This window comes from Nyctereutes procyonoides, unplaced genomic scaffold, assembly GCF_905146905.1.
Source record: "Nyctereutes procyonoides isolate TBG_1078 unplaced genomic scaffold, NYPRO_anot_genome, whole genome shotgun sequence".
In the NCBI taxonomy this organism is placed as follows: domain Eukaryota; kingdom Metazoa; phylum Chordata; class Mammalia; order Carnivora; family Canidae; genus Nyctereutes; species Nyctereutes procyonoides.
The window spans coordinates 30,829,037-30,962,193 of record NW_026575044.1 but is presented as its reverse complement, the minus strand read 5'-3'; the positions used below and the strand labels follow the sequence as shown (position 1 = coordinate 30,962,193).

The following is a 133,157-nucleotide window of genomic DNA, read 5'->3' as shown; positions in this document are numbered from 1 at the left end:
AGAATAGTGAATTTTAAATCACTTGTAATGTTTGCTCTGGTACAGATGGGGAATGAGGCTATTGATAAGGAGATCAGCCAGCCAGGAAGCTGTTCCAATGAACCAAGGCAGTGAGGGAATGATTTGAGTTTCATCAACTCATCATAATCTTTGGGATATTGGACCGATTAACTGCCCATGTCACAAAATGATATTATAATTGTGTATTTCATGTGACACCTGAGTGGCCCAGTCGGTCAATTACCCATCTCTTGATTTTGGCTCAGGTCATGATCTTAAGGTCTTGGGATTGAGCCCCTCATCAGGCTCCATGCTCAGTGGAGAGTCTGCTAAAGATCTCTCTCTCTCCCTCTCCCTCTATCCTTCCCCCTACTTCTCTCTTCCTAAAATAAATAAATCTTTAAAAAAAATTGTGGGGAACTGTGGGTGACTCAGTCAGTTAAGCAACTGCCTTCAGCTTCAGGTCATGATCCCAGGGTCCACATCGGGCTCCCTGCTCATCAGAGAGTCTGCTTCTCCCTCTCCCTCTGCCTCTCCCCTGACTGGTGCTTGCTTTCTCTCCCTCTCTCGCTCTCACTCACTCACTTTCTAAGAAATGAATAAAATCTTTAAAAGAAAAAAATGTGTATTTTACATCATCAATAAATGGTGGCAACCAGTTATACCAGCCATGTCCCAAAGATGGCACTGTAACCTAAAGCCACCAAGCCCAGTAAATGCCCTTGAAATAGTAGTACTCTCCCTGAAGGACTATCTGCTAAAGGAGCAGAATATGGATGCTAAGACCCAATCTTTCACCTCAAGAATAATATGCTTTCTACATTTATAAAGGTGAGGAACGAAAAATTTTGAAACAAGTCAGTGTTAAGATTTTAAGGGTTTTTGCTTTTTATTTTTGCTATTCATGCAGCTTGCATTATTTCTCTAGTGTAAAACTGGTGTGTAGTTACTGTGAAAATATAGAAAGGTAATGGGAATCATATACCATTACCCAGAAACAACTACTGTTAACACCATGATAATTTTCCTTTCAATTAACGCTTTCCCAGTTACCCTTTAGCTGACTAGATTACCGCCCAAGAAACCCAGGTTCATGACTGTTAAACATTGTTTCTACATCCTTTTCTAACACGCTTATTTGTTGCATATCACTTTAAACTTGAGATTATTATGTATAAAGGTTTGTGCCTATCTTTTATATTTAAAGTTTATTTATTTTTAAAGAGAGGGAGGGACAAGGGGAGAGGAAGAGCCTTTTTTTAAAAAAAGATTTTATGTATCTATTTGAGATAGATAGCACATGGAGAGAAGGGCAGAAGGAGAGAATCTCAAGCAAACTCCCCACTGAGTGCAGAGCCTAATGCAGGGCTTGATCTCACAATCCTAACATCATGACCTGAGCTGAAACCGTCAGGTGCTCAACCCACTGCAACACTCAGGTGCCCCTATTTGAAATTCTTTATAAAAGTATTTTAAGGGATATTCATGCCATGAATGAACACTGAGGTTTCCTTCATTCTTTTTATATTATAAATAATGATGTGGGACTTTACATGCACTTTACATTATTTCCATTGAAATTGAAATTTCTGGGCCAAAACTATGCATGTATTTAAGAATTTGTATATTACATACAACACATTATTAACAAGATAGCCCTAGATATTCCTGAAAACACCCTATACCCCAAAGTGCAATAACCAAAGCAGTAGTGTATATTTTTTTACTTCTAGGGTTCCAGTTTCCCTTCCAGTACTCTGATGGAGACCATGTGCCTAATAGATTTATCATAGAGTTATGAAGCTTATATTTTCATCTGTAAGGATGCCAGCATTATACAGAAATATTTGGATAGATATCCCCTGTTCTCAAGGCTTAAATTATCCTAGGTGAGGGGCACCTGGGTGGCTCAATCGGTTAAGCATCCGTCTCTTGATTTCAGCTCAGCTCTTGATCTCAGTGTCATGAGTTCACGCCCTGTGTTGGGCTCCACACTGGGCACGGAGCCTACTTAAAAAACATTAGCCTGAAAAAAAATTATCTCAGGGCAGCCCAGGTGGCTCAGTGGTTGAGCACCGCCTTCAGTCCAGGATGTGGTCCTGGGAACTCAGGATCGAATCCCACGTCAGGCTTCCTGCATGGAACGGAGCCTGCTTCTCTCTCTGCCTGTGCCTGTGCCTCTCTCTGTGTGTCTCATGAATAACTAAATAAAATCTTTAAAAAAGTTATCCCAAGTTATTTTTGGTGGTCCTAAAACCTACTCTTTTATCTCAAGTGAAGACAATATATCTATGTGTTCAGCCCTGATCGATGTATAGTATGATCCTAGAACCAAAGTTATGGGCTATAATTTTTTCTAAAAAGAACCCAATATTGTCTAACAATTTGAACCCTAAAAAAATCTCTTCCCCAAAAAAGTATGAGAAAACCTAAACCACAATGCCACACTGGCTGGCATCTCCCAAGTATAGCGTATAGGCTGGTTGCTAGAACTAAGTTCACCATCCACCAAGAAAGATCTTTAAATTTAAATACAGGCTTTAGAGGAAAAAAATTACACCCAGTAAAGATAGAACATGATCTGACATGATGATTGTAGATCCCATCCTGAAATGACACTTACTACTTATATTTGTTCTTAATTTCAAAAAAATGAGATTTTCTTACACTGTCCAGAATATATTTAACTATGACTAATCTTCCACAATGTGTGGATTTCAAGTACTAACCTGTTCCTCATGTTTTTCATTTCCACAATTTCAAATCAATGTTTCTCATCTGCCTTCCTTAACTTAGGGAATTTACATGCTCTGTTTCACCTGCACTGAGATATTGGCAGGAGAGAAGTGACTATGACAAACGATGTTTAAAAACTACCATAAATGTTTTGTTTTACCCTTGAACAGCGAGAATGGAAGACATGGACACCTGATGGAACATCTGGCTTATACAGTAACCACTTTCATAACAATTACAAGCAAATTTCCCCCAAAACAAATATCACAAGCAAATAAGATGCATTAGCTCTTGCTGATGGGTATCATCTATTCAATAGCACCATACTCTTCACAGTGTGGCTAGAGCCTAGAGCTTCCACCAGCTACCAAAATTGAGTAGTACTTTAGGACTGTATCACACAGCAAGCGCTATAAAAAGTCAAAGGGAGCCTTAACACTTTGTCACCCACCCCAATTTCATAAAATATGTCAGTGAAAAATAATTGATTACCTAAAGAAATGAAAAGGAAAATCCATTACCGTATTCTGGTAACTGACTAAGTATTTAGTGCCTTCCTCTCTCAATCTTCAGATTTTCTGATGAGAGACCCTGGGTAGCCTTCCTTTCTACTGGGAGGAAGCAAGCAGGAGACTCTGAAAGAGGGAGCAGTTCTTTATTGGAACAGGAGGGAACAGGGGCACCTCCCCTCCTGTAATTCAAGCCTGTCCCAGTTTTTCAACAAGCCAACTGTGCCTTTCTGCCCTACACCACGGGCTGACTCAGAAAGGAAAACCCAGCAGGTCAAGAAGGCTGCACACTCCTCTTGGATTCCTCTCTTGTCTAGAGAGCAAAAGAAAGGGAGGGGAGAAAAGACTACAGAAAATCCCACTGGTTTAGGATTACAGTTTCTGTGGAATCAAAGAGGGTGTCTTTTCTCTGAAATAAGGGTGTGTTCAGTTCATTGCATGTTTTGGCAGAGTACTTGTTACGTGCCCTCAGCTAAGACAGAACAGCATGTAGCTCAACAGGAAAAAGGCTGAGAAGTGAAATCTGAAGTTGGAACCACTAAGCTCCATGACATTCAGACTGATTAGCAGTGAATACATAAAAGAGAAAACATCCATCACTTTGTCAACTGGAAAATCTGGCCAAAATAAAAAGATGCTTTATAATGGGTTTTGAAATTTGGAGCAGTTGGTGATTCTTAGGGTTGAGTGCATAATTAATAGCATCATACTTCCTGGATTTCCAGGACAGGTTCACAATGATCACCATCTCTTTCAGTCTTAACTTTAAATCATCTATCTGTTATCCATTACATACTCATTCTTGTTAGACAAGTTGAGTTTTAGAAAATACAGTCACCACTGTAAGCATTCATTTAATATTTGTCAATTTCACATGATGAGTTAGTCATGTAAAATCCTTCACAGCATGAATTGAATTAGTCACTTTCTTTCTATGCAAATGGGCACACCTTGATTCAAGATTCTATCACTATCTTATTCATTTTTGTGTCTCTAGGCCCAAACTGTGTCTGATACATAGTAGACATTAAATGTCAGTGGAATAAGTACTTGTTGATTGAACTACCCATCTTTGATCAATTCTTAATATTGTTTTAAAAATTACCTCTTCTACTAGCTATAGCTGTAGATAATGGGAGAATCTATCTTTCTAAAAGAGAAATCATTAAGAGTTATCAAAAACTTACCAGGAGGGAAAAACAATTAGATACTCATCTTCTGTCTCTCAAGGCTTGCAGCTCTACATAACTGGACTGAGAATTGTATTCATATTTGGGATCAATACATGAGTCTTGCATGAGTCACTTACATCTGTTCACCTTACTTTGTTTATTTGTAAAACTAGAGAATTGGATTATACCAGTGTTTTTCACACTGTGAGTCATACTCCTTAATAATGGGTCTTTAAGTCAATTTAGTATACCTATCTAGATGAACATTTTTAATGGAATTAAATAGAAATTAAATTAAATAAATTAAATGGAATTCCATTTTAATGGAATTAAATTAAATAATGGAATTAATAGAACATTTTAATGGAATTAAATAAATAAATTAATTTAATTTAATTAAATAAATTAAATAATTTAAATTAATAAAATTAAATAAATAGAACATTTTTAATGGAATTAAATAATTTAAATTAAATTAAATAAAAGAAAAGGAAATAGAGGAGTACATCACACTCAGCAAGAGTATGTTTGTGTACATGTGCATTGGTTGGTGATATAAACTGTATTTTTGACTATGGTTAAAAGAAGTTTGAAAACCACTAAGATCATCTTAAGCTTCCTCAGGTTCTCAAATGTCTGAATTTTTTTAGTAAGTCAGAAGAGAAGTAAGCAGGGTTTTAGTGCTAGAAATGGGGAAGCTAGAACAACAGACAATGGGCACTGCGTCTTGAAGCACAGAAAAAGCAGTGGAGGTAAGAGTATCAGAGTGTGCTTAACATTATTCAGATCACATGAAAATAAGCACTTAGTGATCCTCACCTATCATAGACCAATTGTAATTGTTCATAAAGAAAGGTAGTTCATGTACATAGAGAAAGCCAGTGGACTGTAGGTGCATCAGATATTAATTTAAATTGAACCTAATAAACCCATTTTTGACCCATCTTTGCTTTGATCTTCAACTTTTAGAGTATGAAATCGATGGCATATTGTAGATGCTGAGAAATGTGCCCATGATTTCTCCATGGCAATTTGTCATCCTAACCTGGACAGAGGATGGGATTCTCACCTATGCTTTATCACTGATGAGCCATGCAATGGTAGGCAAGTCCTTTACCCATCTGGACTTCCCAGTTACCACCTTCCAAATAGAAGTTTCTGGAACAACATATGTCCTTGAGTATCGAATTATATGAACTGCTCCTGCTTAACAAAGTGATCCCTATTAGACATTAAATCTTTCCTAAAATACGAGTGACCTGAGGATTCCAGGCATTTTGTTCAAAAAGAAACCAGTTTTGGAGGAACCTCTGTGAGTAAAACTCCAGGTATGTAATCCTCAGGATGTTTTATGGTCAAGTGACAAAGTAAAGGATAAAGCCCTTAGAGAACAGTGAACTACTGTTCCCTGAGCAATAAGTCTTCCTAAAGAACCTCCAGGATTTCTTGAGATTTTGTTTCCCTCTCCCCATGTTGTCCTTCTTTATGGGCAGGGGGTTCCTGGGGGCTAGGCTCAGTGCATTCACTGCTCTCACCCTCACCAGACATACATGCTCCAGCAGAATGGGTTTTAATTAAATTTAAATGAACAGTGAGCAGTTTTATTAGTTGGATCTTTTTGTTTAGTTGGATTTTCCTTTAAGAGTAAAAAAACAATGGGGGGATTTATGTTTTCCAGTGGAAAGAAAAACAAAATAAAATTTTATCTGATAAACAGACTAATACAAATTTCAGATCTATACTCTATCCAGAGGTCATGAGGAAGAGGGAAAAGAAAAAAGGAGAAAACAATAGAAAGAAAAGAAAGAATGGATGGGAGGGGGGCCTGAAGAAGCAAGAAGGAGAAGGATGAGAGGGAAGGAGAGGAACAGGAATGGAGAGAGTGGGTTGCACCCATAGAGACAGGCTGGAGGAGGGCCATAGCAGAAAAGGAGTTCAGAGCCTGTACTGGACTCACTAGTCCTAAAATTCCTGCTGCACTCTGGAACCAGCCACACCTGCCCAACCCAATCTCTGACCTCACCAGGAAGACGGCATAAGGCAGAGCAGAGACAGTTCTTGTTCTAGGATAGACAGTCATTTCCTGGTTTGGACCTGGGTGAACGAACTAGTTGCCTATTCTGATTCTTATTCCTAATTTGTATTCCATTCCCGTTGTTGTTGTTGTCCTCATGCTAATCCTAAATGCCAAACTCAACTTTTATCAGACTGCTTCTCCCTCATACCTAACTTGGATTTTTGACAGCTAACATAACAAGAACTTTTCCAGACACTTAAGCTTGCCTGCAACCTACAGCCTGGTCTGGAAACTCTGAACCAAATCCTGGATTCCCCCCAGGACTCTCTGATCCATTCTTTCAATGTAACAGAGGCATGATTTCCAATCCACATTTTGCTGACTTCAATCCACTAATTTCATTTTATTTCAACAAATATGTGTTGAGTATCTGACGTGAACAAAGAGGAATAAGACACAGTTCCACCCTTGGGGACATTACAGAATAGTAAGAGGGATCAACTCTTGAAGCAAATACTTCAGTATAATCTTTCAGAAAGCTCAACCCAAGATGCTATGTACAGGCACGCAGACACTGAGCCCCACCTAGTCTGGGAGATCAGAGATGGTACTTGAAGTACATAGAATGGATTCTGGACAAAAATGTTTGACTTGAATCTGACAAACCTTTAAATACAGAATACAAGGGATTAGAAATACAAGGATAGGGGACAAGTTTAACACAAGACCAATCCAAAAGTGGGATGTTTTATAAAATAACTGGCTCAGGCTCTTCAACAAGTGAGTGTCATTTTGAAAAGGAGCAGGGGCTGTGGGAGCAAAATAAATTTAAGGTGGAGGTACAGTCCTGAGTTAGATCCTAATTTGGAAATCTCACCTGTAAAAGCCATTTTTTGGATCACCTGAGGAAATTTGAATGTGGATTGAATAATAGAAGAGATAAATGTTTACTTTCATGGACAAGGAGAGAACACATAGGAGAAAAGTAAGTGACAAGAGAGCACATACAGCAGAATCTCCATTTAGCTAAAACAAAAAATCACATATATCTAAATAGAAAAATGAGTTGAAGGGACACATGGGTGGCTCAGCGGTTGAGTGTCTGCCTTGGGCCCAGGGTGTGATCCTAGAGTCCCAGGATCGGGCTCCCTGAATGGAGCCTATTTCTCTCTCTGCCTATGCCTCTGCCTCTCTCTCTGTCTCTCATGAATAAATAAATAAAATCTTTTAAAAAATGAGTTGAAGAATTTCAAGCAGGAAAAGAAAATTATATTTACCTTCTAGGTACTTATATGTTATGCTAGGAATTTTCTTTACATCATGTATTTAATTCTCCCAAATACCCTGCAAAGAAAATGATATAAGCCTCATTTTCCAGAGACATGTATTTGAAAGGTGTTAATGGAATTAATCTCTGGGTGGTTGAAATTTGATGGCTTTATTTTCCTTTTGCTTGCTTGTATTCTCTAACTTTCTACAATATATGTTTACTACTCATGTAATAATCAAAACCTAGGGTGTTTTTTCCTTAATTAAGAAGAAAATGAAGACAAAATAGGCAAGTACAGTATTTTTCAATTTTTGCAAAGCCATATCTTCTATGTCCCTCTTTTTAGAGTCACTGGGGTTGAGTGAAGAGCATAAACTTTGAGTCACACAGATCTGGTTCAAATCCCACCTATAGCACTTACCAGTATGATGATCTTGAAAAAAACTACTGAACCTTGGTTGTCTCATCTGTAAAATGGGGTTAATAACATCTTCCTTACAGAGTGTTTGGGGAAAAATAAATAATTAAATAAATGATGTAAAGAAAAGACTTTGTGCCACAATTAAGTACATAGGGAGTACTCAATAAATATCAGTTCGCTGCTGCCTGAAATGAAAGTGTGTTCAAGAGTTCAATGAGCTTGGCGCTCCGGCTTCCTTAAGGAAGCTCTGTGCCATTCATTCACCTACCAGGTCCTCTGTTCTACATCTTGCTCCAAACTATTATTTGGCTTTCCAGCTCAGTCTGGAACCCAACTAAAAACCACAGTCCAATTCTCTTTATCTCTAACTCCCCGTCCAATCATTCATCCATTCACTTATTTACTCAACAAGTGGCTGTTGGGAGCCAAATGGTACACCAGATGAGAAATGGCCCCTGCTCTCTCAAAGCTTGTGGTCTAGATCTTATGAAGCAGGTGAGTTATGTGTTGTTTCCTGCATTGCTTGTATTAATTCAGGACTGCCTTGATTTATAATGGAGTCACTAACCTGAAGTAACTGCCTAGGGGCCCCACCATCTGCCCTCATGAACCACTGGATGGAGATGCTACCTCACAGCTGACTAGACTCTCCAAGAGAGTCCCCTTGGACTTGATGATGAGGGCAACTCATCCCACTCTCACATGCTGAAGTCATCTACCTACTACAGGCAAGGCCCTCCCACCAGGACAGCAGGGATCACTTTTTTAAATCTTTCATGCTTCTAGAAATTGCCAATAAATCCAAGTGTACCTAGTAACATCACTTTTTGATTAATCCTCATTGCCAGAACAGCAATTGTCTGCCTCTATCTTCAGCATTAAGAATGTTATATATAAAATAGTAAAATATTCTCTTCGGGATTTTCATTTCAAATTGTTATGAAAAATAATGTTTTTCCTGATTTTTTCCTCTTAATTCAGTGTACATTTTTTACCAGTCATACCAGAAAATAATGCATACAATTGATCACTATGTCAACACCTTCAGCAGCATGTATACAACTGATCCATGTGTTTTCAGATCACATTATTCTCATTTAGAGCAAAACACATGACTCAAGGGAATTCGATACCTCAGTATTTTATGCTTATTTTGTTACTAGACAAAGCCCTAAAATAATAATTTTACATAACTCCTCATGTTTCTGGCCAGGTTTATCTTTTTCTAAATGTTTTAAACATAGAATTGTAAAATCTCTATTTTCTTAATAGCTAAGGCTTTGAAAGGAAAAATATTAAACATATAATTAAAATATTTTTAACTTGTAAGTTATATATATGTTTAATTTGACATAAATTAACAAATGTGCTATCAGGATACATTTTCAGTGCAATTAATTGGTTTTTACATTTCCTCCTCAGCTTAATTACACCTCCTACTCCTACCCCTCCTACTCCTGAACACATAGTAATAGTATTCTGTTGCCTGAAAACCGATTCTAACAGTGTAGCATTGTCCTTCAGGCTTTTCTCTATGTTCAAGCATTCATTTACAGTAATACATATATACATACACATCCACACAGACACACACACATACGTGAATGTTATACATACTATTCTATATCTTTCTCTTTTACTCAATAGTACCTCATACAAATATCTCTAAGTCAATTGGTATATCTTTAATTAATTATTTTTATCATCTGCAGAATATTCTACTTTCTGTACTTTATCTATTCCTAGATCAGTACCTTATATTGTCACTTCCTCATATCCGAAATAATTGAGAAATAAGGCATAGGAGAAATAAATAAATATCAGTTTTACTATTTGTGACAAAATGTATGTGGATGATGTGGTTGAGATGGGCAGTCATGATGAGCATCCTAAGATTCATTCCAGAATTAAACTTATTCACTCAGTCACAAACAACTCCCCTCCACCAGGACCAAAGGATGGAGCCTGCTCCTGTGAGCTTACAGCTAGAAGAAATGGAAAATGTGTCTTGTCAGCAGGCTGGCTCCAAAAGAGAAAAATCCTGCCTGGAAAGTTAGTGGTAGGAGGGAGCAGTACGCTGAACCCACTGTCTATAATTCCTTTTCCCAAGTTCATTAATCAGACCGTTTGTCCTCCATCCACAAAAAGGAGCACAGAAGAGATAGGGAATAAAGTCAGGTTTCCTGTAGCTGAATCTCCCTCACATAAAAACATGAATCCAGAAGCAACAGCTGTAGCTGAGTTCCTCTTATAATAAAAGCAGCATTAGAGTGATTTTTGATATCTAGTAAGACAAGAAAGACCCTACAATATCCTTCTTAATCATTCTTTTATTGGCTGTTGAGGGCATATTTTCTTCCATATATAGACTTTAATATTTTTTGTAACCTCCTCTGTTTCTATCCCTTGCAGAAACCAAGGGTCAAGTTTGAGAACTACATTCAGATTTTTTTCTTCGAGAAAGCTACATTTTATACTAGTAAGTCTTTTCATCCAGGAACATAATAATATCTTTTTATTTTCTTAGATGTTATTTTATGTCCTTCATTAATATTCTGTGCATGCTTAAGAAAGTTATTTCCACATATTTTGGAGTTTTTAACTGAGACTGAATGGATTCTTATCTCATTTCACTTTGTAGATCCTTATCATTAAAGTATAGTTACTGATTTATTCTAAAAAAATCCACCTTAAAGTTTCTCAAAAAAAAAAAAAAAAAGAAAGAAAGAAAGTACCATGTGAAAATGTGTGGTAATAAATTTGAAAACGCTGGATGATATAATTTCCTCTCAAAACGTAAATTAATAAAACATACCTCCCCCAAAATGGAAAACCTCAACAGACCAACTCAATATTGAGGAGCTTTAGTAGAATAAAATGTGGAGTAACTGAAGACAAATTTCATAAATTCAAATAATTTCCTTCAAGTGTAGACTAAACAACACAACTTATTAGAAATTGCACCACTTCAAAGTCTAAAGGAATAAAAAAGGTGTTTCAAGAATCTGTCAATCCTGCCTTCACATGGAGAATTGGAGATTAACGTTAAATCACCATGTTGCACAAGTTAATCGGCATGCACAAATATCCATAAAATTGGCCTTGTGTTTCACACGTCAAAAATGAAGCCCAAAGTGACTCATGAATGTGCTGTGCTAACAAGGAGAATAGCTTCTCTGCCTTTAATCTCTCTTTAGGTGTAGCCTTCTAGAAATAAGCCAAATATGTTGTGGCTGTGCCAGCAATGGATCAAAGAACATAAATTCACACTGCAAAGATTGTGCCTTGAGAAACACTCAGTCTAAATGAACCCTAGGAATATTCAGAAGTTTCACTAAAGGAAAGTAAATTGAAATGATGTTCAAAAAAGTTAATGAGATATACAATTTTAAAAAAATAGAAAAAAATTCTATAGGCTAAACGTTTTCCTGTAAGGCATGTATTTATGACCAATTCAGGTAGGTAATGGATTCTGATCCTCTTCTTAATGTCAGTGAATAGAATAATGGTGTTTATCCAAAGGAAGGCCAATTAGACATGCCCAAAACTGAAGGAAAAACACGTTCATGTGTTTGAACTGAAAGTTCAGTGCTTCCCTAAGTACTATGTGAATACAAATCTGATCCACATGATATGAAAGCTACTCTGCCCCAGAAAAGTGGCAGCAAGAAAATAAATTTGAAATTTCTATTCTCTTTAATTAATCTTTTCAGAGGTTTTGTGGCCCCTCATCAGCACACAAATTATAAAATGCACAATGAGTTGTACAAGTTTTAAGGCTTACCAAACTTACTTGGAACTTATTAATCATAAAAGGATAGATACATGATGCCTCACTAGGGTAAAACACGTGAGCCTGATAGAGAAATGCACAGCCCCTGAAGAGTAAAGAACGACACTGCTTATTTTTAGAAGCATCCCCCTTCCTTACCATAGGACAGCTAGCAATCTTCCCTGAAATCCTTGGAGATTATTTTTTTTAAGTATCCCTGGTGTTTTTAGATTCCATCTTTCTGCAGATTGGTGTCTTTGGCATGACTGGGAGCATAGATGCAGTGTATCAGTTTCCACTGGCAGTCACACCCTGTGTGTGGCATGTGGTTTAAGAAGCTGGTGGATCATTCCACATACTTCTTCCCATGGGTGGAGTAGTGGGTTGAAATTTAAATTAAAACAATCACAATTTTTTTTTTCCTCCTTAGGCATTACCAACAATATCGGTACAATTTGATTACTAGAAAAACAGAACATATAGCTCCCATTAAACCTAAAAATACTTGAGGACATATGTGAAATGTACTACATATCATCAAAATGAAGATTAAAATGTATAAATAAAGGGATCATAACAATAGCAACAGAATATAGGAAATTACTATTTGTGTATTTGTTTTCTCATATTTTTTCTATCCTATCATTATATCACCTGAAACGGTGAAAAGGCCAGGATGATGTTAGATCCAGGAAGGATGCTAGGTCCTTAGGATCTAATCAAAATCCAGAACTTACTTAGGTCTAGGTCCAATACATTAGATTGCTATGCTCAAAATCTTAACTTTAATTTATTATAATCTAATAAAGTATTAACATCTAAACAAACAATATTTAAATCTCTTAACAGAGCTAAATTTTTTTTCCCCCACAGGAGTACTATTTTCTCATAAAAGAACCAGAAAGGAATTACCTGTGACAAACTTTATGCCTGGCAGGGAGGAAAAACTGGCATTTTCTTACACTATACCTGGGAGTGCAAATTGGTACAACCTTTTGGATGACCATCTATTAAGAATTGAAACTTTCTGTGTCCTTTGATCTAGCAGATACACTTGCACAAAATTTTTAAAGATATGTTCATTTGTTCACCCTGCAAAGTCCTGGGAATATGCTATTAAATGAAACAGACATGATTGGTCCCTGATAGAGCTCATAGTCAAGTGGTGGAGAAAGACAATATAAGCAATTTGACTAAGAAAAAGCAGTTTACACATGGTACTAAGCCTGACCCTGATGACTGATATAAAGATAATGACAAAAAGAGTGTCCAAGTGTAGGGAGTAGGAAGTAAAGACCTCTCTGAGAAGGTCATATTAGCTACTACCTGATGAGTGAGAAGAAGCTAGTCAGGAGAGAAAGAAACTAAGTAACGGCCTAAGGCAGGAAAAGAGCTGAGGGTTTTTGGAGAACAAAAGAAGACACATGTGAGGGGATGAAGTGTGGGATGTGGTTGGAAAGGAAGTCAGAGTCCATGGGGCAGCTCCTTGTAGGCCTTGCCAGGCAGTGTTGCTTCTGTTCCAAGTACGCTGGAAGTCATGATCCTTTTACAAGTAGCAGTCAGGGAGCAGAGAGAGGGGTGGAGTGGGCGAGAGAAAAGATAGGAACAAGAGCTTGTCATCCTCCCACTGCCTGGGCTACATGAGAGATGTTAAGAATCTGGCTAGTGCAGAAGCCCATAGAAGATGGGAACTATATGGATTCTGAATACATTTTGCAAAGAGATCCCACCTATACAATTTGATCTCCAGTAAACCACAGAACCAAATAAAAGCTATTCCTAAGGAAACTCTTTGAGTGAGCATGACGCGCATTTTAAATATTCCTCCTTCATGCTAATTACCTGACAAAAATACTCTCACAAATAAGCAATTGATTAATCAGATTAAATCAAAGCAAAAAGATGTTGACCCTGGTCCATACCTTATGTAAAAATTTTTTAGATATGGAGTCACCCATAATTATCCTTCTGAAGTTTGGGCTACAGTCAATATATCATAAAAATTATACAAATCTTTTTAAAGAAGTAATTCCAGAAATCACAGAAACACGGTGAACCATGTTATACACCATCTAACAAAAAATTAGATTAACAGCTCTATTTTCACTAATGATTAAAGTGTAGACTATTTTCTGCTGATGCAGTTATTGTATTCTCTGACATTTCTGCATGCCTTCAGGTATGATTGTAATGGAAGACATCTGATTTCTATCACCTTCAAAGACCAAGGACGACGGATCACAACTTTTGCAGGCCTCTTCAAGATGTATGTATAATTCTGTTAACATATGATTCATGAAATTAATACCTTAATTCATTATTTTGTGGATATTCAAGAACAATTAAATATCAGAAACTAGTAACATCTGGCATATAAAATATATAACATACATGTTTCCAGACAAAAAAAAACAAAAACTGGTGAAGACTTGCCAGTGAAGGCAAAGTCTCATTAATAGTCTCTACTTTGTGAATAATAGAACTAGTATAGAATAACAAGTGTTAGAAACATCATGGACACTTCAGAACTACTGCCCACTTGAATAAATATTCATCCTTATTACTTCACTCCTTATGCCATGGTTCAATTTTTAGCAAATTGATGAATAGTTTCTTTAGCTTTTCAAACCTATGATGTGTCCTACTGTCCAACTGTTATATAGTCAATATTGTGCATCAGTTGAACCACAATATACACGTGCAATGAAGCTCCCTTCTAAAGATTATAATTATTATTGTTATGATCCTCATTTTTATTTCAGCCTCTTGAGTCAGAGCCAGTTTCAAGTTGGGCTTAGGTTTCCAAAGCCATTATTCAGAGAGTAATAACCTAAGTATTCAATAGAAACCACTGGAAAATGCTCCCTTCTTTCCTTATCACTAACAAATGAAAAGGCAAGTGAAAACATTGCTTAGTCCAAAGATGTTATGCAAATGCACTCCTCAGCTGAAGCAACCTCCACTACCTACCTTCCTGTCACCATGCAAATCAGGCCGCAACCTTACTGAGGTCCCAAATCCTTCAAATAAGAGGAAGTGTTGGCTTAAAGCACTGTCAATAGCACATAGAAGATCAGAGAGCACTGCCTGCCTGTAGAATGCACAATGGGATTTGTAATGGATTTCTACAATCCTCCTTGAGGGACACGTAGATGGAGCCAGGCTGCAGTAGGCCAAGTCTGGTGTGTTATTTTCCTACATGGATGCCCACAGCTTTTATATACCACTTGGTTAAGAATCTGTAACTAGTATTTTTAAATACAAAAATAAAATACTTCTCTACCTATATTCAGGTAAGGAAAGTGTGGAATGATAATTTACATATTTAAGCCCTAAAGTTGTCAAGGAACTGGAATTTTAGAAAAGGTAAATGAGAACAAGTAAGCCATATCTAGAATTTAGATTCAGTGCAACCTGCAGATATGCCTAGAAATATCATAATTCACTGCTATCATCTCTTTTGTCTTTAGTACAGACTTTGAAGAATTACAAGATATTAAATCATGGGACAGGAAAGAATTGAAAGTTAACTATATTTTTCTCTTCTTTCCTGCCCCAAAGCTTAGAATGTTATTAAAAAAGGCTCTGCTCAACTATACCACAAAGGCAGTCATTCTTAATATATAAACAAATGGCCATGTCTATGTCCCAATGAAACTTTATTTACAAAAGTTTTATTACAAAAACAACATTTTTCTGGATATGGATGGTGATGATGATTGCACAGCAATGTGAGTATACTTAATGCCACTCAGCTTTACACTTAAAAATTTTTAAATAATAAATTTTGTTATGCGTATTTTGCCACAATTTTTTTTAAAAACCCATAAGATGTTGTCCACAAGGTGCTTTTTTTCCTAACGTTTTTTAAAGATTTTGTTTCTTTATTCATGAGAGACACAGAGAGAGAGAGGCAGAGACATAGGCGGAGGGAGAAGTAGGTTCCCTGTGGGGAGCCCAATGCGCGACTCAATTCCAGGACCCTGGGATCACAACCTGAGCCAAAGGCAGATGCTCAACCACTGTGCCACCCAGGTGCCCCTTCCCTAACTTTTATTTATTTTTTTAAAAAATATTTTTATTTATTTATTTATTCAGAGAGAAAGAGAGAGAGGCAGAGACACAGGCAGAGGGAAAATCAGGCTCCATGCAGGGAGCCCGACCTGGGACTCGATCCGGAGTCTCCAGGATCACAGCCCCGGCTGCAGGCGGCGCCAAACCGGTGGGCCACCAGGGCTGCCCCCTTCCCTAACTTTTAGACAAAGAAAATCCTTTTTGCCTAAGATACTCTGATGAAATGGTTTTCCTGAAACTAAAAAGCTTCTACAATCTGGTGCATAGATATTTACAAAGATAAAATTGTTTTACTGAAACTTTCTTTAAACGTTTTGAAATGTTTAAAATGTTTTTAACTCGAATGTTAAAAGCAAACTAAAATGGTTTAGTAGATTTTTTCCCCTATCCCCTAACTTGGGTGGTGTGCACATATTTAGAAGTGCATAAATACACAGCAGCAAGAAAGTTGACTACTCCAGAGGAAATGTTTTGAGTAATTAAAAGTGCACAAAGTTTATCTTCTTCACTAGACAACCTACCTTTTCAAAAACTTATAAATGAAAAGGAATACAAGAGGAACGATGTCATCTGATTATTATCAGGGATGTGGTCTTGCAATGCATTATTTATATATTTCAAATATCCAAGGCACCCTATAACTGTTTACGTTAATTTTATTCCTAATTATTTTCAATTATTTCTAATTATTTTTTTATTGTATTTCAATTATTTTTAACTGTATTCTTAACTATTCTTAATAGTTGCGTATCTTGATGGTTTTCTTCTTTAGATGTGTATTACTTTCAATAAAATATATTATTACTTAAAACCAACATTTCACTTAGTTCAATCTACCCACATATATGCAGGCTAAAAATAAATGCTTTTCTAGAAGTTAGTTTTCAGGGGATTTTTGTGTTTCATTTTGCTTTTCAGTTTTAATTGCAACTCTGAAGAAAAGCCAACTGGATTCTTTTTCAGTGTGGTCAGGACTGGCTTTTGCACTTCCATAGCATGATTAATTTATTATTCATCTGGGACCTTCCTATTAAACTTTGTCTTCAGCCTGTGAACTTTTCTTTCAGCCTCCAACAAAGGATTTCATTGCTTTTGGAATTGAGGTGTGTCTAAGTTTTTACCTGGGAGCAAAAGTGATGCAAGCGTTTCTGGTGAGACCAATCCTTGGTTTAGGGTGGGGAGGAGTCGCATAACAGACCATCTATAGACTCCAAGAGGCAGAGTCGCTAGCAAAGGGCTTTTCTTAGACATATGCAGACAGTTGGAAGGATCCAAGCAGCAGCTTCCTTGGATTCGTCCAGCAGGGAAATCAGAGAAAATGACTTGGCTCCTGTTCAGAACATCAGGGGCTCTGGCCATTTTAATGGTAAGTCCAAATTTTTTTTTTCAAATCATCACAACTTTCTCTGTTTCCTTCCTTGTTTGATCATACTATATTTGATTGCTGAATCCGTATTATATATTCTAAAAGGACTGCAGTGGAAATAAATATTAGAATAAAATCACAAAGATTATCAACCTCCTCCTTTTGCTGGTTTTTTAATGTTGTACTTTACACAGAAAAATAAACCAGAGAGAAGTAGAATTTGAAAGTCAGTATTTAGCATTTCTTTAGTTAATGAACTAAATAATCATGGTCTTAGATCTATTTTCCACAAGGCCTTCACTTTCTTCAACATAATGCTTTTATTCATCTTTCCAAAACACGAACTAAAACACATGAAAGAGAACAAGGTCTATTTTCCAAGGTTACATATCTCTTAAGCATGTGGCTAAGAAGTGTACATGCCTGGTCTTGATACCTGACATGTTTTTAAAATAGACCGTTGAATTAAAATCAAAGCAATGTTTGACTGTAGGGAAGTTGACAGGATTATTAGGAAAAATTTGGTCAGCCATTACGTTAAAAAACATCCCAACTTTGGGGGAAAAAAGACATACAACATTTTAGAGGCCATTTTATTTTCAGGAGAATAACACTTCTGTTCATTGAGGGGCACCTGCGTGGTTCAGTGGGTTAAGCGTCTGCCTTCAGCTCAGGTCATGATCCCAGAGTCCTGGGATCAAGTCCCACATCTGACTCCCTGCTCAGCGGAGAGCCTGCTTTATCCTTTCCCCCTGCCTGCCACTATCCCTACTTGTGTTCTCTCTCTCTCTCTCTCACAAATAAATAAATAAATAAATAAATAAATAAATAAATAAATAAATAAAATCTTTTTTAAAAAGGAGAAAAATTTACATACTGTTATCTAAAAGAGAAGTGAAATCTGAGGAGCTGACTGGTTTGTTCCTTAACTATGTTGTTTCATGAAGAAAAAAAAAAGCCACAACTTAATCAGTTACATTAGGATATAAAATAGTGACATATACCATAAGTGAATTTTTTTAAAATCCTAATTCCCACTTCATAATAAACTGAGTTGACCTAGGCACCAGTTTCCCTCATCTCCTCATCTAAAAAGTTGAAATGATAATTGGACTTCAAGAAGCTGCAGGGAAATAGATCTTCAGAGAGAACTTTCTAAAAATTAAAGGTGTCTAAAATTAGAATAGGCTGCCTCATGAGCCAGAGTTTCCCAGGTTGCCCTCTCAGGACAACATTTAAGCAGAAAATTGTTATCTTCCCTTCTGTTAGAGTCTATTTTCATCATAACAATGTAACTAATTGTTTTGGTTGTCTAATGACTTTATTTGAGCTAAAAACATTCCAAAGAGAAATGAGACAGTTGTATGACATTCCCACCTTTCCAGATGGTAATTTCTAGACTAAACCTCAGAGAACCTAATAATCCACATATCCAAACCAATGACCAACTTGGAAAGCTATGGCAAGGGTGGAGGGGGTATCAGAAGGTGTCATAAGAACACAGAATAGGGGATCCCTGGGTGGCACAGCGGTTTGGCGCCTGCCTTTGGCCCAGGGCGCGATCCTGGAGACCCGAGATCGAGTCTCACGTCAGGCTCCCGGTGCATGGAGCCTGCTTCTCCCTCTGTCTGTGTCTCTGCCTCTCTCTCTCTCTCTCTGTGTGTGTGACTATCATAAATAAATAAATAAAAATTTAAAAAAAAAGAACACAGAATTAGACCACCACAAGCTTAGGGGAGCTCTTTTCTCTGCTTCGACACATCATTCTCAAGAACCTCTCTGGTTCTAGAGTGACCATTACATCATTATACTAAGGGCTGTTTCATCCATCTTCATATCCCTAATGCTTCCTATGATCTCTCTCTTACAGTGGACACACAATTGTTTAAAAAATAGATAGATGAAGCCTCTCTATTCTATAACCTCCCATAGTGTCTCTATAATGCTACTCATGAAGGAAAGTATGAAAAGGAAGACATTTTCCTCCCCTTAGAAAAATTTTACACACACACAAGCTATTTAAACAACAATATAACTTCATACATAATTAATTAAACTGAATGGTCTAGACCCGTTCTGTCCAGTATGGCAGCCACAGGCCACATGTGGCTAATAGCCACTTAAAATGTGGTTGGTCTGAGATGAAATGTGTTGTTAAGTGTAAAATATACATCATATTTTGAAGACTTTATGAAAAAAAGAATGTAAAATGTCAGTGTAGTTATGTTGACTACAATGTAGTTATGTTGACTACAAAATGATAGTATTTTGAATATATTGGATAAAAGATATGTTGTTAAAATTAATTTCACCTCTTTAAGCTTTTTAAATAGATGAATACTAGAACATTTAAAATTACATATTTGGCTCACATTTATAGTTCTTATTGTTATTTCTATTGGACAGTGCTTGTCTATCATTAATGCTGTTCGTATAATGTAGTATCAGTTAAGAGTGAGGTTGACAAACAAGGCTCCATGGACTAGGTGAGATTTTTAGCTGTTTTTTGATTAGCATGAATGGGCCAAAGGGGAATATCCTCAGTTGTCAGACCAGCATGAGCAAACGAAAGCACAATTACAGCATTTGCCTAGGGGCAACGGACATACTGGTTTGGCTAGAATGACAGTTTGCATTGGACATGAGTTGGAAAGGTAGATGACAGATTGAAAAGTACATTCTGTGAAGGCTAATGAAGTTCCTTTAGAAGTGGGGACTCACCCCAAGTTTTGAAATAGTGTAGTAAGGGGAAAAAAATCAATGTTTTTAAAAGCACTGTGGAGTGGGAATGTACATCTTTTGTTGTCAAAGGGTGAGGTTTGAAAGTTGGAAGACATATTTAGAGGTGCTGAATTGGAATTCCATCATCCTATGACCATAGAAGGGTTGCCTAGAGAAGCTAGTTATGACAGCAAAGTCACAGGCTTCAATCTATGCCTGTATAACTGACTCCAGGCCTTATTTTCTTAACTATCAAATGACAATAACCACAGCCTTCTGCCACAGTAAGAATAAAGAAGCAACAGGTGTGTTGAGACGCCTGGGTGGCTCAGTTGGTTAAGCCAACTTGAGCTGACTCTTGGTTTCAGCTCAGGTACCTGAAATCAAGCCTTACACTGGGATCTCCACTCAGTGAGGAGTCTGCTTCTCTCCTTCTCCCTCTCCTCCTGCTTACATTCTCTTTCTCTCTCTCTCTCTCTCTCTCTCTCAAATAAAGAAATAAATACATCTTTTTTTTAAAAAAAAAAAAGCAACGTGCAAACAAGTGCTCTGGAAAATATAAAGTGTTTTCTAAGACTCCTATCATTTGAAGTATTTACATTAGTAATACAGGTTATTCTTGGTAACTTCTTAAAATTCTACCTTACTATTTTAAGTAACCACCACCACCAGTTTCAATAAGTCAAGAGAGGATCTATATTTTTTCTTGAGTGAAAGAGCATATCAAACTATATCTTATATTTGCATAATAGTGGGTGTGAGAAAATAACACTTTCAAACTTCGAGCATTACTCAAAATTTCAACTGTTTAGTCCAATTACTTGAAAGATGAAGGCATGGGGAACACCTACATATAGTAAAAAAAAAAAAATGTAATAGTGACCAGTGTCCTGTGCATATTTGATCCATTTCACACATTAAAAAATAAACATTTGGGGGAAAAAATTGTGATTGAAAAATACTTATCAGGGCATCTGGGCAGAGTTTGTCTCCAGCTCAGGTCATGATCCCAAGGTCTTAGGATCGAGACTCATGTGGTGCTCCCTGCTCAGTAGGGGGCCTGCTTCTCCCTCTCCCCCTGTTCTGTTCCTTCTGCTTGTGTCTCTCTCTCTTAAATAAATAAAATCTTAAAAAAGGAAAAATATTTATCTTCAGAGATTTAACCTTTTAAAAATGTCTATCCTCAAAGGAGATCATTGTTCAATGTTTTACAGTCCACAAAATCCGCAAGTTTGTCATATAACACTTCTATTAGCATATGGACAATGAGCTATTTCATTTCATGTTACTATATTATGCAAAAGTTTACTTACTACAAAACTAATAGTGATACTTGAAATCCAAAGATTTTTAAAGCACAAAGTTTTAAAGAAATTAGTAGTGTTGGTTTAGTGCTGGGGAAAAAAAGAGTAGTTTAAATATCAAATTCTGTGTTAGAATGTTTTCTAAACATAGTAGAACTATTTCCAACCACTTTCTTCTATAGAACATACAAAAAAGAAAATTTCTGATAAAGAATTGTAAGTAAATGGTCCAATTTTTTTTAACTGAAGTGTAATTGATGTATGATATCCTATTAATTTCAGGTGTACCTCATAGTGATTTGATATTTTTATGCATTACAAAATTATCCTCATGATGAGTCCAATACCATACAGTATCAATATCATTGACTATATTCCTTATGCTGTACATTCCTTATGCTGTACATTACATTCCCATAACTTACTAATTTTATAACCGGAAGCCTATACCTCTAAATATCCTTTGCCTATATTACCTGTTCCCTAATCCCTCCTCTCTCTGGTAACCAAAAGGTTATTTTCTGTATCTATAAGTCTCTGTCTGTTTTATTTTGTCTGTTTATTTGTTTTGCTTTTTAGATTCCATATATAAGTAAATCACATGGTATTTGTTTTTCTCGGTTTGACTTATTTCACTTAGCATAATACCTTCTAGGTCCATCTATGTTGTCACAAATAGCAAGATTTCATTCCTTTTTATGGCTGAGTAATATTTCATTGCATGAGCATGCATGTATGTGTATGTAATGTATATGTAATATATATGTATATATTACGCCTTCTATATCTATTCATCTATTGATGGACACTTAGGTTGATTCTATATCTTGGCTATTGCAAATAATGCTGCAGTGAATATAGGGGTACATTTATCTCTTTGAATTGATGTTTTCATTTTCCTAGATAAATACACAGAAATGGAATTGCTGAATTATATAGTACTTCTATTTTTATTTTTTTGAGAAACATCTATACTGTTTTCCATAGTGACCATATCAATTTATATTCCTGCCAAACTGGGGGTTTCCTTTTCCCCACATCCTTGCCAACTCGTGTCATTTTTTATCTTTTTAGTTATAGCCAATATGATATGTGTGAGGTGTGAGATGATATCGCCTGCATTTCCCTGATGATTAGTGATACTGAACATCTTTTCATGCCTGTTGGCTATCTGGATGTCTTCTCTGGAAATGCCTATTTAAATCTTCACCTGTTTTTTAATTGGGGTTTTGTTTATACAAAGTTGTGTAAGTTCTTTATAATGTATTGGGTATTAATCCCTTATCAGACAGATGACTTGCAAATGTCTTCCTCCATTCAATAGGCTGACTTTTTATTTCATTGGTGGTTTCCTTCACTGTGCAAAAGCTTTTTAGTTTGATGTAGTCCCATCTGTTTATTTTAGTTTTTGTTCCCTTGGCCTAAGGAGACTGCTCCAAAAAAATATTGCTGAGATAAATGTCAAGAGCTCACTGCCTATGTTTTCTTCTGGGAGTTTTGCGTTTTCAGTTCTCACATTCAAGTCTTTAATCCATTCGAATTTATTTTTGCATATGGTGTAAGTTGGTGTTCCAGTTTCATTATTTTTCATGTAGCTGTCCAATTTTTCCCATACCATTTGTGAAAGAGACTGTCTTTCTTGCCTCCTTCATTATGGATTCATTGACCATATATGTGTGGGTTTGTTTCTGGGCTCTATTCGATTGATCTATGTGTCTATTTTTATGCCAGTACTATACTGTTTACTATAGTTTGGTAGTACAGTTTGAAGTTAGGGAATGTGATACCTCCAGGTTTGTTCTTTTTCAAGATTGCTTTGGCTATTTGGGGTCTTGTGAGGTTTCACAAAAAATTTCAAGAGTCTTTGTTCTAGTTCTGTGAAAAATGTAAATGGCCCAAATCATTAATAGAAGGAAAATCTTTGCGGTATCTTTCCTTCTCTTGATTGATGAAACAATTCAGTTTCCAGGGCTAATAAATATGTGAAAATAAACGTGCTCCTGAATTTCTCCAAATGTTAAGATTCTAAATTCAGAATAAACTTGACAAGCAATTCTGGCCAGTCTTGCCTGATTGAGCAAATGTCAGGAAAGATATAATTACATCTTCCAATTACCACTCCCAATTGCTTAATACCTGAAACCAGTTTTCATTTGGAGCCAGAACATTTAGTGTCCCATGTGGTTTCTCATAAACCTCCTAGCCTTTGGCTCTTCATTTCCAGTTAAGAGTCAGGCTGATAGCCTAAGGTAAGGACTTGTTTTGGGAAGTTCATCACAAGAAAATTATATGGATAACTGGTTACTGTCCATAATTATACTATGAATAATTGAATCCACCTAATATGCACATTTTTCTTATACGGCCACTGCACAGCTGATGAGGCTGTTAAATACTGCAAAACTCCAGAAGATACATTCACATAAACTACAATGTCAACAGTACCCCCCTAAATTTGTGCACGGAGGAACCCACACAACTGTACAGTAGAATGCTGGTTCTTGACTCTTTCTGATGTGCCTTGATGTGAATAATAATAATAAAAGGCCACTTCATATTAAAGTGACTCTCATATCTTTTTTTAAAGTTTGGTGACAGGGCTCACTTTGGAAGCACATACATGAAAGTTTCGTGACAGAAGTGATTAACACTTATTAAGCACTTACTGTGAACTAGTGTTCATCTATGTGCTTTAGACCTATTAATTCATTTAATCTTCACAACAAACCTATAAGGTAAGTAGAATTATTATCCCTATTTTACAGACTGGGAAATTGAAAGATTAAGTAATGTTCCTAAATTATACAAACAGTAAGTGGTGAGACTGGGATTTAAGATCTGGTATCCAATTCTGAATTACTACATTTGACTATATCCTGCACAGCATTTAAAATAGGCATTTACATTTAAGAATACCCAATTTGTTGAGAATATCTAGTATTTGTTTTCCTTAGCATTTCTATCATGATATGAGGCTTAACTTTCTAAATTAATTGAGTTTACTCTTAAATCAATTATTGAAAATTGGATTGTCCAAAATTAAATAGTAATTTCTAAGTAATTAAATATATATCATTTTTGTTCAATAAAGGAATTTGTCCTGAAATATAAAGCTTATTAGAATGTTTTGGGGATTTTACATTTTAATTTTAAAAAGCCCGTTATATATATGTGTGTATATATATAGAGAGAGAGAAACTACATATACATACATATATGCTATGAGATACCATAACAGACAAATCACTCATTTTTATATATATTGTTTTCCAAAAATAATTAATAAAAAATCATCTTTAAAACTTATAATGATATCTTTGAGTCACCTAATTCACTTTACAAATTTCCCAGAAGGGAGTGGATGTGATCTACTCCTATCCCATTCTAGAGATGAAAAAGAGCTACCCTAGACTAGCTAGCACTACTTCCGTGGATCTCATGCATAATCTTAGAGTCTATCCCTGGCTTCCATTTCTTCATCCATAGAATAGTCTCTAATAGTAGTATCTCCAACAGATGGGTACTATAAGTATTAAATGAGATAATAAATTTAAAGGTCTATAAACAGCAACTGATACAAAAATCATAATAAACTTTAGCTACTAATATTACTCTAATTCTTTTTTTTCTGATTTATTTTTCACAATCTTTTCCCTACCAGATTCTCCTCACATCAGATAATCAGTAGGTCAGCAAATATTTGTTAAATTCTGCTGAGGAAAAGGTTATATCAATTACAAGAAACAAATAACATAGACATACTGATTTGGAAAGCTTACAATTCTCTTGGCTTAACATCATAATGCATATAAAACAATAAGAAATAGTAAACTGTGGCAAACCCTTATGGGTTAAACTGCATGGTACAAAATATGTGTTGAAAAAACTCAGAAAAGAAGACAAGTAAGGGGCAGCCCCAGTGGCACAGTGGTTTAGCACTGCCTACAGCCCAGGGCATGATCCTGGAGACCCGGGATCGAGTCCCACATCGGGCTCCCTGCATGGGGCCTGCTTCTCCCTCTGCCTGTGTCTCTGACTCTCTCTCCCTCTGTGTCTCTCATGAATAAATTTTAAAAAATAAAATCTTTAAAAAATAAAAAAGGGAAAAAAAGACGAGTAAGGACAGCTTCATGGCAATTGTTGGAACTTGAACTGATCTTAAAAAATGAGAAATATTTAAGTGGGTAAAGAGGAAGTATCACCTTACCAGTTTGAATGGCTAAACTCAAAATGACAAGAAATAAAAAGTGTTTACAAGGATGTGTGGGGAAAAAACCCTTGTATACTGGTGGTGGTAATTGAAATCGGTACAGCCTCTGTGGAAAACAGCATGGAGGTTCCTCAAAAAATTAAAAATAGAATTACCATATGATCCAATAATTCCACTATTGGATATCTACTCAAAAACACTTAGTCATAAAGACATATGCATCCCCATGCTTATTTCAGCATCATTTATAATAACCAACATATGGAGTCAACTTAAGTGTCCATCAATAGATGAATGGATAAGGACAATGTAATGGAATATTACACATCCATGAAAAAGGATGAGCTCATGCTATCTGAGACAACACAGATGGACCTAGAGGGTATTATGCTAAGTGAAATAAAGCCGAATACTGAGAAAGCCGAATACCCTACGATTCCACTCATAAGTGGAATCCAAAAGAAAAAGAAAGAAAAGAAAAGAAAGAGAAAAGAAAGAAAAGAAAAGAAAAGAAAGAAAAAAAGAAAAGAAAAGAAAAGAAAAGAAAAGAAAAGAAAGAAAAGAAAAGTGGAATCAGACCTATCAATACAGACTGATGGTTGCCAGAGGGGAGAATAGTAAGGGGTTAAGCAAAATGAGTGAAAGTGAGTGGGAGATAATATAGGCTTCCAGGTATGGAATGAATAAGTTACAGGCATAAAAAGCACAGCATAAAGAATAGTGAATAATAGTCAATAGTCAATAATATCATAAGAGCAATATAACAAGACAGATGGCAGCTGTGCTTGTGGCGAACATAGCATAATGTATACACTTGTCAAATCACTCATTTGAAACTAATATAACACTGAATGTCAACTATAGTAAAAAAAAAAAAAATGTACTCCAGGTAGAAAACAAGGTGGAAAGCAACACAAATGAAGGTCCCATATGTTCTTGAGAAAGTAAAGACCGTAGATGGCCTAACTTCATTTTATCCTGATTTAATTTTTTCAGATCAGTGAAAAAATTAAGCTCAACATGTAAGTTGAAATAATAGGGCAGCCTGGGTGGCTCCGCGGTTTAGTACCGCCTTCAGCCCAGGGTGTGATCCTGGAGACCTGGGATCAAGTCTCATGTCAGGCTCCCTGCATGGAGCCAGCTTCTCCCTCTGCCTGTGTCTCTGCCTCTCTCTCTCTCTCTCTCTCTCTCTCTCTCTCTCTGTCATGAATAAATAAATAAAATCTTAAAAAAAAAATAGGGCAGAGATTAGCAGGTCCGCATCCCACAGTAAACAGTACTTGTGATTGGAATAGCATCTCCCCATCATTTGTGTTCTACTCTCTAAATCTCACTAGTTCTGTTTCATCCTCTCCAGTGTCAAACAACTAAGAAAGTGCAGCTAACTAATAGCTTATCACAATGAAGCTCACCACTGTTTCTGAAAGTAGTTATCTCCCGTAGTTTCTGGAAAGTCTTTATAGAATAGCCACGTAAGAAATATCTAGTAGCTGCAATTGGCTGTTAGGTACAGTTTTGCAGAATTCAATAGATTCTTTTGTATATCATTAAAATTCTGAGTCAGATTTAAAAAACTGGAAGAACTTGCTTATATTGAGAGTATTTTCTTTTCCCGGGAAGATTTTACCCCTTTGAATACGTCTCCAAATCCACTTCTTTTTAAATAGAAACAAACTACAGTATGAACAGAATTATCTTATACAGTTACTTATTTGAAGAATTCACATTTAACTTGACTTATTTAAATGTCTACAGGTGCTCATACTGGTTCATGGAGAACTGAGAATAGAGGTAAAGTATGAAAAAGTTTTTTGTAACTAAAATAATAGTTAAGTTCAAAAAATTAAAATTGTATTGGGGAAAAATAAATATTTAATGTTTAAAACTATTAAGTAATTGTGAAAATAAAATTAAAATTAACCCAACTTTAAATACCAAGAATGTATAAATATCATTATTGTACTTTATGTCATGCATTCTTTCTTCTTATTTTAAACAAATCAACAAGTTTTAAGTAAGCAGGTCCTAGGTGCCCAGAGCATTGAGATATTGTGGAATATATAAAGGAAATATAAAATACAATTAAATGCCAATATTAAATATCATATGATTCTATAATTGTTTTAGATATTTAATGTTTTTCTTCTTTGCTTGATGAAGTATGAGGCCAAGCAAAATAGACATTCAATAGTCCTAGATACCATGAAACACAGGGGGCTCCTCAACCTAGGTGTTGATAAACAATACTTGAAGCAAAAATTTCCAACAATGTGCATAATAAAATGAGATGCCCTTTTACATAAGACAAAGGGTCAACATGGAGAAGATGAGACTGCAGTACAAGGCAGAAGGAGATACAAACGTGAATGGGTGAAATTTGCGAAACCCTGCAGAGAAAGGGAAGACAATTCCAGAAGAAATCCAATTGCCAAAGTAAGTCAAATCACAAGGGCAATGTGAGGTTTTGGAATAAACATAATAAATGTAAATTAAAATGATATGGCAACTCCATTTATCAAAATGCATCCTGGGGAGTCCATAGAACAAATGACCTGATATCTTCAACCAAAAAAAATACAATAATAATAATATAGAGTGAAATGAAGGCACTATGGCTTCCAGAGTAATAAAAAATAATTAAGAGATATGTGGACCAATTTCAATCCTTATTTAGATTTGGATTCCAGCAAACAAATAGAAAAAAATATATGGATAAGACAATAAGATAAACGGTTGCAGGGGTCCATGTATTCATAATTATTAAAACTGGGTGATGAGATATATCAGGTTCATTATACTATTCTAAGTTTACATATATTTGAAATTGTCCATATTAAAAAGCTTAAAATTATAATAATAAAATAATTAATAATAAGCAATTTACTGTAATACATATTTTAACACTTACTGTATAATCCCTCTCTTCTATTTCTCTCCAGCTCCCCCTATTTAAACTAAAATAAATGTCTTTTTTTAAAAAATATTCTTTGTTAAAGAAAGGAGCATTTAGAAGTAGTCTTGTCAATATTAAGTATCCATGACTTTCTCTCCACCTTTTCACATCACCATGGTAGCCACAATCTGAGCAAACATTCCAAAGCCAAAATGATTAATGCATATTGGTCCATACTGGTTGGTCAATACAGTTTGAAATATTTCACATTCCTAGTATTCCTCAAAGCAAAGAGTAAGCACCATAGTGTCAGAAAGAGTACATAAAATAAACAGAAAACTTAAGACTGTGAAGGTGGAGGGGCACCTTAGTGGCTCAGTGGTTGAGCGTCTGCCTTCGGCTCAAGTCTAATCCCAGGGTTCTGAGATCTAGTCCTGTATCAGGCTCCCCACAGGGAGCCTGCTTCTCCGCCTGCCTGTGTCTTTGCCTCTCTCTCTCTCTCTCTCTCTCTGTGCCTTTCATGAATAAATAAATAAGATCTTTAAAAAAAAAAAGACTACAAAGGTGGAGAAAAGGGGAAGGAAAAGGTCTGACTGATGATCACATTCACATTTTGGGTATTTGGGGCTACAGATTACTTCAGATTTCCAAGCAACTCAGAAAATTACCTATCGAATTTCTGGAATGGGAATTGATCAACCCCCTTTTGGAATCTTTGTTGTTGACAAAAACACTGGAGAAATAAACATAACAGCCATAGTTGATCGTGAGGAAACTCCAAGCTTCCAGGTAAGTTTGTGTCCTCAATATTCAGCACCCTTACCTTCATGGCTGGTGACTTTAAATGTGATACTGGTTAATTTAGAAGAGAGATCAGTGCATGAATCAATCCACCAACAAATAACAATGTTCATCCCTTTTATAAAGAGACTTCACTTATGGTTGTGCCCCTGAACGACTATATCAGGAGTGTGCATGGGTAGGCACTAAAATCCAACATGTATCCTGCAAAAGATCTTCACCTTGCCATAAGACAGTACCAGTCTGGAAGAAAGGACAGCTTGCCTAACTGGCCTGCCCAGTGTGGCCATCTTTTCTTCCTTTTGTCTACTTTTTGGGGAACCATTTTCTTCTGTGCACAAAAGGTCTATACATGCCAGTAGAGGCCTCATTTCTACAAATTTTAGTAGTATGCAAACTGTTTATAGAGTAAATAAGTAACATTTTCCTCTTTTTTCTAGATTACATGTCATGCTCTAAATATCCTAGGACAAGATGTAGAGAAACCACTTATATTAACAGTTAAAATTTTAGATGTCAATGACAATGCTCCAGTATTTTCACAAAGTATATTCATGGGTGAAATTGAAGAAAATAGTGCTTCAAGTAAGTCTTTTTACAGTATCTACCACTTCTGTTTTTTTTTTATTTTAAAATACGGGACTCACTCTAGTATATCATTTTTATAAGCTAATTTATTCTCTTAGTTTCCTCAGTAGCTTTGCAGAAAAATTTATCAATATAACTTGGGTCTTCTTTTCTAAAATTCATCAAAATAACCTGGGTCTTCCTTCCTTCCTGAGCTAATTATCCACTGCCACCATATTTCTAGGTTGCGGCCCTGTTATCGAGTCAATAGTATCTTATTGTGTGTGTGTGTGTGTGTGTGTGTGTGTGTGTGTGTGTGTGTATCACATGTGTACCTGGTTGTCATAAAGCTAAAGGGGGTGGCCTTAAGCAGCCTGGATGCATCAGCTAGATTTTTTTAGATTATAAAGGACAGAGATACGATTACTTGGATTATTTGTGGAAAGGGGAGAATGACAATGCCATCCATCCAGGGAAGAAATAAAGAGAAAATAGTCTCCACTCCAACACAACCATGGCTTAAGGGCAGCAGGAAGATTCTATGGAAGGCAGAACAGTTCCATCTGATCAAGAGAGACAATAAGGGATATTGCAAATACATGTAATTCATTTTTGAGCACACAGATATATTTAAGATTTTAAAAAACAAAGGTCAATTTGAAATTGTGTTGAATATTTAATGTGAAAAGAATGTCAATTCTTACATATGTTTTAATGAGCTTTTTCTGAATTTCTAGACTCACTGGTGATGATATTAAATGCCACAGACGCAGATGAACCAAACCACCTGAATTCTAAAATTGCCTTCAAAATTGTCTCTCAGGAACCTGCAGGCACACCCATGTTCCTCCTAAGCAGACACACTGGGGAAGTCCGTACTTTGACCAATTCTCTTGATCGAGAGGTAAAGCAAGGCATTTGGGAACATTCAATAGTTTAAAAAAAAAAAAAGTGATTGTAAGAAAAGCCCAGAAAGTTGACCCCATTTTACCTGCAAATGAAAGGATAAAGGAAAAGAGTTTCTCTAAATTCACCAGGGCCAGTCTAGGGAAACTGTTTGCATTTCAATAGGATTCTGATGGGGTGAGATGTGAACCTCAGAACCGTATAATCAATTGTACACTAAACAAACAAGTATCAGCATATCAGTGGGAGGTAAACTGGAGAGTAAAAGGAGGCATCACATGTTGGCATACATTGACAGATTCCTTATATGGTGGAGGAAAAATAAATTTTTCAGATGACAGAAGAAATTTCTTTCTGGAATAAAGCCTTCTCTGATATTACACTTTTTCTTCTGACTACATTTAATTTGACCCTGCTCCCAGAACACTAAAGAATCCTCTTTCTCTCTTTCCCATTGCCCTACCACCATAATTACCATCACCACCACCACCATCTTTATCACCACACAATACCGTCAGACTTTATATTACTTCTGTGCAAATGATTCTCCAAATAGACCAATAGGAAAGTTCCATAAGTGAACTTCTCTCAAATAAGCTGCCCGTTTTGCTTCAAGTGTACTTTCTTGCTCTAAGAAGCTCACAAAAGAGAAACCTGTTCTGGCCCCATAAAAAACAACTATCCAGAGCCCCATATGCCTCCTCTATGATGGACAATGAACAACTCATGTGATTATTCTAGAGAATAAAACCATGAGCTCGAATACTTCCACCTCTTTACACACAACAAGCAGATAGTTATTTGTATTCTTGGCACTGGAGATTAATTATTTTTCTTTATTTTTCTCCAAATTTAGCAAGTTAGCAGTTATCGTCTGGTTGTGAGTGGTGCAGACAAAGATGGAGAAGGACTATCAACTCAATGTGAATGTAGTATCAAAGTGAAAGATGTTAATGATAATTTCCCAATGTTCAAAGAATCTCAGGTATACCTTGCCCTCCTTAAAGAATAATTTAAATGCATCTTTTTATTTCATGTTTTGCCATTCTAATTCGGTATTTGTCTGCTTACTGGCTTCTATTTAAGTTCTCTGCACTTTTCTTAAAAAATAAGCTTATGTAAAATACAAGAATTTAGTAACCAGGAAGAGACAACACATAATTTGAGAATTAATGATTAATGCTATTCAGAATAAATATAACCTTTTTAGATAAAACCTGACACTAACTCTTAAATTCTGCTTCTCTCGTTTTTAGTATTCAGCACATATTAAGGAAAATACTTTAAGTTCTGAGTTGCTTCGATTTCAAGTTATAGATTGGGATGAAGAATTCACAGATAATTGGCTTGCAGTGTATTTCTTTACTTCTGGAAATGAAGGGAATTGGTTTGAAATACAAACTGATCCCAGAACTAATGAAGGCATTCTGAAGGTGGTTAAGGTAATAACGTCTGTTTCCCTTCAGTGGTAAAAAATATTCCATATTAGTCCAAACTATCATTTCTACAAATAAACTTTATTCACATATTAATAATACCACTACTTTATAGAAAACTTAGAAAACACATAAAAGTAGATAGAATTTTTTAAAGACACACACATAGCCCTACTACTTAAGGACAGCTTTTTAAAAACATGTTGATTTATTTCCTTCCAAGCCACCATACTTTCTATAATAAACACAAATACACTAATATGCATATATTTATAGATGTGGTTGCTTTAAGCACAAGAACACAAAACACATTTCTTGACTTAATCTCATTAATCTCTACAACTGAAGTTAGGAAAACATAAGAATACATGATATTGTGGTTTGTGAATTTGTCAAATTGCTTTAAGTGGATTATTACAGTCATAAGGTGGGAGAAAGGGCAACTTTTGGGGAAATGAGAATGTATAATTAAATCTGCAAGATAAAAAATAAAAATTGAGTAAACTTTCCACTTAACATGCCTGCCTATTAACAGACACCCCACACACACACACACACACAGAACCCAATCTGGAATAACGTAAGGATATTTCTGCCTGGACACTGTATAGACTAGAAAAAATAGCCACTATTTAAAGACATTCCTTGGCACAGGACACTGGACTATAGGGGACCTTCTTTCTTTATTTCCTTGAGTCGAATAGAGTGACAAGCCCATAATATCTCCTTAACAAAGAAATTGCTGGAGTCCCTGAGTACTGGAAGCTATGCAAACAGTTCCTATTACTCTGCTTTTCAGAAAGAGGGCTATAACCATCACTTGCAAGGGTTTGTTATAAACTTTCAGCAATCCCTGAAGATGGTGTCTTCTCTCTCTCCTGTCTTGGAGTCATCTAGTTGTTCAAACCAGCAACTTGGGCCTTACCCTTCAATCATAACACTGGCACAACAACCAGTCATCCAAATTCTGCCCTAGAAATTGTCCTTAAAGTCTGGCCCTGGTCTTCCTTCCTATGGCCTACAATCTATCTAGTCTTGTCTCCTTATTCTCAGATGACTGTAATCTCTCCTGATAGATGTCCTTACCTTCTGCTTCTACTCTGCTTCATTCTTCTACTACCACCAATCTATTGCCATGTTTTTCTTAAAACCTATGTGGATTACTCTGTTCTTTAAAACTTTTCCTTGTTCTCCATCAGCTGTGGAAGTAGCCCTCAACTCTTACTATTCACTTGTATCACCGGCAAATTTTCCTTGCCAGTAGAAATGTAGGAACTGTGGGGTAGCCCAGGCAGTGGCAGGTCTTAAAGGTTCTGCAGAGAACTCTAACTGCAGCCAGGATTGATGACCAGCTGCTGGGCTTGAAGATGACCTCCAGACTCCTCAGAATTATATACAAGCCCTCACTCACCATCTGCAACCAGCTCTCTGTCACCTTCTACAACTCTGGGCATTTGCAAATATTTCACCTTTGCCTGCATACTTTTCATCCTTCAACACTCAGCTCACCTGAAACCTCTCAGGTGTCCTAACTGTCCCCAGTACAAGTATTGACTCATTTTTGCACATAGACTCTAATTTCTTCTGTCACTTACCGCTTCTATTATAATTACTTGTTTACACTTTTTCATTCACTTACTCTTTTCTCTTCCACTCCACTGAGGAACGCTTGGGCCCACAAAACTAGTCATTGCAAACCTAAAACTCAAATCCAGATCTCTTACTTTAATTATTTTCAGTAAGATATAAATATAACCCAAATGAACATTTCCTTATCTCATCACTTTCAAAAAATATATTAAAGAAAAGAGTTCTCCTGGAATTTCTCAGGCCTTGATTTGGGCCTCCTCAATTAGAGGGTCAAACAAATAGTTATCATGTAAGACCATCTGAAAATTGTTCTACAAAAATTTGGTGGATCACTCCCCACTGCTTTGCAGAGACATATTTGTCAACCAAATTTATTACAACAATTTGTCTTTGCCACCTAGGAATTTCCAGTTGGGAAAGATACTATTACACATGAATTCAGTAGCTAATCTGGGAATGGCTATAAGTGTCATTTGTAGGAATGTATTATGGGACTAAATTTGTGCAGTCCTCACCACGATCTGATGAGATAAAGTGTTGGGGTTTTTTTCAGAAGTGAAAATTTGAGAATCAGAGAAATTAAATATTGTGCCATGAATCACACAGCTATTAGGTGGCAGAACCAGGACTCAAACCATGCTACCACAGCAAATTTGGGATTCTTTCCATTGTACCACATAGCTGAAAGAAATTTAATGATGTTTTAGTAGTCTAAAAAGAGGTATCCTATTTTGCAAATATTGGTTATGAGATCTTATGAGTTAAGAATATTAATGATTTCTCCATTTCAACATTACAATGATTTCTGAAGCTATCTTGCTATATAGAAATAAAAAGAGTATGCTGGATTGTATCTCTGTGATACTTCTTTCCTTCTAATTTTTATTTTTTACTCTAGGCTCTAGATTATGAACAACTACAAAGTGTACAATTTAGTATTGCTGTCAAAAACAAAGCTGAATTTCACCAATCAGTAATTTCTCAGTATCAAGTGAAGTCAACACCAGTCACGATTCAAGTAGTCAATGTGAAAGAAGGAATTGCATTCCATCCTGCTTCCAAGACATTCACTGTGCGGAAAGGCATAAGTAGTAAAAAACTGGTCAATTATGTCCTGGGAACATATCAAGCCATTGATGAAGACACTAACAAAGCTGCCTCATATGTCAAGTAAGACTGTTTTTACTATTTCTTGATGTAGTTTTAATTTATAAGCTACTACAAAAAAATACCTAAACTATTATATGCCAAAAATAAAATAAGATACAAAGTGGCCAACTCAAGAAACTGGCTAATTCAAGGAAAGACATATAGCCAAATCATTGGAACATACCGTGCTATGAGCAAAGATAACAAGCCTAAGTTAAAGTGTAAATGAAGAAAAGAATACCTTAGCCTTTGGAGAGAAATCAGGAAAATATTTCACAGAAACTTTCAATTGAGTCTTTAAAAAGAGTAGTTCTCAGAAGATCATGGTGCAATCAAATGAAACAGCATGTACAAAACATATATGCCCCAAATATAAGAACATCATGCAAAGTAGTTGCTGTAAGAGCAAGAACACAATTACTTTATTGCACAGAGTAGAAAATTGAAAAACCAGGCTGATACTTAAGGATTATGAAATATTGCTTGTTTGTGTTAATATACTAATTTTCTGCCACTGTTTGGAAGAATGTATTTCAGTATCTTAAATTACATATAAATACATTAAATATAAAATGAGTTCTTTTCATTAAATAGGCAACATTTCATATTTGAAAGAAAACTATATTTTTTCTGTCATAAAACAGGTATGTCATGGGACGTAATGATGGTGGTTTACTATTCATTGATCCAAAAACTGCTCAAATCAAATTTGTCAGAAACATTGATCGGGATTCTACTTTCATAGTTAACAAGACAATCACAGCTGAGGTTCTGGCCATTGATGGTAAGAAAAATATTTCAAAATGGGGCGCCTGCCTGGCTTAGTCAGTAGAACATGCAACTCTCTGATCTTGGGGCCATGAGTTTGAACCCCACATTGGGTTTAGACTTTATTTAAAAAATAAAAATCTTGGGCAGCCCGGGTGGCTCAGCAGTTTAGCGCCCCTGTCAGCCCAGGGCCTGATCCTGGAGACTGGGATCAAGTCCCACATCGCGCTCCCTGAATAGAGCCTGCCTCTCCCTCTGCCTGTGTCTCTGCCTCTCTCTCTCTCTCTCTCTCTCTCTCTCTCTCCATCTCTCATGAATAAATAAAATCTTTAAAAATAAATAAAAATCTTAAAAATATATACTGCAATCATTTATTAAAGAAATCCCACTCTAATTGGCATTTCTTTATGAATAGATGATTCCAATTATTTAACATATTACTTTTACCACTAAATAATGTTACTTATCTTAGGGGCCTTGGGTCTCAAATCTGAGGCACCTGAATCTAGAAGGCTGAGTATTCCAATTACTCAGTGGAGTTTGTAGTACCATCAAATTCTATGTTCAGTCCCTGTGGTCTGCTGTGTTGAGGCAGAAATTTTTAGATCCAAAGAAATTTCTGGGTTTGAGACATGGAGGGATAAAAATTGATACAGAGGGCATGTCAGGAAAGCTCAACTCAAATGTGCCTTTGTGAGTTACTTATAAAAGTGAGTTATCTTACAGAGACCTCATGTGACCAGATCATTGAACAATAAAATCTTCTGGAATGTTTTATTGTTTCATTGGGTGTTCTGTGTTTCATCAAGTATAATTTGTGCTCTGGCAGTATGCGAACATAAGAAAATATAACAGAAAAATAACACCAAAGATCAAATCACCTAGGAAAAGAGCAAAAAGCCCTAAGGGAAACAACAGAAATTATTCATAGTCTTACCACTGAGAAATTTTTACTTTATTGTTTTTGATTGCCAATACTGAAAAATTTTTTCTTCAATAAACTTTTATATCTTGTATAGTAAAAATAAATCTTTGCTTATTCCAAATACTTTAGCTCAAGCTTTAGAAGTAAAAATCTTTCACACAGTGCTGGGTTCACACAGTAGGATACACTTAAGAAAACTATTGTTTTTATGTTGATTTCATTTGTAATCAGTGAATTCATCACCTTACAGGTCTTGGTTCCAAGCATATTAAATTAATAGACAATGTTAATAAATTAGAGACACCAGCCAAGTTGATAAATTTGCTTTTTATAAGATGTGGCTTTTTACTTGTAAGAATAACCAATATAATTCTTCATGAGAAGACATACTAAGTTGGCTACATGCAGGAGACATTTAAAAGGTTTTTGGGGGGATCCCTGGGTGGCGCAGCGGTTTAGCGCCTGCCTTTGGCCCAGGGTGCGATCCTGGAGACCTGGGATCGGATCCCACGTCGGGCTCCCGGTGCATGGAGCCTGCTTCTCCCTCTGCCTGTGTCTCTGCCTCTCTCTCTCTCTCACTGTGTGCCTATCATAAATAAATAAAAACAAAAATAAATAAATAAATAAATAAATAAATAAATAAAAGGTTTTTGGGGTACAACTTATTCTGAATATTTCTTTGACTCTAAAATGTTGTTCTTACAGAAAACACAGGTAAAACTGCTACAGGCACCATATATGTTGAAGTACCTGGTTTTAATGAAAATTGTCCAACAGTTGTCCTTGAAAAGAAAACAATTTGTAGTTCACTACGTTCTGTGGTTGTCTCAGCTAGAGTACCAGACAATAAATATACTGGCCCCTACACATTTTCCCTGGAGGAACAATCTCTAAAACTGCCAGTTGTGTGGAGTATCACAACACTCAATGGTAAGTCGTAATAAACTTGCTCCCATAAATGAAAGTTGCCACTTCTTTATACTTCAAGAGGGATAAAAGAGCTAAATTAGGAGCAAGTATTTTCCAAGAATAATTGAAAAAATTTTCTGCAGGGAAGATATAGTCCTAGTCTCGCAAATTTCTTCTCTCTTCAGAAGAGGAATGATATATGTTAATGCTTTTTAATGTTTTGTTTTTCATGTACAGTCTAATTGTTTTATATTTTTAATGTCTTATTTCTACTTCCATAGGACACCATAAAGAGAATAGAGTCGGGTATCTGTTTTATTGCAGAGCTGTTTAAATTTCTAAATATAAAACTTTTCCTAAATGAGCAGACTGTGAACAGACATGAAGCACTGGAGGCATCGCCCATTCAAAGCTCATAGGAAGTGCTACTTAGTCTGTTACTAGTCAGGAATCTTGACAGCATGGCAGACTGAAACAAACTCCCATTAGTCCATTAGCCAGTGAGTGGGAAAGAGTTCATCCATCCTTCCTTTTCTTCTAACCTTTTATCATGCTAATTTTGCATTTTCTATGTTTTCTAAGAGTCTCCTAGAAATAGTCATCGGACATAATAAGAATCTTCTCACTTTTCTCTAGCTTTTGCTGAACCAATCTTGCTTCCCTCTATGAATTGCTCCACGGGTTCTTAGTCATAGGTATCAGCCATTGCTACAGTCACCACAGGGATCTTGTTCTCAATGGCCTTCTTTCCTAGGACCTTACTGATCTTAGTGTAATTCCCTAGTTCCAAAGTATTCATGTAGCTTTGGGCTTCAAATGGGTTTACCAGCACATGGTCAGTGAAAAGGCTCCAAAACAAACATCAGAGAGAGACAAGACCCAGCACTAGACGTACCTGCTTGGATGAGGTGACAGTGGTTGGATAGGCATAATATCAAAGGGCATGGTAGGGTCGAGTGATTCAGTTGACACAACACTGCAACTTACAAGAGCTGCTACTGGAGCCTACTTAGAAAGGGACAACATAGGACTGGAGATTGGAGAATGATCAATGTTCATGAGTCAGATGGGCAACAGGCCCTCACCTCAGAGAATCTCATACAACTGGCATTTGGGCACGTGGGATGAAAACTATCAGGAGCAGCTGAGGTAGTGGAAGCCAAAGCAGAAACTCAGTCTTGATAAGTCAGGCACAAAAACATGGACTGTGAGGGAAGGCATACGTCCAGAGGGTCACATGCAAGTCCAGGGGGTTGGTACAGACATTCAGGAGGTTGGTTAAGCCCAGGAGAGGGGGGGTTGATATTGAAATGTTGCCTACCTCCCATCATCTTTCAGGGGGAAAATTAAGGTAGGACTGAGTCTTCATAGGGAATAACAGGCCCATCTGGGGCAGAAAAAAAGACAAGGAAGAAGTACAGGCTAATTTACCCAACTGAACTCCTTATCACTCTCAGAACTGCTCAAACCTCACCTTACTCTCAGCCTATTTGTGACAATGATGTTTAAGGCAACCCCAGTTCTATTAACAAGAATAATTAGTTTTAAGAGCAAAAGACACCTTGTCCTGCTGTTGATTTGTGTGATTGTCTGTCTTTAGCTACTTCTGCACTCCTAAATGCCCAGCAGCAGCTACCTCCTGGAGAGCACACAATCTCCCTCACAGTTACTGACAGTCAGGACAGACAGTGTGAGACACCGGAGAGCCTGACCCTGGAAGTCTGCCAGTGTGACAACAGGGACATCTGTAGATCTTCTAATGGGAACAAAGACCATGAACATGGAAAGAGGCCATCAGGGAGGCTGGGGTCTGCAGCCATTGGCCTGCTACTCCTTGGTCTTTTGCTGTTGCTATGTGAGTATGCCAAACCTAAATTCTGTTTTTGATAGGGAATCAGCCTTTGCAGAGGCCTTCAGGATACATGGGCAATGCCATCTTTGAAATGCAGAACCGTTCCTCAGCTGCGTTATAGGCAAAGATGGGGGTAACATTTTCAGAAAGAACCAATGTTTAAAGTTAACATGTCACTTGCCAACAATCTATATTAATAATACAACAAAGCAAGTCATATATGTCAGACATTTAGAAAACAGCATAAGGAGTCAAGAAGAAAAAAATCAAAGCATGAACACTTTCTACATACTGCCAGTAATGTTCAGAATCAAAATAATGCCTTTATGCACAATGCACTTTCTAAAATGTCTTCTCCACAGACATAAAATAGAAAAAGAATTCTTGCCAAATAAATCTAGGGGAAAATACAAAAGATATTATATATGAGCTTGATAATGAGCATTAATACATCACAGGCTCTGAAAAGTTATTTCTTAATCCAGCACTTCCTGAAAATAGCTTACCACCTATATATATACACCCTCTTAAAGGCTTTCACTTAATAAGCTTACATTTATTGAACACATTTAGGGAAACTATACACGTTTTATTTTTCAATAATGTTGTGCCCAAGATCGCGAATCCGAGAAACCACCGAGGAGCCGACACCGATGCAAAAACATGAGGGTTTATTTACAAGCTCGAGCTTCGGACCAAGTGTACCCGACACAGCGGAGCAGGGACTCGGACCCCGAGACTAAGAGGCGTAGCAGCTTTATAGGGACCAGTGGCCAATGGGATACACAGAAAGTTGCACAGTCATGTCGTCCACACGCAGGTGGCCAATTGAATTACATCTTACCCTCTAGTATCCATTTGAGCTGGCCTATTACTTTGGTCAGAATTGGCGCGCAGTTTTGGCGGGCACAAGGCAGGGTTACATTGTTAATGAGCCGATTTCCGATGAGGGTGTGCCCAGCGGCTTGACTAGGGTGGGGCAGCGCCTTAAGCAATAAGCAGGTCATGTGGGGGTCCTACAGGAGGTGGCAGGTGTAGCACAAAATGGAGTTAGTCCTGCTCTGCTTGTCCAGGGGTACGGGATTTTTGTTAAATTTCCTGGGTCCCACAAATAAAGATAAAATTTATTTAGTCAATGGATAGGTTTCTAAAAAATTTCATTCAAATCAAAATCTCATGAATCAAACAGTATTTTTAATGTAATAGATCTCTATTGAAAAGACTTCATGGAAAATTCTTGTATAAATAAGAAAAATCCTTGAAAAATTCACATCCATTTCTCAAATTTATTACAGAATTGTAGTTTTTTATAGAATTAAAATGATTATCCATGATAATCAAGTAATCAAGTCCACTCCAACCCCTTCAACTAAATTTTTTTAAATTTATGAAATGTTTAAACCACAAAGAAGTGCAGAAAAATTACATGACAAGCACACATATAGCCATCACTCAGATTTTTTTTTTAAAGATTTTATTTATTTATTCATGAGAGACACAGAGCATGAGAGAGAGAGGCAGAGACACAGGCAGAGGGAGAAGCAGGCTCCATGCACCGGGAGCCCGACGTGGGACTCGATCCCAAGTCTCCAGGATCGCGCCCTGGGCCAAAGGCAGGCGCCAAACCACTGCGCCACCCAGGGATCCCCCATCACTCAGATTTAACAGATATTAATATATGCCATATCTGTTCAGGTCTCTTTTTTTTTAAAAAGATTTTATTTATTTATTCATGAGAGACAGAGAGGCAGAGACACAGGCAGAGGGAGAAGCAGGCTCCACGCAGGGAGCCCAATGTGGGACTCGATCCCAGGACTCCAGAATCACGCCCTAGGCTGAAGGCAGGCGTCAAACCGCTGAGCCACCCAGGGATCCCATCAGATCTCTTTTTATAAAAAAAGAAAGAAGTTGTTATCCATACATCTAGTGGCCTCCCACACATGCCATATATTCTTCCTCTGTGTTCCCCAAAAGTGTTTACTATTCTGCAGTTAACATGCATCGTTCCATTTAATAGTTGAAACTGTTTCAACTTTTTTTCAGTTTTTCAATATCATATTAGCCAATTTCAAAACCAAAGGTTTTTCAAGTACATATATGTGAACCTTGATGCAAGCAGCCAGCTGAAAAGGGTACCTGATTCTGGTTTTCATATAGTTCACGGATTTATGCATGTCTAATTCTATGGGAAAAAAAACTATACTATGATGCAGCTATAATAGAAATGAATACATATGGGTATTATAGAGGCTTTGTGGAATAGGAGAATCGTCAATTTGAGCGTTGGAAAATGAGTAGGATATAACAAGTACAAAAAGAGGGAAAATTGGGATCCCTGGGTGGCTCAGCGGTTTAGCGTCTGCCTTCAGCCCAGGGCATAATGAGACCCGGGATCAAGTCCACGTTAGGCTCCCTGTGTGGAGCCTGCCTCTCCCTCTGCCTGTGTCTCTGCCTCTCTGTTTCTCTCTGTGTCTCTCATGAATAAATAAATAAATAAATCTTAAAAAAAAAAAAGATGGAAAATTGTTCCCAAAGGGTAACAGCATGGACCAAAGCCAGAAAATGCTTTGCATGTTTTAAGAATTACACCTTGGTAGGCCAATGCATGGGGAAATTGTGGACAGTAAAGCAGATGAAACTGGAGAATCCACTGGTACCAATGTGAAAGGGCTTATGTGCATAGGTTATGGTACTTAAAGCTATGAGAAAAAAAGAGTTGATGAAAGTATCTGAATAAAAGCCTAGCATTTCAAATTTGTGTTTTAAAAAAATAACATTGGCAGCACTGTGTAGGAAGGAAATAACAGGAGGTTACTCTACCAGTTTAGAAGAGATGATAGAAGCCAGATTTACAAGACCAGTGCTTTAACCACTGAGCTATGGAGCCAGAAGCCAGATTTAGATATGAGACTGGAAAGGAAAGGTTGTGTGTGTGAGGCATTACATGGAGAAGATTTGGAGATAATGAATATGAAGAGTGGACAAAAAAATCCAGATGAACCACCGAAGTCAGTTGTTGCTTAAACCATTAAATGAAATAGAAAATATCAGATGAAGCAAAGATACATATGGTGTTAGTTGTTTAATTTTGAAATGCTGACTTTTAGGGTGTAAATATATCCTACAGGCAAGCCATTGTACATTTGGGATTGTGGCTCAGGATGGCAATCAGAGAAAGTACATTGTGCTATTCCCAATTATATTTACTTCCTGTGCTCTTACCATTTGAAAAAAATGCCACGTTTTGATTTTTATGCAGGACAAAACATACATTTTTTAGTCTGTAGAAATGCACTCAGCACTTTGAAAAACTTTTCCTGGATACATATATAAAAACCAAATATATATGCAGATACAATGATAAGCAAGATCTCTAAAAGATTATTTATGCCCACCTAAAAATACTCACCATACAGGTGTACATTCATCACCTTAAAAACTAATTTGTCAGCTCACAATATCCAATCCTTCCCACACACTTAACAAAGTCATAGAATTGAAAATGGCAATAAATTAAAAAAGCCTGTAGAAGTATCATTTATGTGAACATTATATTAGATTTTAAGAAAATACATCAAATATGTCTAACTTATTTTATTTATATACTTGGCCTAACATTTTCCATTTTATATAAAATATTATATAGGACTGACCTCATTTGAACAACTGATGTAGCCCATCTGGACAACACTAGCAAATCCTCATAGCATTCACTATTGTCCTTTACTTATACTGCTAACTCATTTAATCCTCACAACAATCTGTGATGTAGATACCTATTCTTCTATTCTCTGGATGCATTACTAGAGGCAAGAAAAGATGATATAACCTACCCAGCTGGTAAGAGAGCCAGAATTCAAACCCTACCACCCCTCACTAAACTACCTTTAAGTGGATAGAATTCAAACATAAGGATTCAATAGACCTTAACCACCAGAGGTGGAGGTGGGGTCACTGACTACCTAGCTCTCCAGAACCTCCTTTCAAGACAGAGTTTAGTATTTTCCTCTATTAGCATGAGAATGATGTTAATCTTTATTGCTGAGATGTGACAGATATGCACATAAAGAATGAAAGCTATCCTGACAGAAAAGCCTCTCCAAGCTAGGGATTCTTAAATCACAATTAAGAGTCCAATGGTATTAGCTCATCTCTCCAGTTGCTGAGGGAGTTTGCTGGTTAAATGCAGTTTACTAAGAGATCAGGAGAGTCCAAATTACAAAAACATTACCCTGTGCACCTAAAATCCTTTACCATTCACCAAACAGTGCCTATTTTAAGGAAAATATACCTATTATAAGAACAATCAGATCTGTCTCCTCCAGTTTAATAATCATATGAAATTTTAGGATGCTTAGTTTACATTTTATTTTGTAGAAACTAGTTTTGCTTTCTATTAGATTTTCCACAAGTACTGATATCATATATTATTTCTAATGTTTTAGACAATTGTCATGTTGCATTGTTTCCAAATGATATAAATGTTCTGATATTTTGTTTTCCTTTATTAGTGGCCCCCCTTCTGCTGCTGACCTGTGACTGTGGGGTGGGTCCTATTGGGGGAGTGACAGGAGGATTTATCCCAGTTCCTGATGGTTCAGAAGGAACAATTCATCAGTGGGGAATCGAAGGAGCCCAACCTGAAGACAAGGTGAGGACCCAGTTTCTAAAACGTTTATTTTAATCACATAGAACAGAATAAGATTTATATTCAGATAGGAAAAGGGGTAGTGGGGCACAAAAAATAAGAAACTCCTTGACCTTTAAAGACCTTTGGGAATCAGTGTTGAAATGAATGGAGCCATTTTGAATTGTAGCTCTTCAGATATCAAATCCTAAAAATGGTTACCCCTGCAAGAATTTGGACTTCTTCTAAAGTCACCTTTTGCAAAGAGCCACATTTCACCCATTGTGTCATGAAATCTGGTTCATTTTTAAATGTACTGATTTTTTTTGAACATGGTTTGCAGGAAATCACAAATATTTGTGTGCCACCTATAACTACCAGTGGAGCCGATTTCATGGAAAATTCTGGTAAGTGAACATCAAATTGATTTTTGAAGGCAATACTAGGTTAAATAAGAAACATTGAAAAAATAATAAGTGTTCTAAATCATTTCCGTTTTTTAAAATTTTATTTATTTATTCATGAGAGACAGAGAGAGAGAGAGAGAGAGGTAGAGACACAGGCGGCAGAGGGAGAAGCAGTCTCCATGCAGGAAGCCTGATGTGGGACTTGATCCCGGGACTCCAGGATCACGCCCTGGGCCAAAGGCAGGCACTAAACCGTAGAGCCACCCAGGGATCCCCTCTAAATCATTTTCTTAATAATTTTCAAATATGAACATATGCTGGGAGATGTTACCACTGAAACAGGGTTTCAATGAAATGATTTACTATTAGTATATTAGTCATTCAGGACCAAGCTTGGGTTTCAATAAGTTCATTGAAATTCATTGTCTACTGATATCATCATTTTTTTAAAAAAGATTTTATTTATTTATTTGAGAGAGCGAGGGAAAGAGAATACAAGCAGGGGAGGGGCACAGGGAGAGAGAGAAGCAGGCTCCTGGCTGAGCAGGAGGCCCAATGTGGGGCTTGATCCCAGGACCCTAAGGTCATGACCTGAGCCAAAGGCAGATGCCTAACCTACTGAGTCACCCAAGAGCCCCAGTGTCACCATTTTTAATGTCCAAAGATTTGTTATACATTTTCCAAACTTTAATAAACTGAACTATAGCTGTTATACAGCCAATTACTAATTTTTTAATTAGAAAAGATTTCACACATGTAGAAAAATGTAAAGGATGATACAGCAAACCCTATGTATCTACCATTCAACATTGACTATTCTTAACATTGGTAATACCTGCAGTTAAACCTCGATCTTATTGCCCTTCTTTTTCCCAGAACTAACAATACCCTGTTTTGAGTTAAATTACCAATTTTATATTCAGTCATAATGGGACAAGATCGTTTGTTCTCATTTAGGTGAAATTATTTATTTCTTTGGTCTACCAAATGACTATTTTATTTAACATACTATCTCAATGCCACAATTAAGGCATAAACTAGAGGAACAATGAGACCTAATGCTGAATATTAAAATTTTTCTTAACTCCATACTTAGCAATAGATTGTTTTTAAATGTCTAGCCTATAAAATCTGCATAAGATCACCTCAAAATGTCTGGCTTTATCAGCTACCCCAATCCTCATCTGCTTCTCCCATTATAATCCCATATCAAAAACTATAATCAGAATTCTCTAGGAAAAAAATAACTTTCCATAAAAGTGTAATGTAAAGGTAATAGGGAGAATAGTCATAGCTCTTTAAATTTTCTTTACACACCAAGACACTAAATTAGCATCTGCTAATTTGCATGATTATATTATATACATTTCCTCTTTGGTTTCCATATTGAAGCAATACGACAGCTTAATTTTAATTTCTTTTTTCCTGAAAACAAATAAGCATTGCATTATAAGCTTTCCATGTGCTGAATACTCTGTTTTTACTTCTCTATTTCTGGATGTTGTCACTGAAAATCTATTTCCTGTGTATATTTTTTAATTAGTATGCTTTTAGAGCTATTCCATCTGTGAAGGTCCTCTGTACAGCTTCACCTCCTCGTTACAGCCTTACCTACTCTATTACTATCACATTAAATAGACCATTGGATATTATCACCTCTAGTCATATAATTGTAATTTCTCCCACTTATTTGCTTTACTTGGTGTCCACCCTTGGGTATCAAAAAGCAGTAAAAAAAAAAAGAAATAAAGAAAGAAAGAGAAAAGAAAAATACAGCATAAGATGCTACAGAATTTTCTCCCCCTTTTTAGAAGTTTGTACAAATACATATGCTGGAGGGACAGTGGTGGAAGGAGCCTCGGGAATGGAACTGACTACCAAGCTTGGAGCAGCTACAGGATCTGGAGCAGCTGCAGGATTTGGAGCAACTGCAGGATTTGGAGCAGCCACTGGACTGGGTATTGGTATTGGGTCTGCAGGACAGTCTGGAACTATGAGAACAAGGCATTCCACAGGAGGAACCAATAAAGACTATGGTGAAGGAGCAATAAGCATGAATTTCCTGGATTCCTATTTTTCTCAGGTAATTTGGTGGAAAACTCTATCTTATATTAGAGATCTTCATACTTGACTGTATTTCAGTTTTGCAATTTGTTGTTGTTTTACTTATAGCTTGTTAAAATGTGAGAAAAAAACAGGGTTCTTTGTCAAAATAATATAGATAACCTAAGGTGGCTGTCAAAATTAGGCTACTAGTCAAAAGGAAAAAACAGTAAATAGACACAAAGAGAGTTAATATAGCAAGTAGAACCTCCTCCCTCTGACTCAAATAACAATGGAGAGTAAAATCTTTTGCATGTCAGGATCAGCAGCATCCTCTTGAGGAATACAAACTATGATAGTCACAGAGAGAGAGAGGCAGAGACATAGGCAGAGGGAGAAGCAGGCTCCATGCACCGGGAGCCCGACGTGGGATTTGATCCCGGGTCTCCAGGATCGCGCCCTGGGCCAAAGGCAGGCGCCAAACCGCTGCACCACCCAGGGATCCCCAGACTCAATTTTGAAGGAATGTCAACTACATTGTTCCTCAAACACCAGAAATTTCTGTAACAAGACTGTTGATATACAGAGTATGTCGTTACTTCAATGGATTATCTAAAATTATGCATTCATGATCAAACCTTCAATTCTATGAACAGTATTATATTCTTCAATTAAGATTCTTTTAAAATTCTTTTTTTTTTTTTCCATTTTTCTCTATCTTTAGAAAGCATTTGCCTGTGCAGAGGAAGATGATGTCCAGGAAGCAAATGACTGCTTGCTGATCTATGATAATGAAGGAATGGGTGCCCCCAGTTCTCCCGTGGGATCCTTGGGTTGTTGCAGTTTTATTGCTGATGAGCTGGATGACAGCTTCTTGGATTCACTTGGCCCCAAATTCAAAAAACTTGCAGAGATAAGCCTCGGGATCGATGACGAAGCCAAACAATCTCAGCCACTTTCCAAAGCCAGCCTTTCTGGGATGGAATCCTGTGGCTATTCCCTAGAAGTCCAACAGCCAGAATCTGTTAGGGGCCAGACTTTGTTAGGCAGTCAAGGAGCTTCCGCTTTGTCTGCTTCCAGCTCTGTTCTCCAATCAGCCACTTCCATTCCCAACCCTGTGCAACATGGTAGCTATATGGTAACAGAGACTTACTCAGCCTCTGGTTCTCTTGTGCAACCTACCACTACAGTCCTTGAGCCACTACTCACGCAAAATGTGACAGTGACAGAAAGAGTGATTTGTCCCATTTCCAATGTTTCTGGCAACCTACAAACTCCGACGGAGCTACGGGGGTCACGTAATATGATCTGTACAGAAGATCCTTGTTCCCGTCTGATATGACCAAAATGAAATAGAATAATATATTGACCGAATATAAATATTTGGACCAAATTGCTCAAAGTAACATAGCAAAGCTCACAGTATTGGTCTAATTGGACATTTATTTGGTACTCTCCTAAACTAAGCTTGATTAAATTTTCTAGTAAATATCCCCAAATTGGACATGTTGTCACTCTTACTTCTCAAATACCATTCAAGTAGTAGTAAATCTTGATGTTTTTCAAAAAAAAAACTTTAAGATCATGTTCAGTGGGAAATTTTCAACTGATAATTAACAATTTTTAAACTTCTATTTTTGTAGTGCCAAAGAAGGTATTTGCCACTTTAAATAAAATGCAGCGTGTTTTAGTGGATTAAGCACTTGGAGTCAAGAGCCCCAGTTCTTGTATGTCACCTTTTGTTATGTCACTAACAATGATGTAAGAGTCATAAAGTCTTTGCTAAAGCATTCTGAGCTGCTTGGAAAAAGGAAGTAGCTGCAGTTGAGTTTTTGCCATCTTCTTGGTGTTGGGAGACCCTAAATGCATCTTTTGCTCAAGCTAAGGGCTATTGGCTTATGCATCAAACTTGCTGTATCTATACTCCTCAATGCTCAAAATAAGACTATTTTGAAACAGAACTATCACAGAAAATTTAGGAAAGTTTAGTATGGTATAAATAAATATTTTGTGTTTTTCTACATTACTTTGAAAGGATCTATCCAAAGAAAATATTTTACACTGATCTCCTTCCTACACACTTCTCAGCACAAATCCTGTGTTAATAGTTCTTGAAAACGACTCTATTTTTTTAAATGTCAGTGGGTAGATGGAACTTGCATATGATATATAATGAAGTTTATGACATTAACAATGTCTACAGACTTTATGGTTTTGCTCATAAGAAAAAAGAGGCCTCTGACTAGGTTAACATATAGTGGAATTTTTGAATGTGTATGATAAACATCATTTCAAGTCAAAAAGGGATATGGAAAGGGATCATCAGTAACCTCGATTTTATTAAGCCTTACTCCCTTCAAACAGCTACAGCAACTTAATTCTCTGGCATAACAATGAAGATTTGGAATTTATTACTTCATACATGTTGCCATGTTAGCAATGCAGTTCTTCAAATCATTTCTGGTCATTCAAGATCTTCAGCCTTTAGCCCATAGAGAGAATACCCTACCTTCTTATCAACATTTTGTCTTAGCTGAGTCTTTACACAATCATCGTCCAGCTCCATTATCTCTAACTGTATATAAAATACTCTATTTTGTTTTGTTGCCATATTCAAAATATTTGTTTTTTGAGATGGAATGCAGAGTACTAAAGTGTGTTTTAACACAGAAGGATCCAGTCCTAAGGATACCTGGGGGAGAGACATCTCCTAAATGTCGCTACACCTAACATTCTTCCCTCTTCCTGGTGCCATGACTACAAGGAAGGTATGTGTCAGGATAACCAAGAAGTACAGGCAATCTGTTCTTTCAAGACAAGCCTGCTGTTTCAACAACACCTGCAGTGTGTCCATCTTGAGCTGAGGGGAACCAGACCCTACGAAGCAGCTGCCAGGTCCCAAAGAAGTTGCCTCGCTATTACCACTGGGACCTGTTAATGGAAATTTGCTCTCAGGTCTAGATCACACATGGTTGATTTGTGCCTCTTTTATGCATGAGAATTAATAATCATAATAGTCCTTACTTCAAGTTCAAAAGTGTTTTCAGGATCCTCCAAGTATTTTAGCATTGCCTCTGAAAACCCAACTTATCATGAAATGGGAATTTTGCTACATTGCCAAATGCAGAGAAAACTATGTCATAGTAGTAAAGGCTCTGTAAAGCAAAATTGAAATTAAATGTGTTTTTAAATAAAAATAGATTAATCTTGTCTAGGAGGACCTCAGATTGATTTGCCATGTAAAAGTAAATTCAAAGCAAAAATATATCTGTATTTTTCTACCAGAAATAAAAATCGTTTTAAGCAAAAGAAAAAAATGTGTAAAACTGTCTTTTTACTTGATGTATTATAAATTTTAAACAGTATATACTAAAACTTTAACAGTGTAACACTGTTATAATAAAACAGTTTGGGAACACACTTATGAGTACTTCCTTTGCCATTTCGTAAAAGGTGAACTACTCTTTGTAATTAATAGTTACTAAGAAACAGAAGGTAAGAAACTGACTTACATATGTATTTTTATCAGTATTTCACATTTTTTCTAGCCCATACCTTTTTTCCGTCCTCCTAGGCAGGAAGGAAATACCTGGGGACTTAAGATTTCTTCTTCAGGTGGAAATAGTCCTAGATGAGGTGCTGGGTGAGGTCAGGGCAGACTTTTATTAACTGGATGCTTTAACTCATTTAGATTTAGTATTTGTTTGGCAATTTGGAATGGTCTTTCAGGCAGAAATTCTGACATGCTAAAGAGAAGGCCAGGTTTCCAACCTACCATGATGAAAAATGTACCATGGCTCTGGTGACAGCTATCAGAGACTCAGCAGCCCACGTTTGTTTCCCAGTAAGTGCTTGTTATTTTTATGTCTCCCTTTAAAGGGATGTCACAAGTAAGTCCCTTTGGAACTTTAGATCTAGCCTTGGCTGACCTTCCTCATTCTTTAATTCACACAGTTCAACTTGGATCATGGTGTATGAGGAGCAGACGCTGGATGGGAATGGATATTGAGTGAAGAAAAGTGGATGGCTTGACTCAGATGTTCCAAATCAACCCCAGGAAAATGAAGGCCATGTACGTAAGTTCCAAAAATATCCCCTGATCTTCCTATTTATAGAAAATTTGAAGAATAAAAACAGCAAGATCAGTTCACCTTAACTTTCAAAAATCAAGTAAGACTGTGAAAAAAACACAACTGACAAGCTTCAATGCCACTAACAATTAAGAAACAAGTAAATGTTAAGGTCCCTTCCTTCTTGTAATTGGCAATTCAGCATCTTCTCACTCCTTTACTGGGTCTACAAGGAGTGACTCTGAATCTAGAGATTATATGGCTTAATAGTTGTTCAACAACACAGTCTGAAATCGTTTTTAAGTAAGGGGGCTAATTGTTAAGAAAGGAAGATAATTGTTTGAATTCCAGGTGCCAGAAACAACACATTTTCCATAGCAAATACTGAGATCCCTTCTGCTGCGCTCTGACAAAACATGGGACATTCTAGGTTGGTGTCTTAATTTCTTTTTCTTTTATGCATAGACTTTCTTTTTAACAAATGCATAACAGAAAAAATCTAAACACAATGCAGATGTAGTTAAAACTCAAGAGAATGATGGTCTAAAAGAACAAGTGCAAATGGATACCGTTACCAGAGCAGGAAGAAAGAGGACACTGATAAGCCCTACCAGGTGGCCAAGACAAAGAGGTACATATTCTAATTTAATTCTTACAGTAACCCTGATTATAGTCACGAAAAGAGAGTCCCAGAGAAGCAAATTACTTCCTCAAGGTCATTCAATAAAGTGACATAAATGTAAAGGTTTATCTATAGTTATTCAGTAATAATAATACATAATTATTACTCTGTCAAAATAAGCTGTTTGCTTTCTGCTCTGAGACTTGAGTAGAGCATTAAAAATTGTTAAGAATACAAAGAAAACAATCAAAATGATTTTCTAACAGACTAGAAATCTAGGTACAATTCTAAAGATTAAAGAAGCAGTACACTGGGGGCAAATATATCTATTTGGGAATAGAGGACAGAGCAATCTGTATATTTCTATATATATCTAAGACTGAGAGACAGAGAGAGATAAAAAGGAAGAAACGGGAATAGATAGAATGCAAATATATGGTTTGCTGCTATACTGAAGTATACATGGGGTTATATTTCAGGACACAATGACATCTCTTCCACATTTAATAAGGAAAACAAGCTACCTCAAAAAACAAAAAAACAAACAAACAAAAAATAAAACAAACTATCCAAAAGTCATGGAAACTCTTTTTTGATAAACTCCTTAAGAATTACTTTTTTTTTTTTTTTAAGACTTTATTCATGAGAGACACAGAGAGAGAGAGGCAAGGACACAGGCAGAAGGAGAAGCAGGCTTCATGCAGGGAGCCTGACGTGGGACTCAATCCCGGGTCTCCAGGATCACACCCTGGGCTGAAGGCAGCGCTAAACCACTGAGCCACCCAGGCTGCCCAAGAATTACTTTGATAGCACCCAATTTAGAAGAGGTTATGTGTGACACATAGCTAGGTACAAAAATAATTTTACATGTACCGATTTTGATTCAATATTAATATCTATTATGAAATGACCACCACAGTACATCTAAGTAACATCCATCACCATACATAGTTACAAAAAATTTTTTTCTTGTTATAAGAACTTGTAAGACCTACCCTCTTCACAACTTGCAAATATGCAATTCAGAAATTAACTATAGTGACCCTCTGTATATTATATCCCCATGACTTACTTATAACTCTAAGTTTCTACCTTTTGACCCCTTTCACCCATTTTCCCCACATCCCATGCCCTACCTTTGGCAATCACCAATCTGTTCTCCATATCTAAGACCGTGATTTGTGTTTTATTCTGTTTCACTTTTTTTAAATGATAACTTTAAATAGGTCCTTCAACCTCAGTGTTTCTGTGATTTGTGAAAAACACATTTGAACAGCTACAACTATTTTACTCTTCAACACTATCTCCCTCTCCACCTTTATTCCATGAAGTAGTATTGTATTTTAAAATTTATGCCTCGCAACGTCTGATGTTTTCTGTGTCCTGAATTTGTTATTAAATTAGCAAACAGTAAATGATGTGTGAAAACACAGAGCGTCAAATTCTAATATAAGAAAAACACTGATACTGAAAGAATATGTATGTCCTCATTGCCTCAGAAGGCAAGGGAAGTATTTATATTCTTTCATAGAATCAAGAGAGGATTGCAAAGAATTCTGTTAATTATAAAGTAGCACAGAATCAGGTAATCTTGTATTTATATAAATGGGATAATGACATGGTTTCCACTCCTGCAAAAAGGCATTGTCACTAAGCCAAAAATGAGTATTTAAACACAAAATGTGAGTCATGTCTTTCCATGTCCAATGAACTATGTTGACAGTGATTTATGTGGCCCTAACCTGGAGGTAAAACACACACACACCCATACACACACGCCTCAGATAAGCAAGTAGCTTGGTGTAGCTGATTGAAGCAGTGTCTTTCCATCACCAGATCCACGGACCAGGCATGGTTGGTTTGTGTTGCAGATACAAAGTTTCTACATGCAGAGTCTGCTCTCTAGATTTATTAGTAAAAAGAAAAGAACCACTTAGATTTTCCACCTAATTTTCTTTAGGTAAGGCATAATGAAAAGACCTTGTTTTACCAAACTCTTAATTATTCTCATTCAGGGCCAACATCCACAACTTTAGTGGAAAACTGTGTCACAGGAAATGCAAGTATTAGTCAAAGGGCATAAAGTTTCATTTAGACAAGATGAATAAGTCCTAGAGATCTACTATACAGCACAGAACCTATAGTTAGCAACACTGTATTATATACTTAAATTTTGCTAAGAGGGTAAATCTTATGTTAAGTGTTCTTGGCACTGATGATGATGATGATGATGATGATGATAATAAATAAGAGGGAGAAAACTTTTGGAGGGGATGAATAGGTTCGTGGCATAGACTGTGGTGATGGTTTCATGGGTGTGTACTTACCTCCAAACACATCAAGTTATACACATTAATTATGTACAATTTCTTGTTTAACAAAAAATTTAACATGTAATAAACACACAGTCTCATAAGTTCTGACAATATTTCTTTCTGAATCTTCCCTCTTCCTCTCAGCTGTTATAAATTGCTCTGAATTTTTCCCCACAAGTTATGACTGCTACAGTTGAAAGATAAGTTGATTTTCTAACTTGCCACTCTTCCTCTTTACACTTTCTCGGATCCTGAAACATCCTCTTTTGTGCTGGTCTTTGGAAATTCTTTCAAAGAGGCAAATCAACAACAAAGGCATTTGCTCTTCTACTCTGTGCAACCCTATTTCACACCAGAGCCTCCAGAACAAGCCAACACATGCTTATGGATGCTTCTGCTAATTCTTGCTAGGAAAGGATGTCTCTACTGAAAAAACAAGTCAGGAGATGTTGCTGAATATTTTGATAGGAAACACTGAGCTGTCGGGGAAAGAAAATCTGCTCGACTTTGCACAAAATTAAAGCTAATACTCAAAGGCCTACGAGAAAATTATAAAATGTCATTCCATCTATTAGTCAAATAACTGTATTATGTTTTAATGATTAAGAAAAGATAAATTTGAATTTTTTAATGTGGTTTGTTTTTTTAATTGTGTGTTTTAAATTAACAGTTAAAAGTTTAATCTTTGGAGACAACTAGTTGAGTTCAAACCCCAGCTTTACCATTTACTAGCTGTGTGTCTTTGGGCAAGTTACTTAACCTCTTTGTACCTCTCTGGACTATTTTGGAAATAACAGTCCCTACATAATAAGGTTTCTGTAAAGAAGTTATGAGAATGCACCTAGGACACAGTAAGTGCTCATGAAGATTGTTATTTTTTATTGTTTTTATTATTATAATTTAAATCTTCAAAATGAACTCACTCAAAGAGTACTGACATACAAACTCTGAAACCATGCAAACTCCAAACATTTGTATTATCTGATCCAAAGCCTTGTTTTACAGATGATCAAACTGGCTGAAAAGGAACTTGTTGATCAAAGGTAGAGTTAGGAATTGATCAGGTTAATTCTCTTCTGCAACTCCAAACTTCCACTGTAATATTTCTTGTTCACTAATATTTTGCCTCATTCACAAGGTTGGTCTGTTTAAGCCACTCTGCACTGGAAACTCCTCTGAACACAAGCAAAGAGAGACAAGAATTCAATTCATATCAAATTGTTACCTTGGGACACCTGGGTGGCTCAGTGGTTGAGCGTCTGCCTTTGGCTCAAGGTATGATCCCCAGGTCCTGGAATTGAGTCCCGCATCAGGTTCCTCCCAGCAAGGAGCCTGCTTCTCCCTCTGCCTATGTCTCTGCCTCTCTCTGTGTGTCTCTCATGAATAAATAAATAAATATTTGAAAAAAACTATTATATGGCCAAAATGATGAGGATCACCAAATTATTATAACTTTTCAGTTGAGCTTCCTTGGAAAAGGGCAGAGTGGAGAGCTCTTATTTCCCTTTGAGTTCTATTTTTTTTTTTTAAGTAGTCACCACACCCAGCATGGAGCCCAATGTGGAGCTTGAACTCAGGACCCTGAGTTCAAAACCTGAGTTGAGATTAAGAGTTGGACACTTAACCAACTGAGCGACTCAGGCGCCCCCTAAGAGTTCTTTTTTTTTTTTTTAAGATTTTATTTATTCATGAGACACAGAAAGAGAGACAGGCAGAGACCCAGGCAGAGGGAGAAACAGGCTCCATGAAGGAAGCCTGACATGGGACTCAATCCCAGGTCTCCAGGATCACACCCTCGGGCGGAAGGCGGCACTAAACCGCTGAGCCACCCGGGCTGCCCCAAGAGTTCTAATTACATCATTTCCACCAAGTAGAATAGGGCAGCCAGGTGACTTTGAGGGGAAAAATGTTACTTGAAAATTAGCATGAAAGGGATGGTGCTCTTAACCCAGTCTCCAGTAATATTTATATGTTAGGTATCACTAATAAAATAGCAATTACTCCACACACAAAGGAGACCACACTTTATGTTCAGTCTCTATCTAATATATGCTGCCAAGTTGCTGGCCAAGTGGAAAAGAGTTTTATGTGCAAAAGCTAGTTGACCCAACATAACATGGAAGGAAATGAAATTTGTCTTTTCTTTGGCATGTTTTTTTTTTACCTTATTTCTAGAACATGATATGCACAATGTTTTGATAATCACTACCTCCTGCTTCCTTTAAAAAGCTGACCATAACTAGTTGATAGGTTTTTAAATTGTTTGATAAGTTAATTCACAATAAAGTATAAATCACCAAAGCACTTCATTATTTCTCCTTCGAGCATATATCTTTAATACTTAGAATATCTGTTCACTTAGAAAACAAAGTGATATTCTATTAAGTCATAGGTCAGAAAAAAAAAGTCATAGGTCAGGAGGTGAGGTGTTTTAAGCATAGACACTTTCTAGTGTCCCTCAAATCACCTATTTGACGTCTGTCCATATGACCACAGAGCACACCTGGGACTCAGGTTTCAAATTCTGATCAACTGACCTAATGTATCTAGTCTCTAAGAAATAAAAGTAAATAAAATATTCCATAGAAGTCCCACCAACTTATTATTCCTGAAAACCTAGAAGCCACAATCTTCCTCTGCTGTTTTTTTGCAGATGGATTATCCATACTTTTGAAGTGAAATCCAAGGTATAAAGAACAATAAACCATACTCTGTAGACTTCAGATTCCAACAATTGAAAATTTCAAGGTATAGACTGATTCTCCCACAGTGCCAAACAATGGAAACTCACAATGGCACTTTTATGAACCATAAAGCAATTCTTTACATGAGCTTTCACATGGGTTTTTCTTTGTTCACCTCTAAGTCTTCCCTGTAATATTGCTCTGCTTAATTTGTTGACTTGTCATCAAATGCCCTGATTACTTCAGATGAATGCTCTAATCCTAAAATTAAGAAATATGATGATACACTCTCTTCCTCTTTCATACCCATAGAAGAATTAGTCACAAGAAGTCTTTGTTAACTGACTTACCTCTGTTGTAGCTGATTCTACATGAAATGGGTGTGACTCTTCCCAAAGGTATGACATCATTCAGATATTGTTTTCAGTAAAAGTTAAGAACGGTCCACCTGGAAAAAAAAATGTCATAATAAATTAGCAGACAATTGCCCAAACAGGAGGTCTACTTTCAAGGCATATAGTAATGTTCATAATGACCATTATGAATTAAAAAAATCGTTAACCACAAATGTCCTTAGAGAAGCTAAATATCACTGCGATATTTAAAGCTAAATTATCAAGAACAATTTTTCCCATTGCCTTTTTTGTATCAACATTTTGCTAAGCTGGTTTGCTTAGCATTTGAACATATTTCTGTCTAATAAAATTTCTAAGTGGGAACTAGAGAGGGAGATGAAATTCAAATTAGGTCCACTGCCAAAACAAAAAACGTTAAGCAAAAACAAAAAAATTGTCCAACTCAAATAAAACAGGTTTAAAAACAAACATCTTCCTAAAGTGCTCAGGCACTAGAAACATTTTGAATCTCTCTTCTTATATCTGAAAGACTGCTTCAAATCTCCAATTCCCTGATGTATATAGATGTAACTGCGTTAATTAAATTATTATTCATCATATCAAGAGATTTTCAATTACTTTTGTTACAAAAATGAAGTTACTGCACAGACATATCTGCCACTCACAATATCTAACCGGGGGTTTCAAGAACACCATTATAACTTTTAGTCAGCACAGCTCATGTAAACATGTCCTCCAAAGCAGTGGTTCCCCATATTTTTTTTTCTCCATGACAGATGACATTTGCAAGCTCACATCATCCTGTGCACAAGATCATCTTGAGGCTGTGCTGGCCTTCCCAGCTGGAATCAACTCTCTCCACAGAGATGGAAGTCAAAATGCAAGTAAGTAACATCATTATTGAATAACTTTAAATGTGCTCTAATCATTTAACAAGTAAATCATTCACAAATTACAGAGCTTGATTATTAACAAATTACTACATCCACTGGCATGGTACTGAAATAAAAAACCACCACTCACCATGATGAATTCTGAAAAGTAACTAGAATGAGTGATTTCATTTCCTCAAATCCTGGTTTTTCTTTAAAATGAACGTTGTTAACTATTTTTAAGATTCTGCTCCTCTCTACTCAAGTATTTATAATTATCATTCCAGATTATTTTCAAAGATCTTTAACAATCAGTGTTGCACTTCCAAGTTCACTCTCCAAAACCACTGAATTGCTTCTTTCACTTTTTCTTTACACATATGAACATCCCTTGTCCACGTGCAAATGAATGAAATCAATATTCTTTTCTGTCTTCTGAGGGTTTTTTTTCTGTGTATCTCCATAGGCTCATTAGTCACACTGAGTCAGTGTGATGGCTCTCGCCTGACACCCTCAGTAAATAAACACTCCCATGCCTGCCTGGTAAGCCCTGCAAGTCCTGTCGTGCTGGGGATGGATTCCAGTCCAGAGCTGCTGCTAACAACCAAATGCTTTCCCCCTATCTCCCCCAGCCAGTGCTATTTCCCTTATCTTTCCAAGAATTCCCATAAACAAATCCCGAGGTAAAACTAAAGCCAGAAACTTATTCTGGAAAAAAAAATTTTTTTTCTAGAAACTGTAGTTTGGGGGTGTCTGGCTGGCTCAGTCAACAGAGTACGCAACTCTTGATTTCAAGGTTCTGAGTTCAAGCCCCACATTGGGTGTGGAGCCTATTTAAAAAAAGAAAAAAAAAGAAAAAAAAAGAAAAGAAAAGAAAAAAGAAAAAAGAAAAGATAGTTGGGTAGATAAAATCAACGTTCTCAAGTGTCACGCTTCTGTTAATGAATGCTTGCTTTGTTCACCTCCAGAAGGAAAGAGATTTTCCATATTGTTTATGGTTTTGCACTTTGTCCCTTGGGCAAGGAAGGGAGTCTTAAAGAATGCAGAAATGTTCTCCATTGGCCTCTGAACTTCTTCACTTTACACTGTTCAGGCAGCCTTAGGCAAGACCCATTCTTGGTAAAATGGTGAGGGAGAGGGATTTCGTCCACAGTGAACCAGCCTTCCCACCTTAGTTTGAGGACATTTACTCACATCCTTCCAGGAATATAGTTGTCTCTTGTTCTTTCCCTTTACTCTCACTTTAAAGGCACACTCACACGCGGATGTTCGTACACACCTTCTAGCCTCCAAAATAACCTCAAAGATGTATTCACTTATTTATTCATTTACACATTCAACTAATATTTACTGAAGATCTACAAAGGCTCAGGCAATATTCTAGGTGCTGAATATGCAGCAGTTCACAGAGAAAACACCCCATCCTCATGGAACTTACATTCTAGTAAATGGCAACAGATAATTCATACATGCACAGTCTTTTAGATTGTGATGTGCCAGGAAGAAAATGAAGCAGGGAAGGGGCATGGGGATCTCTAGGGGTGGGAGTAATTTGATTTGTAAATGAGCGTTCAGAGAAGGCCTCACCGATTAGGTAATATTTGAGATGCGCAAAAAGTGAAAAGTGAGGGGGTAAAACATTGTACATGTCAGGACAGAACCTTCTAGGGAAAAGGAATGGAGAGCACAAAGGCTCCAAGGTGGAGCATGCCTGGTCTATCTGCGGTATCTGCTATGGTGTAAATGACTGAAAGAGATTAACATGCCGCCTTCCCTGTACAATGCGTGGAACAGCCAAGAGAACATTCAGCTAAACGATTCCAGATGTCCATAACTGGGGAGAAGGAGCATCTGACGGGACCTCAGAGCCTTACTGAGGTTTCCTAGACACCTGAACTGCTGCTTTGTGCATACTGGGATCCAGCATTATTATAGTCCTATCACATTTTAAAACTAGTGTGATTTATTTCAAAAAAAAAAAAAATCTCTTGGCTGAGCCAAATACTATTTTGAAATTGTAGCACCCTCCACTAATTCTCCTCCACCCTGTGAACAAGGATAAGGATTTCCTTCAGCCATTTGGTTCAGGGAGTTTGCATCCAAATAGCCAGTCCTCCTATATTGACTCACAAGGAGGAGCCTGTGGGGAATAGCTCAGTTAGACATTGTGACTCACTGCATGGGGCTCTCTCACTCTTTCAGGGTGTTGGTGTCTACACCTGTGGTCTCAGGGCTGATTGCTCCTGCCCCAGAACGTGGTGACTGTTCATTAGGGATGTGCTGGCTTCTCTGTGCTAGACCACAAGGCTTGCAGTCCGGTAGGCTTTGATTATTAGTCTGTAAATTCTAGCTCAGAAAGGCAATAAAGTCATCCTCCACCCCAAGTCAGCCAGTTCTCCTTTTTCAATGCCCAAGTTGAAGGTGGCTCTTGATCCATCTAACTGGAAAGTCCATGAGAATCTCAACATTCTGACTCTAGTGTCTGTGATGTCACTCATGCCTGGGCATCTGTGGAAAAGGACCATAGTTCTTTCCCCAGGATTAAAAGGAAAAGTGATCCTCTCTCCTTCTTCCATACTCAATGTAAATCTAATACACTATCTTCTCAACTGGCCCCTAGACTCCACCAGCTTGGCTCCTGCTCATCCCCTCGTGCCACATTCAGTTTCATTATATACACTGACATATCTCTTAACTATCAGCCAGGCCACCCTGCAACCCTAACCCGCATCACCATCTGCTGTCCTTCTGTTCTTGAGCTGCAGTATGGTTGGGGAAAACACACATACACAAACCAACAGACCAACATTTTCTGACTAGATCCACCATTAATTCATTCACAGTGTACATTTCAAACATGTTCCCTTTTAATGCTGTGGGTTGTTTTTGTTTTTGTTTTTGTTTTTTTTACTTCTAATTAGTTCCTTCTAGTATGTGGGCTAAGTTCAACAATTCTTTATCAATCGCCAAATATTTGCTGGCTACAAGGGGCTGGGCCACTATGAATATGCTTTCTAAGTACTAACAGTCTTGAGAGAGAGAAATGGGTGGAGTAGCAGACATGGATGAAATCACCATTAGCCACAATGTGATTGCTGCTACAAAGGTTGTATGAATCATTTCAAAAAGAACCACAGAGAATGAAGGGAAAGGTAACTAACTGGAGGTGGAGAGCATGGAACAAGGAGAATTGAGAATGACTCTCATGTTCTTGGCTTGGGTGGCCAAATTGACAAGGTGTGTGAGAGGCATATGAGGAAGTTGCAAGCTTGAATTGGAGAGGTGTAGAGGGACTGCAGAAATCTTTTCTGTATGTTAGTTTGTTATCCAAAATGATTATGGTACTTTGAGATCCCCATGAAATATCCAAACGGTAGTATTCCCATGTTTGAAGCTTAGGAGAGAGAGCTGTAACAGGTTTGCACAAAGAGAACGCCTATAGATCATACATACTCAGTACCAAGGAAGAAGAAAAGAAGGAAAGGAGAGAACTCAAAAGGCATAAATATTTAACAGGGTGGTGGACAATAAGAAATGGATGGAGAAAGAAAGAAAATTAGGTGACTGTTTCTACCTCCTAAATCCACCTGAAATTATGTTTTCCTTCTCATTTCAAACTACTTGCTAGACTTTTCTAATTGGATATTCCTCTAACATCTCACTGGGGAAAAAAAAAAAAAAGCTTTTACTTCTGACTCCCTTGTTTGTGTTAATGTGATTAAAATAATGCTTTCTTCACAGAAATCTGAAGCTCCTGACTCTCCACTAACAGTGTCTATGTTTTGAGTTACTCTGTCCTGCCAGATTCAGTGTCTCCTTCACAATTACTCATCCTTTAAGAATCAGCTCACCACACCACCCTATAGTCCCCACCGAAAGCCTTTTCTATCTAATATATCATGTCCTCACTGTGAATTAAGACTCTCTTCCCTAGGTTTGCATTATACCCTGCATATATGTTTACCACTGTGTTTATAATAGATTGTAAGTTCTGTAGTTATTTCATAAGTATCTATTTTTGTTTCTTGGGATGAAGAAATATTTATCTTTGTATTTCCAATAAAATGCAAATGAAATGTTTGGTGAGTAGGGACAAACTAAATGTTTGTGAAGGAGTACATGAAGGAGTAAATGAGTGGAGCTAAACCAGAAAAGAGATTCCTCCTTTTATTGCCCTTTTCACATTATGTGAAAGGTATTTCGTATTTTTTATCTACATATGCTTTATCAATAGACATTCTGTAAGTAAGCCTCTTGACCACGATGGCCACTTTTTGTTGTTATAAAGGCCATACATTATGATTTAGAAATCAGGAATCAGGGGCACCTGGGTGGTTCACTGGTTGAGCATCTGCCTTTGGTTCAAGTCATGATCCCAGGGTCCTGGGGTCAAGTTCCATATCGGGCTTCCCACAAGGAGCCTGCTTCTCCCTCTGCCTATGTCTCTGCCTCCCTGCCTCTCTCTCTCTCTGTCTCTCATGAATAAATACATAAAATCTTTTTTTTTTTTAAAGCAATCAAGTGCTTTGTTGGTAGTGGTATTTGTTCCTATGTACAGAGATTTATAAAATAGATTTACTCTCATGCCAGGAGAAAGAAGTCAGGAGCTAGAGCTGTGTTTCATCTGACTTTCAACAACTGCCCTCAACTCACTGAGTCATAAGTTTCAGAATTTTTAAAGGAGAACTACTTCAAGGATGACATACAATGGCACTGGATAGCGCATGCACTGACACCTTCCCTCAAAGCCTTGGAATACATGTTTTATAGAATACTACAGTACTGAAACTGACTTCGTCAGCCTCCGGGAGAGACGAACAATCCAACAGAAATAAACTTTGCATTACCTATTTCTCACTCTGGAAACTACAATTATCTTCATCACTAAACAGAAACCAAACTTTCAATAATGAGACATAAATACTTGCCTATAGGACTCAGGTGCAAGAGCACTAATTTTAGATAGGATTTATATATAGTCTCCAGGGCTGATTTGTGAAAGTAAAGGCTTTTGGTAAAGCCTGTCTTGCTCATTTAGGAGTTTTCCCATAGTGATGGGGAATGAGAATTATCACCAAGGTGCTACCACCCACGTCTAAGCTCAAGAAAAAGGAATGGAAACTAGAAGACATACTTCCCTCCCGATTTAATCATGCATCCAATGCTTAAGAGTCTCCCTGGTACTCAACACTGTTCTAGGCACTGGAAACAGTGGAAAACTAAAGAGAAGCCCTTCCTGGATACTTAGTCCTCTGCTAACTGAATTGCTAACACTTAAATAGTACTTTGCGAAAAGTCACTCAGCAGTTAAGCCCTAAACAAACAGAGGAGAAGAATGTGGTTCTCTCCACTCAAAGAGGAAGTGGACCTTGGAGGCCAGGGAAGAAAGTGACTAAAGAGGAGAGGCCAACTGTACTGGATCCGAAAAACTGGCAAAATCAGAGCTGGGGAGAAAAGGGCAGGATAAACCGGAGAAGAACAAAAGGGCACTTTTGACCACAGAAGGAACTCTGCTATTTTGTTCACCTTGAATGCCAAACTTCCCTTCCTAGCGGCATGCCAACCAACCCTTTATAATCTCACAGGCTCTTCCACTACTCCAACAACTGTTAATCTTGCTTAGAGGTATCCTAACCTGGTGCTGATTCCAGCGTCTCTGTTTTATTTTTTTTAATTAATTAATTATTAATTAATCTAATGATAGTCACACACACAGAGAGAGAGAGAGGCAGAGACACAGGCAGAGGGAGAAGCAGGCTCCATGCACCGGGAGCCCGACGTGGGACGCGATCCCGGGTCTCCAGGATCGTGTCCTGGGCCAAAGGCAGGCGCCAAACCGCTGCGCCACCCAGGGATCCCGAGCGTCTTTGTTTGTTTTTTTTTTTTTCAAATTCAACTTCATTCACATTTACACTTGCAGCAAACAATTATACTACTAGCAGCTACATTTATGGAACCTGAGGTACTAAACACCACAGAAGGCTTCACGGCAGCCCTATGTGTCGGGCGCTATCGATCCACTTAACAGACGTGGGATCTCTGTGCACAAGAACAAAGAGAGGTAGTGCAGGTCCCACCACCGGTAACTACCGGCGCAAGGATTCCGGTTGTGCTTTGTGTAAGAGGTTTTGCGAGTCGTATCGAAGAGTCTGTCTTTCCCCCAACACCCCTAGAATGTTTTCCCAGCTGTGTCCAGTCAACAAGAAGTCAAAGGAGTGTCCGCTTAGACCGTCGGTGATTTTTCTGTTTCTCCCTTAACCGGATAAGCCGCAGGCCTGTTGGAAGCACTGCAGGGCGCCGGGGAGAGGCAAGACGCCGTCCCAGAGCGAGCCAGACACCTAAACCCAGCTGGGGGCCTCCGCTCCCCGACCCCCCGCCTGCCGGGTGCAGGGAGGCCACGGGCGCCCGGGCCGGCGCACGCTCACCAAGCGCTGGACCCCGGGGCGGCGGCGGCGGCGGCGGCGGCGGCGGCGGCGGCGAGCCAGGTCTGCCTGCCCTTAGGCCGGGGCCGAGCCTCCCGGGTGCCGGCCACTCTCTCCCGAGAGGAGGGGGCGGGGCCTGCCCCCCAAAGTCCCCGGCCCGGGGACGTCACGGCCCCAGGTGCGAGTGCGACGAGGGGCGGGCGTGCAGCGCGCGCCTCCCCCTCCTCCGAGGAATCCCCACCTCAGCGCCGGCAGCTCGGGCGGCCTCCAGGTGCCGCTTCTCCCGCGGCGGCCGCACCTGGCACCGCGCCCCGGGCGGGGCGGGGCGGGGCGGGGCGGCGGCGAGCGGCCCTCGGGGCGGGCGCTGCGGGCGCGCTGGCGGGCAGCGGGGGAGCGGGCGGCGCCGAGCAGCGCGAGCGGCCCGGGGCGAGGGCGAGGGCGCGGGCGCGGGCGCGGGCGCGATGGCGCGGAACGCGGAGGGCGCCGCGCTGCTGGTCCTGGTGAGTGCGGCCCGCGGGCGGGGGCGCGGGCGGGGGCGCGGGCGGGGGCGCCGGAGTCGCGCCCGGACCTGCCCGCCTCGCTCGGCCCGAGCGGAGCCCGGCGCCCCGCGCTCCTGGTTTGCGCCCGGGGGTGCAGGGAGGCGGGCAGGCTGTGGCGAGCTCGGGCCCGAGGCCTCGGGAAGCCGCTGGGTCTCCGCGGGCGTGTGGGAACCTGCCGGACGTTCTGCCTCTCGGGCCGCGTCGCTGCGGCCCTAGCGCCTCGGGGCTGTGACGGGCGGGGGCGGGGGCGGGGGCGGGGGCGGCGAGCTCGGAGCACCGCTGCGGGAGCCGCGGCTTTGTTCGCAGTCCTCTCCCTCCCACGGGCAACATGGAGGCGGGCTCGGGCAGGTAGTGCGCCCGCCGGGAGCCGGGACCCGGGAGCCGGGGAGCCGGGAGCCGGGGAGGCCGCGGAAACGCCTTTCTTTATTCCCAGAGGGCAACGAACGCAAGGGCTCCAAATACGGCCTTGCAAAAAAATGCACTTGAGCGGGTTACTGTGACAGTCACGCACCCGAAGATCGTTTGAACTTCAAGCTCGCAAAGTTTGGTGTTCTGAAGTTATTTCCGGGTGTTAAAGATAATAGACCTATGTAACAGCGTGAAGGTTCTTTTTTTTTTTTTTTTCATTTTAAAAGGTGACAAAATCCAAGTGCCGAGCCTCAGTCAAACTGGCTTTTCGGAAGTTCTTAACGAAAAGGGCTTGAACCCCTGGAAAATAATGTTGGCCCACTAGAGCTACGCTTCTTATGCTTGGTTTCTGTGCTCAAATTGGATTTTTTTTTTAAGATTTTATTTATTTATTTATTCATGAGAGACACAGAGAGAGAGAGAGAGAGAGAGAGAGGCGGAGACACAGGCAGAGGGAGAAGCAGGCCCCATGCAGGGAGCCCGACCTGGACTCGATCCTGGGACTCCAGGGTCACGCCCTGGGCCGAAGGCAGGCGCTAAACCGCTGAGCCCCCCGGGCTGCCCTCAAATTGGATTTTAGATATATTTGCCTTCTGTTCAGTAAAGGAATTATACACGATTAAGAAATGTATCTGATTTATGGGGTTTTGTTGACTGGGTTTTGATAAAGTGACAGTCCTAATGTAAGTGCGGGTTCACCTTCCGGAGACTTAAATATTTATGTTCGTTCGGAGACATTAGATGAAATGTCGTACTCCGTTTTCTTACGTAATGGTTAAGATTTAAAAAAAAAAAAACAAAAACCACACAAGTTCATGCTTTGTATTAAATAAAGTTCTAACTTCCCGGGTGCCTGAGTGGCCCCAGTGCGTTGAGGGTCTGTCTTTGGCTCAGGTCCTGATCCCAGCTTCCTGGGATGCAGTCCCACCCCCATCTGGCTCCCTGCTCAGCAGGGAGTGTGCCTCGCCCCCCAGCCCCTTCCCCTGCTCCCTCGCTCTTTCTTATTCTCTCTCTCAAATAAATAAATAAAATCTTTTTAAAAAAATAAGTAAAGTTCTAACTTCCAAAAGATTACCTTCTCTTTCTCCCAGAATTGTAATGGACAAATAGAGTATATTTATTTTTATAGTAATATGTCTACATATTATTGATATTAGTTAATTATACTAATATGCATTTTTCCTGCTTTGTGTCTGTGTGTATATCACAGAAAAACAAAGCAAAAAAAAAAAAAAAAAAAAACATGACTAACCCAATCTAGGGATTTCAGTGAAATCTCACTTGGAATAGCATACTATGTAAGACCTCCAGACCTTTGGCACACCAATTCATTTTCCTGCAGTGTTTATCCATTTCATTTTGCCCAAGTCATGGAGGTAATTTTCAGTCAAGTTCATTTTTTAAAAGATTTTATTTGTATATTCATGAGAGACACAGAGAGAGGCAGAGACACAGGCAGAGGGAGAAGCAGGCTCCACGCAGGGAGCCCGACTCCGTACTTGATCCCGGGTCTCCAGGATCAGGTCCTGGGCCGAAGGCGGCGCTAAACCGCTGAGCCACCCTGGCTGCCCAGTCAAGTTCATTTTGTTAATAAAAATTCTCTATTATAATTTAGGATTTTCATTTTGGCCTCCAGAATTAGAGAGTAACTAATTTTACCTCATTGTGATACCTCCTGGCTAAGTAGAATACCAAGCTAACATAACACCTAGCTTACTTTGAGGGTTAAATATTAAATTCCTTTCTTTTTTTTTTTTTTTAAGATTTTATTTATTTATTCATGAGAGAGAGAGAGAGAGAGAGAGACAGGCAGAGGGAGAAGCAGGGTCCATGCAGGGAGCCTGACATGGGACTCTATCTGAGGACTCAAGGATCATGCCCTGGGCTGAAGGCGGTGCTAAACCACTGAGCCACCCAGGCTGCCCTAAATTCCTTTCACGTAGGAACATAATTGCCTTAATTCTCAAATGGTATGGCAATTAGGCCAAGTCGTGTATGTTTATGGAGAAATAGCTAATAATTTATGTATATTTTCTGTTTTAGCAATCCTGTATTTTTACTCTATTAGGCAATACTTCTTTATGACGTGATTGTAACTAGCTGAATTGGAACAAATTCTGAACTATTCTTTGTATTTTCTATTATGCTTTTGTGATATAAATTTGAAAAATTTGTTTTTGGTCAAAGAAAAGTGGGCATTTCAGCATTTTGCCCTCAGGGTGTTTGAAGTTGAAAGTATACTTTTTGGTAAAGAATGGAAAACAACTCCTTTGTCAGAGTTCTTGAGGAAATGGGTCTTTTATAGAAGGGAATGTAAATTGTATTCTGTATGGGTCGGGAGTTCAGATAACAATTTATTCTAGCTAGTTAAAGTAAAAGGGATGTATTTCAGGGAATTAATTTGATAAGAAAAGAAAGGGCATAAGTGTAAGAAAGATTGAGGAAACAGACTTCATTTTGTTGTCAGTAAGGACTTCCAAGCCATACAGCCAATCCCACAGTGCAGAAAGTGCCATGATCTGAATGCTACTTTTGCTGCCAGGTTCAGAACCATGCCACATTTACTAGGATGCATGGCCAACTAAATGTGCCAGGACCCTGCCTCTTGGCCTCCACTATCGAGTAATAGACACTAGAATAGTAATAAACCCCAACTGCATCCTACATACTAGGCTCACCAGCAAAAACAGCATACATACAGATTTTACTTCACTTCCTTCTTTCAGATCTTATATAAATGCTGATTGATTGAACTTAAATCATGCTTAGAACATTAGCTGCAAGGGAGTCTATGACCTGTGGTCTCTAGCTTTCCTCTGCAGTTCAGGGAGACACACAAGAAAGGAGATACTGAGTGGCACCCACACAACTATCACAGAGTCCTTTAGGCCAATTCTATCAAAATGGAAATAGAAACAATTTCCTGACAGTCTTTCCTCTTCAGCAGTTCGTTGTTGTTTTTGTTGTTGTTTTGGGTTTTTTGTTTTTACCTGGGATTCACCAGCTACCAAGTACTGCACAGATAGAATTCAAAGGGTCCTTAGACATGGCTGGGAATAAATTACATATCTGTGTTTATTCATCTCTATCTGAAATATAGCATTTCTTTAAATTAGTGTAAGAAAGATACTGCGTCAGCTTTAGCAGTACTTGTGACTTTTTCACAAATATTGTCACATTGTACTATAGTTATCTGAAAATACCATTTGTTCCCATCACTAATAGACTTCTAGATTTTATTATTAATGGGTTGATAATGAAGTGCATTATATCACTGCGTCACAAATTGGTGTTTCTTAAATTCTGACAACCATTTCAATGTTGGAATGGAATTCCATTCATAATCCAGTGGTTTTTTTTTAATTTTATAGATTTCAAAATATTATTCTGAGAAGGGATCCATAGACTTCACCAGACTGCTAAAGAGGGCACTCCGGTTACAGATTTTCTGATGGTTGCCTCCATTTGGCCTTTGACTAATTAAGCTTGCTTTAAAAAATCAAACTACGTTTTAAGGATTCAGTGATAACAAATCATATTATGAACAGTTAATACCTACTGGTGTATTAGTTTGCTGGGGCTGCTGAAACAAAGTACTGAAAATTGGGTAGCTTAAAACAGCAGAAATTTATTGTCTCACAGTTCTAAATGTTAGTAGTCTGAAATCAAGATGTCAGCAAGGCCCTGTTCCCTCTGAAATCTGTAGATTTTCTTTCTTGCCTCTTCTAGTGTTTGGTGGTTTGCTAACTATCTCTGGCATTCCTTGCCTTTTAGATGCCTCGCTGCTATCCTCCAGCTTCACATGACATTCTTCCTATATCTCTTCTTATCATCTTACCTCTGCACATTTCTGAGTCTATGTCCCAATTGCCCCTTTTTATAAAGATATGGGTTGTAATGTATTAGGGCTCACACTGATGACCTCAGCTTGGTTAAATCCACAAAGACCCTGTTTACAAATAAGGTAACATTCTGAGACATTGAGGGTTAGGACTTCATCATGCCTTTTTTTGAGAGACACAGTTCAACCCATAATAAATAGGTTAAACTGTCTATAAATTATCAGTAACATTGGAGTTTTGCTTGAGTTGTAATATACAACTGGATAATAGAATTTAGAGTAAATTCAAGTATAAATTAGGTGATAAATATTGAAGCCTATAAGAAAAATCCGTTATATCCAGGGATTTTAGAAATACATGCTTTCACATTCGTTTTTATTTCTAAAAATTAATAGGTTATGGGGAAATATCAACTGTTAACAGAAGTTTCCTTAATAATACACTTAGAAGGAAGTATCATATAAAAAGGTATGCACATTCATTTGGGCCAAATTCTTCCCAGTCACTAGACATTCCTGATGAGCTAAATTAAAATCCCCTTGTTGAGGCCCAGATATATGTATGATAGAAACTTTGCAGTTAATCTAATTATCAGACAGGTATAAGAGTGAGAATTACTGGTCTATATTTTATAAAACAGATTATTCATGAAGGAAGCATACAAATATTTATAGGGGAAAAAATTACACATTGAATAGGGATTGGTATTTTTTAAACTGCCAAATGTAGGAAAAGTCAAAAACCTTTGTAGAAATAATAAATGAGCTTTAGATCAATTTGAGCATATTTTAATCACAGCTTTTTTCCCCCCTGTTTTTCAAAGTGCCACAAATTTTAAGAGCTAAATAATACTTTTCAAACATATAGTCCATATATGTATGATAAGAGATTGTTTTCTTAGTTAAGGTTATCTTAAAGTATCAAATGTATACCATAAATAATGGTATTTATCAAACACTATTTTTGTTTATTTCAAATTATTAACAATTATTGAAATTTTTATTATATGTGAAGCTTAGGGATTAGAGTAAAAGAAACTAAACACCAGAATTTGTATCATAGTCTAATGGTAATGATAATGCTCACAAGAAAAGAAACTGTAGACACTAACCATATACGACCACTGTTTAGTAATGCCTTGCTCAGTTTTATTTTTAAACTTCTTCTTTTTTTAATTTATGATAGTCACACAGAGAGAGAGAGAGAGGCAGAGACACAGGCAGAGGGAGAAGCAGGCTCCATGCACCAGGAGCCCGACGTGGGATTCGATCCCGGGTCTCCAGGATCGCGCCCTGGGCCAAAGGCAGGCACCAGACTGCTGCGCCACCCAGGGATCCTGCCTTGCTCAGTTTTAAACAAAATACTGGACATTGGGAAACCATGAAAAAAACAGACATGTTCTTCCCTCATGGTGCTTATAGTCTAGTAAACAAGTAAATGGCTAAATTCCAACTGGGTTATAGTAAGAAGAGTAATGACAAAAGAACAGATAATACTATAGAGCCTACAGAAGGAGCTCCAGCACTGAACATCCCAGCCAAGATCTGAGGATAATTATAAATTAGTGAAAAGAAGATATGAAGAGAAGGAGGGAGAAGAATGTTCTAAGTAGAGACGAGTATATGCAAAGGCCTGAAGACAAAGGTACATGGTTCTTTGGGAAAAAAAAACAAAGGAGTTCATTGTAGCTGGAACATGCAATGTGAGACAAAACCCATGCAGAAAGATGAGTGCAGCCTTCTTGATACCAAGGAAAGCCACAAAAGGCTAATAATTAACAAGTAAACATTTTTTAGGGAGGTGTTCAAATCATTAAGAAATTAAAAAGATGAATCTTGGTTGATTTGGTCAAGAAAGAAGTTATAGTAGGTGACCGATTAGGAATAGTTTTTCCTCGTTTTTTTTTTTTTTTTTTTTTTTAAACGGAGATATTCCAAAATTTGGGATATTGTGATCAAAGACAGGGGAGAAAAGGACAGAGAGTAAAGTGGAGGGAGAGTGCTGCCTGGCAGGAGGGTTGCTCTGGGAGCAATGGGTCTCAAGAAAATGTTGAGGGGTCTAGAAGGTGTATTTTGGTTGTCACAAGGCCTAGGATAATACTGATATATAATACCTCAAATCCAGGGTTGCTAAACCTCCAGCATTCTTCAGGACCTTCAAGAAGAATTGGTCACTCATGAATATTTTTCTTATTGGAAATGCCAGTAGCACCCACATTGAGAAATGGTAATAGACAAATAGTGAGAAGTTCTAATTAGGGATTCATCTTACTTATCTCTGTTCTCTTTTGAAAATGCAGATATCTCTCTGGTTGATTGAGCCTTGATGCATTCATTCATTCATTCATTCATTCATTCAACAAATATTATTGAACACCTACTCTATGCCAAACACTTCTAGGTCTCACCCCTTCATGGGAATAATTTTCATCAGTCAAGTGGGTGCTGCCTGGCTGGTTAGAGAACGAGAGGGTAGATTTGGGTAGAGATGAGATGAGAAGAGAGTTCAAATTCCCTCTATTCTAGACTACCTCCATCCCATTATTCTTTCAAGTTCCCTACAATGCAAACCAAAAAATATAAAATAGAACTAGGAGGAGGGTTCGAATGGCAGTGTAGGAAGATGCTGATCTCACTTCCTCCCACAGGCACAACAAATCTATAACTATATATGAAATAATTCCCTGTGAAGGGGACCTAGAAATTAGGTCAACTGAGCTTCCACAAAAAGGGACAGCAACAGATAGGTAGAAGAGAACAACAGTAGTAAAATCAACCATTTCTATAATAATTAGTTAAAGAAGGCACAAAATAAGACATATAAATATCACATCAAAAACATTAAACATAAGGGGCAGGGTCAAAAATGTAATGCTTTTAGAAAGCATTCAAACTTAAGTGACCACCAAGTTAAAATAAATGGCTATATGCATAGGTTGTTATATATGAACTTCATCGTAACTACAAACCAAAAATGTAATAGATGCATAAAAAATAAAGTGAAGCTTTTGCACAGCAAAAGATACAGTCAACAAAACTAAAAGACAACCTACAGAATGGGAGAAGATATTTGCAAATGATGTATCAGATAAAGGGCTAGTTTCCAAGATCTATAAAGAACTTATTAAACTCAGCAGCAAAGAAACAAACAATCCAAAAAAAAAAAAAAAAGACATGAACAGAAATCTCACAGAGGAAGACATAGACATGGCCAACAAGCACATGAGAAAATGCTCTGCATCACTTGCCATCAGGGAAATACAAATCAAAACCACAATGAGATACCACCTCACACCAGTTAGAATGGGGAAAATTAACAAGGCAGGAAACCACAAATGTTGGAGAGGATGTGGAGAAAGGGGAACCCTCTTGCACTGTTGGTGGGAATGTGAACTGGTGTAGCCACTCTGGAAAACTGTGTGGAGGTTCCTCAAAGAGTTAAAAATAGATCTGCCCTATGGCCCAGCAATTGCACTGCTGGGGATTTACCCCAAAGATACAGATGCAATGAAACACCAGGACACCCGATGTTTATAGCAGCAATGTCCACAATAGCCAAACTGTGGAAGGAGCCTCGGTGTCCATCGAAAGTTGAATGCATAAAGAAGATGTGGTTTATGTATACAATGGAATATTACTCAGCCATTGGAAACGACAAATACCCACCATTTGCTTCGACATGGATGGACCTGTGAAGTAAGTCAATCAGAGAAGGACAAACATTATATGGTCTCATCCATTTGGGGAATATAAAAAATAGTGAAAGGGAATAAAGGGGAAAGGAGAAAAAATGAGTGGGAAATATCAGGGAAGGATACAGAACATGAGAGACTCCTAACTCTGGGAAACGAACTAGGGGTGGTGGAAGGGGAGGTGGGCGGGGGGGTGTGACTGGGTGGCTGGCACTGAGGAGGGGGGCACTTGATGGGATGAGCACTGGGTGTTATTCTGTATGTTGGCAAATTGAACACCAATAAAAAATAAATTTATTAAAAAAATAAAAATAAAGTGAAAGGAATCCAAATAACACTAAAGAAAGTCACAAATCACAAGAGAGCAAGAAAAGTAGAAAGGAACAAAGAACTACAAAAACAATAAAATGGCGATAAATACATACCTATCAATAATTACTTTAAATGTAAATAGACTAAATGCTCCAATCCAAAGACATAGAATGGCTAAATGGATAAAAAATACCAAGACCTGCTTATATGCTGCCTACAAGTGACTTCAGATCTAAAGACACACAGACTGAAAGTGAAGAGATAGAAAAACATATTCCATGTAAATGGAAGAAGAAAGAAGGCTGGGGTACTTATACCAATAAAAATACTTTAAAACAAATGGTGTAACAAGAGACAAGAGCATTACATAATGATAAACAGGTTGATTCAACAAGAAGATATACCACTTGTAAATATTTATGCACCCAACCTAAATATATAACGCAAATATTAGCAGACACAAAGGGAGAAACTGACAGTAATTCAATAATGTAGGGGACTTTAACACCCCAGTTACATCAATGGATAGAGATATCTAGACCCAAAATTAGTAAGGAAACATTGACCTTGAATGACACATTAGAATAGATGGGCTTAATAGATTTTTACAGATCATTCTATCCAGAAACAGTAGAATACACATTCTTCTCAAGTGCACATGGTACATTCTCCAGGGTAGCTCACATGTTAGGCCACAAAACAATTCTCAGTAAATTTAAGGTTGAAATCATATCAGGAATTTTTTTCTGACCACAGTGGGATGGAACTAGAAATCAACTGCAAGAAAACTGGGAAAAAATGCAAACACAGAGACTAAAACATGTTACTAAACAACCATTGGGCCAATGAAGAAATCAAAGAGGAAATCAAAAGAAAATGAAAATACAATGTTCCAAAATCTATGAGATGAGATGCAACAAAAGCAGTTCTAAGAGCGAATTTTATAACAATAGAGACCCATCTTAAGAAACAAGAGAAATTTCAAATAGACAATTTAACCATATACCTAAGGGAAGCAGAAAAAGAGGGGCACCTGGGTGGCTCAGTTGGATAAGCATCTGACTCTTGATTTCCACTTAGCTCATGATCTTGGGGTCATGAGATTGAGCCTCATGGCAGGCTCCGAGCTGGACATGGAGTCAGCTTGAGATTCTCTCTCTCCGTCTGCCCCCTCCTCAAATAAATAAATAAATCTTTAAATAAATAAATAAATAAATAAATAAATAAATAAATAAATAAATAAATAAATAAATAAATAAAAAAGAGCTAGATAAAGAACAGGGCCCAAAGTTAATAGAAGGAAGGAAATAATAAAGATCAGAGCAGAAACCAATGAAATAGAGATTAAAAAAAAATAGAAAAGAAACTAAAAGCTGATTCTTTGAAAAGATAAAATTCTTAAAAGTTTCAGCCAGACTCATCAAGAAAAATAGAAAAAGGAAAAAAAATAAAAAAAAAAAGAAAAATAGAAAAAGGGTTCAAATAGAATCAGAAATGAAAGAGAAGTTAAGGGGAATCCCTGGGTGGCTCAGCGGTTTAGTGCCTGCCTTTGGCCCAGGGCGCCATCCTGGAGTCCCGGGATCAAGTCCCGCATCGGGCTCCCGGCATGGAGCCTGCTTCTCCCTCCTCCTGTGTCTCTGCCTCTCTCTCTCTATGTCTTTCATAAATAAATAAATAAATAAATAAATAAATAAATAAATAAATAAATAAATCTTTAAAAAAAAAAAAGTTAAAACCAATACCACAGAAATACAAATCATCATGAGACTACTATGAACAATTCATATGCCAACAAATTGACAACCTAGGAGAAATGGATAAATTCCTGGAAACGTACAGTCTTCCAAGACAACGTAAATTGGTACAGCCACTATGGAAAACAGTATGGAGTTTCCTCAAAAAATTAAAAATAGAATTACCATATAATCCTTCAATTCCTCTTCTAGGTATTTATCCAAGAATACGTAGGCACCCCTGTGTTCATTGCAAGCCAAGGTATGGAGGCAACCTAAATATCCATCAATAAATGGATGTGGTGTGTGTGTATGCTTGTGTGTAATGAAATATTACTCCGCCACAAAAAAAGAATGAAATCTTGCCATTTGCAACAACATGGGTGGACCTAGAGTATATAATGCTAAGTGAGACAGATAAAGACAAATACCATACAGTCTCCTTTATATGTGGAATCTAAAAAACAAAACAGAAGCACCTCTTAGATATAGACAAAGACTGATGGTTGCCAGAGGGGGCTGGGAGGTTAGATGAAATAGGCAAAGGGGATTAAGAGATACAATCTCCCAGTTATAAAATATATAAGACTATGTTGTACATAGAGAATATAGTCAATAATATTGTAACAACTTGTATGAGAGCTCCTTACTGTCTAGATTTGTGACCATTTTTTGTGACCATTTCATAATATATATAAATATCAAAAAACTGTGTTGTACACCTGAAACTAATGCAATATTATATATCCATCCTTCAATGAAAAATAAATTAGTTAAAAACTTTAAAATATCACATTAAATTAAATTGCTCTTACCCACTCTCTCAGAGATCTACTCTCCTTACACCCCAAATGTGCTAGCTGAGAAATTGGGCAAGACATCCAGGTCAATCATCATATTTTAATACTGTTAATCATCTCTCCTTTCAAATATCTCCTTCCTTTGCTTCCATAATACTCTACTAGGAGTTCTTTCACCTCTAGGGAGCTACAAGAGTTCTCATCTTCTTTTTCTGATCTAGCACAGTCGGGGCCTATGCTGTACACACATCACTGGGAGACATACTGGATATGAGTGGGAGGCAGAGGCAGTACAAGTGGTTGGTGACAGCTGTGGCTGGGAGAGTGCTGCCTTTAGGACAGAGTGAGTGTAACCCCTGCCTCCCTTTGAGCCACAGCACCCTACTCTTAATTGTCTAATATCTCTCCCCAGGATCCAAGCCTAGCATGTCTACAAGCTGTGCTTTGAGAATTTGCATACCTCTAGCCATTCAGACTTAGAACTTCAATATCCTCTGACCCCTTCTCCTGTCCTCCCCACACAGGACATTGCCAGTGATTAGTTGTGTCCTCATAGACCTCTTCACCCGTGTATCCTCGTGCCGTTACCCTGTGCTGGTCCTCATTCCATCTCCTCTGGCTTATTACTTTAATGTTCAAACAATCACCTGCCTTTCATCATACACAATATTGCAGAAAACTTTCCTGGAGCTGTAGTGTTAGAGCATCCCTGATCAGAAGCTGTCAGAATCTTAGCACAACTTTTTGTCCTTTTTTCTTCCTCGCCACCATAACATAGTCTAGGTACTAAACTGCCAAACTTCTTGTTCATTGCCTTCAATGTCCATGTTCTGGCACATGATGCCTTTGATATGGGTCTTTTCCTTCTGTTTCCAATCTGCACAGAGATTCTTCTCCCTCTCAAGGCCAGAGAAGGCCCAGTGCCACTTCCTGCCCTAAATCTCTCCTGATTTCCCTAGCAGAAAGTGATTTCTGTCTTTTATGAGCTGCCCAGGTCCCCAGAGCTGTTTTTGCAGCTGTCATTCCCACAATTAAATTTTTCTACCTTACGTTATAGTAATTTATATACTATCTCTTCTACTAACCTAAGCTTCAGAGCAGGATCTACATGACCCTTGTCTATATACTAGCTAATTGTCTGGGACACAGAAGTATTCTTTAAAAACCTAAGAGTCAGGGGATCCCTGGGTGGCACAGTGGTTTAGCGCCTGCCTTTGGCCCAGGGCACGATCCTGGAGACCCGGGATCGAATCCCATATCGGGCTCCTGGTTCATGGAGCCTGCTTCTCCCTCTGCCTGTGTCTCTGTCTCTGTCTCTCTCTCTCTCTCTCTCTGTGACTATCATAAATAAATAAATAAAAATTTTAAAAAAAAGTATGAACTTTTAAAAAAAAAACCTAAGAGTCAAAGTTTTTCCTATGTTTGGGAAAGCTGGAATAATAACCTGAATTTCATTTGTTTAAAATAAATATTTACTGTCCAGTTAGTCATTAGTCTGGCCTGAATGTCTAGATAATTGATTTAGTTTCACTACAAGTTTAGAATTATTTTTAAAAAGGGAAGAAAAGAGAGAGTGGAAATGCAAGTTAAGATTTCCCTAATTTCACAGATAATAATCCTCCAAAAAGATTCATACAACTTTCCAAAGCACTTGATTTTCACTTTTTTAAATTTTGCCTCCACTTATTTGAGGCAAATTGAAAATGCCTACTTTCCACTTTGAACCTTGGAGTCAACTGTTGCCTTAGTGACAGACCAGTGCCATCCAATGGTGAAAAGGGACAACCTGAAGCTCTTGGTTTTCTTAAACTTCTGAGGAGAGTGGGTGGGAATCTGATTTTCTTCATTTTTTTAGTATAATTTGCAGGACTATATTGCAGGAAAAGGTGGAAGCAACCTGTAATTTTTGTCTATCAAATTATGTGAGATGCATTATTATTTACTAATATTTTGCCTGATTCCAAAAGCAGCACTCATAGCAGTTGTAGAAAACACATATCAATAAAATGGTAAAATATTTCAAAAATAATAGATGTTCAGCATCAGTAAAACGGTGTAAAGTAGGGGAAAACCCTGTTTCAAGTAATCCTATTATATTGGTTATTACTTCTAAAGTGACAAATCTTGTGATAGAAATCATTCAGCTACTGAATTTCTTAAATTAGAACTTGTTGTTTCACACATCTTTGTAATTGAGGATTTATTATCTAGTTTATGAATTATCCAAGCTCTCTTCTTCCTTTTCTTTTATTGCTGCTCTGCTTTTATACAGTAGTTTTCAAAAGTATGATCCCAGACCTGCAGCATCAGCATAACCAGGAAACTTGGTAGAATACAAATTCTTATGCCCCCTGACTCCCAGACTGGAAACTGGTGGAGCCCAGCAGTCTGTGTTTTAATAAGGTGATTCTGATGCCACTCGAGCTTGAGAAGCACTGCTAACATCCCTATTAGAAAATAATCAGGAAGAGAAAAGATTAAATATTTTAAAAGGTTATATTTGATCACTTGTTAGCAACTCTGACTTTTTAAAAAATATTTTAAGGGCCAGGGTACATGGGTGCCTCAGTCAGTTAAGCGTCCAACTCTAATCTCAGCTAGAGTCTTGATCTTTTATTTATATATATATCTAAATGCCAAAGAAATTTACACTAAATAACATTGATTTTTCTGGACCTTCATTTTATTTGTCTGTATTAAGGAAGAAATAGCTATCTATGATTACACAAAACTCAGCTTGAAATAAGAACTCACAATGTGATCTAACAACTCAAGGGTAGTATAGCATTGCCAAATCCATGTTTTAAAATTTTTTTGAGGCATTAAATGTTGCCAAAGAAAATATCTTCCTCTTTACAGGTAGCTTCAATATGACTCACTCTAAACCCTATTAATTACATTAAGATTAGCCCAAACATTGGAAAACCAGGTGAAAGGTTATGACAAATGATAGAATTTATTACTTCCAGACTTAAAGTATGTAGCTTTACTATCTAAAATTCAAATTCAGCATTGAAAAGTTAAGTTCAAAATACTGCTATTCTTGGCTATTGAGGTTTTTTTAAGTACCAAATGTGAAAACAGATATAATTGTATATTTAAGTTAGTTTTTGAGTAAAAGCACTTTAGGAATTGTACTTATGTACGGGTCATAATATGGATAAAATATCATCAAATATATATTACATAAATTTTCAAGCTGGGATTTTCAAAATAAGTTATAATGTTTAGCCATAAAAAAAGAAATTTTATAAAGACAGCCTCTCCTCCCTTAAGAAAAAAAAAATTAGAAAAAGAATATTAAAAGAAAGAATATGATAGGTGAAATTCTAACCTAAATCTAACCGGCATCAGGTTGTTCAGAGAAGCTCACCAAAATCACTGGCCCACTCTTACTGCACTGCATCACTTGAACTCTTCTGAATGTATACGTTTCTGCCATTACAGAGGTTCTTCCATGACTTTCTTGGGGCTACATTGGCTACTATGAACTAGACCTCTAGCTCTAGTTTATACAAATAGAAAAGTCAGGATATATGATCCATGGAAATAAACAAGTGGCATCCATGGCCCTTACCTCATTTTTATCTCTGGATTATTTTAGCCAAAGCTAAAAACACCTTAGGAATGGATTGGGAATAAACCAAGGATCCTTAGGGCAGTTTCTGATTTTGCCTTCCACACAGTAAAATGGAGAAACAAAGAATTTTAAAACATTCTGCTTCTTTGGAAGGGTGGGTGAGAAAAGGATATAACAGAGGTATTTCTGGGATTATCCCAGGGTGGGCATGAGTTTAAAGAACAACAGCAGGTGCGTGCTAAATCATCTATATTTGACTCCTAAAGATTGTCTATTGACCACACTACTGACCTCTGTAAAGTTAATTCTGGCTGAGTGGAAATAATAAGCCATTAGTATGCCTCAAAGTTGAAACAGTTTTTAGACTTCTTTATATCCCTCCACATTTCATTTGTAATAAGATATTTATAAGTCTGAGTTATTAAAGTTTAAGGGATCACCTCACCATGGACTTAGAAACGTGAGAGAAAGCTTCAAGATTATCTACTCCAGATCAAAAACATATCAGTCAGGAGGAGCTGTCATCTAGTGACTCATAAGTTCTCCTGGATTCTGCTTATTAAATCATCAAGGTGACTTCAGAACAGGAAATCTTTGCTAAAAGTGCTGACCTTGAGAACAAACAGTACATTGATTGGTAGTATTTTTGCGGTGATGTTTGACTTTCCCTAATGCCTCTGCCAAAAGAAAAATTATTTTCTTGCCAGTTACCAGGAAGGCCAGTTTTGACAAGATGCATAGGATTCAATGGTAAAAATGAAAACTTGCTTTTTTTTAACTTCAGTAAATTGGAAAGCTTTTAAAGGATTTTTCTGTTTTGTCTAAAAACACTACTTTTGGGGTAGAGAGACTAGAAGTTTATTTTTCCTTGTCAGTCTTAAAGGCATATTGCACATGACACTTTTCTCTCACCAAGTTCCTATGAGGAAAAAAAGCCATAGATTTCAGTCGAGAGAAACTAATAGCTCACCTTGTCCAGACAGTCTTCCAATATTTGAAACCCTTTTACAACATCCCCACAGGACGTCACTCATACTTACAGAGCTGGATAGGTTTGAAGGGAAGTGGGAAAGAGTGGGAATGGAAGACAGAAGTCAGAGTCCGTTATTCCACTTACATTGTCTGCAACATGCTCCAATTTGGAAGTTTACATAAATCCATGGTCCTCTGAAATTCGTTCTTGACTCTAGTTATTATGGTAGCTTCCAATCAAAGATACACATCTAAGTCAGGATTTCTCAACCTCAGCACTTTGTCCTTTGAAGCTAGATAATGCTTTGTTGTGGGAGGCTGTCCTGTGCATATAGAATGTTTAGCTACATCTCTGGTCTCTACCCACTAAATGCCAGTAGCACCTCACCCCAGTTTGACAACCTCCCTGCCCTCCACACAGGTTTCAAAACCAAAAATGTCTCTAAACGTTACCAAATATCCCAACGGGCCCAAGGGTGGAGAAGGAAGTTGTACATGAAATCTCCCCCATATAAATTAAATATAAATGAAGAAAGTGCTCTGTGAGATACAGAGTCCCAAGGAAACATCCAGATTATTTTCTTGTAGTAAGTAGAAAGGAATAGTTAAGATCTTAACTATTTCTATAATCAAATAAACATATAGTTCCACAGTTGTTAAAATGTTTGTACAGTTCTCTTGGGGTTTTTTGTACAAGTGTGGAGCACATATTTGGTCCATCATACTTTAAGTGTCTGAGAACGGGCCACTGCTGTAGGTGTTATAAAAATGCAGATAGCACAGATATTTGTAGAGCTAGACCATGATACCCTTGGCTTTAAGAAGTACATCAATTTTTATAACTCTTTAGTGTAACATGTGGAAAAGTGTGCATATCACAAGTGTACTAATTGCTGAATTTTCATAAACTGAACACAGCATGTGACTAGCAACCAGATCAAGAAACAAGATTACCAGCACCCCCAAAAGCCTTGACATCATATCCACTGACTCACTCTCCTCTTACAGCGCCAACCTTGATCTCTGATACCATTTCCACCTCATGCCTGGCTGTTTCTTTCCTTTGCAGGAAAGTCTGCCTGATTTGCTCCCCCATTCCATTCCAGTCTCTATGAAGATAAAACCTCTTCTGAGAGCTTCCTCACAGTCCTAAACCACTCTCCACCACCCTGTCCCTGCTTTAATTTTCTTTTCAGCTATCACAACCTATTTTTGTCTCTCTCTCCAACGCGTAAGAATCCAAGAGGATAAGAATTCTATTAGCCTATTGCAGGAGCTCAGGAAGTTGAAGGCATAAATGAATCCAAATTTCAGAAATCTTTAGATGAGGAAAATGCAAGTTACAGAGTTACAGAAATACTCTGCCTCTCTCATGAATAAATAAAATCTTTAAAAAAAGAATTAAGGAAATACCATTATAGTTCTATTGAGTGCCTGCTATGTGCCAGTCACTGCAATAATTACAGTTACATATTATTTCTTTTAATATGCACTGTAACCCTGCGACCTGGGTATATCATGTTGCTTTCCGATTCAGGTAACAAAACCCAACTGAAAGTAGATTAAACAAAAAAAATATTTAATATCTCAAAGAAAATGGTCCAGAGATGGGGCAGTTTCAGTTTTGAACAATTTTGTACCTCAAAGATGTTATGGTTTCAGTTTGGTTTCTCTGTCATTTTATTAGCTCTCTCCATGTGGTCACAGATGGCTCCACTCCAAATGTCATGAGATTGCTCAAAAATCTCCAGAAGCAGACAAAAAGAGAGAATGTTCATATACTTCTTCCTATCAATGAATAAAGTTTTATTCCAGACTCTCTATAGATATCTCATTGGCCAAAATTTTATTATACATTGTTATAGGTTGAATGCTTGTCTCCCCTCTCCACCCCGCCCAGATTCTCATGTTGATGCCCTAACTCCCAAGGTGATGGGACTAGTGCCCTTATAAGAAGAGACCAGAGAGCTCAAGTACAAGCTGTTCTGTTTGTGTGAGGACATAGCAGGGAGGCTGCTGTCTGCAAGCCAAAAGGGAACCCTCTTGGAGTTCCCAGCTTATATTACTATAAGATACAAATTTCTGTTGTTTAAGCCACCCAATCTATATATGGCAACCTTAGCTGACTAATACACACATTTATGCCTAAACTAGTAACCGTCAAAGTGAATGAGATGCTGGCATATACCAATAATTACTCAGTTCCATCAGCTAGGCAGGGTCTACTCGCTATCTGAACAAAATGGGGTTCTGTTCTCTAAAATGAGAGAAATAGCAATTAGCTATACAACTGAATATGTGTGCCACAGATATATTATGTTACAGATAAGGAAAAAATTAAAGCAGTTTATTGAGCAGAATCAGGATTTTAATCTAGGTAAGACTATTTCCAAAGTCATGCACTTTCCACCAGGTGATACTGCTTCTCAAAGATAATCAAAACAGAGTCTCTTTTGTAGTAACAAATTTAAGAAAAGCTTTGTGCTTACCCTGAAAAAAGTGGCAGAGGAGACTGGGAACAATGTTGTAGTGTATGTGCTACATCTATATCCAGATCTTGGCTTCTTAATACCATCCTCCAGTATTAGAAATCAGGACTTCTTGGAGAAATGGCTCATTATAAAGCTGGGATGGGAGAAGTATAAGATGACCCTGGAGCATCTCGTTATGCTAGACAGTAAGGAGGAGCTCAAAAAACAAAAATGGGAACATAGGAACAGAATCTAACCTGAAAGATCTTCCAGTGCTCAATGCTGGAACTATTGGAACAAAATTAATAAAATAGTATTGGTTTATAACCCACAGAATAAAATAAATATGCATGAGTCCATACTGATGTAAATGATTAAATAAATAAAGACATGAGGGAAGAAGAGATGAAGCTTTCTTGCCAAAGAATTCCAAGTAGTATGCATACATGCTTCTGTCATAGGAAATGAGGTTTAATCTGTCTCCTCCCCCAGTCCCTAACTCAAGGGAGAGCTAGACTTAGTGACTCTCTTGTGGAGAATAGAGTAGGGAAAGGGAAAAGTAGTAACTTTACAGTGGAGAAACCTGCAAAGGATACCTTAATCAATAATGTCATATGGATATCATTTTCCTCTAATATAATATGAAAAGGCATTTACCTCTGATATAATATGAAAAGTGCCCTTTCCATATCATGAAAAGGGCACTTCAGAGCTCCATGGCGTTCTTTCCAAAAACATATAACCCTGGTGTAATCATGAAATAAACCAACAGATAAAACCAAACTGAAGAACATTTTACAGGATACTTGACCAATATTAAAACTGTCAGGATCATAAACAAGGACAGACTGAAAAGCAATCAGACCAGAGAAGATATTCTAGATCCAGTCTGGATCCTAGATGGATGCTGGAACAGAAAAAGGACATTAATGGAAAAAAAATGATAAAATCTGAATAAAGTCTGAATTTAGATAACTCTGTATTATATAAATATATCATTATCTTAATTTTGCCAAGTGTACAATAGTTATTTAAGATGTCACTGGAGGAAATAGGTAATGGAACTCTGCACTATCTTTGCAACATTTATATAAATCTAAAGTTATTCCTAAATTTCAAAAAATCTGTTTTTAAATTTTTTTACAGTTGTCAGGGGATTTGGGGTTTGTTTATTTTTTAAGTAAGCACCATACCCAGTGTGGAGCCCAATGTGGGGCTCGAGCTCACGACCCTGAGATAAGACCTGAGCTAAGATCAGGAGTTGGGCACTTAACCTACTGAGCCAGCCGGGTACTCCTAAAAAAAATCTATTTTTAAAGAAAATGTGTGCTAGATCATTGAAACTAGGTGTTCTTTTGTGGGTGTTCATTGTACTACTCACTCTACTTTTGAATAAATTTGTAGTTAAAATTTTTTAATGTTAAATTCATGAAATACAAGATTCCCTGCTTTCAAGATATTAGTAATCAAGAATGACAAAGTTTCCATGTTAAGTACTGAGACAGTAATGAATAAGGTGAACTTCATTGTCTTTAACCCTAAATGAACAACTGATATTCCTATCACATTCTACAACCTTGCTATTTAAGAACCGGCAATGTCAGTATCACCCAAGAGCTGTTTAGGAAAGCAGAGTATAAGGCTAAACTGCACAGCTACTGAATTGAAATCTTTATTTTAACAAAATCCAAATGAGCAAAATGCACATTTAAGTTTAAGAAGCACTGTTTGTAACCATATGATTGTCTGCGTTTCTAACAAATAACATCTAGAAAGGACATTCCAGGGAAAAAAATCAATGGAGATACTCCTATGAGGAATTTGCATTTGAACAGGGAGCTATTAATTGCCTCATTTTATTTATATACTAATGAAACATGGTATTTAGTCAGGATGATAACATTTAATAAAATATCATGTAGGGACGCCTGGGTGGCTCAGAGGTTGACCATCTGCCTTTGGCTCAGGGCATGATCCCACGGTCCTGGGATCGAGTCCCACATCGGGCTCCCTGCATGCACCCTGCTTCTCCCTCTGCCTGTGTCTCTGTGTCTCTCATGAATAAATAAAATAAAATTTTTAAGATTGTATAATTATTATACCTTTTTTCCTAGGCCAAGTAAGATTTTAGGGAAGAATAAAAGTGGTAAATATTCGATCTAGCCAATTCCTCAATATGGCCAGTACAAGGTAAAGAAATGGTTAGGCAAGAAATATATTACTTAATTATACTTAATATATTATGAGTGTTTATCCTGATGGTGTGACACTGAGGAATGTTGGATCTAGTTACTACTCTTTCCTTTCAAAAATTCCCACTAGAGAGACATTCAGAGAGAAATAATACATTCATCGTTACTTTCACTTTTTTTTTATATCATGCCATCTTTGAAAATACATGAATTTGGGGGGCACAACTTTGATTGAAGATATCTCTGGCTTTTTTAGCCAATAATAGGATGAAGTGCAAAAGAAATAATGTATCTGTCCATACAATAGATAATTAGCCATGGTCGTTTGTCTGCCCCAGAGAGGCTCAGACTAAAGACTGAACATCACACCCACTATCCTTGAGTTTCTCCTTGCAGGTGTAGAGCTAAGAACATGTACAAGATAGAAAAAAGAGTAAGGTGAATCCACATGTAGAACACACCCTGCAAGAAGTCTTCAAAGAGATATGAATAAGTGAAAGAGACTTAGAATTTTCAGAGAAAGCCTTATTTTCCATGATTTATCAACAAGGGCTTCTTAGAACTTGGGATGTTGATAAAAGGCAAACAAGACTGAGAAAATCTAAATTTAAGGTGAATTATAATGAATTAATACACAAATGGAAGGTGGGAAAATGAAGGCAATAAATATAGACAATTTCAGTTTAGAATCATAGTAAAATAAAAAAATATGTAACAGATTAAATGTTAGCAGAAACAGGAGAAAGGTTTGCTTGTTTTTAAGGTAAGGATGATCTTAAATGTATTTGGTTAGCCAATGGGAAGGAAATAAACATGTTTAATTAGCCAGTGGTGAGTGAAGATAAAAGGTTAGTGGAAGGAATAAAGTTCTTGAGAAGGTAAACGTAGGACAATAAATAGAAAGATGAAGATAAAGCATACAGATGATGGTTAACTTTGGAAGGGAATCAGGACACCTCTGTCTTGGAGAAGGCAGGAAAGGAGAGGAGGATCGAAGATACAATCTCAGATAAAAAGTGGGGTAATCTGAGAGTAGTGGGTTCAGAAGTGTGTCCGTGTGATTGGGATAGTCTCCTAAGTGTGGAATGGTGTGATAGGGCTACTATACAAAGATAAGACAACTCTATAATTTATGGTCTGAATGAGCACACTTCTTTGCAAATGAACAGATTATAATAGATAGGATGCTGTGTCTGCACAGCAGGTGTCATCCAGATTCTCCTGGGCAAAAATAAACAACGTGGTCACCCTAGGAAAGGAGCCACTCCCTTGTGGAGGGAGCAGCTATTAGGGAATGAATAGATATGATAGGTTCATTCAGCCTCTATGGCCCTGGGTAGCAGTGTTGCCAGTACAGGGTCAGGATCAAAGAGAGTAATAGGCTTACAGACTTAGGGAAAAAGTGAGGCAGGAATATTAGAAAGTCAAGAGAATGAGGGGTCCTGGAGCCACTGTCTTTAGAATGGCTGGCAATGATCTACTAGCTTTGTCTAATAGGGAGTCGTCTACAATGTTGGAAGTGTTCTCAAGCCACTTGCCTCATGTGGATAGTGAGCAAATGAATTATTAATTTAAAATAATTTAAGTGTAAATAGCCACATGTGGCTACCATGTTAGAAAGAACAGGTTTAGGGGCTCTTGGGTGGCTGAGTTGGCTAAGCATCTGACTTGGGCTGAAGTCATAATCTCGGAGTCCTGGGTCAGGCCCCACAACAGGGTCCCCACTCAGCAGGCAGAGCATCTGTTTCTGCCCCTCCCTCTGCTCTTGCTCTCTGTCTTTCTCTCAAATAAATAAAATCTTTAAAAAAAAAAAAAGAAAAGAAGAAAGAAAGAGAAAGGAAGAAAAAAGAAAGAAAGAAAGAAAGAAAGAAAAAGAAAGAAAGAAAGAAAGAAAGAAAGAAAAAGAAAACTGGTCTAGATTTAGTCAAGGGAAAGTGAAATGAAGAGATTAATGCACTATAAAGAAAGGGCAGCAAAAGTCAAAGACCAGGATAGGATTATATTGTGCAGTTTGTTTGTTTGTTTGATTATTTATTTATTTATTTATTTTATTTTAGAGAGAGAGCACACAAGGTGGAGGAGGGGCAGAGAGAGAGGGAGAAAGAGAATCTTAAGCAGGCTCCACGCTCAGCCGGGGTGGGGCTGGATCTTACAATTGTGGAATCATGACCTGAGCCAAAATCAAGAGTCAGCCACTTAACCCACTGAGCCACCCAGTCGCCCCTATTATGCAGATTTTAGAGTAAGCATAACTGTATTTAGTTCTGTGTGATGATGAAGCCCAAAGTGTGACAGTCCTTGATAAGAACCAAAGAAAAGAGTTGGTGGGACTTATGTGTAATGTCTAAATATCAGTAGTTGTGTGGGTGGCCCTGGAAATGATGGGAGTTAGTAGAGTCAGGGATGAAGGGTGCATTTCACATCAAAGCCTTGAGGAAAGTTATGTGGGTCCCTGAGAACATGAGATGGAGAGTTTTTGTTTTTCAGATATTAGTTGTGTTCTGAGTTACCTGGAGGAGACAGTGTGAATCCAGGAGAATGTATATTCCTGTCTCTGGGCCTGGTCATGACAGGGGGAAAAAGGGGAGAATTTAAATTTGCTTATTTTTGAGAAAAGAGGATAATAGTAATGGTGGTGTTTTTGTTTTTTTTTTTAAGATTTTTTAAATTTATTCATGAGAGACACACAGAGAGAGAGAGAGAGAGAGAGAGAGAGAGAGAGACTGACTCAGGCAGAGGGAGAAGCAGGCTCCACGCAGGGAGCCTGACATGGGACACTCGATCCCAGGTCTCCAGGATCATGCCCTGGGCTGAAGGCAGCGCTAAAGCACTGAGCCACCCGGGCTGCCCTTTTTTTTTTTTTTAAAGATTTTATTTATTTATTCAAGTAATGGTGGTGGTTAACGTTTTTTTTTTTAATGTCTATACTATTTTAGGTGGCAAGTTATTAACAAGTATTTAAACTGAATTGAGTGATAAATTATATTAAACAACAAATAAATAATTTTATTTTCCAGATCTGCTTTTACTTTGGAAATGGACTCCATTTGGAGGTAAGGAATCAAGGGGATTATTTCTGTCTTTTGGACTCAGAGGCTTAATTTCATGGATGGCATTTTGACTATGCCTTCCCAGATTAAAAATGCACATTCCCTTAGACCTAGCCATTCCCACTCAGCCAAGTGCATAGAACATAAATCCAGAGATGTTCAATGCAGCATTTTGTGACAATCTAAATGTTCATTGATAGAGTGATAAAACAATTTATGGTACATGAAGAATGTCCCTGATGAGGTAGTGAGTGAAAAATCAAGGGGCAGAATAAGATGTATAGGATAATTCTATTTTTATAGGAAAAAGAGCTTTAAACGTGTATGAACATAAGACAAGATCATTAAGCAGTTAACAGTGAAGACTCTGAAGTACAAGACAAAAAGTAGAATAAAGTTTTATATTTTATGTTATAAACTATAATGTTATTTTGCTGTTTTGCTGTATAATTTAATTTTTTAAGTTCTAGAAATATTTTTCAATTAGAAAAAAAATCAGTGACCTATTGATAACCAGTATTATGAAAAAATACATGTTATATAGAGCAACAAAATAAGTAAGATGATAAACCTAGCATAATAATCATTTCTGATCTTGGTATACTAGGTCAATTGTATTGAAGTTTTCCTTGCATAAAATGTTTATCTATTAAAGCCCAACTGAAAATATATAGAATAAATCTTTCTACTTGAGGTTCTAAAAACAAAAGATGGACAATTTAATCCTTTACCTCATCCTTTAAACAATAAATCCGGGATCCCTGGGTGGCTCAGCGGTTTGGCGCCTGCCTTTGGTCCGGGGCGCGATCCTGGGGTCCCGGGATCGAGTCCCACGTCGGGCTCCCGGCGTGGAGCCTGCTTCTCCCTCCTCCCGTGTCTCTGCCTCTCTCTCTGTGTGTCTATCATGAATAAATAAATAGATAAAAATCTTAAAAAAAAAACAATAAATCTATTAACTGACAGTTTCACTAGGTTTTAGTTAAATTGATACCACAAGTTAGTTACTAAGATTTAGTTTTAAAACATTTAATAATTCATTTTTAACCTACATATCACTACAGAAAAATGAAACTTCATTTTCGGTAAGAAAATAATTTTTTACATGCTGTATTATTTTTTAATTTGCCAATTTGTATGGTCACTCTCTTACCCTAGCCTGCTAAAGGAACAATCCACTGATCACAAGTCTTGAAAAGATCTGGTTGGCTTTATTCAATGATTAATGAATAGGGAAGCATCCAGTCTAGCAAACAGAATCTTTTTTTTTTTTTTTTTTTTGCAAATAGAATCTTTAACAATTGATCAAAGCAAGAGGGTTTAATAGACCAAAGCAAGAATAGGAAATTACCCTGAGTATTTGCTGATTGGTTAAAGCAGAGTCACTTTGGAACCGGGGCAGATAAGATAAGGTCCTGAGCAGGCAATGCCTGACGGCTTGACCTAGGCCTTTCTTTTCTGGGAGAGCCAAGCACAGAAATTTAGTTATGTTCCAATTTATTGATGCAGGGCTTAGCATAGTAGACTCCATCCTGAGTCTTCATCTGGAAACTTTAATAAGCCTTTGTAACTCTTCACTCTTGGAAGTCTTTTCTTACTGATAAACAAAACTATACTGTTCTGCTGGTTTAGAGACAATTTCTTGAATGTCTATGGAGTTTGTTAGAGTGTATGTATTTCCTCTTTGAAAATGACATCTGTTGGGATCCCTGGGTGGCGCAGCGGTTTGGCGCCTGCCTTTGGCCCAGGGCGTGATCCTGGAGACCCGGGATCGAGTCCCACGTCGGGCTCCCAGTGCATGGAGCCTGCTTCTCCCTCTGCCTGTGTCTCTGCCTCTCTCTCTCTCTCTGTGTGACTATCATAAATAAATAAAAAAATTAAAAAAAAAAAAAAAGAAAATGACATCTGTTTAAAAATATGAAATCTGGGATGCCTGAGTGACTCCCCAGTTGAGTGTCTGCCTTGGCTCAGGGTGTGATCCCAGTCCAGGGGTCAAGTCCCATACCAGGCTGCCCATGAGAGCCTGTCTCCCTCTGTCTATCTCTCTGCCTCTCTCTGTATGTCTCTCATGAATAAATAAATAAATAAAATCTTTAAAAAAAATAAACTTTATACCTTAAGATTTGCATAACTATTTTTAAAATTTTAATAAATTACAGATTATCATACTAATGTTTTAGGATACGTAATAATTTTTTGACAATATTTTATTGTTGTAGGTCTTAAACGCAAGAAATGGAAATACTCTGCTTCCTAAACACAGACACTTAGTGCGGCAAAAGCGTGCCTGGATCACCGCCCCTGTGGCTCTTCGGGAAGGAGAGGATCTGTCCAAAAGGAATCCAATTGCCAAGGTACCTTCTACCGAGAAATAGGAAATACATGTATATTATTGAGATATAGTAGGAGAAGACTTTTATGTTCATTTTTAAATTTAAGGAAAATAATATAACGTAATTAGTGAGTCTTTCCCAGTATTCTGTGTGTATTATATAATTTGGGGCTTTAATTCAACTAAGAGTTAGGGATCTAGCATCAGTTGAGTCTTTGTTTAAGAGAGGGTTTTAACACTCAAAAGAGGGTATCATATGTAGGGGACCAAAGACTATTTTTCTTGATACTTCCCCTAGGTTCACTGACTGGTGCCCTATAAATTGGACTGACAAAAGATCCACAGGAGAACAACAAACAAGTCTATTAATGTGTGTATTGCCCCTATAACATATGGGAATACGCAGAGATGAATAACTCAAAGATTTGAGTAGAATTGGGGCTTATAAAGCATCTTAGCAAAGCAATAGTAAACTTTTAGAGAAGTGCCAAGATGGAGGAAAAGGTCCTTGAATCTCAAGAGATGGTAGATTGTGGGAAGGCAAATATATGGGAAACCAGTGGTAGAAAAAGGCTAGTTAATCCAGTTTGTTTTGTGGATGCCTGGTGCAATCTCTAAGGGTCTAAAGTTATCTCTGATGATTAAATTCTATCCTGCCTGATAGAGAAGGGAAGGAGAACGCCTTTACAAATTTATGTCCTGCTTTTAGACACATAGAGGAAGCACAGAGAACTTTTCCTAAATCTGCTTTTCAATTGCCTTCAGCTCAAAATAATCCTACCCCAAAGTCACATATTTGAGGATGGCATATCCTACCACCCTATATATAAAAAATAATTTTCAAAGTGAAAAGAACTGGTATCTAATAGGGAGGATGACCATATATCCTTGGTTTATACCCATTGTCCTGGCCTAATAATTAATAACTCCCTTTCACCCTCAAAGTGTCCTATTTTTTGATAAATTCGATGGTAATCCGACTAGTATATACCTCAGACTTAGCATGTGCCAACCTGAGCCCTTGATTGTTCCCCTAAAGCTGTCCTCCATCAGTTCTACCCATATCAGTCAATGGCACTATAATTCTAGCCAGTTTTTCAAAAATGTAGCAGACACTATCAGTTCTGCCTCCGGAATATATTCCAAATCTGCTCACTTCTCTCCCGTATCATCCAGGTTAACGTGATCTCTGGCCTGCCTTGTCTGCCTGCTTCGCTCTTGCCGTCCCTCACCCTGCCACAGTCCATTCTCCAGAGATCAGCCAGAGTGATCTTTTAAAAAGACAAATCAAAGCATGTTCATCCCCTTAGTGAAATTATTTCAATGGTGTCCTGCTACAGTGGAAGGAATATTCTTTACTCTGTCCTATAAGAGCTCTTATACAAGACCTCCTCCCTAACATCAGCTCCTATCACCCCCCATCTCCCACTTCGTACATCCCTAAGTCAACACAAACTCTTTCCAGCTCCTCACCCTTTGCCCTTGCTGCTCCCTGTGCCTAGAATCCCCTCTCCACAGATACTTGCAATATCTCATGGCATCAAGCCTCTGCCCAAGTGTCATCCCCCAAAAGAATTCCCTTTTCTGCCTCACCCCATCCATTTACTCCTGTTTCAGCGTGGTTTATAGTGCATTCCACTGTGTGACATGCCATACATTGCTTACTTGTATGGCTCCCTTAGTAGAGTGTCAGCTCCCTGAGGGCTTCTATGAAGTCTGTTGAAGAAAATTAAGGAACCAGTAGGGGGCCACAAAAACACATTTACTAATGAAGAATTACAGACACAAAATGAAATTGTTTATAGAAAAAGATGACAACTACAAAAGACAGTAGAAATGGGTTAGATGCATGAATTTCCTGAGGTATTCCAACCAAGGAAGGTGCTTGACTTTTTTAATCCTTCTGTAGAAGGATGCCTTAGTCTTACTTTCCAAATGATCAAATGGATTTATAAAGGTGATTTTGACTCTCCAATTTTTACCTCATATGCTAACTATAAACTTTTTAAAAAAATTTTTAGAGAGAGGTTTGGTGGGGAGGGACAGAGATCAAGGAAGATCAAGGAAGAAGAGAATCTCAAGCAGACTCCATGCCCATCACAGAGCCTGACATTGGGCTTTATCTCATGACCCTGAGATCATGTCTTGAGCTGGAATCAAGAGTCTGATGCTTAACTGACTAAGCCAGCCAGGTGCCCCTCCTCAGGTTGCTAAATTTAAAATCTGTCCTCCTAAAATATTCCCCTAATGATATCTTTGTTTCATAGCAACCCTAAGAGGTAGGCAGTAGTAGTTCTCTACTTTACAGATAGGAACACTGAGGCACAGAGTGGTTAAGTACCTCTTAGTAACCAGTAAGTGGCTGAGATAAGATTTGAATCCAGGTTGGCTAACATCAGCACATCTTCTCTTGAGTGTCCTCCCTACCCTCCCATTAAAAATATGTGTTACAGAGAGTTTAATGTGGGGCATTCTTCTGTTATTTTTATGTTAGATACATTCTGATGTGGCAGAAGAAAGAGGACTAAAGATTACATACAAATACACTGGAAAAGGGATCACAGAGCCACCTTTTGGTGTGTTTGTCTTTAATAAAGACACGGGAGAATTGAATGTTACCAGGATTCTTGATCGAGAAGAAACACCAAGTTTTCTGGTAAGAACAGTTTTACGTTAATTAGTTTGCAGTTCTTCTTTGGTAATAGTTATGATTGTTTTGTTTTTATATTGTGATAATTTAATTACCTTAGCTTACATTTAATCTATTATTTATGTCATGATTTCAGCTAATTGGTTATGCTTTGGATGAAAAAGGAAACAACCTCGAGAAACCATTAGAACTCCGCATTAAGGTTCTTGATATCAATGACAATGAGCCAGTGTTCACACAAGATGTCTTTGCTGGGTCTATTGAAGAACTGAGTGCAGCAGGTTAGAGTTGGTTAATTTTATGAATGAGTATCCCTAGTCATGTAAACCCCATTGTGTAACTGAACGCTAAATCCTGTATCTTGATGGACGTTAAGTACTACCTGCAGGATAAATGGTAATAAACTTATCACTCTAGGTTTGGAACTGCTTTTTCTGTGATAAGTTCAAAAGACTTTACCTGATATCTTTTTTATCTTCAGAACAAATATGGCAGATCAATGTGACGGGTTAGGTCTCCATAGCAACTATCCTGCCTTGTAGCTAGAAAGCAACCATAGACAACATATAAACAAATGATTGTGTGGCTGTGTGCCCATAAAATATTATCAGAAATAGGTGGCTGGCTGGCTTTGGCCTACTGGCAGTACTTTGCTGACCTTTGATTTACGTTATTTCTGTTGTCAGGCTTATTGATGACATGGTCCAATGCGGTGGTCTATGTGAAGACTTACAGAAAAGATTTTTCTTTGATAATAATATAAAGAACAGCTATTGCTTCTCCTGAATTGTTTGTATTTTAATAAGCATGTATTTGTTCCTTCTTCTTTCTTTGTGTTGATTATTAGACCTATTATAATTGAAATTTGTAGCCTTCCTGTAGGAAGTGTTCAGGACTTCACCGTAAGACTTATCTGTACTAATGTCAGCCTTGCCCTCTTCTTATCTTTCCCATTTCTTTTTTTTTTTTAATAGTTTTTTTTTTATTTACTTATGATAGTCACACACAGAGAGAGAGAGAGAGAGGCAGAGACACAGGCAGAGGGAGAAGCAGGCTCCATGCACCGGGAGCCTGATGTGGGATTCGATCCCGGGTCTCCAGGATCGCGCCCTGGGCCAAAGGCAGGCGCTAAACCGCTGCGCCACCCAGGGATCCCATCTTTCCCATTTCTGCACTTCATTCACACTTACATTCTAATCCAATTAAAGTTTTTGGTCTTGATAAACTCTGATTTTGATAAGCCTTTGAAATAAATCCTTTTGGGAACAGGCTGAAATTATAGAGAGAATAATAACTTACATAACTGTGCTTAAAGTTGAGTTTCATCTTGGACATATTTGTTTCTAATGCCAGATACCCTTGTGATGAAAATCAGTGCCACAGATGCAGATGAGCCCAATACCCTGAATTCTAAAATTTCCTACAGAATTGTGTCTCAGGAGCCTACTTATCCACCAGTGTTCTACCTAAATAAAGACACAGGCGAGATTTATACAACCAGTTTCACATTGGACAGAGAGGTAAATTAGTGTTTTATGTGGTTTATTTTTTAAACTCTATCTTTTTAGCTTTTCCTTTCTCTTTATTTCTTTTCTAATTTTCTTGCTTTCTTATATATTCCTCATGTATAGGATAACTCCTAAAAATGCCCTCTTCTAATGATGTGCAGTCCAATATGGCAGCCATTAGCCATATGTAGCCATTGAACACTTGAAATGTGATTCATCCAAATTGAGATATGCTATAAATCTAAAAAAGTCACCCAGATTGAAGAGATTTAGCATGAATAAAAAATGTAACATACCACCTTAGTAATATTCTGTTGATTGCATGTTGACACAGTAATATTTTAGATACCATGGGTTAAATAAAATTCATTTAAAATTAGTAGCATCACCTCTTTTTTTTTTAACTTCAAAAGTTGACTGTTAGAAAAATTAAAATTACATAAGGACAGCACTGTTCTAGGGCCTCTCCAGTCAGGATTCTGTTTCCTAGAGTGTCCTAAAGCAATGTCCTGTGATTTGTGCTCCTGTAATGAAACTTCGGGAGTCTCCTCGACTGCTAATACAGATATATAGGGAAGAACAAAGACTGAGGTAGGAGTCCTACTTAGGATAATAGAAATATTCATAAAAGATTGTTGTAAATCCCAAACTGGAGGAAAATCTCAGTAGGTTTCCTGGGCAGGCTATTCTCAAAAGGCTATTCACTTTTTAATTTCTAACTCAAAGGGAAAATTTTGGATGAAAACAGGAAATAGAAGACTTTTTAAATGCTACATATGTGAAGGTCTTAACAGTAGAATGCCAGTAGAATGTTGATGATCTTAACACTGTATTGTCATCAAACATAAGTCATGGTCTAGGTACAGTGACTATATTTTGTATTACTTAGGAAAATGATTTCATTTTCCCCAGAAAGGGAGAAGATTGTGCCCAACATTGCTAACAAGATCTCTGTAAAATTAAAGAATATTATTATTCCTAATATTCTACTCCACCTTTTCACATAAAATTAGAATGGAAAAGTATTATTTTTAATTATCCTGATTTTTTATAAGCTGCTGTCTAATGAAGTATGGCAAGTTTAGGCAATAATAAACAATGTCTGGTCCTTATTGGGCATTTACCATGTCCCAAGTGCTACTGGAAGCCTTTTACATAGATTAATCCATTTAATCCAACTAAAAACTATATGAGGCAGATCTAGTTATTATCCCCATTTTGCACAGAAGGAAACCAAGGGTCAAAAGGATTAAGTGTATATCCAACACAGCTAATAAGTTACAAAGACAGAATTGGAAGCCAAGCAACTGGCTCCAGAGCCTCAGTTATCCTATTACTGAGCAGTTCAGTCCCACATAGGACCCCCATACATTGGCACTGGCTGACCCCCATTTTTTCTTAAACTCCAACTATACTGAATGAAGCCATCATAAGGGGACCACATGGAAGATAAGGACTCACTTTGGAGTGGCATGTAAGACCTCATTCTCTAGGACAGGTTCTCTAAGAATCATCTCTCTCAGAATGTCTGGACAAAATCAACCACATTTTGTCTTCACTGGCCAAGTTTTCTTGGGGACTAGGTTTTTCTTGCTTAATTTCTGGCTGAAAATGAAGAAAGAACCAATTCCTATAGTCTCCTCCTTCCCCATCACTTCCATATAGAGCAAACTACATTTTGAAGGGCACTTCTTTGTGCACAGACTATTTTAATGAGAGACTCATTTCCTGATAATGTTACCAATGACATATTTAGGAATTTGACTACCAACAACTTCTCTAGGCCTTCCTGGCCTTCTAGAAATGCTCAGACGGCAAATAAACAGCATCTTCACATGAATAACAGATCATAAAACTTACTTATGAATAAGATACCCTGTGGTTCATTCTCTTGATGATGAAGAGAACTAAAAAGAAGATTTGGGAGTGGCTCATTTTCACCCCAGACGGATATTTTTCATTGCCTTGCAGGAACACAGCAGCTATACTTTGACAGTGGAAGCAAGAGACGGCAATGGACAAATAACAGATAAACCAGTAAAACAAGCTCAAGTTCAGATTCGTATTTTGGATGTCAATGACAATATACCTGTAGTCAAAAATGAAATGGTAACTATTATTTTTATAACAAACATATCTATTTACTCACATTTTAGTCCTAACTAAAAATAATATCACTTAAGTTTGTGCTACATTAAAATAAAAATCTGATTTTTATGTTTTACAGAATGAAGGGGTGGTTGAAGAAAACCAAGCCAATGTAGAAGTTATGCGCATAAAGGTGTTCGATGCGGATGAAATTGGCTCTGATAATTGGTTAGCAAATTTTACAATCGTATCAGGAAATGAAATGGGTTATTTCCACATAGAAACTGATACTCAAACTAATGAAGGAATCGTCACCCTTATTAAAGTAAGTACTTATTGTTCAAAATTGGCATGGGAAAAGTTGGTGAAGAAGAAGTGATTGTATTTGGAGCGTCAAGCGCTTAAAAGTGCTTTACATACTCAACCTACACAACTATTTGAGATTGCAGACTTCCCTATTTGCCCAAGTTCTGTAGTTAGTAAATGGTCACACTACAGTCCAACTTCAGATCAGGGGCCTCGAATCCTGATCTGATAACATGATACCAGCAACATTATTGTTCAGCATACTTTCTGTCTTGCTTGCATCCTGTGCCTGACTAGAACATCCTTACATCATGACCTCTTGCATCTACTAAGTATCCCCAATTTACTATCTCTTATTTGATCAACTTAACATAAAGCCAGACCTCACTAATAGCATCTAAAAACAAAAGCTGTAATAACTCGACAAAGCTTGAATCCAGTTGTCCTCATACTTAAATAAGAGTCACTTTGTAAAGTTACATGTCCCAAATGCAGATTCCTGGGCCCTGTCCTCAAATCCAATGGGGTAGAGCTCAGGAACTTGCCTTTATAACAGAAATCCACTTGTGACTGTAATATAAGTAGTATGAGGAACACATTAAACCTAGTGTTCTAACTTCTTGTGCTTAATTGAACCAATGAAAGGAAAATAATCTTATTAAGTATCTAGGTCTTATACATTTGAAATGTATTACCCTCACAGAATTTTTTAAACAAAAATCTAGGATGGATTTTTATCTAACATTATAAGTAAGGAAAAATATCAATGTATTTTTAAATGGCATATGATAGGACAGCCTGGTGGCTCAGTGATTTAGCGCTGCCTTCAGCCTAGGGCCTGATCCTGGAGACCCAGGATCTAGTCCTATGTCGGGCTCCCTGCATGGAGCCTGCTTCTCCCTCTGCCTGTGTCTCTGCCTCTCTCTCTCTCTCTCTCTGTGTGTGTGTGTGTGTGTGTCTCTCATGAATAAATAAATAAAATCATAAATAAATAAATAAATAAATAAATAAATAAATAAATAAATAAATGGCTTATGATAGAATTGCCTTACCAGATTTTGAAATAAAATGCAAAGCTACAGCTTTCTTTTTTTTTTTAAAGCTACAGCTTTCAAAATACTATCCCATTAAGTCATATACAGACAAAAATTGATTCCAGAAGTTTCTAAACTTTTACAAAAACTTAAATATGACAAAGTAGGTAAAGTCTAACCATAGGAAGAGGAATAATGATAATATAAATCTATAACAGAATAGAGAAATATTAACCTGAACTTTCATGATAATAATTATGTGCACCATGCATTAATAGACTATTATATGCGCTTAGACTACCACTTTGTAAAGCAGAGGAATATAGAATAAGATCACCTCAAGTTTAAAGGGAAGACACAATTTATTATTATGCAAGAAGTGGATAATGGCATCAGAGACAAATAGATTTGCCTGCTTATATAGAAGTAAGGGATCCTCTTACTCATAGAAGTTACAACCTTGCTAGATGCTTACTATAAAAAGCCAGTAACACACCAGGAGAAAGTTACTTAGTGATGAACCATAGAAGTACTGAAAGTATTCTCACTGTACCATGGTAGCACAAAAAGGGATATAGTTATTTCTACTAAAGGGGGCATAGCAAAAAATAGTAAAATTAGCATTAAAGTGACAACAGCAGATTGAGAATGTTATAAATTGACTGATTTGTATAAAGAATTTTTTCTGGGACGCCTGGGTGGCTTAGTGGTTAAGCATCTGCCTTCATCTCAGGTTATGATCCCGGGGTTGGGATTGAGTCCTGCATCAGGCTCCCCAAAGGGAGCTTGCTTCTCCCTCTGCCTATCTCTCTCTCTCTCTCTCTCTCTCTCTCTCATGAATAAATAAATAAAATCTTTTTTAAAAAAAAAAAGGACAACTTGGAAGATAAAGTATGTATTCAGTGATAAACTGACTATATCAAATGTACTTTATAAGTTTCACAAAGAACAGATTATTTGGAGGAAGGTTATTCTTTTATGGAATTAATAGCAAACCAGATATTAATAGACATTATGCTAAAAAAGGGTGGGAAGTAGGTTCTTTGTTTAAATACATTTGCAAACCCTGGGTTTAGGAAAGTTAAGCCAGCTTTTTGGTATGCTAATGTGCAGTGTAAGTCTATACTAAGGAAACAACTGGCAGTGCTACCACTAGGCATGTGACCCTTTTCACTAGAACAAACCCATAGAACACATTTTAAGGAATATTATATTGTATGTCCATTAACTTTTTTCAGTAAAGTTAAAAAAAATCACTTCAGATTATTAAATATATATGTTTGTGTGTGTATATATATAAAATATATTTTAAATAATTTGGACTTAAAAAAATAAAATTGGGGATGCTCCCTAAATCATCCTTAACATTTATGAATATCCAAATTGACAGACTTTTTAATTTCTTGGTATCGATAGGAGTTAGAATACTGAGTGCTACTCTCTTCTCCATATGTTAAACTGTTATGTCTAACATTAAAACTAAACTGAGTGTGTATGTATGTTCTATGTATGTTCTAGTTGTTTTCTCTTTTGAAAGAATTCCCTTTGATTTTTGTCTTCCTAGGAAGTAGATTATGAAGAAGTGAAAAATCTTGATTTCAGCATTGTTGTCACTAACAAAGCAGCTTTTCACAAATCAGTCAAGAATAAATATAAGCCTACATCCATCCCCTTCAAAGTAAAGGTGAAAAATGTGAAAGAAGGTATTCATTTTAAAAGTAGCACTGTCTCCGTTCATGTTAGCGAGAGCATGGATAAATCAAGCCAAAGCCAGATAATTGGAAAATTTCAAGTTTTTGACGAAGACACTGGACAACAAGCCCATGTAAAGTAAGAGATAGTTGTGAACATATTTCCTTACTTTAAATTACTTGAATGCCTGTCTTCAAAAAATCATAATGAAATTTCCATACTTCATTCCGTTCCTCCCAGCATTGTAATCCCCCAAAGGTCTGGAGATTAAATTTTCCAGAGTTGTACCTGCAACTGAGAGGCAGGGAGAAATTTCCTCCCAGACCATCTTCTCTCCACCAGTTGAGTGTGAGGCAGAGTGTGTGCTTCACCTCAAAGTAATTCAGGCTAGGGAAAGCAAAAAAACAACAAAGATAAAGTTCAGAAAGACACTTACTGTCTTATTCTGTCTACACCTGTCTTACTTCCTGAAAGAGTATTAGAAGTAAGAAAGTGGCAAATAAATTTTCCATATACCAGTTGTTGGGTAATTAAATTCCTCTTCAACGGTTTACCGCAGATTTAAAATGGGAGACTAAAAAATAAAAAAATAAAAAATAAAATGGGAGACTAGACAACAGAGCAACTTGCAAACTTTCTGGGTTTGTAGGCAAGAAACGGTCACCCTGGCATATATCTTGGGTATGTTATAGAAACATGGAAGGTTCCCAAAAAGTGCAATATGCAAGAAAGAGTAAAGAGAGGGAACTTTTAGGACAGCTTCAAGAAATTAAAGACATTTCAAACTAATGCCTAAAACAAGAACACAGATAATGAACCATTAATTAAGCTTGAAAGAGTTGTAGATGATGAGAGATTATCACCTTATCCACAAATGAAAATTAATTTTATGTTTATTTTATAACAGATATGCCAAATTGGAAGATATAGACAACTGGATCTCTGTGGATTCTGTTACATCTGAAATTAGACTTGTAAAAATTCCTGATTTTGAATCCAGATATGTCCAAAATGGTACATACACTGCAAAGATTTTGGCAATATCCGAAAGTAAGTTATTAAATACACTTTTTTCTTGGCTGATATATGTATCTAAATATTACTTTGTAACATCCAAGACCTTCATTTTGTTCTTGTAGGAAAACCAAGTCTCTCCAATGGGCAAACCTTCACATTTCTACTCATTTAGCAGATTAAAAAACATGACTTGATCTGAGTATTAAAACGTATCTAAGATAAGAAGTGCCACAGTTTGTTAGGACCTTCTCCTTTCCAAACCGGAAAAAGAATTCAAATGATGTCTGTTGTCAGCAATAGAGGCAATACATACATATTTTTTCTTTCTTATTTTTAAGGTTATCCAAGAAAAACCATCACTGGCACTGTTGTTATCACAGTGGAAGACATCAATGACAATTGTCCCACACTGGTCGACCCTGTGCAAAATATCTGCGATGATGTGCAGTATGTGAATGTGACCGCAGAGGATCTGGATGGACCCCAAAACAGTGGGCCTTTCAGTTTCTCCATCATTGACAAACCGGCTGGAATGGCAGAAAAATGGCAAATAGTGCACCAAGATAGTAAGCAAAATCATTGGACTACATTTTTCAATACTAAACATGAGAGAAATCTAAAATCAATGTAATATAGGCTGTGCTTTTTTTTTTCCATAAATTATATTTCCGATACAATTTTGTATGGAAGTTTCTAAAATAAGGTTCTGAAGCTCAGGTATGGTGTCTTTCATCAGCCTATAGTAAATACCCCATTTGGAGTAACCAAAGAGAGAAGAAAAATAACCCGATGTTGTAAAGATAGCTGAGTATTCCCTAAATCGCTCTTGAAATAGTTGTTTTGTCTTGTAAGCTGAGGTGTACCTTTCCTATCTAAGCACAGCAATCAGAATAGATGGCTTCTAAAATCTTAAGCTATGATAACAATTCCATTGAAATAATGTCTGTGGATCACTTACTGTGTACGAGGCACACTGCTGGCCCTTCGTAGGCATTATCTCATTTAATCCTTTCATCTATAACATTATGTCCTGATTACAGCTGAGGAATCTTAGCTTAACCAGAATTAAGTAGCTGTTCAGAGTCATAAAGTGGGTAAGTGATGGACACAGTATGAAGAAGGGTCTCTCTAGCCCCCACCCATCCCAGGTGGCCATGTGCATACATCCATGTTTTAGATGTACTCTCTTTGTCAATGTAGCTTTTGGGTGTTCTTCAGGGTGGTTCTGAATACCACAGACTATCCAGGAGACTCTTTTGTTTTAAACAATTAGTGTTCATTTTAGAAAAGTTTCAAATATAATACCCCAGCTTTTTTTGGTTAACAAGTTTATTGTTATTTTAAATCTAAGAAATTTTTATAGCCATTTTAAGAAGCATTAAATAACACATTTGGTCCAGTCTACAGAGCAAACAAATACCGTCAACATCTCAAAATACATTTATAAATTTAGTATATTTTGTTTTTTGCCAATGTATTTCAATGATCTGAATTAACAGGTCAAATGCATTACCTCACTTCTTGTGATCCCTATACTCTAAAATTCCAATAAATGTGACTCATAAATATACTGAACCTGAAATCCTCCTCAGTGGTCCACTACCGAACAAATCATTGATATTCCAGTCTACAGCTATAAGGCCAAATCAGTACCATAATCACACATTTTAAATCGGAGTTACAAAGCTGTCATGTTAATAGGGCTAATTTTCCTAAAAGTGATGCATGTATAAAAACACAGTAACAACACAATTTCTGTATGATACAAAAATATTAAAACCATGTCTTTAATTTGCTTTAAAGAAACTAACTTTAAATCTTCTTAAGGGTTTATGTACTCACTGGCAGAAGACAGTTATTCTCTCAATTAACTAAAGTTGCCTCGCTCTGAGGACGACAGTCACCAACCTGATTCATGGAGGCTACTTTCAATCAAGTTTTTAGCTAGCATGAGCCCTGGCTGGTAGACATCCAGGTAATTCCTCTTAGGATAATTAAGTCACAGGCCTCAAAACTTTAAAAGTGGTTGGTCTCCTTGTTCAGTGTCTAATTCCATATTCACAGAACTCTAGGAACTCCCATCTAGGCTGAATACTTGATTGGAGCTGGCCTTTCTTTGACTAAGATGTGTAAACGTGTTTTGCATTGAACTTACTGAGTTTCCAACTCTTCTTTCTATCTAAGAAATATATGATGTTTGGGAGATGCCAGACACTGTCCTAAGCACTTTGCTCATGGTTACCCCCTTAGAAGTTTAGCCCTCCTGTCACCAGCATTTTACAGATGAAGAAAGAAAGGTACAGAGAGTCTCTTAACATTCTCAAGGTCACATCTAAGTAAAATTTGGGACTAGGATTTGACCCCAGTTAGTCTAGCTCAGGCGTCTTTCCAGATATGTAGATAAGTTTTCTAGCTTAAGATCAAGATGTTTGGATTCGATGGGTCTCTGAATTTTTTGTAGTCTTAGGAACGTGAAACTCTTAAGGACATGCACGTTGAGTGTTATTAGAGGAAGTCACTGAGATTTATACTCTATATATCTAGACACTTTTTTTTGTTTTGTTTTATATCTAGACACTTTAAAGAGAGATGATTCCATAAACTGTGCTCTCTTCTCCTTGGTTACATAATTAGGTGATCAGTCAACTGTCATGATAATAAATAGCTCCTATCTATTTTTATTTGGGAAAAATTTAAAGCACAGAAAATCCCAGTGCCTAATATGGCAGACATCTTTGTACCTGCCACTTAGAATTAAAGGAATATTAACTGGTTCTCATATTTGAATGAGACCTCTTTTTTTTTTTTATAATAGGTAAGATAAAAGTCCTCTTTTTGCCTTTTCTCTCCTCCACTTGCCCTCTCCGAGCCAATCATGAATTTAATTATGTTCTTCTTCCCGGTTATGTTTTCATGGATTTTTTTTTTCCGTGAATTTATACTCCTTTAAATGATTAGATCCTTTTTTCTCACTTCTCCAAAGCTTTAAGGATGATTTAATAAGTAGATTCTACCCATGCAAATCAAACTTCATAAAATTTGGACCTTAAGATGAAAAGAAGCTGTTTCCTACTTCCAAAAATAAATAAAACAACAAAACAAAACCCAAACACTCACTTTTAATTTTTGTATCCATCCAGGTTTACATAACTTGCAAGTTTATTATTTTTATATAAATGCTATGAATATGTAAGGATAATTTTTAAGCTCTTAGATAACTGATCATTATTTTTACTCGTGTAACTGGTCATTATTTTTATTAAAGTAAAGGAAAAATTTGAAAATAATCGTCAGTCACATTTAAAAAAAAATAAGATAAAAGGTCATTCATACAATGCTTTGTGTCGTGTTATTGCCAAAACGTATAACCTGAATCCAATCATGAGGAAGTCATCAGACAAATTCAAACTGCGGAGCATCCTTTAAAATAAACGGCCTTCAAAAATGGCAAGGGCATGAAGGCTGAAAAAAAAAAAAAGGTGGGACTGATCTAGATCATTCATAGAGATTAGGGTGACAACTAAAGGCAATGCATAATTCTTGATAGACTTCAGGATCAAGAGAAAAAAACAACAAAGAACTATCAAGGGCATTTTTGCAATAATTGAAAAGTTTGACTATGGGTTATATCAATACTAAATTTTTTTTGAGAGGGCTAATGTCCCTTGGTCTTAGATATATGCTGATGTGTATCATAATATCCACAACTTACTTTCAAATACCTCAGAAAAAAGTGTGGGATAGAAAGTATTGTAATAAAATGTAAACAAGAAAAAAAATAAATAAAATAAAATGTAAACAAGTCATAAAGGGTATATTGATATTTATTGTAATATTCTTTTTTAAAAAAGATTTTATTTATTTATTCATGAGAGACACAGAGAGAGAGAGGCAGAGACACAGGCAGAGGACAAAGCAGGCTTCTCCCAGAGAACTCAGTGTAGGACTTGATCCCAGAACTCCAGAATCACGCCCTGAGCTGAAGGCAGACACTCAACCACTGAGCCACCCAGGCGTCCCTTATTGTAATATTCTTACAGTTTTTCTGTAGATTTGAAATTTTTCAAAATTTTGAATGTATTGTGATATAATGTCAGTAACAAAATGGGAGGAGGGACTAAATGAAATGAGATTGGCCTAATACTGAAAGTTGTCAAAACTGGGGACAGATACCATGAGGGTTAACTACAGCCTTCTATTATTGTCTGTTTGAAAATTTAACAGAGTTTTTTAAGAAATGGTAAAATAAAGGTCTTTTAATGGAAATGTCACTTAAGTTACTACATATTTGTTACTATATTCCCCATACATAGAACTTTTCCTAGCATTTGGTGGACATCACACATACTTGTTAAATTAATCATCATAAAAGGAAAATGTGTCCAAATCTGATCCTTTGCTGTTAACCTGCCTTTTGGGGGTAGTCTGGACTAATTTTAGCAAGCACACCGTGTGAATTCAATAGAGAAGTTAAGCAATAATAAAGCTTCTAACTGGAGCTAACTACTATCAGCAATTAAAGAATGTTTCTCTTTACCTCTTCCTTGGTAATCACCCATTTTTATTTCCTTTTGCTCCCTACCCTTGCAGGTACCAGTGTGCTACTGCAACAAAAAGAGCAAAAGCTTGGGCGAAGTGAAATTCAGTTTCTGATTTCAGATAGTCAGGGCTTCAGTTGCTCTGAAAAGCAGGTGCTTCAGCTCACAGTTTGTAAGTGTCTGGATGGCAGTGGTTGTGTAGAACCTCTGCGTGGCACATATGTTGGCCTGGGACCCGCCGCAATTGCACTAATAATTTTTGCCCTTCTGCTGTTGCTACGTAAGTATTTTTTTTTATTTTTTTTTTTATAAATTAATTTTTATTGGTGTTCAATTTACCAACATACAGAATAACACCCAGTGCTCATCCCGTCAAGTGTACCCCTCAGTGCCCGTCACCCATTCACCCCCACCCCCCACCCTCCTCCCCCTCCACCACCCCCAGTTCATTTCCCAGAGTTAGGAGTCTCTATGTTCTGTCTCCCTTTCTGATATTTCTCACACATTTCTTCTCCCTTCCCTTATATTCCCTTTCGCTATTATTCATATTCCCCAAATGAATGAGAACATACACTGTTTGTCCTTCTCCGGTTACTGTGGCCAAGTTAAAAAAGGGTGTTGCCTGAGTTCTTCTCTGGGATTTTGATGGAATCTTGTCTCACATTTAGATCTTTCATCTATTTTGAGTTTATCTTTGTGTATGGTGCAAGAGAGTGGTCCAGTTTCATTCTTCTGCATGTGGATGTCCAATTTTCCCAGCACCATTTATTGAAGAGACTGTCTTTCTTCTAGTGGATCGTCTTTCCTCCTTTATCGTATATTAGTTGAGCATAAAGTTCAGGGTCCACTTCTGGGTTCTCTGTTCTGTTCCATTGATCTATATGTCTGTTTTTGTGCCAGTACCACACTGTCTTGATGAACACAGCTTTGTAGTACAACCTGAAATCTGGCATTGTGATGCCCCCAGATATGGTTTTCTTTTTTTAAAATTCCCCTGGCTGTTCGGGGTCTTTTCTGATTCCACACAAATCTTAAAATAATTTGTTCTAAGTCTCTGAAGAAAGTCCATGGTATTTTGATAGGGATTGCATTATACGTGTAAATTGCCCTGGGTAACATTGACATTTTCACAATATTAATTCTGCCAATCCATGAGCATGGAATATTTTTCCATCTCTTTGTGTCTGCCTCAATTTCTTTCAGAAGTGTTCTGTAGTTTTTAGGGTATATTTTGAGAACCATTTGAATGGTAAATGGTTCTCCAACCTTTTATTTTCAGGTTGTAGGTGTCCTTCTGTCTAAAATGAGTCTTGTAGACAGCAAATAGATGGGTCCTGTTTTTTTATCCAGTCTGAAACTCTGCGCCTTTTGATGGGGTCATTAAGCCCATTCACGTTCAGAGTTACTTGAACTTCTTCTTAAAGGGGAGTTTTAAGAGTCCCCCTTAAAATTTCTTGCAGAGCTGGTTTGGAGGTCACATATTCTTTCAGTTCCTGCCTGTCTTGGAAGCTCTTTATCTCTCCTTCCATTTTGAATGAGAGCCTTGCTGGATAAAGTATTCTTGGTTGCATGTTCTTCTCATTTAGGACCCTGAATATATCCTGCCAGCCCTTTCTGGCCTGCCACGTCTCTGTGGAGAGGTCTGCTGTTACCCTAATATTCCTCCCCATGAAAGTCAGGGACTTCTTGTCTCTTGCTGCTTTAAGGATCTTCTCTTTATCTTTGGAATTTGCAAGCTTCACTATTAGATGTCGAGGTGTTGAACGGTTTTTATTGATTTTAGGGGGGGATCTCTCTATTTCCTGGATCTGAATGCCTGTTTCCCTTCCCAGATTGGGAAAGTTTTCAGCTAGGATTTGTTCAAATACATATTCTGGCCCTCTGTCCCTTTCGGCGCCCTCGGGAACCCCAATTAAACGTAGGTTTTTCTTCCTTAGAGTGTCATTTATTTGCCTTAATCTGTCTTCATGGTTCTTTAATTGTTTATCTCTTTTTTCCTCAGTTTCCCTCTTTGCCATTAACTTGTCTTCTATGTCACTCACTCGTTCTTCCACCTCGTTAACCCTCGTCGTTAGGACTTCTAGTTTGGATTGCATCTCATTCAATTGATTTTTAATTTCTGCCTGATTGGATCTAAATTCTGCAGTCATGAAGTCTCGTGAGGCCTTAATGCTTTTTTCTAGAGCCACCAGTAGCTGTAGAATAGTGCTTCTGAATTGGCTTTCTGACATTGAATTGTAATCCAGATTTTGTAACTCTGTGGGAGAGAGGGCTGTTTCTGATTCTTTCTTTTGAAGTGAGGTTTTCCTTCTAGTCATTTTGCTCAGTGCAGAGTGGCCAAAAACAAGTTGTATTGGAACACGGGGGAGTATCACTGGTCCCTCTAGCTGGACTTCTGGGGGAGGGGCCTGTTGCGCTGATTCTCAGGTGTTAGCACTTGGGGGAGCTGCTCTGCCCCTGCCTGCTGCAGGGCTCAGCGGGGGTTGTTTACCCCGTGAGGTCTCAGGAGGAACAGTTGCAGTTGCTATGGCAACTCTGGAAGCCTGGATTCAGCCTCCGCAGGAACTACGGGGCTCGGGGCTCTCGGTTCTCCGTCCGCAGGGCCTGGAGGCTCCGGGGCGGGGCCGCTGATCTGCTCAGCTCGGGGCAGGAGCGTCCTTGCTGTCCTGGGCCCTCCCGGCCTCTGCCTGTCCCGGGGGGAGGCCGGATCCTGGGCTGTGTCCCGGCGCCCTGTGCTCCGGGGCCTGTGTTGTTGGATTTGCGCTCCCGCCCCGCAGCTCCCTCCCTGGAGCCGCTCCCGAGCCCCTCCGAACTGCTCCGGTGCTTAGGGAGCTCGGCGCACTCTCCCGGGGCGCAGGTGTCTGTTAGTGTCCCCGGGAGCCCGAGGGCATCCCCGCTCTCCTGGGTCCTGCTCCAACTCCCTGCGAGCCCCTTTCCGCCCGCCCGGGAAGGTTGGTGCAGCTCCTGCTCCTCCGGGACGGGGCTCTCCTGTCCTGGGGACACTCGCCCCGGCCTCAGCCCGGCTCCTCGCGGGGCCCCTCCCCCTCGGAGGCCTTTTGTTTCTTTATTTCTTTTTCCCCGTCTTCCTACCTTGATAGAAGCGCGGACTTTTCTCACTGTAGCATTCCAGCTGGTCTCTCTTTACATCTCAGGCCGAATTCGTAAATTTTCAGGATGGTTTGAAGGTTATCTAGGTAATTTGGTGGGGACAGGTGATTTGGGGACCCTGCTCTTCCGCCATCTTGCCCCTCCCCCCCGCTACGTAAGTATTTTAAAAGCCACTCTTTAGCTCATCTAGTAATTTCCATGCACTACCAGTGTTTGGTTACGGTAGTTAGTAGTCACTGATTTCTGTACAGTGATTCTTTAACCGCACTAGAACACTTCGAGGGTGATTAGGGAAACAATAAGTGATCATTGATAAATTCACCAAAGATGATTCTAGCCCTCTTGAGAATTTTGTTTTAGAAAAATGAATTTTTGTCTTGGAGAAATACATAATTTCCCGAATTTAGTAACCAAGGTTACTAGACAACCTTGTTGGTGATAAGCTCTGTGAGGAAGGGATGTTGCCTATTTCACGCCAGTGCTTAGAATATGTCTTGCACAGAGTAGGCTCTCAGAAAAGATTTGTTGCATGAATTTGGATTCTGGATACAAAGTTGTTTTACAGACTCATCTTGTTCCCATCAGTTCTTGCTTTTGCACATTCAGCTTGTCAGGGCTTAACCTCCTCCTACCCTCTGCTTTGCTTGGCCCTTTATCTGGGCAACAGCAGCTCGACCCTCTGAGTGACAACCAGTCTTGCCTTCCCTGCATGACCTCCAAACACCTCAGGTTTCCTTTCATGAAAGAACAAAGTACTGCAGCTATGGAATACCACTCCACTTGGCCACTGAACAAGGGTGGAGGACCACCTCTGAGGCACCCTCAGTGATTTCAGTGATGAAGGAGGTGCTAGTAAATGTGCAATTGAATCTACAGCACTCAACAGTTTATGGTGTACTTTTATACCACTGTCTCTGTTTTATGGGTAAAAATACAGACATGCATGGAGAAATGACTAGTTTCAGCTCACCAAGTCTGTAGGTATGGACTGGAACTGGGACTCTATCTTTTACCCAGAGACTACTCGCCTTACCTTCTCATCTCATACTATCTGGGGCCCAGTGTGGTGCTTGGCGCATGGTAGACACTAGATAAGCATTTGTTAAATTTGTTGAAATTGTTGAGTTGCCACTGGCTAATTTCAGCTTTTTACCCAAGTGTAGCTACTCACAGTGGCTATATTTACTGAACTGTCAACTATTTAACACAAAAGAGACTGTAGGAAGTAGTGAATTGATCATTGGAAGCTGCCAAACAGAAGTGGCAATAAAAACTAATTTGAGAAGGGCAGCTTACAGGTGAATTCTTTACTGCATTGATCAAGAAGATGAACATTGGCTTTCCCCTCCTCCCTGAGGTAGAATAAAATTTAAGGAGGGAGCTCTGAAATTTTATTGAATTTGTGATGAAATATTACATGTATTTTAAAGGCTTTTTTTTTAAGATTTTATTTATTCATGAAAGACAGAGAGAGAGGAGGCAGAGACACAGGCAGAGAGAGAGAGGCGACAGGCTCCCTGCAGGGAGCCCGATGTGGGACTCCATCCTGGAACTCCAGGATCACGCCCTGAGCCGGAAGGCAGAGGCTTAACCGCTGAGCCACCCAGGGATCCCCCATTATAAAGGCTTTTAATGTAGAGTCATTTTAGAAAATAATACTCAGGTAATTCAGATGTTAATTTGAACCTCAGTTTGCCATGCCTTTGCCAAATTCTACTCCAGGATGAAGCGGTAAAGTATTTTAGAAGTTCCAATGTTCTAGAATATTTTAACGTATTAAAATTTTTCTACCCCTAGGAGCTTTTGATCTTTTTAGCATATATATAAATATATATGTATTTTTTGGATAGTGAATTTTGTCATATTAAAAAAGTGACTTAAAAGAACAACAAAAGATTTAAGTCTTTAAACTGGTTTTGATGATTTGTATGCTATCGAATCCAGCCTTCGTGTTCCATCCGGCAGCCACATATAGCCTTTTTGTGATGAATGCAGACTGCCTCATGCTGCCTTTAGGCTTTGGTGTAATTCACCAAAACAAGTTTGGTGAGGTTGAACCAGAGTGAAGAAAAGAAAATGCAAAAATAGGGCTGTAAATAAGTGAAGACTAAACTCTAAAAAGCAAAATGCAAATTCTAAAATTATGCAATATAAATTGAGAAATATGTTGAGGCTAACCTTCTCTGGACTCAATTTTGTTTCTGTCCAGTTGTACCACTCTTACTGCTGATGTGCCACTGTGGAGAAGGCGCCAAGGGCTTCACCCCCATTCCTGGCACTATAGAGATGCTGCATCCTTGGAATAACGAAGGGGCGCCACCTGAAGACAAGGTCAGATAATTAGATGTCAGCGGTATTTATCTTCTTTCCTGACATTAAAGGGCCTTTAGAAAGTGTTTTTAGCATTTTAAGTCATGAGAGAGTAAAGTCATCATTATAGATTTCACTTACGTATCTTTGTTAAACAGAGAGTTCAAATGACAATATATTTTGTGTTTGCTGCCAGGGCAAGTTGAAGTGGTCTTGTTCTGCTGTGATAGGTCCTATGATAAGTTCTATGTTACAGAGAATGTTAAAAATGTTAAGAATGATACAGGGAATGAAAGATGTATTTTGCCATTTCTGTTTCGAACATCAATACATAGGGTTAGGAGAGGTAAACCCACCACCCCCATGAGAGTTGTAAAATGCTGCAAAACCTCCTCTCCTCCCTATTTAATAGATGGGGAGATCCCATTGTCTCTCTATTGCAACTTCACCCCTGGTCTCTCATCACTATCTACAATAAGCACTATGTTCAACAGGATACTATTTAGCATCAAGTGTCAGAGAACTCAGAATAACAGAGGCCTAAATATGAATGTGGGCCATTGAAGACCAGCATGATGATTCTCCTCCTTTCTCATTGTTCTTCCATGGATGAGTTCCATTCCCATACTGTCTTCATGCTCCAGACACTAGTTGCTGTGCCCACATTCCAACAAGCAGATAGGAGAACTGCTCTTAAAGAACACTTCCCAAAAGCTGCATACCTCATTTCTGCTTGAAATCACATTAACCAGAACTTAGGTAGCTATTCCAAGGAACAGTAGAAGCTTGGATAGATAGTCTTTATTTAGAGCAGCATGTGTCCAGCTAGGAAAAAAAGAAAAATGGTTTAATATAGAAGGAGGCATCAAACCCTAGAGGAAAGTTGATGACAATACAGTAATGACAATGAGCTGAGACCATATTTAAATAATTTTTGTTTTCTCCTTCGGTTATGATCAGCTCACAAAACAAGAAGTGGAATGGAGATCTTCAGAAGACTCAAATACAAGTTATTCAGCCCAAAATATTTCTCCTAATTTGCCTCTGCAGAAACTGCTCATTGCTAAACATGTCCACTTAGCTCAGATCACTTTACCAACTGTACTGACCCTCCATCCTTCTCAGTTCTAACTGTATTTTCCCTCAGGTGGTACCATTGCACTTAACGGCAGATCATGGAGAGAGTGTAGCAGCAGACATCAGACTGGGAGTGGTAACTACCAAGGAAACCACAAAAGAAAGTAGCTCTGCCCTCATCAAAGACCATCATGAGATGTCTGAGATTGATGGAAGATGGGAAGAACACAGAAGCCTTATTTCTGGTGGAGTTACCCAAGTGACAGGAACAACAGGAGCCAACATAGGTGCTGAAGCTCTAAGGATCACAAAAGCCACAGGGTCTTCCAGAGACTTGGCTGGAGCTCAAGTGGCTGCTGCTGCAGTGAACGAAGAATTCTTAAAAAGTTACTTCACTGAGGTGAGGGTTCATTTATATATGCTGGGGTGATGGTGGACATTTATATGTGAATGTGGTATTATTAAGGTAATCGTTGCCTTGGACCTAAATAGAACTTTGTCATTTTTTAAGAGAATGATTATAGGCAGTGAGGAAAGACAGATGTGGCCCATTTGATGGGTCAGCCCAATTACATGGTGATAACGAATGACCCCACCATCCTACTTCTTGCAGAAGCTGACTTCTCACATTCTTGTTTCTGTCAGTTGACACAACTCTGCTTTTCCCCATGTTGTCTTCATGGGAAGATACATGCCGAGAAAACAGACGGTACTGGGCAGGTGCCATCCCTGGAGAATGGGGAACAGAGCCACACAGAACCAGCCAATGACACACTCCTAAAGCAGCTGCCTTTTCTGTGCTCATATTTCATTGGTCAGAACAAGTAACATGTCAAAGCCATATGTCAGTGGGTCAGAAAGCCCAGTCCATCTGTGGGAGCAGACTTGCTAGGGATGAGCCTGCTAGGAGTGGAGAGAATATGTGACCTAAAAATCACAATCTGTGATGTCTGTTTAAATTTTGTCTCCTTGGCTTCACTATTGAGGCGATTCATAAAAAATCAGGAGGAAAGTTGTAGGAAGGATGATGGGATGCATTCAGAAAGCTCACGCCTGGAATGAGGAATTAGAAGAAGACTGGAGGGACGCCTGGGTGGCTCAATGGTTGAGCGTCTGCCTTTGGCTCAGGTCATGATCCTGGGGTCCTGGGATCAAGTCCCACATCAGGCTCCATAGGGAGTCTGCTTCTCTCTCTGCCTATGTCTCTGCCTCTCTCACTGTGTCTCTCATGAATAAATAAATAAAACCTTAAAAAAAAAAAAAAGAAAAAGAAACAGGGCTGGTTAACTTTCTTGAGAACAAGGCCCACATGGCCCACCTGGGATGGGCAGAGTGTTGGTTGGGCATCTGAAGGACCCTTGAGACCAGTGAAGGGATGAGCTCCTAGAAGGAGGTCAGTTTATTTCTGTCTCCTGTCTACATGGTAGCAAATTACTGGAGTGCTTTTCCACTTCCTGTCTTCTACCCCCTCGCTTCTTTGAGACCATCTGCCCAACCAAGTTTGCATGAGGGGAAGATGATGATGCCATCAGTATCAGGAAAAGCATTTCTCCTCATCCCCTTTCTGCCTTACAGCCAGGCCCTACCCTGGGGTGCCCTATTAGTTTCATCTTGATAGTTCTCCCTCTCCACTCTAATCCTGCTTGAGTCAGACTTGGTTGTGTGTGTATGTGAGAAATTTTGTATTCAGAAATCATTTCAAACTTACCAGAGAATTTCCAAGAACAATAGAAATTTTGAACTCCTGTATATTCTTTACCCAGATTACCCAATTATTAACCCTTTGCCACATTTGCTATTTGGTTTCCTAATCTCTCCCTCCCCCTGGCCCTCTTTCTCTCACACACACACATACATGCGTGTGCACATAAGTATACACACGCATATTTTCTTACATAATACAGTGAATAGATTTAAGTGCCATATTCCATATTTCAATTTTGCCAATTATTGCAGTAATATCTTCTGTAGCCATTGTTTTTCCCATCCCAGAACCAATCCTGAGTCCTGTCTTTCTTATCTCTTACAATACTAATACTTTTTTAAGAATCCAGGCCAGCCGTGTTGTAGGATGTCCTTCCATTTGTATATCTCTGATGTTTTCTTATAAGGAGACTCGGGTTATACATTTGGGCCAGAAATATAGTCTTACTCTTAAGTGAAGTTGTGTCACTAATTCTGTGCCTCTGTTTTTATTTCTATCTTAGAAAGCTGCCTCTTACACTGATGAAGATGACATTCACACAGGCAAAGATTGCCTTCTGGTTTATTCTCAGGAAGACACTGCATCTCTCCATGGTTCCATTGGCTGCTGCAGTTTTATTGAAGGAGAACTTGACGATGGCTTTCTAGATGATTTAGGGTTTAAATTCAGGACACTAGCTGAAATTTGCTTGGGTCAAAAAATAGATATGGATGTGGAAATGGAGCAGAGACAAAAGCATGCGGGAGAGTCAAGTATGAAAGCAGCTTCACATTCATTCAGCGAGCAAACTAATATTAATTCGGAGAATGCTTACTTCTCTGGTAGTAGCTTTCAAGTTCCAAAACCTGTGGATGAAGCAAATGCAGAGAAAGTAACTCAGGAAATAGTCACTGAAAGCTCTGTATCTTCTAGGCAGGGTCACAAGGTAGCTACGCTGCTCCCTGATCCACTGGCTTCTGGTAACGTTGTAGTGACAGAAACTTCCTATGGTACAGGCTCCACTATGCCACCGAGCACTGTAGTCCTAGGCCCTGGCCAGTCCCAGGCCCTAATTGTGACAGAGCGTGTGTATGCTCCAGCCCCTCCCTTGGTAGAGCAGCGCTATGCTAACGACACCAATGTCATGGTTACCGAGACAATAATACAGCCTAACGGGGGCTTCCCTGGTCCTCTGGAAGGTACGCAGCATCTGCCAGATGGACGTTATGTTGTGGTGAGGGAGAGAGAGAGCTTTCTTGCCCCCAGATCAGGTGCACAGCCCACCCTGGCCATGCCCGGTGTAGCTGTAGGACAGAACATGACAGTGACAGAAAGGGTGCAAACCCCTGCCTCCAGTTACTGGATTCCTGCCCAAACCTCTGTGATGGCCAGAAAGACAGAGGTTTCTGGAGCTGGAGTCCGTGGCCCCCTGCCAAATTGCAGTTTAGAGGAGTCCGGTCATTCTAATTCTATGCTAACCGGTCATTCTAATTCTACGCTAACCGCATCCTCCACCAGGGTCTCCAAGCACAGCATCGTGCAGCATTCTTACTCCTAAACCACAGCATACCACAGCCCGACCCAGAGTTTAGCTGGCAGTGACTGGTTTTCGTGTTTTCAACGAGCCTGTCTTTTGATGAGCCTGTAGACATGAGAGATGTACACCCTGGGCTTGAAACTCCTCTCAATCACTAATGCCCAACAGGTTGCCCTGTGCCAGCCCTAGATTGCACTGCAGAGATGCTCAGGGCTCCCTGATGGCTGCGTCCCGATGCTGTGTCTTAAGTGCCTTTTAGTGAGTTATGACCAAACAATATTCACAAAGCAAGTTAAGTAGAGAATCAGTCCAACTTGTAAGAGTTTATACCAAATGGACACAGAGTATCCAGTGCCTTAGCTCTCCAGTAGAGTCACCCATAAACCTGAGTGGGCCCTTTGCGTCCTGCAGTGGTGTTTCCCATTGCCGTTCTATATTCTAGACCATACTGCTCCTGGCAGATTACTGACACCTCATTTATCCAAAAATAAGCGTGCAGTCTGGACAACTGTTTTGTTCATTTTCTTTAAGATGAGAAGCCTGGCCTTTTGAATCTGTCTTAGGTTGATTGAGTTTTGGAACATTGACATGATAAAGAATACACATTGTATTTCTCTGGGCTTGTGTGTTGTATAACCTTAAAAATAGCATTATTGCTTCCCTGTGTCTCCGCAAAGTTGTGAAGATATGGAACACTTCAAATTCAGCTGAATAATCCAGGGAAACATTAACAAATATAAAATCATTTTACTTTTTATAATAATATAGTATTTTTTAAAACTCAGGATACATTATCTTCTAATTTTGTACAGCTAATTAACCACTAGACTGGATTCTCCACTGTGATAAGAACTTGCCTGTTTCAGCACTATATATCCTCAGCACATAACATGAGTGCCAAATAAATATCTGTGGAATTAAACCAAATTTTAGAAATCATCCTCTTTTATTTACAATTGCAGAAAATACTAGAAAATCGTATAATATCAGTAATTGTGATTTTGAAATTATGATTTTTATTCTATGTCCCAAAGTCCCTGACTGTCCAGTCATGACTTACTGTGAATATTAAATATTCAGTTGAACAATTGACCTGAATTTGTACAACATCCTTGCCTTTCATTTTGAAAACTTATTTGGATGCTTCGGCTTCTAAGTATATTGTACTTTTATGACTCCTTGAAAAAAATAGTGCATATAAGGTTTTGAAATATATGTGCATAGCAGTATGTGGATATAGCTTATGTGAATATTTCCCACAACAAAATAATTTTCATAAATTTTAAAGACTGTAATTTTGTGATTTTTTTCAAGGTATTTTGATAGGGAAATGAATCTTGAAAAGTTCTTTTTTTAGACATGTTTTTGACTTGAGTTACGTTATACAAGAGATTGGTATGTTTTACGTTTACTATCTATGAGTAGGGATCCCTGGGTGGCGCAGCGGTTTGGCGCCTGCCTTTGGCCCAGGGCGTGATCCTGGAGACCCGGGATCAAATCCCACGTCGGGCTCCCGGTGCATGGAGCCTGCTTCTCCCTCTGCCTGTGTCTCTGCCTGTCTCTCTCTCTGTATGTCTATCATAAAAATTAAAAAAAAAAAGTCTGAGAAAGAATCAGAACTTTAAAAAAAAAAAAATCCTTTACTATCTATGAGTAAAAGGCAAGTATCTTTAAATATTGTAAGTGTGTGGCCAAGATGAAGGTCAATCTTCCGTGATCTAAATTTTTTACTCTCTACTTAGTAATTGTTGCTTTTTCTTTTCTCTTTTATACGTAGTAGTTATATTTTGCTATGTATGAAACAGGAATTTCACTACTGTGTGAAATGTGAATAGGACCTGTATACTCCAAAAATCCAAACTTGGTTTTAACTGTCCTCCTTGGACAGATGGAGAAAACCTAACCTGTCTCTTGTATGTAGCAGAGTCATGTTTTTTAAATGGTTTTTTGTACCTGAAATGGTGATTTGTATTAGGTTTTACATTTGTTCCTTGGGAAATGATATTTGTATATGCATCATCATAAAATATTTAAATAAAAAGATGACCTTTAGAGCAACCCCTTTCCATAATCTTTTTATTGCTCTGTCATATTTTACACGGACTATCGTTTTGCATCAGAGGAGAGAGCTCTCTGAAAGCAGGCGTTTTTGTTCGACTTCGGCATTTGAATTAGAACTGCTTATATCGGGCTCAGCCAGACTCCTTGGAAGAGCCTCATTTTCCCAAAGTCCTGGTTAAATTTTAATTTCAGATGTATTTTAGGGTGAATATGTTCCATAGTAAAAAATTATCTGTTGTTTATCTGAAATTCAAATTTAGCTGGGCACTCTGTACTTTGCCAAGCTAGCAACCCTGTTCCTAAAGGACTGGAATTTGCTCTCTGCCCACATTAGAGGAAGCTGTTGGGTTCAGCTAAAGAAAGCTTACACATCTAGCCCAGAGAGATGAAATCACTCAATCAGTGTCAAAAAGCTGTTTTAGTTGTTACATTTACGAGAGAAAAGATCAGAGTTTCTGCCTACAGTATAATGTCACGTTAGTAAATATTTCACAACACTGGCACATCAAGATGTCCCAAAGCATAAAGACCATGTAGTATTGTGTGACTTCAGGGTTCCCACCCCAAGTGGCAGATGGGAGCAATTTTTGGTTGGTCTCTACAGACCATGTTCCAATCACCACCACATCAAAATGTATACAGTAAAGATGTTGCTTATCAAGTAACACCTAGAAATGAGGCATTTCAAAAGACAGTGTTAAGATAATTACCTCCTTAACCTCCCCAAATTTCTTGGCTTCCCAATTATAGTGGAGTTCAAGTCTTCTATATCATTATGGATTTTTTTTTTTTTTTGGTCTACTGTTTCTATGAATTGCTGAGAGAGGGATATGAAAATCTCCGGCTGAGCCACCTGGGTGGCTCAGTGGTTGAGAGTCTGCCTTCAGCTCAGGGCATGATCCCGGGGTCCTGGAGTCAAGTCCCGCATCTGGCTCCCCACAAGGACCCTGCTTCTCCCTCTGCCTAGGTCTCTGCCTCTCTGTGTCTCTCATGAATAAATAAAATCTTCCAATCTCCATCTGATTATGGCTCTACCTACTTGTTTAGTGTTTTCTAGTTTTGCTACCTTATCTTTAAACTTGTTATACTTGTGTTAATGACTACAAATACATATAGCATTATTGTGCCTCCTCAAAGAATTGACCCTTTTATCATTATGGAATCTCTGTGATTATATTCTTGGTCTTGAAATCTGCTCTGCCTGACATAAATATTTCCACACTGGCTTATTATGCTTAGTGCTTTTTACTCTCAACTTTATAGTTCTTTTTTTTTTTTTTTTTTTTTATTTATTTTTTTTTTTTATAAATTAATTTTTATTGGTGTTCAATTTACCAACATACAGAATAACACCCAGTGCTCATCCCGTCAAGTGTCCCCCTCCGTGCCCGTCACCCATTCACCCCCACCCCCCGCCCTCCTCCCCTTCCACCACCCCTAGTTCGTTTCCCAGAGTTAGGAGTCTTTATGTTCTGTGTCGCTTTCTGATATCTCCCACACATTTCTTCTCCCTTCCCTTATATTCCCCTTCACTATTATTCATATTCCCCAAATGAGTGAGAACATACACTGTTTGTCCTTCTCCGATTGACTTACTTCACTCAGCATAATACCCTCCAGTTCCATCCACGTTGAAGCAAATGGTGGGTATTTGTTGTTTCTAATGGCTGAGTAATATTCCATTGTATACATAAACCACATCTTCTTTATCCATTCATCTTTCGATGGACACCGAGGCTCCTTCCACAGTTTGGCTATTGTGGACATGGCTGCTAGAAACATCGGGGTGCAGGTGCCCCGGCGTTTCATTGCATCTGAATCTTCGGGGTAAATCCCTAACAGTGCAATTGCTGGGTCGTAGGGCAGGTCTATTTTTAATTCTTTGAGGAACCTCCACACAGTTTTCCAGAGTGGCTGCACCAGTTCACATTCCCACCAACAGTGTAAGAGGGTTCCCTTTTCTCCACATCCTCTCCAACATTTGTTGTTTCCTGCCTTATTAATTTTCCCCATTCTCACTGGTGTGAGGTGGTATCTCATTGTGGTTTTATTCGACAAAGGAGGAAAGACGATCCACTGGAAGAAAGACAGTCTCTTCAATAAATGGTGCTGGGAAAATTGGACATCCACATGCAGAAGAATGAAACTAGACCACTCTCTTGCACCATACACAAAGATAAACTCAAAATGGATGAAAGATTTAAATGTGAGACAAGACTCCATCAAAATCCTAGAGGAGAACACAGGCAACACCCTTTTTGAACTTGGCCACAGTAACTTCTTGCAAGATACATCCACGAAAACAAAAGAAACAAAAGCAAAAATGAACTATTGGGACTTCATCAAGATAAGAAGCTTTTGCACAGCAAAGGATACAGTCAACAAAACTCAAAGACAACCTACAGAATGGGAGAAGATATTTGCAAATAACATATCAGATAAAGGGCTAGTTTCCAAAATCTATAAAGAACTTATTAAACTCAACACCAAAGAAACAAACAATCCAATCATGAAATGGGCAAAAGACATGAAGAGAAATCTCACAGAGGAAGACATAGACATGGCCAACATGCACATGAGAAAATGCTCTGCATCACTTGCCATCAGGGAAATACAAATCAACTTTATAGTTCTAATGTATTTCTTATACATATTGAGATAGGTCTTGCTCTCTTATCCATTTCAACACTTTCTGACTTTGAATGAATGGTTTTAGTCTACATGCCACAATTTATATTGATGAGTGTAAACCTGCCATCTTGGTATTTGTTTTCTCTTGGTCCCATCTGTTTTTTCATCTCTTTGTTCCTTTCCTGCCTTCCTTTGTGTGTTAAATGTTCTAGGATTCCACTGTAGCTCCTTTACTGACCTTTTAACTGGTTGCTCTTTTGGAAATCCAATTTAAAAAATCTGCTAACCCAAAAAAACTTTCCAAGAGAGCAGAAGAGAAAGGAAGCAGTTTTATTACTGAATAAGCACTATACCAGGATGCCATGTGCATCATAAGCAACTCATAAAGAATTGTAAAGACAGAAATCTCACTATTATAAAGCCAGGCAAACACAACCCATTACATGCATGCTCACAACATGATGAGAACATCCTGAAGCAAGACTTGCCAGTACCATTGGTCATACACAAATCATCTTAAATTCACCTGGCAATTAGGTAGCCATTGTGTTGCTGATTGCCTTTATCCAAAGAAATAATAAGACTTGTGATATCTATGATAGGTAGCTAGTTACAATCTGGAGGCAGATACCCAAGGAGAAGGGGAGATAGAGGTGTTATCTTCCTTGATGTTCTCATCTTTGATGTTCAAAGAGATAACTCTCAAGTCTGAGAGAAAGACATTGCTACTTGTGAAGCTGACAAAAAGCTCATTTAGTTTAAAAATTTCTATAGTGCCTGAAAAGGGCAGAGAAAGAATTTGTAATTATAAGTTTTCTAAAGTAAATGCTCTGAGAAAGAGGAGAGAGGAGGGACAATCTGTCCCCTTTTGTACCCAGAAAATTTTAATTTTTCTCTCTTAGATTTGTCCTTACCCACACCTTAGGGCTCTGTTCCTTGTGGCAAGTGGTTGGTTACCAATTGGATAGCACAAATTTAGACCATTTCTATAGCTGTGGAAAGGTTTTTTGAGGGGGCAGCACAGCTCTAGAACTTAGAGTATGTATCTTTTTTTAAAAGATTTTATTTATTTGCTAATGAGAGACACACAGAGAGAGGAAGAGACATAGGCAAGAGGGAGAAGCAGGCTCCTAGAGGGGAGCCCGATGTGGGACTCGATCCTAGTACACTGGGACCACGCCCTGAGCTGAAGGCAGATGCTCAACTGCTGAGTCACCCAGGCACCCTTAGTGTGTATCTTTAATTTATCATAGGCTTCCTTCAACTATTCTACTACTTCAAAGACAATGTACATAAACCTTGAAATTTCACTTTGTGGATCTTTTTGTCACTAGATCTCTGACCTTCACATTCAATGCTTATGAAGAGGCCTTCATTCATTGTCTCCTGTCTCCCACACTTTCCCCCATACTCCTGCCCCACTGGCTATAGTGCATTATTGGCACGAATATTCTGAAACCTGTATCAAGTCCATGAGTGATAGGAAATAGACTTCTTATTACAGATTACACAGATTACAGAACTTCCATCAACCCATGCACCAAGTAGAGAAAATGAGATGAGGAAGTTGTGTCTCAGCTAAAATCCAAAAGTTAGCCCCTTCCTGAACATTTTCCATTTGCATCTTTATGCCCACTCTCTATCCTTCATTTTCACCTTGTTCTGAGACCCAGGAGCTCTCCTTTTAGATGCTTCAAGGGGTATCCTTGCCCTCTGGCTACAAGTTGATCGTGGTCAGTGGGAAGCAATGTCTGGAAATGCCAGTAAGAAAAATACAAGGTCAGAGCATGTCTTCCCTTCTTTTCCTCTCCCAACACCTGCCAGGCATCTCTCTCTGTACAGAAACTCCTTTCCTGGATTTTAGGACCTACTTCTTCTCCTTGTTCCTCAAGGCCTGTTAGTGGTGATGGCTCCCTCCTCAACTATGTCAGACTCAGGACCCTGGACTATCCCTTGAGGCTTTCCTCACTTGCCTCCTTCCTGTATAGAATCCATTAAACTCTCCTCACTTCCATCTGCTTCCCCCTGGGACACACAGTGACATAGTAAAAATCCTGTTGTATCAGTCTGCTTGGGCTACCATAACCAAGTCCCCAAAGACCGAGGGATTTAAACCACATTTATTTTCTCACAACGCTAGAGGCCAGGAGTCCTGGATCAAAATGTCAGCAGGGTCTGTTTCTTCCAAGGCCTCATTCCTTGGCCTGTAGATGGCAGTCTTCTTCCTGTGTTTTCACATGGTCTTCCCTCTGAGCATATCTATGTCCTAACTTCTTCTTGATCTAGGGCCCATCCTGATGACTTCTTTTTAACTTAATTACCTCAGTAAACACCTTATCTACAAAAATAGTCACATCCTGAGGTATTGGTGCTTAGGATTTCAGCATATGTATTTTGAGGGAATGCAACTCAGATGGTAAGATCTGGTAAACAGGCTTAACTTGAAAAGCTGTACTATTTTTTCCCATGAAAAGCACAAATTTCTTCATCCCACGATTTGGCTAATTATTAATAAAAGTTGCTTGTCACAGTAATAAAGTTTTAAACCTGGGTTGAAAGCAGCCTGAATGAGGAGATTGCAGAGTCTCTACTGAGCCTTCAGAGATATTTCAAAGGTAATCAAAGCAAAAGCAAATCTGGTTGTTCTAAGCCATGGACCTAAATATTGTTGACAGCAGCTAACATTCCCAGCTTGGTGGCAATGGCCACGTGTTTTGTATTGCTTTTCAGTTTCCTCAGATATTTGTAGTATAAATACCACCAATGACTCTTCAGTAAGCTAGAGGAAGCATAGTGATCCTCTCCCTTGGAACTCATTCTAAGGATTATTTTTTTTTTCTTACTTGCTTCTGAGGCTTCTATACATAGCACAGTGGCCTTCCCTGGTTTTCTTTTATATTCTAAATTTAAAGTACAAATTATTCTTTCTCTGTCTTTCCTCCTAGTTAAAAAAAAATGTTGATACAAAGACCTTAAAATAAAATATATTGATCTGCTTCTTCATTATGACTTTCTGTTACCATGTCCATGAAGTAATTCATTTCAAAATACTTCAGGATCAGGTATGTGATAAACATTTATACCAATTAATTCTAATTTATTCTCACTTAACACTAGTGAGATTTGAAGAATCCTGATCAGAAATTGAAATTCCAGGGGTGGTTACTTAGTCCTTCAAATATTGTTAAAATCAACCATCAGGGCAGCGCGGGTGGCTTAGCGGTTTAGCGCTGCCTTTAGCCCAGGGCATGATCCTTGGAGACCTGGGATCGAGTCCCATGTTGGGCTCCCTGCATGGAGCCTGCTTCTCCCTCTGCCTGTGTCTCTGCCTCTCTCTCTCTCTCTCTCTCTCTCTCTGTCTCTCATGAATAAATAAATAAAATCTTAAAAAATCAACCATCAGAGGGTTCGCTAATTAACAGAAGGGATAGAAGTGATTTTTCCTTGGTGAAATTAGCTGTTTTGCAACTGGCTATTGTTGAGGCATTGGGTACAGCTCCCCTTGCACTTCCATGAATGAGGCACGAGAATGTGGCTACTAGCTTCTGTGAAGTACTTGTGGTCTAGAGTCAGATCCTGAGTCCTTCCACCTCCTGGAGAATGCTGCTATCTGATCAACCAACAATGCTGGTGTCATCTGAACACAATTCCATCTACCTCAGAACATACCTTTCATCGACCACTGGTCAAAAGGGACTAGGGCAGAGACTAGAAGTGCCCTGAGTTACAAAATCTGATTAACTGACTTTTTGGGCCTGTCTGCTCATAAATATTTATATATTTTGTGGAATTGGTTTAATATTTGCTTGCTCTGTAATAAACCACTAGTATGACCCCCTACCTGTCCCTAACAGAAATGATCAATATTTAAATTTTTTCAAATTGTTTTTTGCTTAATGATAAGATAGCTAAGGAAAATTAGCAATGAGGCTATTTTTCATGGAAGTACTGCCTGGGCTCAACCCCTTCTTCATTTTGCTCCAATTTTTTTAAAGTGCTATTTTATCAAAATATTTTGCCGAATTGCATGTACTTTTTTGGAAAACAGCAAAATATGGATGAAAGAAGAAAAAGCAAGTGATTTTCTCTCTTTCTCTAATTGCTTCATCCTTGCTTGCATCACCCTGCCTGCTAGAAACTGAGATCGCTGAAGGCAGGCATAGGCCCTTTTGGTCTTTGTTTCCTCATGATACACCCAAACAGGACAACAGTAAATTTTGAAAAGCCAACGAAATTTTCAAAATGGATTTCCTGAGCCTGTGTGTGATGAGTGATGTGTGTCCCATCAGTCAATCCTTCATTTAATTTGTAAGCTCTTAATTGGCTGCATCCCAGACCCAAGTTTGTTCTCACTGTAAAGTCTTAATTGGTGGACTCAGAAGGGTTTGAAGGGTTTTGGAGTGTAGATTTTAGCACACAGATGGAACTGCAGTGGCTCAAACACTCTTATATTTCTTCCAGAGTTTCTTTCTGTGCAATGATTCCTTGGACTGTCAGAGATTTTACTCCGTGTATTATTTGTTTTATTATTCTTCCCTTTCACCCAAGGCTGACCTTAGGATGAAACCCACATATCCCGTCTCACCCCATCTACTGCTCCTTCTAGCAGAAAGTTTGGTTTTACAATCCTCTTAAGGTGAACCCTGCTGGAGATCTGTCATTCCCTACCCCTCCAAGAACCACTGGTGCTGTAGCCCCAGGCTTACATGGCTCTCTCTCAAAGGAAAAATACTAGGTTGAGGAGGGGAAAATGACCCTTGAGGAAAACTATGAAGGAAGTGAGGAAGTGCACAAAATACAAACTTCCCAAATTCTTCTAAATATATTTCTGCTAGGTAAAGCCCAAGTTGAGTTGGCTTCGCCGTAAACTATGAGTACATTCGCCTAGTAATTTACATGTTTCTCCACCTGGAGGCCCTCTGGACTACGGAAACAAATGGAATAACAGAAACACAATTATCTAAGCCTAGGCACACCCAAAAGTCATTGCTTCACTAACTTTTGGAGTAAATGACTGTTTATGCTTCTTGGCCACAAGATGGCACTCTGCACGCAGCAAAAGAAGCAAAATTTATCAGTGTCAAAACTTGGAAGAAAAAGAATTGAGCAATTTAATAAGTTGATAAGCATTGTAAACTCACAAAGGCCCATACATGCCTTTCCTAACAGTGCTCTTCCCAGATAGAGTGTGATATGTTTCAGGATTGCCTGGGAAACTAGGCCCAGACTTACAGAACCCAATAGAACTCACATGGTTCCTTTGGTGGTAAAATACAAACGTCTCTCTGAAGGTCAGTCATGAGCCTTTGGTTCTATTAGAAAGGCTACTTTAGGGGTGTCTGGGTGGCTGTGCGGGTGAGGCATCGGACTCTTGGTTTTGGCTTAGGTCAGGATCTGAGGGGTAATGAGATTCAGTCCCCCCATGGGCTGGCTGCACACTCAGCAAGGAGTCCACTTGGGATTCTCTCTCCCTCTCCATCTGCCCCTCCTCACCTTTCTAAAATAAATAAATCAATCAAAAATAAAAAGAAAGAGAAAAAGAAAGAGAAAGAAAGAAAGAAAGAAAGAAAGAAAGAAAGAAAGAAAGAAAGAAAAAGAAAGAAAGAAAGGTTGCACTTTGGAGGAAATTATTATGCTGGCCAGTGCATTTACAAACAATATACTCAGCCTGGTGTGGGATAATTTTAAGAATAAATGTTGACACTCAATTAAACAACACTTGTTGAATTCTCACTATATGCTGAGCACTGTTTAGTGGCTTTAAATTCATCCAAAGATGAGTAAGGCCCAGCCCTTGCCCTCCAAGGGCCCACGCAGTAGTGGAGGTGGTGGTTACAAACTCCTTATTGTGAAAACCAAGACAACTTGTAATAAATAAGCCATCAAAGACAGAGAGATAATTCCAAGACTGCGTGGAGAGATTAGTAGCTCTGTAAGGTTGGGGTGGGAATATCTAAGAGGCTTTCTTAGAGAGATGGTCTGTTCATGAAAAGTGAAGATAAATCAACAGGAATCAGGTGGATCAGAGGCACACCTCACACCATGTCATCTGGAAGATGACATGTAGGGGGCCCAATTTTCCCCAAAATACTATTAGGAAATTTTTCACACTCACAGAAAATGTGAACGAATTTTAATGAGTACCCACATTCCATCACCTAGATTCCACCATTAAACACTTTACTAGGGATCCCTGGGTGGCGCAGTGGTTTGGCACCTGCCTTTAGCCCAGGGCGCGATCCTGGAGACCCGGGATCGAATCCCACGTCGGGCTCCCGGTGCATGGAGCCTGCTTCTCCCTCTGCCTATGTCTCTGCCTCTCTCTCTCTCTCTGTGACTATCATAAATAAATAAATAAATAAATAAATAAATAAATAAATAAATACTTTCCTATTCTTGCTTTATCACATATCTATCCACCTATCCATTTCTCTATTCATCTATCAATTCATCTTATTTTTTATGAATTTCAAATTACATAATAGCAATAATTACACTTTGCTCTAAATATGGCATGTCCATATCTTTAACTAGAGCTCAAGATTTGTCTACATTTTTTCCTCTGAGAAAAAATTGCATACAATGAAATGCACCAATTTTAAGTGCATGTTTGCTAAGTTTTGACAAGTGCATACACCTGTCTAACCCAAATCCCTTTCAAGGTATATTGGTGATATTACTATCACACCCAAAAGTACTAATGCCCTTTTTGCTCAGTCTCCACTTCCACCCCACAGAAGCAACAAATTTTTTATTATATTTGTATTATTTTGTTTTTGCCTCTTCTAGAACTTCATATAAATGGAGTCATATAGTATGTGCCCTTTGGAACAAGGCTTCTTTCACTCAGTGTAATGTTTTTGAGATTCACCTATGTTGTATCAGTAATGCATTTCTTTTCATTGGCATTAGTGTTCTAGAGAATAATTATGTCATAGTTGCTTATCCACTTTTATTTTGATGAACACCTAGACTGTTTTGTAATTCTGTGTTACCAAGAAGAAAACTACATGAATATTCTTTTTTTAGTAGCTATATTAATGTGTTGTTTTTACATTTTTTTATTTTAATAAATTAATTTTTATTGGTGTTCAGTTTACCAACATACAGAATAACACCCAGTGCTCATCCCGTCAAGTGGCACTACATGAATATTCTTATTCAAGTCTTTGTGACCATGTGTTTCCATTCCCCTTTGGGCAAATAACTAGGATTGCAATTCTTTTATCATAGGGTAAATGCTTAGGTATTATCAGGAGTTTTGTTTTTTGGTTTTTTTTTTTGTTTTTTTTTTTACCAGATGCTTGGCAGTTCTTGCCATGCTTTATCTCGCACTGTTTGATAGTCTAAGAGAAATCTTTGAGTAAGGGTATCCATCAGGTCCATTAAATGCTATATAGCACACTCAAAATTCCAGAGCATCAGTGGGTATTTCCACTCCAAGCAATGCACACCTGCTATAGACTAAATGTGTCCCCACAAAATTCACATGCTGAAACGTAGCTTTCAATATGATAATGTTAGGAAGTGGGAGCTTTTGGGAGGTGATTAGGTTATGAGGGTGAAGCACTCAAAAATGGGATTGGTGCTCTTACAAAAGAGACCTAGAGAGTTCTTCATCTCTACACCATGTGAAGACGCAGTGCCTTGTCAAGCAGGAAGCAAGTCCTGACCAGACATTGAATCTGCCAGCTCTTTGGTCTTGGACAGAAGTCCAAGAATAGCCTCCAGAACCCTGAGAAATACATTTCTGTTGTTTATAAGTCACCCAGTCTATGGTATTGTGTTATAGCAGCCCAAATGGACTAGGACAACACACACACACACACACACACACACAACGGATTAGAGAGAGGGGTGCTTGGCCCAAGAATAGCCTACTACAGGCTGCCTAGAGGCCTAAGAAATAGACATATTCAAAGATCTGCCCACAACATAACGATGGTGAATACCTGGTCTGGTTCATTCCTTTCTCTGAGAATTGAAATGGAGACACTGGAAAGAGGCATTTAGTTAGAGGTGAATGCAAAAGGAACAAGACACGCAAACAAAACATTCTTCAGATTTCTTTGAGAACTGCTAAGTTGGTGGTTAAAGAGAGATAGGTGGAGATTCTTGCTTTCCCAAGGGATGAGCTTGTCCATCCAGGAGTTTTCCTTGAAAATGAAGAGAAATAAAAGTCTCACCTAACCTGAAACATTCTCAGGAGGGGTAGTGTAATCCACAATGTTGCTACTAGTACAGGATCTATTCTTAAAAATTAGAAAGGTGGCTTAACGATCTACCTATCCAGTTCAGAGTCAAAAGCAAGGATGAAATAAAAATGAAGATAGATAATGATCAAAAGAAATAGTGTCTCTCTCTTCAATAATATTTGGCCATCAGTAAAAATCAGGAAGTTAAAACAAGTTTTCTTTCTGAGCATAGAGGCAAACAAATTCTCCCGATCTTTCCCCAACTCTCATATGGCCTTGGTAATGGGAGATGAAGAACATCTGCTACCAGATGCATCCTATGATAATTCCAATAACCCATCAAAAGATAATCAGCTTCTGCAGCTCAGCCTCTAAAATTTTACCTCAAGACATCATCTTACAATCATGACAAGACGCATGTATAAGGATGCTCATCATAGTGCTGTTTGTCATGTAAAAATTGTAAACAGTAGGTGACTGACAGAGTTCATTAAAAATCAATTCTATGTAAAAAAAAAGTTCAAGAATTTTAAAAATTAAAATAAATAAATAAAAGGCTATCCCATGCAGTGCTACATGTGGATTAAGAAGGCATTTTACAGTTACAAGACAGAGCTGTTTCTAAATTACTTTCAGTAATTGCAAGGATACAAGGGAACCTGGCACAGACCTTCCGGCCACTACACAGCTCTTTCTAACCGTGCGTTGTCAGTACAGGAGGCTTAATGACCCACTTTTCAGATGAGCAAGCAAAGGTGGAACTCACAGGCATGAGACTCATGTGCACACCCAGCAAAGGAAGCTTTCGGATGACTGCCCTTCACTCTTCAGTGGTTCTCACTTGGGTCTAGACTTGTAACTGCAGGCAGTCTTTAAGAGAGGAAACTAAGTGTGCTTTTCACTTTAGAATAATAATACTCTGGAGCCACACAGAGATACTGACATGTGACAACAGTAGTGGCAATAATAGTAGTTCAAGTTATTTACTGGGGACTTTCTATTGGCAGGCACTATGCTAACGAAGCATTTCTCATTCTATTATCACAGCAAACTTAGAGATACATCATATTATTTTCTCCCGTTTTATGAAGGAGGAAGCTAAGGGTGAGAGCAGGCTGTGATAGGCACAGCCGGACGATCTACCTCATGTCTTCTACACCATCAAACACGTAGCCCTAGCTAGAGAAATGATAACAAGCAGGACAAAAGCCAAGAGTGAGAGGTGCCTCAGGAAGGCAGAAAATCATATATTGCCTCTTCCAGTCTTTGAGTTTGTTGAGGGAGAGAGGGACTCTTTAAAAACAATTCAAGAGCCAACGACACAAAAGAGGATTTTTTCCCCCTCAAATACCCTAAACTATTTTTCATCACTTCAAACAAAAGCACAGGGCAGAAATTTCCATTCACCTATGATCTATGATCGCTAATCTTCTTTAGCTATCACTTAGCAACCACTAACAAATGGAGGTTGGCAAAGCCAGGCTGATTAGCATTCTTTTTTAGTCAAAAGATTAGAGTTTTTTACAAGGTACAGCCAACTGCCCTCAGGCTTACAGGGATTTTAAAGGCCAGGCAAAGTTGCTGTTGCTTTGGTTTGGTATTTTCCTTTAGCGCAAAACAAGTTTTCATTGTTTGGTTTCTAAAACTCATATAGGTCTTTGAAAGAGACCAGGTGACCAGATTCTGGAGTTTAGGATGAGGCCGGTCACTCAGTCTCTGAATTCCTGCTCTCATCCACATCAACCCATGATAACGAAGATCAGCTGTGAAATGCTCTGAAGACTACAAAAAGTATTGTCAAGGCTAGCTTTCACTAGTAGAGAAAACAGCAATGATTTGCAATAGGTGAAAAAACAACTAAAAAAAGACAGTCTCAGAGAGAGCTGTATCAAGCTAGCTCAAGCCTCCCATTCAGGGGCATCTACTGACCAATGAAAGGAGTGAGGCCACTGTGGTTCTTTGTTATCCACTCCCATTCACAGCTTCTGTGCCAGAAAATTCTTCCTTGAGTCTCACCCTAATACCTCAAGCTACGGGTTTCAAGCTAACCTCCTCTTGTACTCTTCATAACAGAGGCATCTATCTTTCTTCAGATTTTTTCTTAATCTTTCATTAACTTGATATGTGTCAGGAATTCTTCTGGACCTTTCTCTTCTCCGGGTTCAACTATTAAATCACTCACTAGAATGATAGATATTTACTGGGCCTGACACAAGACAGACTAGGCCCTTGGCAAAACAAAGATCATCATGACACATTCCTTGCAAGGAGCCTACGGTCTCAGGGGGGCAAAGCAGATATTTAAAGAAATAATGGCAGCAGAGTGTGATGTGTGAAGTTCAGGACTTCTCTATTTTTGAAACTTGGTGGTTTGATGATTGCCTGTTCAAAATTGTTCCATTTCAAAGTGTTCTATTTTTGTCACTCAAGTGTGGGGGGTGGAGGGGGAGCAATAGGAGAATAAACATGCCATCTAGTGGCAAAACGAGATGAAAAAAGAACACGAAGCTTGTATCTCATCCCCTTGGAAACAAATAATAGATTTCCTGGAGTCAATATATTGGAGTCATCCATAAATTATAGGGTGCACCATTGCTTCAGTAAGAGAACAAAAAGGCCAAGAAATGGGAGATATACAGATTCTAGAAATCCAAGAGGAAGTGCGGGGCATCTTGAGGAAATACAGTGATGCGTTTTTAACTATTTTACTTTCTAGCAACTGACAGCTAATGACAAATGTGCCTCATGAGGGAACACCGTGCACCAAGTGCTTGCTGTACGCTGAATATTTCGCAATCATCTGGCAGAAGGGCTGTCACCATCCCCAGTAGCACCTGAGGAAAGCAAGGCTCAAGAAAGGATCGACCTTCAAGCCAAGGTATGCAGGTTTAAACTCAAGAGGTTGGCTAACAACAACCAAAAAAAAAAAAAAAAAAAATCCACATTTATTTTATTCTCCTGTTTTCCTTCTGCTCTTCCCCAAACCATAGGGCTTCCAGGCTGCTGTCCTTGACCCCTCCCCCAAGCACACTCCACAAGGTCAGATTGCAGGAAGGAGGGTCACTTCTCTGCACTCCCTTTCTGCCCTGTGATGTTCCCACTCCCAGGGAATGCCCCAGAGCCTGGCAGTTCCTGGAAATGACTGTTCCACCTCCGTAACCTCTACCTCCATTCCCTGCTTTCCAAGGCACATCTCCATTCCCACTACATCTACTCTTCAACCACCCGGGAGATTTCTAGGAACCTTTCCCTCCCTGCTTGTGGATCCCCCTAATCTTGCAAAAGCCTCCAAAGTGAATCTGACATAGCACCCTGCTTTCCCCCCAACCCACCCCCTGGAGCCTTGGGGTGGAATTCGGGAAACCAGGAATGCCCCAGTGGAGGGATGTGGAGATGCTGGGAAGACAGGTGAGCCAGTGGAGATGTGGGGTCGGGAGGTGAGTCCAGAGATGGTGGTCGCCTGGTCAGTTGAGGCAAATGTCAGAGGTCTTGGAATTCAGCAGCAGGTTACAGCATAGCGGCTCAAAGGACCACATGGAAGTCACCACATCTCGAAAGAGAGCAACACAGGGCATCTGGGGTAGCCCAGCCGCACCACAGCAGAGCGTGGCATGCCAGGAGAGGGCTGTCCTGCCAGGAGCATGGGTGCATCTCCCCTGACATTCCCTTACACTCCCAAGACTGCACCTACAAGGATGGGGGGGAGAAATGCCAAACCTTTTCAGTTATACCGGAAATGATGACTTTAAAGTATAAGGGACAGAATTTCCTTACTTTGTCAAGTTTAAATAGTATCCCACCCCTTCTTATCATTGGTAAAATTAGGAGTTAGAGAAAATTCTGAAGGCTTATTTTTTTTTTAAGATTGTATTTATTTGAAAGAGAGAGCATGTGAGCAAGCATGTGCAGGGGTGGTGCAGAGGGAGAGGAAGAAGCAGACTCCCCCTGAACAGGGAGCCTGATGTGGGGTTCAATCCCAGGACCCTGGAATCATGACCTGAGCAGAAGGCAGATGCTTAACCGACTGAGCCAGGAAGGTGTTCCCTGAAGGCTAACTTTCCATATGTTTGAGCAGCAGTATATCTCAGTCATGTTGTGCTCAGGAAAGGAGAGCTGCCATGAGTACTGTGGGATGAGATTTGTATGGGCTTAGACCTGACACAATGGTGGGAGGTGTCTGGAAAGGAAAAATCTGGAAGATGAAGTAAGAGAATCAGAGAAAACTCACTGTCTAGTCGTCCCGAAGCACTAGCCACATGAACCAGTTAAAACTGGCTGGGAAACAGGAAAGCCAGGTGCTATTCAGTAACTGTGGCCAATGACTCTAATTAGTGAGGGAGGCGAGGAGGGGATGGGGTGTTATAGCCACCGCAGATCCACAACCGTGTGGCTGCTGGTGGACTGTCCACTGGGCCAACAATCAGACAGAAGAGCTGGACAGGGGCGACTGGGTGGCTCAGTCAGCTAAGCAGCTGACTGTTGAACATGATCTCAGGGTTGTGAGATCCAGCCCAGAGTTGGACTCCATGCTCAGTGGGGAGTCTGCTGGAGACTCTCTCTTTTCCTCTCCCTTTACCCCTCCCCCTGCTCATGCACTCACACTTTCCAAGAAAGGAAGGGAGGAAGGAAGGAAGGAAGGAAGGAAGGAAGGAAGGAAGGAAGGAAGGAAAAGAAGGAAGAGCTGGACCATGGAGGAGTACAGCAGTGAGGACAGGCTGGAACTCGCTGGGGGCTGCCCATCCCACAACCACTATATCATTTTGGAACATGTAGTTTTTCAAGTAACAAAGCTGGACATGGAACAATCCAGCACATTGTATATGAATTTTGATTCTGCTACAGGATTATTATTAGACACATGCACACATTGCAGTGCCAAACAAAGTCAGCTGAATTCAGAGAAAGCCAAGGGAGAAGTTGACTCTGAGAGTGAGACCTGATATTAAAACGCACTTCATAGCTTGTATATTTGTCAGACGGTAGCAGGCATGGGACAGATTCTTTGTTGAGCAATACAATTTATGAGCTACACATTCCATTACTGATACCAACATTTCCCCCCAAAGCTTCCTTCCTCCTTAGCACAGAGCTCTCCATCGTGACCTGCCATCTCCAGTTGCGTCACCAACAGGGACAGGATATGGGCAACAGAGGGACAGGGAATAACAGCTTCCTGTCTGTCTCACATTTAGGGTTTTCTTTTTTTTTTTTTTTTTTCATTTAGGGTTTTCAAGAGTAGTTATGATGCATACGTAACTGTTCTTCCCACCGGGATAAAGAACAACCCAAAAGGTGGGCTAAGATATGAAACAGCAGTGAAGTTGAAGTTTATATCGTCTGAATAAGACCTTAATGACCCCAGGACATTAAAAGGTCAAAAATACCAGGCACTGGCTTCATATTCCCCTCCCTTGGAGCCAGGATGTGGGCCTGTGGCTGGATCCTGGCTAACAGGTTCAGGAGGAAAAGTCTGGCAAAGATTTTTCTCCCTGGGAAGCAGAGCAGCCCGTGGGCCTCAGGCTGGTTCTGGAGAAAGACACATGGGGACAGCTGTTGTGGCTGCCTTGCAAGCATGTGGGAGACACCGAGAGAATCACAGAGAAGCTGGACCCACAGCTCTGATACTCATTAAGCACCTATTGCCCAAGCCAGTCTGGCCTAGGTGTTCCATTATACAGACTCACACTTAAGCTTGGTACAATATTAATATTCTTTTTTTTTTAAGATTTTACTTATTTATTCATGAGAGACACACACAGAGAGAGAGGCAGAGACACAGGCACAAGGAGAATCAGGCTCCCCAAAGGGAGCCTCATGTGGGACTTTATCCCAGGACCCCAGAATCACATCCGAGCCAAAAGTATATGCTCAACCACTGAACCCAAAATTAACATTCTCAAGTTTGCAAGGAACTCACTGCCTCTTCACAGTCCCTTATCTGAGCAAGCCTACTCAGTGGCCACACACAAGAACCCCGATGGTCTGCACTGGACCTCCAGGATTGCTCAGGCCACTC

The 133,157-nt window shown here is 38.5% G+C and overlaps 2 protein-coding genes and 1 long non-coding RNA gene across 4 annotated transcripts; 2 read left to right on the top strand and 1 right to left on the bottom strand.

Annotated features, from left to right (window-relative positions):
- The first annotated feature begins 17,162 nt into the window (after positions 1 to 17,162).
- DSG3 (desmoglein 3) lies at positions 17,163 to 48,468 on the top strand. Its single transcript, XM_055324560.1, has 16 exons — positions 17,163 to 17,337; positions 27,328 to 27,363; positions 27,877 to 28,005; positions 29,099 to 29,254; positions 29,707 to 29,851; positions 30,571 to 30,737; positions 31,596 to 31,724; positions 31,996 to 32,181; positions 34,664 to 34,935; positions 35,559 to 35,698; positions 37,313 to 37,537; positions 39,117 to 39,371; positions 43,880 to 44,019; positions 44,339 to 44,402; positions 46,214 to 46,485; positions 47,170 to 48,468. The coding sequence occupies exons 1-16, from the start codon at positions 17,290 to 17,292 to the stop codon at positions 47,785 to 47,787; spliced, it is 2,982 nt and encodes a 993-aa protein (XP_055180535.1). The 5' UTR covers positions 17,163 to 17,289; the 3' UTR covers positions 47,788 to 48,468.
- A 5,596-nt stretch (positions 48,469 to 54,064) lies between these two features.
- On the bottom strand, positions 54,065 to 64,109 carry LOC129509131 (uncharacterized). The gene is made up of 3 exons (XR_008664273.1): positions 64,028 to 64,109; positions 56,487 to 56,584; positions 54,065 to 54,627 (listed from the first exon to the last, which is right to left on the bottom strand). It is a non-coding gene; the product is annotated as an uncharacterized LOC129509131 (long non-coding RNA).
- Positions 56,575 to 116,312, top strand: DSG2 (desmoglein 2). Of its 2 annotated transcripts, none has more exons than XM_055324558.1 (15): positions 56,575 to 57,376; positions 87,344 to 87,379; positions 89,593 to 89,727; positions 92,200 to 92,361; positions 92,492 to 92,636; positions 93,709 to 93,875; positions 95,835 to 95,972; positions 96,091 to 96,276; positions 98,856 to 99,121; positions 99,891 to 100,033; positions 100,339 to 100,566; positions 104,591 to 104,818; positions 109,856 to 109,977; positions 111,104 to 111,433; positions 113,241 to 116,312. In XM_055324558.1, the coding sequence occupies exons 1-15, from the start codon at positions 57,269 to 57,271 to the stop codon at positions 114,273 to 114,275; spliced, it is 3,429 nt and encodes a 1,142-aa protein (XP_055180533.1). In that variant the 5' UTR covers positions 56,575 to 57,268; the 3' UTR covers positions 114,276 to 116,312. The 2 variants fall into 2 exon arrangements, with proteins under 2 accessions (XP_055180533.1, XP_055180534.1); XM_055324559.1 differs by lacking the exon at positions 56,575 to 57,376 and adding an exon at positions 64,194 to 64,286.
- Positions 116,313 to 133,157: the final 16,845 nt, after the last annotated feature.

Bases quoted from the DNA above. Each gene is read 5' to 3' on its own strand.
- DSG3 (XM_055324560.1), top strand. From the start codon at position 17,290: ATGACTTGGCTCCTGTTCAGAACATCAGGGGCTCTGGCCATTTTAATG. The intron at 27,364-27,876 runs GTAAAGTATGAA...CTTTTACATAAG, and splicing joins ATGGAGAACTGAGAATAGAG to ACAAAGGGTCAACATGGAGA. The intron at 30,738-31,595 runs GTAAAGCAAGGC...CTCCAAATTTAG, and splicing joins CCAATTCTCTTGATCGAGAG to CAAGTTAGCAGTTATCGTCT.
- DSG2 (XM_055324558.1), top strand. From the start codon at position 57,269: ATGACATTTGCAAGCTCACATCATCCTGTGCACAAGATCATCTTGAGG. The intron at 89,728-92,199 runs GTACCTTCTACC...TTTTTATGTTAG, and splicing joins AAAGGAATCCAATTGCCAAG to ATACATTCTGATGTGGCAGA. The intron at 100,567-104,590 runs GTAAGCAAAATC...CTACCCTTGCAG, and splicing joins GCAAATAGTGCACCAAGATA to GTACCAGTGTGCTACTGCAA.